The 126,129-nt window shown below is 38.4% G+C and overlaps 1 protein-coding gene across 2 annotated transcripts; it reads right to left on the bottom strand.

Annotated features, from left to right (window-relative positions):
* Positions 1-14,242: 14,242 nt before the first annotated feature.
* CLVS2 (clavesin 2) lies at positions 14,243-71,333 on the bottom strand. Of its 2 annotated transcripts, none has more exons than XM_084889664.1 (6): positions 70,301-71,333; positions 68,956-69,884; positions 57,589-57,763; positions 25,858-25,968; positions 21,167-21,387; positions 14,243-14,687 (listed from the first exon to the last, which is right to left on the bottom strand). In XM_084889664.1, the coding sequence occupies exons 2-6, from the start codon at positions 69,342-69,344 to the stop codon at positions 14,600-14,602; spliced, it is 984 nt and encodes a 327-aa protein (XP_084745790.1). In that variant the 5' UTR covers positions 69,345-69,884; positions 70,301-71,333; the 3' UTR covers positions 14,243-14,599. The 2 variants fall into 2 exon arrangements, with proteins under 2 accessions (XP_084745790.1, XP_084745789.1); XM_084889663.1 differs by having other exon boundaries at positions 70,230-71,333.
* Between the last annotated feature and the right edge of the window lie 54,796 nt (positions 71,334-126,129).

Raw genomic sequence — 126,129 nt, forward strand, 5'->3', positions numbered from 1 at the left:
ATCAACCAAGTAAAGTTCTGCTTCAATTGTTAGTGTTACCAGAAATATGTTCAACATCTTTTTAGTTTTTGCTGTGTCATCTCAAAGAATGAGTCATACGGCAGAATCAGACAAATAGAGGCAGTGTAAGAGAGTTTCTAAAATTAAAGGAGATAAGAATGAGAGTAAAGCATATATATGTGTGTGTGTGTGTGTGTGTGTGTGTGTGTGTGTGTGTATGTGTGTGTGTGTGTGTGTGTGTGTGTGTGTGTGTGTTTAAAAGATTTTTTATTGATTTCAGAGAGGAAGGGAGAGGGAAAGAGATAGAAACATCAGTGATGAGAGAGAATAGTTGATCAGCCGCTGACTGCATGCCCTCCCTCCCCCCGCCCACCACCACCACTGGGGATTGAGCCCACATCTCCAAAATTGAACCATAACCTCCTGTGGTTCATAGATAAAGACTTAGCCACTGAGCCATGCTGGCCAGGTAAGTTGATATGTATCTTAGCAAACTCCCTTGTTCATGAAGAGTAACTCATCGGAGAATATGTTTCCCACATTCTTCATCTTTTAGAAAATGTTTTGCGTCTAAGTGAATCTTAAAATCTCTGACATGTGTAACACAATGCTACATTTATTTTTCAGTTATCAGAAACAGTGGAGCCATTTCTTGATAATAATTTCTAAGTAGCTTGAGATAATATACGTGTTTCCAATGTGAATACTTTTAAGAATATTCATCCTTATTTTCAACTCATATTTTTCACTTAGCTTTGCCTTTGACAAAGAAATAGTAAGATTTTCTCACTTGAGCTTTCATATCATCAATCACTAATTGCCCTAAGAATATGTCAACAGCCAAAACCGCTTTGGCTCAGTGGATAGAGCATTGGCCTGTGAACTGAAAGGTCCCAGGTTCGATTCAGGTCAAGGGCATGTACCTTGGTTGTGGGCACATCCCTGGTAGGGGGTGTGCAGGAGGCAGCTGGTCAATGTTTCTCTCTCATCAATGTTTCTAGCTCTCTATCTCTCTCCCTTCCTCTCTGTAAAAAATCAATAAAATATATATTTTTTTAAAAGAATATGTCAACATATGCAGATGGTATTGCTTTATGAGGTAGATCTTATATCTTCCTTTTAGTGAAACATTTTGCCAACATGTCAATGGTGAAAATCACATTGCACTAAATAAACTTAACAGAGAAGGCTTTTATTACTATAAAGTAACAAGATCAATTTCAATAACAGATAAACAATTCGTTTAGATCGTACAATACAAGTTATATATGACATGCCTGATATGCTGCACATTGTAACACATGTTATGCATTTTCTGTTCATTAGAATTATTTGAAAAGCAGAATGTCTTTCATTCATTTCTGGGAGTCTCAAGATGTCTTTAAGTAGCAGAAAATGGTAGTAGAAAGAACTTTAGTGTTAGATAACCACATTTTAAAATCCTGCTTCTTCCACTTACTGCTCTGAAATCATCTTTACAAAATTTTTACTTTCATCAAAGTGATGCATGAGTTAAAAATACCTTCTTTCTATTAAAAAGTACTGGGCACAAATAGTCTCTCTTCTTCCATGTTTACTAAGAACATTTAAAAAGTAGATTAAGCTATATATTTTATAATAAGTAAGGTATATAATTCAAGTTCTTTAGTGACTTTAATAAATGATCACTAATCCTTTCATTGTTTGTACTGATAACGATACTGAGAGTGAACATAATGACCAATATTATTTCAACGTTTATCAGTACATTGAGACTTTCCTGTGTCATTATTTTCAATGTTGCTTAATAACTCTTATCCAAAAAAATCAATAAAATATATATATTTTTAAAAGAATATGTCAACATATGCAGATGGTCTCCTCTGGCTTCTAGTTCAGTTCATGACACTGCTGTTATTTTCCAGCTCCTCATTTGCCCTTGGTCAGCTTCATTCTCCATTTGTGGGGTGTGAGTCACTTTGTGGTAAGAGCACATAAGGACAGATGGTCTATAAGGCAGAAGACATTGGTCAAAAGAGCTGTAGTTCTTTTCCCTTTCTTCAATGAGTACTGAAGGCCTGGATGAGAGCTACTACACATATAAATATGAAAGACGAGGGAATTTGGAACCAAAGCAGCATCAAGTTTATGATTTTCTTTATAATGATAATACCCATCAATAAGACATACCAATTATAAACCTTTATGTACATAATATTAGAGCTTCAAAATACATAAGGTATAAACTGACAGAATTGAAGGAAGAAACACAATTCAACAATATTAGTTGGAGTATTTAATATTCCATTTTCAATAATAAATAGAATAGGTAGAAAAATAACAAAAAAAATACATAAATGTTATAAACCCACTACGGTAACACAGATGAAAGATCATGTGAGAACATAGCAAGAAGGCAGCCATCTGAAAAAGAGAGAGGCTAGCTTCCAGAATGTCAATAAAATAAATTTCTGTTATTTAAGCTACCCAGTCTGTTGTATTTTGTTAAGGCAGCCTTAGCAAACTAATACAAAGGACTTCAACTCAAGAGTCTGACCAGAGAGGACACAGTGCTAAACCAGTAGTCTAGGGTATTGTGGCTTAGATGTTTACTCTCATTTGTCTTCATTTTTAAATATGTATGAGTCATTCTAATCTATCTATATTGTTAATACCCATTTTTACCCTTTAATTCCAGACAATTATACACAGCTATTTAAGCATCTAAAAGTCACCGTAGGTTCTGAGTAACTTGTGATAAGTTTTGTGTTGGCCCACAAATAATGAATCTCAGTCCACCCTTGGTTCTAGACCACCCATCCATTTTAAAAGGAATAAAATAATTATGTTAAGAAACTGTTTCAGAGACAACCTGGAGGTTCTGAACACTAAAAAAATTCAGAAATAGAAAATACCCCACTTGAGTAATTTGCTTAGCATAATATGCCTCCTTTCATCTCTGCTATGTGATTACTTAAAGAAACCAGAGGAAATGACAGCCTCCTTATTGAACATTCTGTATATCCATGACCTCAGAAGATCCGGCCCAACATTTTAGAGGAATGCATAGGCAGCAGGTGAAATCTGAGAGCTTTTTGCCTATACCAATACAGAAATGAACTATAAGAGAAAAATAAATGACTAAGCAATTGTGGTTTCAAAAAGAAAACACCACTTAATATCAATTCCAACCAATATGAAATATCTTTTTAATGTGCAACAAAAATCTCTAGAGCATTTATTCATGAGTCAGTAGGTATTCAGCTTCCTACACTCATCAGATTTTCTTTTATTTCTTTTAATTTATAATAACTGGGACACATTGCATTGAGGCATGTGTCAAAATTGTTGGTGATAAAAAACATGACAGTAGCAAAGTTCCTACAATATACATTTCTTAAAAACTAAATTGGACTTATGATTTCAATTATTTTATTCTGTCAGAGTTCAAAGTGCCTATAATGTCAATCAATTGAAAAGACTTCTGGTACTATTGACATGTCAATCAATTGAAAAGACTTCTGGTAGTACTGACAATTTATTCATCTATAAAGCAAGTAGAAATGTTATATTTAAAAATAATAATAATAATACTAACCTAGCAAAAATAAAGGAAATACTCAAATGATAAGTACAAGACAGATATAAAAAATCCAAAACAGGATATCAAATATTAATGGCAGACATCAATCTTTTTTTGCTACTCCTGTTTCACCTAAAGGTTAGAATAGCTACTAAAAGTATAGGAAACAAAGCAGGACTCTGAAACTCAAAGCAATGAATAAATTCAGGACTACCTAAAACCAAGGTTAGACCTTGGTTGATGGGGAAGGGCAATATTTGATCTCCATCATTCACTACTGCAAACATCAATTCTGTGGAGGTCAAGGATTAAATGTCAGAAGCAAAACTGTAAAATACTTTGGAAAATAAAGAAAAAACTCATTTTCTAAAGAAAAATATTCATAAATTTCACAAATTTTAATATTAGAAAATAGGAAAGACTTAAAATTATTAGGTTGGAAAACAAATTAGGAATTTATATTAATAAAACAATACCCACAAAATTTAATATGAAGAAAGAGGCAAATAAAATATAGTGAAATAGGAAACAAAGGTATAATAGAGTTTCAACTAATCTCCTCTTTACTCTCTTCCACCCTTCCCCCATGTAATCCCTGTCCATGAGTTCTTTTTCTCCTTTTTTTTTTTTTTTTTTTTTTTTTTGACTCAATAGTGGTTTTAAATCCTTTTTATCTTAGGCTGAATAGTGAATATATGGGTACTTCTCTATATATATGTATTCCCTCTATATATGTACACTACAAAATTCTTAATTATTAGCAATGTCAAAATAGTTTAAAACCAAAATGCTTAAATTTTTTATTTGATTTTTCAATAAATTATACATTCACAAAGTTCAACAATTAAAAAATGTAGAAAGATGAGAAGTGAACATTTCTTTCCCATTCTTGTTTCAATCCACTCAATTTCTAACTCTCCCAACAACCAATGGATTAAGCCCTTTACATTCTTTTGCATATACAAGCAAATGTGAACATTTATTTTTAGTTCCTTTTCCATGTTTTTACATTAAATATAACAATATAACATATTCTATACAATATTCTATACCTTTTTTTCTTTCTGAATATATCTTAGAGATCTTATTTCAGTATATAAGTGTTCTCTCAGTTTTTTTAGATTTGTATAGTATTCTGGTTTAAGTTATCAGATCTGTGTAGTATCTTTTCCATGTGTATGTCATATTTTTTACATTATTTTCCAATTTTTGTTCATGCAATTATCCTTTGAATACCCTTGGAAGTATATTTAAATATATCTTATGCAATATTTCTCATGTGTGCGAGTACATTTGAAGGATAAATTTTCAAAAGTGGAGTGGCTAGGTCAAAGTCAACTTCCTTTTATAGTTTTGATAGATATTGATACTGCCAAATTGCCATCTGTCTCAAAAGCAATGTAAAGCAGCTCTTATTTCCCTTTTGCCTCTTGGAAAGAGATTATGCCATCACCCTACTTCACAGTTTGAGTTTCTACTTCCCTCATTTGGAGTATGGGGTAGCATCTTTTCATATTTTTAGAGAAACTATATTTTTTTTTCCTATGAACCATTTGTTTATATCAGCTGCTAATTTTTCTATTTTTTTTTCTCTCTTTCTGACCAATTTCTAGAAACCTTTTAATGTAATAGAAAATTTGGCTCTAAGTCTATGATATGAATTTAAAAATTTTTCCCCAATTTTTCACTTGTCTTTTGACTTAGCTTATAATTTTTTCCATGCAGAAATTTTTGAATTTTAGTTATTCAAATTTATCTCTTTTTTTTTTCTTTTTGGAATTTAAATCATAGATATAAAAGCCTCTGTTCCAAGATTATCAAAGCATTCCTACATGCTTTCTACTGATACTTCAATAGTTTACTGGTTTTTATTTAAACTTTTAATACATTTGAAATTTATCATACTATACAGTATGACATATGGAGCTATACTGTTTTTAATCTTAATTTATTTTCTCCTAGAGAAATAATATTTAAAGTAGATTACTCTCAATTTAGAATACAATAATACTATTGTTTTAAGACAGTGCATTATTTTAAGAGAGTAAGATTCTTTGTAACATTTATATTCTCAGTATGGGCCTAATAGTGTTTTCACACATTATTTTAAAAGCCATGAAAAAGCAGTTAAAACAGGTCAAATAATAATGGCTAAATAACTTCAAAGCCATTCTTGCCCAAATTCAACAATAGCCATGCTGAGATAGCCTCAGGCATAATCTGAAGCAGAGTCAGCCCTTTCACTCCCTTCTGAGCTGAATTAAATACTTTTGTTTGCTTAGATTAACTGATTAAGATCCATTATCAAAAGGCTTTCTCATTCATCTTCTAATCAAAGGCAATTATCATTTCTTTTCTCATCCTCTTCTTTTCCTTTGCTTTTCCAGTAAAAGCGACTACATAGGCATGTTCTCCTAATCTGACTTCCAATATTAGAAAAATAATTGTCTTTTAACTTCCTGTAATTTTTTAGCATTGGAATTAACTAGGGTAATCAATGAAAAACAAATTTACTATGGTTTCCAGCTCAAACTAACTTTTTATCAGAAGAATCTTAGAGTCTCTCCAAAAGTAAGTATAAACCTTTTGTATGATATAGGGCCTAATAATCTTAGAGTAACTTCCAAAGATAAAGCTCAAAATTGATGAAAAACTTATGTTTGGAGGTAGAAATTCAATTTGGGGAAGAGGAGGACATACTGCTCGACTCATGATTATATCATCATCATCATTGAGAGAAAAATTCCCCCTTTTAAGATAAATAACAAAATTATGTTCCTTATTAAGAAAAAAATGCATACTGCTTGGCTACTATATAACTTGCAGAAATAAATTAAGATCTTCGTGCAATCTTTTTGGATATGCTACTAAATTCTAGGCATGATTCAAGGCACCAATAACACAATAGTAAACAAGATAGACAAACTACCCTGCCTGTGTAAAGTTCACATTCTATTAGGGAAAATGTATAAAATAAAATAGGTAATCTATGTGGTATATTAGAAGGTGATAAAATCTGTGGAGGAGCAGAAACCGGTTTGGCTCAGTGGATAGAGAGTCGGCCTGCGTACTGAAAGGTCCCAGGTTCGATTCCGGTCAAGGGCATGTACCTTGGTTGCGGGCACATCCCCAGTAGGGGGTGTGCAAGAAGCAGTTGATCAATGATTCTCTCATGGATGTTTCTAACTCTCTATCCCTCTCTCTTCCTCTCTGTAAAAAATCAATAATATATATATATATATATATATATATATATATATATATATATATATATTTTAAAAGCTGTGGAGGAAAAATAGGACAGAAAAGGAAAATATTAAAAAAAAAAAAACCGATATAGCCATGTATTTATAATAGGCAGATCTAGAGAGTTCTAAGAAGGTGATATTTGAGCAAAGATCTAAAGGAGATAAAGAAATAAGTCAAGAGAATATCTGGGGAAAGAGACAGAAGGAACAAAGTGCAAGTTCTTATGTAGAGGGATGCTCAGTGAGTTCTGAGAATAGCAAGGATGACAATTTGGCAAGAGAATAAAAGGAAAATGTTTTTTTAAGATATTATCTAAATAGGGTGGTGGAGGCCTGCGGTAGGGGTGGCCTAGAAGGGGTCAATGGAGGGAGGGAAAAGGGGACATATGTAATTCTTCCAACAATAAATATTTTTTAAAAGTGAGATCTAAGAAGAGTCAGGGGTGAGAGGGTGTATTATTTAGGACTTTAGAAGCAATAAATTAAAGTATTAAATAATTACATTTGCATTGTAGAGGCAAAAGTGCCAACTCAATAAAAAAAAGTGTTATTCTGTTATATGGTGCTTACTAACTTCATATTATCCCTCTTCATACTCCATTATAAGGCTTTGGTTGGTACTCTGGCTACAGATTTTGAGGAGTGAAATCATCTAAGTTTACTCTTGTTAACATATTGTAACTTGACTCAAGGGGCCACAGGTCAAAGCAAGGAGACTAGTTTTCAAATTAAAATATTCCAGATAGAGAATGTTAAAGTCTTGGTTCAAAAGATAGTGTGAAAGAAATGGTCTGAGTATGGATATACATGCTTTGAAGAAGAGCCAACAGTATCAGCTAGTTGATTGGATGTAATTTTTAAGATCAGAAGGAGAAGATGACTGCAAAGGTTTAAACCCTAGACACTTGAAAGTTAGAGTTTAACAGTGAGATAAGAAAGCTAAAGAGGAAGCAGGTTGAAGATAAAGGAAAAAAGTTTGGTTTTGCAAATGTTGAATGTGAAATGTCCATTAGACATCAAAATAAAAATGTTTAGATACATGAATTCAAATGAAAAGATATTGGTACCAGTCTTTTCAATGAATCCCATATACAAAAAAAAACATTTAATAAGTGTCTGGTACTAAATCCTGTCATGACATATTTTTAAATTTTTAGGTTAGAATTTATAAATCAGCATACAAATATTTTAATACTATCCAACAGTGAATTGTGTTTATATCCATATAATATAGTATTTTGTTTCTTAAAAATACTGGTTTCTGTCTGGTACCTTTATGATTCCAATTAGAAAAAAAGGGGGGGAAGAGAGCAAGCTTGTTTTTATTTTTAGAGGTGATGCAAGGGTTTGTGATGCTGCTGTGTGAAGACAGACCATCACATCCTCTCGGCCTCCTCTCATTGGCCAAGTATTTAACTCCTGATAACAGAAACCATGGTTTTTAAGAATATTTTTCTATATTTCTAATTAATAACACCATTTCAGAGGGGAGGAGAGTGGGAATAGATCAACCAAAGAATTTATATGCATATATGCATAACCCATGGACACAGATAATAGTGCGGTGAAGTACTAGGAAGAAGGGGGAGCTGTAAGGGGTCAATGGAGGAAAAAGGGGAACACCTGAAATACCTTCTGCAATAAAGATAACTTAAACATATAGTACTCTATAATGCCCTTTTTTTGTGAAAAGAAGTGAAAGCCCTATCTGTGGCTTCTCATGCAAGCTCGGGTTGTCCTGCGTTGATTTCCCCTCAGGATGCTTATGTAGTCTCTGCTAGGAATGTGAACTCCTCCTGCATGGCTTTAGGAAGAGGTGGCCATGATGATTCTTGTTTCCCTCAAACACTTTGAATGGGAAAACCATCTGCGTCTGAGCCAAAGAAAGTCTATTGTAGAGGGTCCTCGTTAAGTGATTCTTTATCCTTGTTAGATTGTATTTTTTTTTTTTTCATCCACAGGTAAGATAAGTGAGAAAAACTCACAGTAGATACAATACATATTTATTGAGTGAGCATTCTTTCTTCCAGTCAAGTGCATATTTTTATTTTCCTTCATATTTTGAACTGGGGTTATTTTGAACAAGATTTATTGAAACTAATGCTTTATGTAATTCAAATTTCTGAGTGTAGTCACTTGTCTCATCCAATAATTTTATGTGATGTGTGGAAATAATATTTTGTCTACTGGTCATTCTCGTTGCTAAGCTTGTCAAGAATACTGTAAATATCATCTCGATAAAATGAACTGTGCTTTCACATTTAACCCCCATGCATTCAAACATCAAAAAATGTAGTATATCCTCACCTAAAAAGCTAACTACATTTCCTCTCAGAACAAAGTTATTGTCCTTTTGAGAAATATCCATTTCACAGATGCAACAGATTCAGTACTACCAAACTGAGCATTCACCATATGCAAAATAAATTCTTTTTTAAAACAGAAATGTGTACTTATTTTAAAATGATATTACACTATTTATGATAATGTGTGGAAATAAATATATTCCTCAAAAGGTCAAACATATTTGAGCTAAATAGTACTGTGCTCAGTATTCTTATCAAAGAAAGACTTGTATAATTACTTCTTATACATCTTGTTTTTTCTGAAAGTTTTGAAAACAAAAATGACTTGATCTTTGAATTTTGCTTATCTTTTAAACAAATATGGAAACTGAAGAACTGGATTGGAAACAAAATGCTTTGCACCTGTTATTTGTAAACCCATTACATATACTCTATTGCAATTTTTTCAAAATAGTTGAGGGCTGATTTCACCCTTAAAACTTTTAAAATTTATTTCATTATTCATCTATGCCCCTCTCATTTACCACAAGAAATAATTTTGACAGAATAAATGAATTAAAATTATTAAGGACAAAAAATATTTGAATTGAAACTAAGTCAAATACTGACCAAACACCTTCTAAATTGTAACAGTGCCCTTTATGTACTATAAAAGTGCATTTTAAGTCCTATATTTATTTGGTTCCTAAATATTTTTTTTTTAATTTCAACAGTACCACTTGCACTCCTCCTTCTAAGAAAAATTGCACAACTTTGCATGTTTAAATCCACAGAATTGCTGTTTTATATTGTTTCCTACACCCCAGGAGAATAAATTCCTACATTGAACACAGAAGACACTTCATAGTATTATCTCCACGTGTGGGATTAATCTATGGATGTTTACAAAATAACTTATTTCATGAAAGGAAATTATATTCTCTATTCCATTAGGATCATAATATAATAATGTTTCAAGGCCAAATGTCCTTTTATATTTTTACTTATTTGCCCCATTTCAAAAAGTAAGTAGTGATGAATAGTTTCAATAACAGATTAGAAAGCAGATTTTTCAACCAAAACCAAATACTTTTCACTCCTAAACATAATTATACACCGTGAATATTTAGTCAATTGCCTACTTTTGTTCCAATATATTTTATGTTACCTGCTGATTCTTACATAGTCTAATGGCCTCATAAATTTAAAATACACCACCATTTTTAGGCCATAAATCTATTTAGTACATATAACATGGAATATATGCCTATTAGTTTATTGATGTAAATAAATATAAATACTATATCCTAAAGTACAAATACCATGCCAGAGCTCTGCTCATTTTATTTTGTGTGTTGAAAATCATTCTGAAATATCCTCATGTATGATGGCAATTTTTCAAGTAATTACATTAATACACACAAAATTAGAAGCAAAGAGATAAATTATTAACCAGACCAATTAGACATTTAGATAAAACAACAGAAGAGTGCATAGTCTCTCAGCAGGTTTTCCTGATACAACTTTTCTAAAGGGCCATGGACATGTCCATAAACCTTTATGTTGTTTCTAGAAGAAAATGCAGTCTGTCCCTGAAGTCATATTGCCATGAGTCTAAGAGTTTCTAATTTTAAAATATATATTTTTTTATTGATTTCAGAGAGAAAGGGAGAAGGAGAAAGAGATAGAAACTTCAATGATGAAGAGAGTCATTGATCGGCTGCCTCCTACTACACACCCATTGGGGATCAAGCCCACAACCCAGGCATGTGCCCTTGGCCGGAATCGAACCCAGGACCCTTCAATCCACAGGCCGACGCTCTATCCACTGAGCCAAACAGGCCAGGAATAAGGGTTTCTTTTTGTGAAAAGAAATATGTTCCTGGATATCTGAAACAACTTTCAATTTTCTTGATGCATGAGAGACATTTCTGTCCCCTCAAGAATATTACAGATGCTTCAAATATTTAACAATGCGACCTAGTTTACAATATTGAGAACCTAGCTGTTTGGTTTTCCTGCTTATGAATATATGAATTTTCAGTACTGTAAAGTAAACAAGCACTTTATATGAAAAGACTTAAATAATGTCTTTGCCTACAGTTATGCAAACTATTACTGAAATAGAAAAACTAATGCATGCCCACTTCAAAAACTTGCTTGCAAAACTCTATTTAATACTTGTACATTATGTTAGTATAGTGCCAGGTTTGTCAATGTGTTCAAGTTACCACATTGGATTTACACAATGAAGACTTACACTATATGGGAATGCTCACAGCAAGGCCTCAAATATCCTTCTTCAAATGATATCTATGTTTCGCCCTTACTTTTTGGAAGAGAGTACAAATAGAACCCATAATCTATTAGTATCACTGCTTTATCCCATTTTTAAAGAGGCATTTATTCATATTTCCTAGAATATATCTTCATGGTAATCTTTTCCTTTTAAAATGTCAGTCAAAAATGTGTGCAACTATCACTGATAACATAAGAGAAGTTATTTATTCTTAAAGGAGCTTTGAAAGTAGCTGCTCCTGAAATATCAAAACAAACAAAAAAGAGAATATACAAGAATACAAGATAGAGCCGAAGCCGGTTTGGCTCAGCAGTGGAGCGTAGGTCTGCAGACTGAAGGGTCCCAGGTTCGATTCCAGTCAGGGGCATGTACGTTGGTTGTGGGCACATCCCCGGTAGGGGGTTTGTGGGAGGCAGCTGGTCGATGTTTCTCTCTCATCGACATTTCTAGCTCTCTGTCTCTCTCCCTTCCTCTCTGTAAAAAATCAATGGGATATATTAAAAAAAAGAAGAAAAAACAAAAACAAGATAGAGCAGGTGGGGTAGGAGAAATGAACTACTGGCCTATTCCAAATAAAATGTGATAATTCTTTGATGTCTACATATTTTTAGAAAGAAAATACCTAAAAAAAAAAAAAAAAAAGAAAAGAAAAAGAAAGAAAGCATAGCACTTAAAATTAGAGACAAATTTATTAGGGCAAATAGTCTAGTGTTTGTGTGTCCGTGTGTGAGAGTGGAAGTGTACTATCACAATTAAATTGAAATATAGGGTTGCTTATTTGCTAAGTTATGTAACAACAGACACAACTACAAGACATAGCAGGAGAGGGAAAATCCTAAACAATGCTAGTGAGCTGAGGGGAAATTTTATGAAGTTGGCCAAATATCCCTGGACTATGCAGCTTCTAACACATTCCTGGAAAATGAGTTACAGACTGATCTAGATCTATTCTAGCTAGTTCAAAAGGCATCATTGAAGAAAAAAAAAAAAGGCATCATTGTTATAATTTTGTTCATTCATTTTAAAATATATTATACATTCCAGCCAATCCTAAATTGCTTATTTGAAGAAGAGCAGGTAAGCAGCCTTGCCTCTGCAGAATTTCCAAACATAGGGCAGGGAGACAGTGTGAATGATACTTATAATTTGATAAGTATAGACCTAAACAATATGCCTTCTGACTTAATTTTCATATGACACCAGTCTAATGATAGGGGAAAGAATCTGGCTATGCCGATTGACATCTGAAGCTGGTAGAATTCTACAAATTGGCAATAAATGAAAAAAAATGAAAGAATGAAAAGCTCACTGCCTTCTGTACTTAGTTTCTACTTTATTCCAATGCATCATGTTGCCTAACACTTGCTTCTATAGCATGTAAAGTTCAAGGTTGTAAAATGTATGTCAGGTTAGAAAGCGGTAAACACACCAATGATCAGGGCTCTAATAAAGATAAGAGTTGCTGTGGCTTTCTATTCCCAGTTCATTCCCATCTCTATGATATTTATCGGTGGAGCAGAATACCTATGAGTCATTCTTTTTCCACACTTGACTGGAGGTTGGCATTTGTAAGGGATCTTTCATTTATGTATATTTATGTATGTTTACAAATATTAGACTGTCCACTGGTGATACTGCAGATTGATGTACTTATCAATAATCTTAAGATTATTGACTGTAGAATTATCACTGGAAAATTAAGTTTTTAGCAAAAAAGAATGTAAAGGCTGCTACATGACTTTATTTCTGTTGGTTTCCAAGAGTTCCTTGAAATAGTTTTCTTTCAAAAAAAGTATTTTAATGGTGAGTTCTCAATCTCAAAAATTACCACTCTGAAGAGATGGTAAAAATTTTGCTTTCTTCACACTGGAATTTGAAATTTAAAGTAAGATTTTTTTTTAAATGTGCTATAATTGCAGAATTTTTATGAAATAAAAAATTTCAGTAACATAAGGATTCCAAGTCTATATTTAACGTATAATATGCTATTTCAGATGCTTCCAGTATGGCTCCTGGATGCAATGTGTTCTTTCTATCTTTTCTGAAAAGAAATCGTGTACTTTTTATAGGATCATTAGGATTATTAACTTGAAATTGAGAAAAACTGTATGAATCACTGTCGATCACTTCATACTGCCCACACTAAGTTGAGACCTATTGTTTTGAAAAAACACATTTCACTAAAATGGGCACAGATTCAAGAGTACACTACAAATTAAGTTAGAATTCCCTTAAATAGGTTCACTAAAAGTCTGTTTCACTATGCCTCATTTTCATTAACTTTAGAAGTGGTTTTCCAGAGTTAGCATCTCATGTAATATCTCTATCATCTCTAAGACCATTGAATACGGATGATTTGTTTCCTAAGCCTGTCATATCAATGATTTATTAGAGCTCAGTAAAAATATGTTTATTTTTTTAAATAAACATTTTTACTGAGGGGAGAACGTTCTTAAAATAAATCAGACAGGGTTTCAATGGGGGGGGGAATGTCTTGAATAAAGGGTGTATTGTGAAAACAGCATTTTTTTTTAATGCACTCAGAATTTCACATCTTACTTTGGGGAACATATTTTTTTACAAGACTCCAGGAATTAAACAATATGTAAGAGTTTAAGTGTTCAATTTACCAGATTATCTGCCATTCCTTGTCTCCAAAATGCAAGGCCAGTGATAGTCACTAGAACACATTTTCTGTAAACTAAAAATCACTAGACAGGAAATACATTTATCATAATTTCCTATAGTGCCCATTAAAAGTACATTTAAATATGACAGTGGTTCAGAGAAAAACAATGAAACATCACAATGAGAGCTGAAATATGGCTTCATAGGAAACAGGGCTTCATTCAATTAGCTTTGATTATGTAAGTGTCTTTTATTTTTGTAATAGTTCACATCACTGGCATGAACTCATGGGCCAAACTTTTCCAATTTTAGTTATTACCAAAATGTACAAACTTGACATAAAGTTTACATTGTATTTACAAAGAACTTGGCACTTACAGGATAAATTATTCACTTTTTAATCCAGACTAGGGCCCCCATGGTTCAGGCAAATGGGAAAGCCTGGTGCCTTATAATATAGTATGCTACATGGACAAGAATAAATAAGTTTCCAGCTGGTAATTCCTCCACAGTGCTGTCCCTGCTGCTGAAAACAAGTACCTTTCATTTCTCATCCATGGGGAGTGGAGAGCAGGTATCAGTCCAGAGAGAGCAAAGGTTGCATGTTTTCTTCCTCATTTTTATCCATGCGTTTGAGGACTGTAGGATCCACTACTGATTGGGACCTGGAAATGTTAAAGCCAAGGTTAGTGAGCTATCACCAAATGATCACATTCCCTTCTCTCTCTTTTCTCCATTATTGCTGCTCTCACTGAAGCAGATTATCTCCCCTTTCATCAAGGGATTTATAAACTGAGAAAGCTACACATTCAGAGAGAGAGAGACACTTTCGATGGGTTTTGGATCCCAGGAAACAATCCCCTCTGGCCTCTAAATGGAATACTCAACAGCAAAGGGTCCTAAATACACAGAATAGGCTTAAGTTCTTTAAATATATATATATATAATGATTGAATTCAGAGAGGAAGGGAAAGAGGAAGAGAGAAAGAAATATCAATGATAAAACAGAATTATTTTTCAGCTGCCTCCTGCATGCCCCACACTGGGGATTAAGCCCACAACCCAAGCAAGTGTCCTGACCAGGAGTCAAACTGTGACCTCCTGGCTCATAGGTCAATGCTCAACCTCTTAAGCCACACCGGCCAGCCGGACAATAAGTTTAAGTTCTTTGAGATGGGGACTTTCTACTGTAAGACAGATGTATTCCAAATGGAAAATTATTACAATAAAATTATTGTTATGAGACCTAAACTAAAAATGATAGAAGCCTTGAGTCCTGTCTTAAAGAGATCTTTGAAACACATTTAATGTAAATGTGCATGTTTGAACCAACACTTTTTATTTTTCATGATCACATTAGGAAAAAAGTCAAAATTCAAATGTGAGTTTTGTTCAATTTCCCATTAGACTACTTAAATAAATAATTATTCTTAAAATTTTGTGAAATGTTTTAAGACTTTCAAAGAGTTAAAAACACAAGAGGCTTGGTGAAAATGACAAAGGTATTAGGAAGTACAAATTGGCTGTTAGAACAGAGTCACAGGGATGTAAAGTACAGCGTTGAAAATATAGTCAATAATAATCAATATATAATCAATTATAGTTCATATATAGTCAATATATGTGGTGTCAGGTGGGTGCAACATTTATCGGGGGGAGGGGGTGCTTTATAAGTTATACAAGTGTCTAACTTGCTTATATAGTACATAAAGCACTTTAAAAAATTAAAGTTATGTTAAAACCCCTCTTGTTTCGACAGCAGCTCTTTATGACCAGGAAAGCAAATACTGTGAAAACCCCCTCCACATGCCTTTGATAGCAGGTGGGAATTATATATTAGGAAACAACATAAACGGGCAAGGAGGAGAGTTAATGAGACATGCTACTGTTGGGGCAGGAAGCTGCCATCCTAATAGCTGCAGCATTAAGGAAGCAGCTGCCCTTTTACAATTCTCCGCGGTAATGAATTTTCCCCCTGCTGCTGCATTCCAGCCAATTGGCTACCCCCGTGCCTCTTAGCAGACCTCATTAACTTTCATACAGAAAGACTATCAGCTAAATTACAACTGCACATGCTAATGAAAAAGAAAAGCAATGGAACTAATTGTCAAAGCAAAAATAATTACGAGATTAACTGATAAAGTCAGTCCTTCACTTAAACAAACTTAAATTCCTTTCTAAAAAGAGAGAGGAAGGTGGGAATACTGAAACAGGGATGTTTTAGTTCCTAATTCGTTTTTACCATTTTATCTCAATGCTAGGTATTAGATGCCTAGGTCAGGAAGGAAACTGACCAGAGTTGAACGTGTGTGTATGGAGAGAGCAGGATAGAAGGGGACCCAGAGGGAGGAAGGGTAACAATAATAATTTACCTTGGAAATACATTTTAGTATTGCTCAAAATATTTAGTCATCAGACCTTTAAAACTGTCTTTCTTAGACAACTAAAAAATTGATTTCCCAAGATTACTCCATACTAAAACAGGCAGAGTTTTATTTACTGCCCTGCACTAAAGTATTGGCTTGATACTGGTACCCACTGCACTGTACATTCCATGAGCAGGGACTTTATCAGTGTCTTTCCTGCTGCAAATACAATGTGTTTCCTAGGCTGTTACACAGTAGGATCTCAATATTTTAACTTCTAATCAATAAATTGTTTCCATACTGGGGGGAAAAATCGGTCTTAAGCATTCAAAATGAATAGCAATTTATACTGTGGAGAAATTCTTAACAGAAAATGTATTTTTAAATTCTCATAAAGTTAAGTCTATTATATAAATCTTAACAACATTCAAGGAATACACACCAAAGCTCTTCAGACAGTGCAAAGGACACAAGCATTTGCCGAAATGTTTTGTGAAAACATATATCACACACACACACAATCTTTTAAATCTTTATGTTCCTTGACTATTTGTTAAAAGTATTAGAGGATATGGTGACTTTAATAACATTTGAAATTACAGTGGGCTATACCATCTGTAATTTAAGATTAAGTTCCTACTTTGCTTTCATCATGGACTGCAGATGTAAGAATGGCCCCACGTGTGCAACCATTCCTTAATAAAACAAGCCAGGCAAAAACCATTTCCAGTTCAGATGATTAAGATTTTGGGGGGGGGTGTTTAATTGGCCCAAGTGTACTATTATTTTAATCCAACGAAATTGCTATTGTTATTGTAGTTCTCTTATATAAAACAAAGGGTTATTTGTGCAGGATCATAAGTTAATGAATTGGTCTATTTCAGCTGCAATAGAGGGCGTTGTCCGTCCTGAAGTCATAGGATATCTCAACGGCCCACACACAGCCTCTGTTGTCTTTGCCATAACTTTTATTTTTTACTAAAACAAATAATTTAAATTTAACTATCCAGGTGTTACTAGTTCATTTATTATGCATCTACTATAGCAATATTGTACTACATCTTAGAGTTTTAAGGGGCTAGATTTTAGACAAACAGGATTCCAGTTCTGCTATTTGCTATCTCTGTGACTGTGGGAAGGCTACTTAAACTTCCTAAAAGTTTGTTCTCATTATCTATAAAATGGGAAACGTAGCACCCACATCATACAGATATATTGAGGATCAAATGCAATAATTCATTCATAAACACAAGCACAAATTCTGGCAGATAGCACATGGTAGCAGTTAAGGAAGTTATGTATGGAATACTATTGCCTGTGTTCCCATATTAGTTTCACTACTTTGTAGCTATGTGACATGGGAAGTTACTTACCTTCTCTGTATTGGGTCTCCTCATTAATAAGTTTGGGCTAGTACTACCTTATTAGTTTTTTAAAGCAGCAAAGGAGTATATATAATATATATATATATATATATATATTAGTATATATAATATATATAATATATATAATATATTATATATATTATATATATACTAATATATATATATTAGTTAAGTTTTGGAAGGTAGTAGTAATAGATGTTAGATATTGTTCAATAAAACTGAAAGTCGTATTTGTATAATAGTATTGGTGCTCAAGGCAGGCACTATCCTAGGTATTAGAGATACGAGGTCAAAGACACTTGCCCAGTTTAAGGCACCCTCAATCTACTGAACTTTGTGTCTTATCACGTGACTATGCTATTCCTCCACAATTTTACACAGGGGGACAGTCTTCTTCCTACACATCTAGCTAAGTTCACCCAACAGAAGAATTATCTACAACTGTTTTATAAAGAATGATTTTTCTTTCTTTCTCTGAGTATGACATAAATCTGAAAAAGAAAATAGAGAAGTGGGGAACTGCCATTTCCTGAGATGGAGAAGATGAGAGTCCAGTAAAATAACTTTCTTAATCTCATTCTTAGAGAAGTTTTCAAATAGAATAAGAGCTTCATATGAATAAGAGCTTCATATAATAAGAGCTACACCAAACAAAGGAGGTCTAAAAACATAAGCAGCCCACATCAGAAGCAAGAAACTCCAGGGCGGAGAGTTCCATGTGCTGTGAGCCAAGTGTTCAGGGAACAAAAATGGCCTAATTAATTGAAGGGGAAAAAAAACCCGATCCATAAAGACTTCAAAAGGTGGATAGACTGAGCCAAATCTAACAAGATGGTATAATCGATTAAAGTAATGTGCTTGGAGGAAAATGCTATACTTAGAAATAGAAAATTATGAGGATTTGGAAAGAGACGTACTAGTTTTAGGCAGTACAATATGAGTCAGCAATGTGCTCTGGCTTCCTGAACAAAACAACAACAGAAACAAGAGGCCAATGACACCTACACTGTAAAGCCAGAATTCTGGAACCTCAGTGCAAGTAGTAACAGTGTCAGGTGTTACCTGTTCAGTTCTCAACATGGCACTTAAAGGGGCCACTGACAGATAGCAGAGGACGCCTTTATGTCTCAGCTAGTACCTAGTGAGCACCCTAGGTGCCAGGCCCTACTCCAGGTACTAGGGATGCAGAAGGGAACAGGGTAGACAAAGTCACTGAAGTCTCCATGCAGCTTACACTGGGAAGTTGGGTATAAAATTAAATAAAATAAGGCCCTTCGTTGACTGGTAAATGAGAAAGAAGTAGAACTGATTAGGACCTGGTGATTGAGAAAGGTCAAAAGACCGCTTCAGTAGATGACCTTTGCCAGGGCCAACCATTGGACACTGTAGGAAAAGAGCATTCCAACCAGAGGTGACAAGTATAAAGACCCTTAGATAGGAACAAGATGCAGAGGCTGAAGGAGGATAATAAAGGATGTTTTGTCTGAAAGGTAGGAGAGGAAAGAAAAGGTAAACAAAGAGAAAAGAGAGGTAGGCAGGATCAGATCATGTAGCACAATGTAAGCCCCAATATCAAGTTGATTTCATATTGTACAATATAATCAGCAGACATTAAAAAGTTAAAGCAGAGAAGTTAAATACTCTGATTTTGAGTAGCTATGGTCTTAGAGTTAGGGCTTTTAAATTATTTTGGAAAACTTTTTGGAGAATTTGATGAAATATATACCTTACAAGTGTACTATATATATTCATACCTTTCCATACACATCTTTGAAGACAACTTTTAGTACTTCATAAACCCCTTCAAGAGCCCATCCATGAACCCCATTGGTTAGGAACACATAGAACTCAAATTAAGAAGTCCTGTTTTAAGAGAAGGGAGTTGAGAAGCCTAAACTTGGTTTAAACTTAAGCTTTATGCTTAGTGGAGAAATTAAAGCAGGAGATGTCATTGGCCTTTTCTTTCTCTCCAAGGAGAAGTAGAGCAGCCTAGAGAGAGGAAGACATCACACACACACACACACACACACACACACACACACACACACACATATATATATATATATACACACACACACACACACACACACACACACACACACACACACACACATACACACACACAGTAGTAACAGCAAAGAAAGAGGCCAGCTCAGAGAACTGCAATGTCACTGCATGAGTCAGAGCAATGACAGAGGGCCATAAGGCTTTCATCAGGGAAGGATACAGGACAGCGTTTGGGATGACATGTAAGATGCTGTTGGGTCCTGCCTGAGCTAGGGGAGGAGAGACTTGCAAGAGCTATGGTTTCTTTTTTTTTTTTTCTGTGATGGGACATGAACCAATAATAATACTTGTTACATTTTTCACATGAACCCTGGGCTGGTGTGGCCTGCGAGAACCTGGGAATTAGATACCGTCTATGACAGGGGTCTTCAAACTTTTTAAAGTGGGGGCCAGATCACGGTCCCTCAGAGAGCTGGAGGGCCGGACTATATGAACTACTAATTCCTACTGTAACACCTCGGCTGCGCTCACTGCCCAATAAACCTGGCGGGCAGGATCAGACTCCTCTGCAGGCCGCATGTGGCCCGCAGGCCGTAGTTTGAAGACCCCTGGTCTATGAGCTATGGAATGCAAACTCAGTTATACGTCTGTGCATGTCTGGCAACTCCCCGCCCTCTATAGCTGGATGATGGCTGGGTGTGCATTGTATCCACACTGGATACAAAACACCTAGGAACATGCCTATCACAGATCATGTCTTCAATAAATATGCACTGATTGAATACTGTGAGAGTCAAAGCAGGGAGTTTGACTCAGCAGTGAATTTTATAAAGATTAAAGCTGTAAGGAAGTAGAACGCTTTACCCCAGGAATGTCTAAACCTTTAAACAAAAACTTGGCAGAAATATTGTAAAGAGAACATAAGCTTTAGATATTAGTGTTTGAAAGGTGTGTGTGTGTGTGTGTGTGTGTGTGTGTGTGTGTGTGTTGGCTATGGATCCCTTTCTTCAAATGAAATATTACACTGAAATCTAATAAACTGCTTAGAAAAAAAGTCATTCTCATTGCAACGGAGATGGGCACCATACCCATCCCTCCTGCCTGGCCTGAGAAATCCAACTAGAACTCTGAAGTGCAGTTTGAAAAATCGCTGGATTTAGTGACTCCTAAAGGCCCTGCTAGATTATCTGTGAATCTTCAACAACACTGAGTTCAGGTTAGCTCAAATGACTCTCTTTGACTCAAACTTCCTAGACACCCAATCATGGGGGCGTAAAATGCTTTAGAATCTCACCAAACATCACCTTCAACAATATAAAACCTGAAGTTAGACCTGGGCAGCCTCTGCCCTGACCCTAGCCCACTTCCCAGGTACCTCCCGCATACCTCTTCATGGACTTGGGGGAGAGCTCATTTTCCACTTCTTTCACAGGCATGCTGTAGGAGTCCACATTGTATTCACTGTCGTCATCGTACTCGTGGTCGAGCAGTGTTCTTGCCCATGTTCCCATGTCATAAGGGGGCAGCATTCCTCCAAACTCAGAGGGCAGGATCTCAGGATGAATTAGTTGGTGTAGACTATTTAGGTTGTTACCATGCAAAAATATCTACAAATACAAGAAGAGAGGTGGGGGAAAACACACAGAGGAGAATCAATATTACCCAAATGCTGTGGGAGAGAGTAACAATAGCAAGAGCAGAAGAAAGAATGTTCTATGTCCATTAAAATAGTTAAGCCCCTTCTCCACTCTGTGAAACAGGCAGGCTGGTATTGCATATAAAAATTCTGAGGTTAGGGAACTTTGAGGTCTGCTAGTTATTGGGTTAAAGAGCTGGAACCAGAATTTGGTGTTCTGCTTCATAGCCAGGTTCATTAGGAGAATCTAATGTGCATGTTGATGTGTACATCATTCTGATGTTAGTTGTACAAGGCTGATGATGTGCATAATGAATGCTATTAAAACAGATTCTTCCCATAAGGGACTCATCAACTACAAAGCCCATCGAAGTTATTGAGCCCCAAAGCTGTCACTGGCATGGCCTTCTCTTTATCATCCATAAAATGCGAATACTGTAACTACTAAATTGCCACTTTGTAATGCAAACTATGTGATGTAAATAAAAGTAGATTAGCATCAGCATCGTCATAATGAAAGGTTAAGTGAAGGTTCATGTGCCAAAGGACTTAGGTTCTATAGCAGTAGTCGGCAAACTCATTAGTCACCAGAGCCAAATATCAACAGTACAACGATTGAATTTTCTTTTGAGAGACAGGTTTTTAAAACTTAAACATCTAATGCCACTTCTTCAAAATAGACTCGCCCAGGCTGTGCTATTTTGTGGAAGAGCCACACTCAAGGCGCCAACGAGCCACATGTGTCTCAAGAGCTGCAGTTTGCTGACCACAGTTCTATAGTATTTCACCATCTTCTCTTCTCAAGATTTCCATGTTTACTGTTCAAGTAGAAAATGAAGTAATAGATTCAAAATGTAAGGATGTATGCATATAGTAATTATGGATAATACTATCTACATAGAGCTTTTTTGGTTAAACTCAAAAACTATTCAAGCTACAGACTCAAGATCTGTTTCCCCATAAGTTGCTACCTCTTTTCTTTCATTTCAATCTCAAAACTGCAAATCAGTCTTCTCAGATAAAGCACAGTTTGCAATCTCATATAAAGTTACATAATATTTATTTAAGAAGTATAAATTATAAATTACAGAAATGATTTCATACTTCAGGTTCATGATGAACAGGCTAACACATTTGTCTTTGTTTTTCATACTTTTAGAATCTACTGAAGTTAATATATAGGAACACTAAGGAAGACTAGTCTAAAACATCAGCTAAAGTAAAAGGATGGCTGTCACCAATCAACAAGTGATTTCAACAGTGAAAGCAGATGAGAGCAAGTCACTGGCCAAAACAGGCAGAAAAGAACAGCAACCTGGAATATGTGATGCGGGACCTACGGAGGGAAGATGTCATCTGTCCCAGAGTACATCAGATTAATTCCAAACTTTATACTTTCCCACTCCTATTTGCAGAGCACAACGGCCCAGGAAACACACACACACACACACACACACACACACACACACACACACACACACACACATTCTGCTAGGTTCTTCTCATAGGAAATTAAAGGAATTCTTCCTTGGAAAGCTAAGCCTTAGCATCTGAAACCCTTATTTTATTAGAAATATAACCTTTGGTTTATCAGATGCATTACTTCGTGTAAGAAACCTTCTCTTTCCAGTCATGCAAGACGTCTGGTAAGAAATCCTTGGGGAAATAAATGCGATCCAGCACACTACCTCCTCTCTTACACTAACACTCTGCTACCTCCTCTCAACATCACTTTCAGCTTTGGCCTCATTTACTCTTTCACTGAAAAAATAGGCCAACCAGATGCTCGCCACCCACCAGCATCTGTGTCCATATTCTTTGCCATTGTTCCTATGAAGGAGAAACATTACAAAGGCCAATTTCTCCACCTGTGTACTAGAATTCATCCTTTCTCTTCTACTCAGTTATACTTCCTAAGCAATCCTCTCTGTCTCTTCCACATCATCAAATGTCCTCACTCTGCTGGCTTGTTCCCATTAGAGAACAAATATGCCAACTCTACTCTTCTGTTCCCCTATACAGATTCATAAACCTCTCTGGGACCTCCTTCAGCCTCCAGTTAGTATCCGATTTCTCTCCTCCCATTTATTACAAAACTCATAAAAATTGTCTATATTTATTGTTCAAATATTCTCTCATTTTTCCTAAATCCAATGAAAACAGATTTTGCCTTCCAACACAGTAAATTGCTCTTATGAAGGTCCTTCTCATTGCTAAATTCATTGTCCAATTCTCTGTCCAATTCTCAGTCCTTATTTCTCTTGAACTCTCAGCACTGGATATAGTAGATGATGCACCTCATGAAAACATTTGTACTCAAGATCTTTTAATTTTCTCCTACATCGATCGATGTTTATTTCAGTCTCTTTTGCTGATTCTTCCTCAATTACCCCAACATCTTAATGCCAGAGGGCTCCAGGGTTCGGTTCTTGAATTTATTCTCTTCTCTAACTATTCTCACTCCTTGGTGATTTTATTCACTCTCATGGCTTTAAGTATTGTCCACACGCTGTTTGTCACATACACCAGGAGTATTTCTACCTAAGGACCTTTGTATTTGCTATTCCCTCTACATGAGACAGAATTCTGGGCAAACCATATTCAGAGCAAATTGCTTAACCATCTAGCCTAGTTTTTTTCTCTGTAAAAGGAAAAAAAGCAATAAGCCTTGTTTTTAGGATTAAATGAGTTAACATATGCAGGGAATTTAGAACAGCCTGTGCAGAGTGACTGCTACAAAAGCCTTCACTAGTATAATGTGTACTGAAAGCTCCAGCAGGTGTTTTGGATCACCTGATCATCCTTTCATACAACAACATTTGCAACTGTTATTTGTGAGACCCATCAATCCATTTTTCCAAATTCTAAAATGTAAATTAATTTGAGACTCAATGGTAGAAACAATTCCCAATATCCATTATAATTGTTTAGGAGTACTGAATTATTCCTCCTAAACTACTGGGAAATTTTCAACAAATTCATAGACAGAAAATACTCTATCACTAATGTTTGATACAAACATATTTAACAATTTTTTCACATTCCCACTTTTATGACACTGAAGTCACTGAAGTGCCTTTTCGTTCACCAAGGAACATGGAAAATTATCTTCTATGTGGATTGAGAGCTCTATATTTTATTATGGAACTAATTATTTGAAAGTTGGTCATAGCACAATGGTAAAAATAGCTCTAACTATGGAGTTATTTTGATTCAAATATTGCTGTACCACTTCACAGCTGTATAAATGACTAAGCTAGTTACTTATCCATCCTAAGACTTATTTTCCTCTGCTCTGAAATAGGGCATAATGCTTAATAAGCTTACTTTCAGAGATGTTTGGAAGATAAAAAATAATGTCCATTAAAATGCATTTTTTAAATCAATATTATTAATTAATTAAAGGCCCAGTACATGGATTTGTGCACTGGTGGGAGGCGTGGCCTGCAGGGATAGGCCCCACTGTGGGAGTGCCACTCATCCCAGTCAGCTGAGCAGTGCCTGCACTGTGGGAGCATACTGACCACCAGGAGGCAGCTCCTGCATTGAGCGCCTGCCCCCTGGTGATAAGTGCACATCATAGCAACTGATCAACTGGTCATTTGGGTCATTCTGCTGTTGGGTCTCTGGGCTTTTATATATATAGAAAACTAGAGGCCTGGTGCATAAATTCATGCACGGGGGTGGGGGGACGGTAGAGGGGAGCCGATTGGGGGCAGGGCCGTGGGCAGTTGGCTGGCCAGCCCCATCCCCTGGTTGAACTCCCAGTAGAACTCCTGGTCAAGGGGACAATTTGCATATTAGCCTTTTATTATATAGGATAATAAAATGTGTTCAGCTTTTACCATGTGCCATGAATTGTGCTAAATGCTTTCTATAAATTATCTCATTCTCAGAGAAAACATTTTGTTGTATGTACCCTCAATATCCTCATGAAACCAAATCTAAGAACTCAAGTGACTTATAATTTAAAGGGATATTCATTTTTTACAAATTAACATTCTTTCCAAAGTGTGTGATTGATCATGACAATTACCACAAAATCATATTAACTACCACAAAATTCACTATATGCAATGAAATTTAGGTATACTGTGAAATAACTAACTCCACTTATCAATTTCTAAAATTATAGCTTTGTCTAGGCCTACTTAATATTAAGTATACCAATAACTATATAGTAACATAGCTTTTTTTTTTTACTTTTAAACTAAGGCATTAATATATAATGAATGTGCCAAAATGTTCTCTAAATTTGTGGAAAAATAAGAGAGCTGGTTTTAAATATTTTTCTGATAGATAAACTGTTCAGAATTAAACACATGTATTTAAGAATTAGAAAATGTCTTGTACATTTATCATGCTAATATGCACACAGTGTGCAACATAATTCATTGAATGGAGGAAGTGAAATGATATGAATGAAGATAGAAATAAATACCCTTTTTCGCGTCTTCTCCTTTAGGAAAGGCCGGATTACAGTATACAGGGCATGGATATACCACGGCTGGTTGACAAAATGAATTCCTCCGAATCGGGCTGGGAAACTGTCCTAGAGGAACACGAAGTAAAGAAAATCCAACATACTTAATATATGGCAAAGGTTTAGGGAAGGTCATACGATAGACAAATTTTTTACTCCACACACTTAAATGAGATTATCTGTAGTTAGGAGAAGAAGGGAAGATATTTATTGCATTAAACACTAACTTTCATACAAAAACAAAAACAATTTGTAATAAAGAAAATCCTTTGCAAGAATAGATATAAGAACTTCAGCATGTTTAAGACTGTCATATATTAAGCCTAAAAACTGCCAACAGCCATTGTCAAGAAACATAAATAAAAGATATTAGAAATTTGTCAAATGAACCTATGATAGATAAGTGTCTTAATTAAATTTTTATATTAAAGTGCATTTAAATTAAAATGTTTTATTACATTTCACTGTAGTCATCTATAATGTGAACACTGTCGGATATCAAAACTCATTTTATCCTCTTTCTCTTATCAACTTCATAATAAACATTCTCCTTTCCTTATTTCAACCATTAACAAAAGGAAATGCACTTAAGCAAAATAAAAACCTGAAATTGTAGTGTAAGGCATTTAAAGATGGATTCTGCCAGGTTAGACAAAAGTCAAAACCCTCTGAGCTCTCCCCACAGGTGGGAACAGGGCTCTCATAAGGCCAGCCTCTGCTTTGGCAAGAGGTCGCCTGTGTAAGGTTTGCATCTGAAGTGATGTAGAAAGGTTCATCCCAAAGCCATTCCACAACAGGGAGGGATAAGTGAATTAATTGAAACATTTGACAGTGCTATGGATCCCACATAAACAGGCCTGATTCTTGCTACTAGTTCAAAACGCCACACTGAATTGACTATTGATGCCTAAGAAAAACTATACCGCTACAAATGTCCCTCAAGTGACATCATCATAATTGGCGTTCTTCTGGATTCTACTTAGAGCATTAACAGAAACAAAAGTTACTGAAATAATTGTACATGTATTTTTTTAAATTAAATGATGCTTGAATAAGATTCAAAAGATTTAAAAAACATGCATAATATAACCTCACTAATATATTTTGTTTGGGGGGACACTTATGAGCCATAGTAATTAGTGTTTTGAATACTAATTTTCAGAGCCCGTGAGCATTTTTGCAAACTAATTTCCATCTCTGAGAATAACACACTATAAAAAACCCCGCATTACTTCAAACAAATTAGAATAGCTAAAGGTAAAATGTGATTCCTTTTACGTCAATGTCATTACTTCTTTCATAAATATGTAGTTTCATTTGTTAAGAGGTAATGAATGAGGTAGAAATGTAGACAAGTATGTTTCGAACTTATGACATTTTTATATAGGAAAAGAAGATAATTAACGTATGTAAAATAAAAAGAATGCCGAGATAAACACCCATGTGCCCTCTACTTAGCAAATCATTGGTATCCTTGAAGTTCACTGTGTTCATATTCTTTCACCCTCCCCCACATTTTTAAATTTCACATTGTATTTCAAATATAAGAATTTCCCTGGCTTATATTTTATAAATATTATAAAAACATAAATATTATATTTATTCTATATTTTATGTATTTTAATATTTTCCTACATATATATATGTACTCCTTCCTAAAACATACTAAGTACTTAAACTTCATAAAATCATCATCATAGTGGATGTATTCTCCTGTTGTCATATCTCATTAGTTTTGAGGTTCATTGTATTGATGGTTGTACATGTTGTGCAAAGCTAGATTTCATTGTCACTGTTGCATAGTATACCATTATATGATACAACACAGTTCACTTATTTTCCTCTCTCGGTGAAAATTATTTTCCAAATTTCTGCCATTACTAGAAATGCTGTCCAGCAGATTCCCTTCAGAATATCCACCCCACTGCAATCCCTAAAGCAGTATGCTTCTAAAACCTACTCCTGAATGGGCATTTGATCTCCAGAGCAGAACCGAATGAATATCAACTATCAAGTTATTAAGCTAAAAGTCTTAGCTCGGTGGCTTTTAAACTTTGAGAATCATGTCCGGGTCATTTTTCTTCTATCCTGAAAAAAATGAATATGCACACATATACACATAACTCACACAACATGTCATAGGTTTCCTGAATACATCTTTAGGTATAGAACAACATGATCAGATCATATTTGGGATAGGGTGAAAGAGAAGGAAAAACATTGATTTGAAAGCAAGTACACCTTTGGTTAAAATTCTGACTAAATGCCACCTCTTGGGGATCAGAGGCCAAAACAAGGACATAATCCTTATTTCCTTCCCCTCACTGTGACCTCTCATTTCCTTCTCTCTCCTCTGGTGGTATTACCACATACATATATTATACCTTTTATCATTGTCCCACAGTCCTTGGATACTTTCTTCTGAGATTTTTTTTGTTTTGTTTTGTTTTGTTTTGCTTTCTCAGCTTTTATTATCTTTGCTTTTCAGTGTAGGGGATTTCCACTGATCTATGCTCAAGCTTAGAGCGTCTTTTCTCAGCCATGACTAGTGGATTGATAAGGCCATCAAAGGCATTCCTCATTTCTGTTACAGGGTGTGTGGTCTCCAGCATTTCTTTTTAGGACTTCCATCTTTGCTTACATTTTCCATCTGCTCTTGCGTGCTGTCTTCTTTATCCATTAGAGCCCTTGGCATAGTAATCAAGGTTGTTTTTAATTCCTGGCCTGACAGTTCCAACATCCCTGCCATGTCTGGTTCTGACATTTTCACTCTCTATTCAAAATGTGTTATTTTGCCTGTTTTTTAGTATGCCTTGTAATTTTTTCCTTATTAGCTGGGCATAATGTACCGGGCCTGAAGGAACTGTTGTAAAGAGGCCGTTAGTAAGGTGGTGATAAGGTGTGGGAAAAACGGAAAGCGTTTGATAGTCTAAGATGGGGTCTTACTCTGTTAGCGAGCCTGTGCCTCTACACTTGGAACACACAAAGTTGTTTCAGATTTTTCTCTCCCCTTAGGTGGAGCAGGTAGCCTGAGAGAGTATTCCCCTACCCCCCAATACCTCAAAGCTCTAAAATACCCCAGCAGGTTAGGCTCTGCTAATCAGCTTCTCCTGAGGGCAAACATTGAAAAAAGAATGCTCTTGCATATTTCAAATTGTTTCCTTTGACTCTTTCCCTGACAGAAATGCAGCAAGTATTTACTGTCAGAACATTGTTGGCTCCTGGAGGTACAGAGGACTTCCTTCTGCTCCGCTCCCCCTTCCTCCCCTCCCCCACCCCATGACTAAGCACCACCTGGAGCTTTTATCTTTCAGCTTCTCATAAGTGTACATCTGTAATAATAAAGGTGTAATATGCTAATTAGACCAGGCAGCTGAATGACCTTCCAGTCATCCTTCTGGACAACCTTCTGGATGAAGCCAGGGCTTCGAGGGCCAACCCCTTTGCACAAATTTTGTGCATTGGGCCTCTGGTAGTAAAAAATTTGGAATTGTAGAAATTATACTTTTAATTCCATAACTCTATCCCTAAAGTTATACTAGTATTAAAATATTGCACCATTCTTTTATGATGCTTTTAGTATAAATATAAAATATGCTTATTATACAAATAATTGAGTAAGTTATAAAAACTCACTCATAATCTTTCCAGTCAAAGGAAAAAATACTACTCTAAGCATCTTGGAGTATGCTTCCTTTTTTTCAATTAAATTTTATGTACCTGACACAAAAATCTAACAGTCTGGAATTATGATAATGCTCCTATAATAGCTCATAGCTATACAATATATAATATTACTCTAAAAGTGTGTGTATGCATAGAGAGTACAAGGTGCTTATTGTCCAATTGGTACCACTGGTTCCTTAAGTAGTATCAATATTAGCTTCTTTCACATGTACACTTACTAAGATTGGTTTGCTTTTGCATGCTAGCCATGCAATGTTTTTATAAATATGTCTTTTGGCAGTATTCTTTCTAGATGGTATAATATTATTTGTATGCCTCATATCCACCTTTTATAATGCATTAACTATCTTTATACACTTCCTACTCATCTTCTAAAAGGCTAAGGCTGCTAAGGAAGTCATGTTTATCCTGCTTCCAATGCCCTGCTCCGTTCCCTACCACTTACATCCTGTGCAGTGTCTAATACTGAAAAGAATAAAATTATCCTTGTGATCCCATATATTCAGTTTTATCAACAGTGGGCAGGCAGATCCAGGAAAGTCACTCAATCGCTTTCATGAGGGAAACAAAGAATTTACCAACACATTATAACCAGTGTCTTCTGCCAAATTGAGAGGAAACAGCCAGAAAACTGTTTAATCACCAGCTAATTGGAATGTCTTTTCTGTCCCTGTCTCTCATAACTGGTAATAAACCATATGTAAATAAATGCAAATAACAGATTGAAAACAAAGGATCTTGTTCCTGCTGCGGAGATAGAAATTGGGATTGTACACATGCCCGGAGATGTTTGACCTCCATCCTCTTAACCTCTCTAACTGCCCATTAAAAGACCTACAATAAAGAAACTTGGTTCGCCGAAACCGGTTTGGCTCAGTGGATAGAGCGTCAGCCTGTGATCTGAAGTGTCCCGGGTTCCATTCCGGTCAAGGGCATGTACCTTGGTTGCGGGCACACCCCCAGTAGGGGGTGTGCAAGAGGCAGCTGATCAATGTTTCTCTCTCATCAATGTTTCTAACTCTCTATCCCTCTCTCTCTTCCTCTCTGTAAAAACTCAATAAAATATATTTAAAAAAAAAAAAAAAGAAAGAAAGAAAGAAAGAAAAGAAACTTGGTTCAATGCAAAGAATCTTAAAGAAGTAAAATTTCATCAAAAAAGTAATTGCTCTGCCTTGGCCAGATGGCTCAGTTAGTTAAAGCATCATTCCATGCACCAACAGGTTGCAGGTTTGATTCCTGGTCAGGGCACATACCTAGATTATGGGTTCCATCCTGGTCAGGGCTCATATGGAAGACAACCAATCAATGTTTCTCTTCTCTCTCTCCCTCTCTTTTCTCTCTCCCCCTTCCTCTCTCACTAAAAAATCAATAAAAACATATACTCCAATGAAGATTTTTTAAAAAGTAATTGCTCTGATATGTAGGAAAATAATAATGATTAACATATTCTACATCAGTTTGTTTAACACTTGGAAAATTTTTTACCAAAAAAAAAAATTAATTATATGGTTAAAAATAGCCAATTTCTGTTACAGAAAAGAAATCAGCCTTCAAAGACATATCACATTGTATTTCAAAACATGAATATAGCAAATCTTTCTATTTGATGAGCAATTTCTGAAATGAAATGCATTGAATTACAGATTTAAATTATCATTTTTTTCCCTCAGAAAACAGTGTCTTCATTTTAATAAGTGTTTAAGAAGCCTGGATTAATCATAATGGATCATTTAAAAGAGTGATTATAGAATACATTAATGTCCCATTACTTTGTGGTATAGGTAAAATTCTTTATAAAATTTAAAATTTGGTGGATATGAATATATTTTGAAATAATTTTACCCTCCCAAACGTTGAAGTCCTAAATTAAAATATGCACAAAATATACATAAAGTTTTAGGTTGACTTTTTAAATTTGGAAATTGATTAACTTAGATTTACATTTGCATATTTTACAGTATCTGTTTAAGACCTTTAGCAAAATGACAACTATTGTTTAAATTCTCCACCATGAATACAAGTGTGTCAACATGTATTTCTCTTAAGGGTGGTCAACAAAATACACTCTACCCAAAGGCAAATGCATATTATTTTTGACATTTCTATTTTTAAAAAATAGCCAGTTTCCTCATTTTATATGCATTCATAATTGGCTAAGGCAAACTTCATGACACTGTGACTGCTAATAAATCTCTCTCTGCCCTGTCACTCTCCATTGGTGAAATCCAGTTCCCATTGCAGGGATGTGCTAACTTTGCTCTTTCTCAGCTTTTTTCTGAGGGTGGTCTCTGGTTTTATTTGTTTACATTAATTAGAAATGATGCCCAAGAACAATGATGTTACCTGATACTCTGTTTAGAGAGTCCAAAAAAGAAAGCTTAGAGGGGCTTACTGGAGAGCTGTAGATCCAGCAAATTACTAGAAAACTAAGGTATTATGTAATCATGTCCTTTAAATTGTGAATGGACATGTGCAGTAGGGAGAGCAAGTCTCAAGCCAACACTTTGAATGCAGAGGGGTGTGTCTACATTGCTTCTGTGACTCTGTCATCAGCATGTAGTGTTTGGACTGACAACCTCCATTCAGAAGACCAGGAGGAATCTTCTTGGGGAATTCAGAACACAGTGGTGGCTGAGGACTGTCCCAGGGTGCCAGGCTCCAGGCCCAGAGGAAGGCAAGGACTTACCCCCTCCTCCTCCAAGAGATTTGTGATGTTCTTGCCATTGTCGCAATCTTAATGTAGACCATCATCTCCACATTTTTAATTTTGTTTTTAAATCCTAAATAACATCAGAGTTGGCTCGCCTAAATCTATAAAATGTAATCTAAATTTCCTCTTTCACCAAGATTTTATCACTTGTAAATAACAATTATGTACTAATTTAACGGCGGGGAAACACACACACACATTGTGATTCCTCTTTTCTTTTCCTACTATGTTTTGAACACAGGTATTGGAATAATCCTTAATACTCTTGGCTTCCAGGTTCCCATGATAAATTCACTTATGCATTATGAAGTATCTCTGTGCCTCCTCCCAGCCACATATTCAAAATTACTAAGTAGATCAGAAGGGTTAATACAGAGAGCAGACCTACCACAGTAGCTATTACTACATGGTAAGAGCTGCTGAAATTTGTGGGTGAGAACTGAGCAATCTATCTCAAAATCACACTAATTCCAGCCAAATTATTTTCTCATTGGTTTTTGTGAATGCACCTATAGTTGATCATTTGGTGCTGGCTAACGTTGCTTCAAATAAACCCTCCTGTCCTGGGAAGGACCCAGAAACATGATGTTGCTGTGTTAATATGGACAAATCTCCACACCTGGATAAACCAAACCTCTCCACTATTAATGGTGACTCAACTGCATCAACCTTGCATAGGGAGGGGAATGCCTTAATCTTGACCCCAGTAAAATATAGACAACTTAAAGACGTTTATTACATAAAATACTCCTCTTCAAAGAGCTCTGCCTAGCTAAAAATATTTCTTGAAATAAAACCAATACTGAAAAGTATTACAGGGTGAGGCAAAAGCAGGTTTAGAGTGGTGAGTATGTGAAACACAGATTTTTATTCTTATACTATTTTTTAATTATTGCATTTTTTTCCATGTGAACAACTGTAAACCTTCTTTTGCCCCACCCTGTATATAATATGTTTAGTCATTGTATCACTGAATAGGCAAGAAAGTCACTTTGTGAGAAAAATAAGTGTGGTATTCTGCTGGGCTACTTTTTCTGTCAGATAAGATTGATAGCAAATCATAGCCATCGAGACTTAACGTGAAGGCACAAGGCTTATGTAAGTTAGTCGCTGCTGGTGTGTGCCTGGTACCTGTGGGGGGTGAGAACACAAACCAATCACACAGAGAACATGACACAAAGCTATTCTCACACATCTTCACAATCCATGAAGTGCCCGTTTCAATCAAGTATATCAGCAGGAGAACAATCCAAAGTAAAACCTCTTATAAAAATGTTACTTATGCTTCTAAGGAAAGCTCTTTTCTTAAACCTAGATACATAGCAAGGGTAAAAATAATGGTGCCATTTCACAAATAGAATGTGTACTAATTGTCTGCGACTAGTATCTTGAGGCCTATAGCACCAATCTATATGCCAGCTACATCAGGAAGGCCTGACTGTTAACCCAGCCATTATATCAATAATGGATTAGATCTCTCACTTGACTTTTAAATGACTTTAGTAACACACATTCAAAAGTGCTGATGTTCTCATGTTCACAATAGCCAAAGGGGAGTTAAGCAGCAGAACTTCTGCTAGAGGAATTGAGAAAAGCAACGTATAAAAAGAATTAGGCAGGAGTTAAGTGGATATTTAAGGACACTCCTGCCTACATCAGGCATGTGAAACTAGCTAAGAATGTATTTAATGAAGAGACTCAATGCTGCTAGACGTTAGCAAGACAGGACCCATCATTAAGAGAATGTAAGTAGTAAAACATTCCTGAAAGAAACCACCCCTTATGTTCCCTAACGCTAATTCTAGAAATCAGTTATAAAGATATTGCTGCCCAGCCAGAGTAGCCCAGTGGTTGAGCATTGACCTATAAACCAGCAGGTCATGGTTTGATTCCCAATCAGGGCACATGCGGAGGTTGTGGGCTTGATCCCCAATGTAGGTCTTGCAGGAGGCAGCTGATAAATGATTATTTTTCATCAATCTCTCACTCTCCCTCTCCCTTGCTCTCTGAAATCAATAAAAAATATACTTTGAAAAAATAGAAATAAAAAAATAACACAGAGACAACAATATAGCACTGTACGCATTGATTAAGTTTAGCAAATATTTACTGAAAACTACTGAAGCTTGGGAAATGTACGGGGAATTTATAATCTGTTAAAAAGAATCATAACATAAAACAAGGAAAGATCATTTTCAAAGTTGTTATGAGGTTTAAAGGAAGGAATAAAAGACTGGAGAGGTGGTAATGATGAGGAAAGAACTCCCAAATGAAGTAGTATTTAGAATTAAAACTTGGGGTGTCAATGAGATTTGGGTAGTTGTGGAAGAAACAAATGAGTGAGAAGATGAAAGTGTCCAGAGAGAAAGTGCAATAGGACCAGAGATGGGGAAACTGGGCCACCTCTAAAATGCAACTGCCAAGCCTATTTGTCCTGAGTTGGAGCTAGGGGTAAGGGAATGTTGGCAGCATGGCTGAGGAGATGATTTTGGAGTCTACCTGGACCATCCCAGTCATCTTGTAGAAGAGTCTGTGTGTTCTTAGTACTGGGCATTCTTGAGAAGAGAGTGGCATATTGTAGTTAGTCTGACAGGGATATGTAGTTTATTATGGAATTTTTACATTTTAATATGGGTTTCAGTGCAACCCCTTTAAGGCAGAGACATTCTATTAAAAATCAAAAACAACTACAGTTTTAGCTTAATTTGTTTGTTTGTTTGTTTGTTTTAGACACCCAGGTAATGTGTGACACACATATCCACCCACCAGGGCCCATCATTCTGACCACCCATCACTGGCCAAGAGGTATGAGGTCGTGACGGTTAAGGATGGGGCCGGACTGAAGTCATACTTGGGAATGGATGGAGACAGGATGAAAAAAGGGTCAGAGGTATCTCCGGTGCACATTTGTTGGAATAAAAAACAGTGGTTTTATGTTTTTACCTAAAGCCTTACAAAATGTACTGCTTTATTTGATTTCAAGTAGGGAGAAAGCAAAGATGGACACATGTGGTTAAAGCTATGAGCACCATACAGGTAATTAGAGCCTGACTTTGAGTCATATCAAGATATTAACTAAAAATAGAAGGAAAACAAACATTTTAGAAATATGAGGAACATAGAGGCTATACACAATTTAATAAATGATTGGGTGAAGTGGAGGCTTATAAGAAACTAGCAGAAAACAGGTCATTTCATTCATTTTAGTTGAGAGACTAGAAACTGAAAGAGGAAAGTGAGGGGAAGTGCAATATCTCAAATTTCAAGTGTCTATAGGCTGTGTGGAGATGTGTGCATGTTTGGATAGTTCAGACTGGAGTAGTTCAGACACGGAAAACAGAAACTGCAAAAATTAAAATTCATGAATACCTTGAAAGGACTTTTAAAATGCCTGTATATTTCAAAATAATAATAATACACAGATTTCTCCTTAATTTAAGTTCTTAACCAGGAAGGAGGTGAAGAGAAAATCTGGCTCCAGTAAGAAGTTGGAGATAAGAGATCACTGAAGCCAGAGTGATGTTTTCCCACCATTTGCCAGAACCCTTTTAGCTCTCCCAACTCCTTCCAAGACTGTGTGGTGGCCATATGGGTTGTGAGGCAGTGGATTATAAAGATAGCTTGAGAAGATTTAAAGATGCTCAGGCACGTGTCCTTCAAAGAAGCACACATGAAGAATACAACTTAAGCTCAGGGTGCAGGCAGCCCCCGACTTGACACAGCTAATAAGGGACCCCCATTCAGTCTCTGAACATCTCCTGCAAGACGGAGGTAAGAAGAAGGATGCTTTGGTTCAGCTAATCTGGGGATATTTACTTTCTCTTGCTTGTTAGTTTGACAACAGAAAGGAAGCAAAGGTTCAACGTGGGATTATCACCCTTCTCCAAAATCCAAAAACACTTAATGAATGTACCTCTGAATACAAACAGAACTTCAACTTCAATGCTTCAAAGACTTGACTGTGCTTTTCTTGTGCTTATTGTAAAATCTTATAGATATTTATTAATCTTGGTTAACTTCAGAAGATTTTAATTAAACCACCAGGAAATTCATGTGGCTTATATAGGATTCTTTTTTTTTTTTAAATATATTTTGTTGATTTTTTACAGAGAGGAAGTGAGAGAGTTAGAAACATCAATGAAAGAGAAACATCAATCAGCTGCCTCCTGCACACCCCCTTGGTATGTACAACCAAGGTACATCCCCTTCACTAGAATCTAACCTGGGACTCTTCAGTCTGCAGGTTGGCATTCTATCCACCGAGCCAAACCAGCTAGGGCGGATTCTTTTTTCCTTTTTTTAATCTGTCCCTTGTCACTTTATTGGCAAGAATTAATCACCCAAACCTATTCCCTAAAAGTTTCCCTTCACATGGCTGCAAAGTCCTCCTTACAAATAAGGCTACTTAGGAAGTCATAGTCAACAAATAGTTGGACCATGATGCCCTTCACTGGAGAAGGGGTGTCAATGACAGCACTTACTGTCTCTCTGTGGCATTACTACGCTTGCAAGTTCTCTATTCACTCTTAATCTTGCCGTGGAATTGGGGAGTTCATATTAGCCTTTGGTCTGCCAATTTGCATGAGCAAGATATGCAAGCATCCCTATTTATCCAAGTATTCAAATCAGAGCAACCACACACATCTGCAGTCTTTCTTTCCATAATCTCATCCATGACATATCAATCAGTAAATAGAAAATTTCCAGCCCAGCTACATAAAGTTGCATAAAATCATTAACAAAGTTCAGATTTTCTGAATAAATAAATATTGTTTTCATCTACTGCTGTATGTAAGGATGTGTGATTGTGTGGCTAAGAGCTCCCTAGATTCACCCTCTTCCTTGCAATTGGATATTCCATTCCTCACCCTCCACCTTCCCTTGAAACCTTAGTGAATGCAATTGTGAACCAGTGACAAAACCGGTAGATATCTGTTTTATATAACATGTGAACCTGGCTGGCTCAATGCACATCATTTTAAACACTGAAGTATAATATTATATATATGTAGCTTGTCTTTCTTTTCATTCTTTAAAGGGAGTGTCTCACAGAGCATTTTGGGTTTTTGTTTGTTTGTTTGTTTTTTGTTTTTTTTATATATAAGGTTCCATTTACTTATTTTCTTTTATACATTGTGCTTTTGGCCCTAGACCCTAAAGATTTTCTTCCATTTTTTTTTCTAAAGTTTTATAGTTTTGTGTTGGAAATTTAATTCCATAATCCATATTGAGTAAGGTTTGAGTTTTAAGGCAGAATTAATTTTCTTTTTTTTTTGCCTATTTGTTAAAAAAAACAAAACACAACAATAAACCTATACTTTCTCCATTGACATGCTTTGTACTTTTGTCAAAAATAATTTGGGCATATTTGTGTAAGGCTATATCTGGGTTTTCTGTTCTTTTCCATTGACCTATGTGCCTATCTGTCTATTAGTTCAACATTCTAATATTTATCTCTCTAATGTTGTTGTTCCTAAATAGATCTGACGTAAAAAGAAACATATTTCTTTTAATAATACAAATTTAAAATGTTTCCCAGACATAACCCTATGTTACTCTTTGAACGATAAATAAAAGTTGCTAAAATTTTTAAGGAAACAATTCCTTCCCCAGAAAAAAAGTAGAATGATTAACTGTCATTTTAAATCTTTCAATTTCATGAGCCAAATGTTATTTAAAATGTTTCCTTCAAAACAAAACAAAACAAATGATTATTGTGTCAGCATGATAAAGATAAAGCACAATCATGAGTCAAAGACACATGTCTGAAAATTGAGAAAAATTAGTAAGAAAAAATACAACTAAAAATAATTTTTAAACACTCTGACATAGAGAAACAATATTCAACAAGTAGACCTTTGGTGTTTTTAATTTACAGAATGCCCATAACCTCTTGGACAAGCCTGTTAATGCGTGATCATAATTTTATAACTAAGAAAACTGGAGCACAGGAAATGTAAGGATTTAAAATATTAAAGCTCAGTTCAAGCTATTGTTAGTCAAGCTGAGTATGAACTCTATTATAGTTTCAAAGCTACCTCTCAGTCCACTTTGGTGTAACTTTTTTATTCATTACTAAGTGAGAAAGAGATCAAAATTTGTATATTAGACAAGAGCTAAGTATCAAACTAAGAAAATACGACAGTCCTCCTACTGCAGTAACACTTTCTTCAATCATTCTACAAGCAACATACACCTTGGTCATTTTCTTAGTTTAGACACACATTTCATTGTTGATATACTTACTTAAAAAACATTTGTTAAGCCCCATTTTTTGCCACCCTCTTGGGTGAGTAAAACAACATCCCTGCCTCCCATAGATTTTGCTAATTAGTTGAAATAAAATTTTTATACTCTGTATTTTACCAGCGAGCACTTTGGTGTCTTACAATGATATATAAAATTATCTATAAGCAGATGAGTATTTTCTGATTTAAAATGACAGACTGAGCAAATGTAGTCATCTTCCTTGTTCCTCAGGCCTCATTAAAAGTAATGGGAAATGAATATTTTTTTAAAAGAAAATGAAATCTAACTAATAAAAGATGTAGAGAAAAAAATAACACACCATCACATAAGTTTTTTTTTAAGCATTTTTAGACTAGGAGAAGAGAAAAGTCTAATGGGTCAAACAGAAGCAATATAGCATGAAAAATAGGGGAAAGAAGTAGAGATATTAAACAAGAGACTGTAGATTTCAAACAATACAGGATGACAGCCATGGAAGCAGTTAAACAAATTAGAAGAGCAAGTACTGGGCTAAAAAATAAATGAGCTTTATTTTTTTTAATAGAATGAATAACATGAGTAGATACTATAGAAAATAACTATAAGATATTGACAGTAATTAGTGGGCCTTTTGCTTTTTGTAAATATATATTTATTTCGAAGAGGAAGAAAAAGGGAGAGATAGAAACATCAATGATGAGAAAATAATTGATCGGCTGCCTCCTGCATGCCCTCCATCGGGAATCGAGCCCACAAACTGGGCATGTGCCCTGAGTGGGAATCAAACCGTGACCTCCTGGTTCATAGGTTGATGTTCAACCACTGAACCACATCAACCATGCAAGGTATTTTGCTTTTATTTATAAGCCCTTATTGTTTTTTGAAGAGATAAAAATCTTACATGATATAATATTTACAAATGGAACTGTAAGTAAGAATAAAGACCAAAAGCCTCAATAATAAGATTAATACAATAAAAACATGTAGTACTAGTGAAGTGGTAGGCAAACTCATTAGTCAACAGAGCCAAATATCAACAGTACAACGATTGAAATTTCTTTTGAGAGCCAAATTTTTTAAAAATTAAACTTCTTCTAAAGCCACTTCTTCAAAATCAGCTGCCCAGGCCGTGGTATTCTGTGGAAGAGCCACACTCAAGGAGCCAAAGAGCCGCATGTGTCTCACAAGCCTCAGTTTGCCAACCACGGCACTAGTGGATTGCAAATATATCCTTGGGTGTTTTAGCATTTTGAAGTTGTGCTCTCTGACACTCTCCTGGAAATAGTCACTTATAAGTTCATCAGATTCTTTAGCAGATATGTGAACTAGAGTTAGAACTGCTATTTGCTTGTGAAAACAGAGGTGGCCTCAGAGAAACACCCAACACTGCATAAATTCACCTTTCCTCGGCTCTGTGAACTGAACAATAACATTTCTGGCAAGATTAAGATGCTCCTTACAAAAAATATTCAACCCCATCCTAACATGTAGCAAATAAAATAAGACTTAAGTCCCTAGGACTTACTCCAGGTAGCTTAGCAGAGCAAGTTTTAATCTCAGCTATTAAAGAAGAAATAACGGACTGTTATTTGGATCTGCGTAGCTTGACTCCACTACAACATTCATTACCTGGACAGCAAAGTCCAGTTTGGAGCTATGAAAAGAGACAAAGGGAAGCAGAGCTGGAGAACTTGTTACTGAATATGGGGCTGACCTTATTGCTTAGCCAACAGGGAGTGAGCAGTTCTCAAGCATTTGTAAATAAGTCTGAACTAGTAGTTTTAGGCCAAAAAAAGCTTGACTTTAAAATGACTCATCCCTGCTTCTGGCTGCTAGATAGCATTGAGAACATTAGAACAGAATATGAGATAAGGTTCTTGGATAACTGAGACTCCGCAGATTAAACATTACACAATGAATTAAAGAATCCAGTCTCTTATCTGTCTCTTATAATAGCTCCATAGGATCAGAGATAAGATCAAAGATCAGGAAGATAGAACGGAACTACAAAAGAACTAAACTTGCATACTTTTTTTTATTAACAGCCTATGTATAAGCCTATGTCAAAGAAATAAGAAGAAAATGACATAAAGGAGACATAGGGATCTTATAAGACAACACTGTGATGGTGATTAACTGTAACTGCCTGCCTTTATGACAGCTGGCATTTGCAGAGTCTGGCAGAGCTTCCACTCTGCTCTCTCTGTAATGGCTTGCTAAACGTCCAGTGTGCAGAGGTCATGGGCATCTCACTAAGGAAGAGTAATGCATCTTCAAGTCTAACAACAGTCTCCATGTGAGGTGATTCATGAGAAGTATTCTCAGAGTGCTTTTTTACAAGAGCCACCTCATCAATCTGTGTTTCATTACCAGCTTCCTTGCTACCTATGAATTCCATCATCAGGCAGAGGGAAGGAGTTGGGGAGGTAGAAGTGGGTGAAGAGGGGGAAATAATGATGGAAGGAGACTTGACTTAAGGTGGTAAACACACAATATATTATAATATACAGATGATGTACTGTAGAATTGTATACCTTAAACTTATATAATTCTATTAAGCAACTAGAGGCCCAGTGCACAAAACTTGTGCACTGGGGTGGAGGGGTCCCTTAGCCTGGCCTGAGCCCTTTTATAATCCGGAACCCCTCACTATTTACCACCTGCCTGTTCACTGCTTCTTACCACTCAGCTCACTTCTCCTTAGCACTGCTGCAGAGGTGGGAGATGATGCTCCTGCCATGGCCACTGCACTCAGCAGCTGTGAACTGACTTCTGGCTGAGCAGTGCTCCCCCTGTGGGAGCACACTGATCCTGCATTGGGCATCTGCTCCCTGGTGGTCAGTGTGCATCACAGTGACCAGTCATTCTGGTCGTTCGGCCTCAGGGTCACTAAGGCTTTTATAATATAGATGTCACCCCAATAAATTCAATTTTTCAAAAAAGAATTATAGTTGATGACATGTTTAAAGTAAACAAACGGCATGTTGCAAGTATTGCTATGTTTGCCTCTGTCTCATCCATCTAACAGAACCACCAGATTTATCTATTAAACTACACTTATCCCGAAAACTTGACGGATTACCTACAGAACAAATTCTAATGTTAGAGGGGCATTCATGGCCTTCTTCTATTAGGCAACAACTAACTTTTGTAACCTTACTTCCTACTTTATTTCTTTATGAGTGTTAAGTATAACTAAATTAACATATTTGCCAATTCTCAAATGCATCATGTTCATATTCATCTCTGTATATTTCCCCAACTATTCCCCAACCTAGAATGATTTTAACAATGCCTTTTCCTTCTTTCAAAATCCTCCTATGATCTCCTATGAATATTTTTTCTTAATCCTTTCCCTAGGTAAAATATAATTGCTCTCTCCTTTCTTCCCCTTTGGTATGTTATTTTCTCTTTTAGAGAGCATTTGTAATTTTTAATTAACATCACCTTTGGCTATTTAATAATAGTATTCTTTTCTTATAGTGGGGTATATTTGCCACACTAATAAAACACATGTGAAGTTGTGTGTTTTTTTTAACTTGGGGATAAACTTACAGAATGTTTTGAATTTAGAAGAAGATATCCAAAATGACACACTATTTAGAGAAAAAGATGGAGGGACAGTCCATAGGTATTTGGAAAAGAAAACTATAAGATGAAAAATATCCATATCCAAGTGCTTCAATTTTCAGGGAAACAGATATTCTATGTTTCTGAAATGCTGTTGTGTGAAAGACAGTGTATTTGGTGGAGAGTCATTAATCCTGTGTTCAAGAGTTGGTATAAGGACCAATGGGTGCAAGAGTCAGAATTTAGCTGAATTTAAGCAAGATCTTTGTGGCTAAACTCTCAGATTTAACTGGGCTGCCTGATAAAGCATTGCACTGGCAGGCTCTGAATGAATACAGATAGACACTACATTAGCATCTCTAAAGATGACCATAGTAATAGCATTATGTAAGATGGCGTGTGTGATCTCTAAATTTCCTTCAAGATTCTGAGTCCAGACATGTATACACTAAGCTTTGGATTATAGCAGTGGTCGGCAAACTGAGGCTCTCAAGCCACATGTGGCTCTTTAGCCCCTTGAGTGTGGCTCTTCCACAAAATACCACATGCACGTGCGCAAATACAGTGCAATTGAAACTTCATGGCCCATAAGCAAAAGTCGGTTTTCAGCTCTCAAAAGAAATTTCAATTGTTGTACTGTTGATATTTGGCTCTGTTGACTAATGGGTTTGCTGACCACTGCATTACACCATGTGACATAACATATGCTCCTGTATTGTGCAGCTGCTAAAACTGATTATATCCGTTTGAGGCCAATAGCTCAATACAGAATCACATAAAATACCAAGAAACAGCCTCCTTGTTAGATTAGACAGTTCATATTAAGGTGCTGTCTGATATTTTAATATACAGTTTTCCATTCACTTGGACTTGGTTTATAGTCTAGAAAATCTATAGGAGAAAAAAATCAGATATCTGTAACCCTCAAATATTTATAGTATACAACTAATCATTTGTAACTTACCAACATTTGATCAGATTTTAGAAGAAAATTAACTTCATTAAAACAGACTGGTATGGACCATTCTGTCATTTTTGTCCATACACCATAAAACCCTCCTCTGAACATCTATAAATGCACAGTACATTAATATCATAAATACAATTTATCATTAGATCTTGACCAAATGAAAATACATAAACCTTTTCAACAAAACCTTTTCCAAAGAGATTTTACCATCCATAACAACATATTTTTTTCAAGAATATATTTAATGTCATTCTAATTTAGGTTTCAAATTATTGTCTTTCCAAAACTTTTTTGCTTTTTAAAATAAGCATGATGAGTTCTGTTCTACGTGGCATGACAGAATCCTTACTTGCTATCTATACAAGCAAACAATGAGAGCAAAGACATGGGTCGGTGACAAGATCATGTTTTAGAAAAACAATGTGACCACCATGTCCAGGGTGCCAGTTGGAGGCAAGGCCACTGATTTGTCTTTTGAAATAACCAAATTGAAAGATCACAAAAATTTAAATGAAAAAAAAACGTGGTAGAAAAAAATATTTTTTATCATCACTTAGCCTGCCACTAATGTGGACTTTCTGAGTCTCAGGGCTTGGTTGCTATAAAAATCTCTCCTAACTTCCCATTTTTCCAATTTCTTCCTTTAAAATCATCCCACTGAACAGATATTGGTAGGATGAAATCATGGACAGATGAACAACATCACATTCATTTTTTATGATTTGTTCTCCTACTCAAAATACAAATTGATCTCCATCCTTTATAATATGTAGTTTAAATTTAAAATTCATTCCGCCGAAACCGGTTTGGCTCAGCGGTAGAGTGTCAGTCTGCGGACTGGAAGGTCCCAGGTTCGATTCGGTCAAGGGCATGTACATTGGTTGCCGGCACATCCCCGGTCGGGGGTCAGGGGTGTGCAGGAGGCAGCTGGTCCATGTTTCTTTCTCATCGACGTTTCTAGCTCTCTAACTCTCTCCCTTCCTCTCTGTAAAAAATCAATAAAATATATTTTAAAAAAACAAAAAAGAATAAATTTAAAATTCATTCCATTTTGACCCCAACCTGTCAGTTTTCTTCAACTTATCTTTCTTGTCACCATATATAAAAACTTCACATCTATTAATCTTCACCTCTATCTTTAGCTCTGCTCTTTCCTTTGTCTCTTTACATATTCAACTCTTCCATAAAGCCATTCTATCATTTTATTCCATACACCATCAAGCCCTCCTCTGAACTTCTGAATTTCCTTCTGTAAAATTTATTTTGTCACTTATTGAATTGATTTTAATAATATAAGGGTATAATTGGCAGGCAGAACTAACATGTATTGTTTAAAAGCATAACTGTCTTTACAAAGTATCAATTGTGTCTACTTTGTCTTTTACTTAATTCATCTATCACTATTTTATTTAGATTTGCATAAGAATGTGTTTTTAAATAGGGCTTATTGATGGCTGCCTGACTGAATTTAACTTCCTTCCTCCTACCAAAAACTGTTTAGTACATGCCAAGTATATTAGCATAATATTTTGGATTATATGCTTTATTATTCCAAAGCATATTTACATTTCAACTGGCTCTGCTTTCCTGGGTCTTGCTGTAAATTTCCTTTGTGGTCCCCAAATGTGACCCATCACAGCTATATGTGTTAGCACTGCATAATTTTCTTAAGATGAGCAGCTGCAGCTGTCAGATTCTATTAATTTACTCATCAAACTATGTTAATATTATTTTAAAATAGACATTAACATTTATAACATGGTGCATTGTATATTTAATTGTCAAATAATTGGCTTTATGTTCTGCAGTATAATATGAATGTTTTAAATAAAGTTATTTATTAGAAAAATCTAGAGCCCTAGTGCACAAAATTCATGCACTCGGGGGTCCCTCAGCCTACCAAGCCTGTGCCCTCTCCCAGTACCGGAGCCCTCAGGTGATGTCCGACTGACACAGAGGTTGGAGAGGCTCCCGCCACCACCGCTGCTCTCACCAGCCATGAGCCCAGCTTCTGGGCTTCTGGCTGATGGGCACTCCCCCTATGGAAGTGCACTGATCACCAGGGGGCAGCTCCTACATTGAGCGTCTGCCCCTGGTGGTCAGTGCACATCATGGCGACAGGAAATTCCATTGTTTGGTCAGTTTGTATATTAGTCTTTTATTATATAGGATATCATGTTTCCAAAGGTAAAATGCATATACTGCAAAAAGTAGAAAAAAGAAAATTTCACCATAGCCCAACTGCTCTCATAAAATCACTATTTATGCTCCAATGTATTCTCTTCTCATTTTTAACATGTTTTAACATAAATGTGGTAACATTTACATTTATATCACACATATTTCACTTAACATTATATATAACCATTATCCCCATTATTACAAACTCTTTGCAAACATTACTCCTAACAGTTGAAAGATCATCCATCATGGAAACAATTTGGTATTGCAGATTTTGCTTCATGGAGATCTATATTTTCCAACGGTTCACAGATTCTGAGGCTGAGAGCTGGCCCAGATTAGGAAACCAAGCATGGCAGTCTAACAATACTGGGATAGCTGCCTCCAATCCTTTTCATTTCTTTAGATTGAATATTTGAAGCAATACTTATTGTTTCCCTATCCAACTTCCCCAAAGAAACACCATTTAATTATGACATCCATAGCTCCCTGAAAATCAGGTCCATATGACTGTCACTCCTACATTGCTACTCATTATAACAATTGTATTTAATATATTTCATATTTTTAAATGCCGTACCTGACCATTATTTCTGAATCTTATATACTCATTGCTCAGGAAGTCCTTTCATTGACTTTTTCTAATGTATCCTCTCTTTCCCATAATCCTTTTTTATAAATTTTATCTTTATTACTGAAAGTATTACATGTGTCCCCCCCTTTGACCTCCCTCCACCACACATCCACATACCCCCAGGCCTACCCCACTATTGTCTGTGTCCATATGCTATGCATATTTGCACATAAATTCTTTGGTTAATCTCTTCCTGTACCCCCTACCCCCTTCCCTCTGCAATTCATCATTCTATTCCATGCTTCCATGTCTCTGGATTTATTTTGATCATCAGTTTATTTTGTTTATTAGATTCCACATAAGAGTGAGATCATGAGATACTTGTTTTTATCCGACTGGCTATTTCCCTTGAATCTCTCAAATACCTGAGACATTGCACCCTCCAGTGTATGCTCTCCCAAGAGTACCCATCCTATTTCACCACAGATGAGAGTTATAAGAATTGCAGTTCTATGATATGCCTGTAGTCCACCCACAACCAGTGATATGATCCTCCTTGCCAGCCAGCTGGTGACTTACTTAGCAGAAGTGAATATTGTCCTTGCCATTGAGGAGCTTATTATCTAGCTGAGAACAGTGAGGAGAGATGTGTACCTGAATCATGTCTTTATAAATCCGGTTTCAACAGAAAATATTTGTGATATTCCAAAGAGTGAAAATCCCAGGAGCCTTATATTCTAGGACTAAACCAATGCGTTCTGTATGATTTAGAGCACCTATACTTGTTATAGCCATATTTAATCACTATCTTACAACCTGGAAGAACAAAGGCAGGGACTACAAACTTCCAGTAGAAAATTGCCTACATATTTTCATAATTTACAAAAAGTGTGTGGGGGAAGCTCTCATCCCACATAGCTTCAGTCAGTCGGTTTTGTATGAGCTGCCAAGTTAGGCTGATTAATTACAGTGCATTGTAAAATAATCATATTTTGGTCTAAAAGAATGATCTTGCTTTATACATTTACTTAGATTCTATTCTTGATCACAGGGCAGGAAAGAAGTGCATGGGAAGGGCTGACTTTAACCAAGTGCTTTCTCTGTGTATCATGCCAATCTCTTCCATGTATGTTATCTTGTTTAATCCTCATAATAATGCCAGGTGGAAGGTGTTAATCCCAGTTCTTAGATGTGATGACAAAGAGTGGGGTCGATGAAGTAATTTATCTAAAATTGAAATCTGGATGTGGCAGATGCAAGCTGTAAACCCAGGAATGCTTGAATCTAAACGTTGACCTAATCTTGCAATTGTCAAGAGGAAAGCTCATTTTGCTTTCAATTATATCCTTTATAATTGTTCTCCAAACAACTCTCTATGAAGAAAACAGGTCATCAAGACATTTCTTCCCCAGAAGTTTGTTTGGGCAAAGAAGATGTTCTCCTTCTTCCTTACATGGCCTCGAGATACAAATCAATGTCCCTTCCCTCACCTTAAGAACATTTTGTGTTTTAAAATTAGATTATAAATCTCATTTGGAGATGCCTCCAAGAGGAAAGAAAAGGGAGAGGACAGTTTTAACTTCAGTGCTGATACATGAGCTGCCAGTAAACAATTCCAAAGCAGGAGCTAATAATAGAGAAAAAAGAAGTCCCAAAAAGAGAATCTTGGGCCACGTGAAAAAATGTAGCAGGGAGTTAAACACATAAGCTATGGATTCAGAGATAATGAAGGAAACATGGACTTCTGTGAGGACTGCGACCTATTTTAAGAAGTAGAGGGGCTTACTTTAGAGGCTAGGCTAGAAAACCCAAGCTGCAAAGATAAACCACAACAATGGAATTTGCGGAGCTCTCCATGGTGCTGCTCAAGTCAGCCAAAGCCTCCTTGGATAGTTTCCCCAGTGTTGAAGTCCTGTTAGCTCTCCTTTGAGTTAAGGTCCTTTCCAGATCTAACTACTTATGAAAATAGAAGACAGCCTCTTATTATTTATGAAGGAATGTTTTTATTCTCCTTACACTGACTAAATTATATCTCTAAGTTCAGCATGTAGAAGTATCCCACTACAATGCTGACCATCTACCCCAGGTTGAAAAAGCAGGCTTCAGTCACCACTGAATGTCTACCAGTTGTAGGAATCCATATTTTCCTAGTGGAGTAAAATGTGCTTTCCTTAGCCACCTTAGGAGAGACAACGGGCTGACCAGAGGCATCTCTTTGAGGTCTTCTTCTGAAATCAGGCAATGAAGGTGACTGAATCACTACCCATTTGCAAATAAACTTAGCCTTCTAATACTTATAGACTTAAGTTATGTCTTCATAGGCTGATTTGCAAGAATACCTCCCTCCCATCAGCCCCCCATCTTGCTTTGTTGTATAAAAGAGAACAAGATGGGTCACCAGCAGCTCTACTGGAGCCATCAGAGAAAATTTGCCCAGGGTTTTCATTCTTTCCATGACTGCTGAAACCAGCTCAATTTGATCTGGAAATATGGCCTCAGTATTTGCCAATAGTGTCCGTCAGTATGCAAAGGATACAGGCTTCATTAAGTTGGCCTAAGTGAACTTCCTTAAGTGGGTCATAACCACACAAACAATTATGAGTGTTTTAAAGTAAATGGAATGGTGATATAATTATAAAAATATCCTTGTTAAAATTCCTATTATATGCCAAAACTGGTTTGGCTCAGTGGATAGAGCGTCGGCCTGCGGACTGAAGGGTCCTGGGTTCGATTCCGGTCAAGGGCATGTACTTTGGTTGCGGGCATATCCCCAACCAGAGGATTGCAAGAGGCAGCTGATCGATGACTCTCTCTCATGGATGTTTCTAGCTCTCTATCTCTCTCCCTTCCTCTCTGTACAAAATCAATAAAATATATTTTTAAAAATTACTATTATATTCTCAGTGACTTCATCTTTAAAATTTGTGGCTTATTTCCCCTCAGGTATATAAAAGTATTCATGCTGATCTCTGGTAAAAAAAAAAAAAAAAAAAAAAAAAAAAAGTATATCCATTGGAATTTTGCTTCTTAGAAATACATTTTTTCATATTTCACTCCAGAAAAAAAAATCTCTGGAGATTTAGATTAAAGAACTATCACCATATAGGAGCCTAAGAATTTCTTTTTTAGTCTCATATAAAAGTAAAATGATAACACATGACTTCATTTCTATCTTCATTTCTATTATCCTGTTATCATAAAGTAGACAATGATTGGCTTTAAGGTGTTAAGGGGCTTCCAAGTCAATATGGTGGACTGAATAAACACAATTTCCTCACCTTTTTCCACAAATGTAAGTGACAGTAAACAGTAAACCTATAATAAATTTACAACAGCATTGAAAACTGAATGAGGTGGAGTAACATTATGTCAGACATTTGATAAAATATTGGGAGATGAAAAATACATGTGCTTTTGATTTCCACTTCCAACAAGATGACATAGTCTTGCTTTCCCCTATTTTTCTCATTAAGTACAACTTAAAAACCTGGGCATTATCCTATCTAATAAGGAGGGAATATGCTAATTGACTGCCACACCTTCAGAGATGGTGTCCACAGCTACAAGAAGCCCAGTCCTCTGAGCCCTGCCAGAGCAGCAGGTAAGCAGCACAACTGGATCCATCCCCAGGCGGGTCTGGCCACTCTGCCTGCTTGCCTCCAGAGTCCCCTAACCCTTTAGGTGCCCAGGGCTGGCCAGGGGTACAGGCAAGCCCTGAATGTTGGCTGCCCAGCTACCCAGGGCCACCAAAGGCTCACATAACCAGGGGCTGCCGTAACCAGGGGCAGCAGAGTCTTGCACTGGCAGCAGCAGAGGTGTGATGGGGGCAAACCCTTCCCCTGATCACCAGGCCGCCTCCCACCCATGAGGGCTCCTGGATTGTGAGAGGGGGCAGGCCAAGCTGAGTGACCCTCCCCCCACTCCAGTAGTATATAAAACAGACACAAGAAGACTATGAAAGATGAAGAGAAAATGATAAACCAGGTAAGGACCTTTGGATCCAAAGAATAACATGATGGCAAGTTGCCTGGGTTTGATTTCGCCTCACATATCCCAGATTTAGAACTCAGGAAACTGGCAAATGGAAACTCCAATAAGCACAAATCAAAAAAAAAAAAAAAAAAAAAAAAAAAAAAAAAAAAAAGCCTCTACAAAAGCTTTCTCTCCTGGGCAAAGAATCAGAAAAGGTGCATACTAGCAACATATAAAAAATCTAGACAATAACTACTACACTCTGGCTAAGTATCATAAGAAAAATAAAAATGAAAAATGTGACTTCAACACTTACACCAGCAAAGAGCAAGAAGTGAGTTGAGAGCCCTAGCCCATTTGCCTCAGTGGATAGAGCTTTGGCCTGAGGACTGAGGAGTCCTGGGTTCGACTCCTGTCAAGGGCATATACCTAGGTTGCAGGATCCTCCCCAGCCCTAGCCCTGGTCAGGGTGTGTGCAGGAGGCAACCAATCAATCAATCAATCTCTCTCTCTCTCTCTCTCTCTCTCTCTCTCTCTCTCTCTCTCTCCCTCTCTCTCTCTCCCTCTCTCTCTTTCTCTCTTTCTCTCTTTCTCTCTTTCTCTCTCTCTCAAATTAATGTTTCTATCTGTGCGTCTGTCCCTCTCTCTTCCACTCTCTCTAAAAATCAATGGGAAAATATCCTTGGGTGAGGATTAAAAAAAAAAAAAAAAAGTGAGCTGAGAGTACCATTCTCACCAGGCTGTAATGTGTGGTGTCAGAGAAGGCCGAGTTGGCAGTCAGGGCTTTATCATGGTTATAGTGATGTTAACATTCTGGTTACAAGGTTGTACAATATTTTTGCAAAATGTTACCATGGAGAAAAACATATATGAGATATTTGTGTTTCATTTCTTATAACTGTATATGAATGTACTATATATAATCTCCGAGTAGAAGTGAAAAGTTTAATGAAAAGTACTTGTGGCCATACAACTTTATGATACATGGAGAATTAAGACCACAAATTACAAAGACCATGATGTTCTGCTGGGAACTAATGATATGTCAAATGCATTTGCATTGTTACTAAAAAGAATGAGAGAGAACTTGCAATTATTCATCTTTTTTTGTTGTTGTTCTTTAGTTAAGGACATGTCTAAACATGGCCAATAAAATGAAATTCAGAATAGCTCACATTATTCCTCGGTTTTTCATTATGGATAATTATATTCTATCCGTTTGTCGTTATCTCAATGACTCAAACCAAAAGATTATTTGCTTCTTGCCATTTGTTGCTTCAATTATCTGGATACTGGAAGCAAAATGATAACTAGTCTCTTTTACAGTGGTTGAAAGTGTAGCGGTATATCATGTTATTGCTAATTATTGATATTCTCTAATTGAGTATGCATTAAATAACTCTAAAGCACTCATCTCTTTGTTTTCTCAAGGCTGACACCTACTTCCAATAACTAGACATTTTAAACACATTTAGCAGCTAATCAAAGGAAATAAACAACAATTCTAATATAAGAAAAAAAATAGTGACATATACATACATATATGTCTATATCACACACACACACACACACACACACACACACACACACACACACACACACATATATATATATATATATATATATATATATATATATATATATATATATATATATATATATAATTAGTATAGCCTGTTAGCAAAGGTCAATCCTTAACCTGCTTGGTAAACTAAATATTATAAATAATTTTTACATACCTATTGTCAACTTTTAAAATGATTTCCAAATTGCCCTAGCTGTTTGGCTCAGTGAATAGAGCATCAGCCTGCAAACCAAAGAGTTCGGGGTTCAATTCCAGTCAAGGAAACATACCTCAGTTACAGACTTTTCCGTGGCCGGGGCCCTGGTCCAGGCTCATGCAGGAGGTAACTAATCGATGTGTTTCTCTCACCCGATGTTTCTCTCTGTCTTTCCCTCTCTCTTTCACTATCCCTAAAAATCAGTGGGAAAATATCCTCGGGTAAGGATTAGCAAGAATAATTTCTTTTAAAGGACTTCCAAACTTCCACATTCTCACATTAGAAAACAAAGCAATCCTCTAGTTCTTCACGCATTTTGTTTTAGGTTAGGTAGCAACTGAAAGGAAGCACACTTAGCTCAGACAGCTATGCATGTGATGAACAAAATGTCACTTTTTTTACACACTGTCTTTGTCACTGTTTCTCAATATGGTTCTGCCTGTGCATACAAAATGTGGGACTAAACGCTCCCACCTCCAGGCTGTCTGACTGACTAAAGCTCCTGAGTCTGTGTGTTCATTTTCCAAAGAGATAGGCATTGTTTCAACCCTCCCCCACCAGTGCGCCATAACGCTGCCCTAAGTTTACCAGGTAGCTTGCTTGCAAAAGCTTTCTACTACATTGTCCAGACCATCATTAAGTCTGCAAACTCCTGGCAGGTTAACGACCATTGCAAAAAACAAATGCTGCAGAGCACAGAGTCCTTCTGTTGTATTATGAATCCCTAATTTACTTAATATCTCACACTTCTTCTTTAATATTCTCCCTTAACCATCCTACACACACACACACACACACACACACACACACACACACACACACACCACGAGTGCAATTTCAAAGCTGCCAGAGATTATGAGTAGGATTTGGAGGACTGAAAAGCTAATGCTAGAGAAGTTAATGAAGCTCCTCACCCGCTAGCCTTGGAGAATGATGTTCCAAGTCATTAGTCTGTTCTCTGTTTTTTGGCAAGATCCCCTATGCGGGACTGAGCTTCCGAACAGTCAGAGCCCAGAATTTTAGCAGCAGCACTTTCTGCCTTCCACATGAATGACCAGAGCTCTCAGATCTAGCAGATTGGTGGCTGCTTGTAACACTGAACCCTTGCTTGAGTCAAAAGAAAGGACCCCATTAAGTACTGTGAATTAATTACATATTCTTTGTGCTCTCACAAGTCCTGGTTTTATGAAGGGCCCTTACAATATCTGGCACGGATTTAGGCACTTTGTGATGGCCCTACATCTGAGTCTCAATGTAGCAATTCAAACAACTATTCAAATCTCTGTTTCAGCTGAACTCCTTGCCAACAGACCCACATCTTGACGACATTAGGTACCTTTCAGCTTGTAGAGTTTGGAGATTCCTGTGAGATTGTGAAAGCAAAAGCACAAACAAGGCAGGACAGAGCTGAGGGGGAATAACAGTAAATATACACATATAGGGCTTAGATAACTTTTTTAAAATTCACCAATAAGAGATCCTGGATTCATACGAGAGTTTGAGTTTTTCATTATTACAGGATTTTTAAAAATAGGGCAACTGTAACCACATCAGTTCTCTGTAAATCCAAAAAGTCTACACTTTTCCAGATATTTCCAAACATTTCATGTTTTAATTGGTTTCCCAGGAAGAGTCTATGTGTTACATCCACTTAATCTTATATTGATTTTCTAAGATGTTTTCTATTACTATAACTACCCTAATCAATTAACTTTCTGTAATTAGCAGGACAATTTTCTCTTTCTCTTTTCTTTCCATTGAAACCTGAATATTTTATTCCAAATTAAAAAAAAATGAAGGGGAGAGAAATGGTTCTGTGACTTAGTCTCAAAAATATATGCGAGGCCAGTTAGCATTGCTTTGTTTATCCCAATAAACAAATTCCACCTGTATTAACATGTGAGAGTTTGTCATGTGGGCAGGAAGTTACTCTAAACCAAGCACTTCAAACTCAAGGGCTGACATGGGCCAAATAAACAAGGCATACAGGCCTCAGGTTGTGAGTTTGACATGTTTGCTCTAAGCTGAGCTTATCACCCAGCTATGGTGGCCCAGTGGTTGAGCGTCGATCTATGAATCAGGAGGTCAGAGTTCAAGTTCCGGTCAGGACATATGTCCAGGTTGCAGGCTTGATCCCCATTGGGGTACGTGCAGGAGGAGGCAGCCAATCAAGGATTCTCTCTCATCATTCTAGCTCTCTCTCCCTCTCCCTTTCTCTCTGAAATCAATATATATATATAAACTGAGCTTATCTGTTTTTTTTTAAAACACAGCCCTGGAAACAATTGAAACAAGATTCAGGAAAGGCATTGGTCTTTGGAGTCAGCCAACCTGGACTCAAGCCTTGATGTCAGTTGAAAAATCTGAGTGTCAAACTCTCTGAAGCTTCATTTCCTGTCCTACAAAAATGGAATCAGCCAAAACCGGTTTGGCTCAATGGATAGAGCGTTGGCTTGGGGACTGAAGGGACCCAGGTTCGATTCCGGTCAAGGGCATGTACCTTGGTTGCGGGCATATCCCCAATAGGGGGTGTACAAGAGGCAGCTGATCGATGACTCTCTCTCATCAATGTTTCTAACTCTCTATCTCTCTCCCTTCCTCTCTGTACAAAATCAATAAAATATATATTTTTTTAAAAATGGAATCAATATAATTACCGCCAGGACAGTTTGGGGCTTCTCAAACTAGATCTAGCCCCTTCCCCCCACCTTTTTTTTTTTTTTTTTTTTAATACAAGCCCATTCTTCTACCCAAAAGATCTTCCTAAAGCAGAGGATTGTCCAAGTCACTGTCTTGTCCATAATTTCCTCGTTTCTGAGAACCTGGGCCAATCCACATAGCATGCCATTGTCTATCCAAGGCTCAGCCTGCTTTTCCCACTCAGTTCTGGCCATTCACCTCAATCCATGTGTTACTCTAACCAGATCAATACAGATTTATCATGTACTCTCAATCCCTTGTAGCTGTATGTTCCTTCCAAAGCACTTCCCAAAAGCTTCCCTGCCCAAAATGCTTTTCCTGTCCTAGTCAACTTAGCAAACTCTAGCTCAACTCTCAAGGCCAAGGATATCTCACACTCCTCCCCTTTTCAACTGGGCCTGAAGCTTCTCTGAAAAGAAACAAAGATTGATTTTTCACTAGATGAAACCATTTCAATTTTACTTGGCTTCCAACATGAAAAATTATTTTACTTGGCATCTAACATGAACATATCTAGACGCTATTTAACCACACAGTGAAGTAATTTTTTAAAATGCAATCTGTGTATCTACAATCTGAGCATTAAAAGCAAAATATGAGATCATTCAGATTCCCAAAGTCAATTAACTTTAGGTCTTCACAGTCTAGGTAGTCACTGAATTGTGAGAAAACCAGCACATATGCAGAACAATATGGCACCTGAAATAATTAGTTCATGCACACTGATTACTTTGCTCATTGATATCACCCGCTGGGTGCAAGATGTATGATTTCAAACATAATACTTCAAATTTGCTATAAATGAATAGCCAAAGATTCAAACAAGTTTAAGAATTCACCAAATATTTGATATGACAGGGTTGTCATCCAAACCCAGGTCTGTCTGCCCCTAAAGCCCATTTTATTTTTACCCTTCCACACTGTCTCTCTGTTGACTGGTACTGTGATCACAGGTGAATCTTCTAGCAACGGTCTACTAGTTTGTGTCCATATCCAAGGTATCAGGTGCCATCACTAGCCAAATCACTCAAAATACTCTTTCACTTCAGGCAAAGGAATTTGTGTGTGCAGTAACCTCAAGAGAAAGAGAGATGGGACCTCTTCAAAACATGGTTACATCCCATTAATAATGCACTTCGTTTAAGTAACTTTCTTCTCTGGCATGTTCATCTTTAGCCTTTCTTATTTTGAGTTCAATTTCCTAGAATATATTTTACGTGTGCCTAAGTAAAAATAACATATTATAGTAGAATTATGACATGGCATAAGCCATCACTGAGTTGTTAAAAATAGTCTCACACATAAAAGGAAAAATAAATAAAAATATTATCACCTCTCAATTTCCCTGGCATGGGGATTGGAAGTTATTTATTGTTGTGGTGGTGTTGTTTGACTTGTTGATGGTATTAGTCATGTTTTGTGACCAAAATTGTGTATATATCTTTAATTCAAATGTTTTAGGGTCTTATGTCAATCTCAAAAATAAATTTATCCATGCTCTGCATGAAGTATCTTTCAATGGACAATAATATTTCTCACATGGTAAATGCAAAAGAAACAGAGACTTGATTAGAAAAGTCAGGAAATGTAACTTCTGTATAAAACTAAATATGAAATCATGCATGTTACAATGGAGCATTTTTAGCACATCTTATCATCCTGTTCAGAATTACCACTATAATTTTAGATGCAGTACAGACAGAGACAGAGACGCATATAGTCATAGATACAGAGCATTTAAAAAATCATTCTGAACTGAAGAAAACATTGAATTTAAATGTGAATAACTTGTCAAATTCATTGACAGGTAGAGTTCACTTATTGTAAGTGGCTTCCCAACCAACAACCAGAAAGCACGACCCCTGCTTCCTCGATCTCAGTCCTGGGAGAAAGGAAAAGAGATTGAAACATTTGTGGGGAATGGAGATGAGGCCGCTTCCCTCTCCAGCACAAGCACAGAGGTGCCATCTGACTACAGCTCCCGTCATGCTGCCACTTGGCACATTCCGAAGTTTCGAGAGTGGCCATGGCCAACAGGGAAGCTCGCAAACAAGTCTGAATTTTCCATGTTTCTTCTGCAAGGACTTCTCGCCTTACTACTAAATGGCTCCATACAGTCTGTAAGTTGGCAAATAGCACAGCACAGAGTCTATCTTTAAAGTGTATTTTTTTTTTAAAGTTTCATAGGAATGGTAGGAGTTCCCCAGTCCCTCATGCAGCGGAAGGTCTACTCTACTGCTATTGCAAAGAGAAGATGCAGGTTAAACAGTGGTAACAAGTCTAAAAAGCTAGGTTGCCATCCTGTGTTAAGTAACATGGTTCGTGGTGACCAATTTTCTTTATAAGATAAAAACCACTTTATACACCGCAGGCAACAGGGCACATTCCACATGTTCATTAGGGCACATTCTACACATTTTCGAATGGGCATTATCCTGTGCCCTCTCCCAAGCTTATTAATTATCTCTATGAAGTTTTTTTTAAAAAAGAAAAGTACCATTCAAGGTAAGACAGGAGCAAGGGTGACTCACCAAAAGCAAGTAAGGAAACATGTACCAGAAAAAGCCTACGCAGAGAAAAGGGACCAGGGTGTCTTATTCACTCCAGAGACAAAACTCAAACTGTGAATTTAAACAGGTTAAGCTGTTCTGCTACCTGGAGAAGTGGCTCATTTTTAGGGAGTAATCCGCCATCAGCTAATTATCACATACCACTAAATAATAACTGATTTTCCATCTTATAATTCCCAATGTCATTTGCTGGAAGATGCATTATTCCTATGTAAATGCTATGCGATAGCCCTTGCACACACAAAAAAGAACAAAACCCCAATTGAGTCTAGAAAAGTAATTCAAAACAGTGGTTCCAGAGCTTAGAGATCAAAAACATGTCGATTGACTTTCCAAAAGATTTTAGGCAATATACCATCATATTCCAAATTCACCAGGTTAAACGAAATGAGGAAGCAAATTAATTAATATACACAGGACAGAAAAAAGAAACAAAAACAAGCCTAAAGAGTTAATAATTAAAATCCAAAAGATGTTGCTTGTTCTGATTATCAAGATAAAAATCTCAGGTTATCATATTTATGTTTAGGCATAGTGAGCGCTTATGCCAAGTATTACAAATTCTCACCTATTCAAAGGCCCACTCCTTTTTCTCCTAAAATCCTTGGTCCAGTTAGTGTTTTAATGCCTGTGCTTGAAAACTATATAAAAATTGTTTTTATCCCTTAAGTAGGACATTTTGCTAGTCTAACAGATTAAAGTCAAACACGGGAGACCAAGAAAGTGGGTAATTTGTCAAGTTTTACCTGAAGGCCTTCAATAGCCAATCGCAGCATGCTGGGTGTAAGTTTAGAGGCTTGCTTGAAGGTGAAGTTACTCCAGTCTATGATCAAAACAAATCCATTCACTTGAAGCTCAGGATCTTCAATCATGGCTTCTAAAGACAGCAAAATGGCACGTAAAATGTCCACCAGTGTGTACCTGTAAGCAACAGAAAAGTCCTCATTACATCTGATAACCACTGAGGGAAGATTTTAGCACACTAAAAACTACTCTGAAAATACCTAAGAAACCTTAAGGAGATTATTTTGTTCAAAAGTTTTATTTTCAGAGCAACTTGTTTTGTGGCTCTCAGGCAACATATTCGAATTTAGCATGTATTCTACTAAAACAAACTATCATGCTTCGGGATATACTACGGTTCTCTTCATATTTCACAGCCATTTACTTTACCTCCAGGCCTTCCTATCATTTTCTAAAATTTCATTTTAACTACTCTGAGAATTAGACATGGTACCTTTTTAAATAGCTCAGGGATGTTCTCAGTAATACTGACATCTCCTATGTGCATATTTGAAATTTTTCTGAATGAGAATTGAGGAGTCTCAACAATAAATAAGAATAGTACTAGTATTTGAACAACTATGGGTAAAATTGTCAGCATATTTTAATTACTTGTATTGAGTTTGCTTCATAACAATAAAAGAAAGAAGAAGAAAATAAAAGATAACTATTTATATCCTTAGGACTATAAATAGTCTATATACCACCCAGAGATTTAATGAAGCAAGTAAATACCTGAAGAAGTAGATTCTAAACTCGAGAGCTCAATGTTGAAAATCCCCAGGATCAAAAACATACAGATCCCTAAACTCAAGAAAGCGAAGGAGGTAATGCAACCAGAGCTGAGAGAAAAATGAGATAATTATTCTAAAAAAAAAAGAATTCTAGCACTTTAAGAAGAAGCAACAAAATTATGGAATGTGTTAATCATTTCCATTTTTGAACACCCTGCATCTCAAGGTTTTTGGGTTTTTTTTGTGTGTGTATGTGTTTCTCCTCAAACATTCAGGTGTTCAATAAAATTTACAGAAAGAAATCTTGACCTCAGGAGGAGATGGGATGGATTAGAAGTGAAATCACAGGTATTTAGTGGAAGTGATAAGCTGACTTTCACTAAATGTTCACTCACAGTATGAGACAGTGAGCACATATGAGAGAATAGTTGTATTTTTACTTCTAACAACGTTTGGAGGAGAATGGAGAAAGCATAGTATTGCCGAAAGGAAGGAAATCATTGACAACAAAAGTTCAGATGACTTCTCACTATCTCTGGGCCTCCTTCTTCATCTGAAAAATTAGTGCAGTAGTATGGTATATGATCTCTTGGGTCTCAGCTTTAAGCAAGCATTCAGCATGGTGTCAGAAGATTTCAAGATGAATTGCTTCCCTCTCCCTCATTAGCTGTGTGAGCCTGGACATACTTGGCAGGATATAATCAGAACTGAAGAATATCTGTTTTAATCTTTTACTTTAAAATTTAATGATGATCTTTAGATAGCTCATTACTATTGTAAAAGGCAAGGATCAGTGGGTTCTCTTTAAATCTCTGGGTGGTATATAGACTATTTATAGTCCTAAGGATATGGCATCCTAAAACACGTTCTAAATATATAATAAAATCTTTGTAGAGCTCTATTACTAATTCATCTTTAAAACTGTGAAATATGGCCCTAGCTAGTTTGTCTCAGTGGATAAAGCGTCGGCCTGTGGACTGAGGGTCCCCGGTTCAATTCTGATCAAGGGCACATGCCTTGGGTTGCAGGCTCAATCCCTAGTGGGGAGCATGCAGAAGGCAGCCAATCAATGATTCTCTCTCATCATTGATGTTTCTCTCTTTCTCTCTCTCTCTCTCTCTCTCTCTCTCTCTCTCTCTCTCTCTCTCTCTCTCTCTCTCTCTCCTTCCTCTCTGAAATTGTAATAAAACTGTGAAACATGTGTGGCTGAATACCTTATCTGTCACTTCATGGTTGGCCTAACTTTTTTTTAAATAAAATGACCTAACACAATGTTTTGACCAAAAGCCAATGGGAAGTTGGAACAAAATAGCTGTATTTCTGGTTAAAATACAGACCCTCCTTTAAGCAACATTCATTTTGATTCCTAAAGTTTATAATAATATCACAGTAATAAAAATTAGAAATTAGAAAAGTTCAACTTAGAACTTTACTCTCATTATGATCATTCTGTGTCACCTATAAAAATACCAAAAAGCATTAATACCAAAGTAGCATTAAATAAAATTTGAATTGAAAGTAAGTTTTGGGAGGATGATGCATTGTACATAGAAAGAATAAATAATGACACCAGGAAGGGCTGAAAATAAGAGGCAATTTGTTTTAAGTAACCCACTTTAAATACGGTTCTATAAAACTGGGTCTAACTCAAGAGAAATGTATATGTACATTATAATTCCAACAGAACTAAAATACGACAGATCTCGGGATCAGTAATGGAACAAAAGCAGGTTTGCAAAGTTTTCAAGAGTAAATCTCACTGAGTTTTAAATTTTATGTCCTGCTCCAAAAAAAAAAAAAAAAGAATTAAATGATATTTATATAAATCATGTCGATGTATAAGTTTTTAAAAAAGAATCGTAAAAAAACATCCTGGCTGACTGCATTCAAAGGGCAGGTCAAAACCCCTCTTGACATCCCAGTCCTCTGTTGTCAAACATGTCACATCACTGCCATTAGCAGCTCAGCAGGCTATTCCAAAGCAGAGCATTATTAAGAGAGATATCGCTAAAGTCTGTAAAATATCTTCCAGAGAAATGGATCATTTTATGTATTTTATCTCTTCAGGAATCCCACCATGATTCTACTCTTTGGAATTATTAATATTTTGTACTGTTACAATTTATCGAGTGCCAGTGCAGTAAGTAGTCCACAAGTTCCTGCGTGGGGTTGACACCCCAATTTGTAGCAGCTCCACCATGGCTATTCTTCCCTTGCAGGCTGGGAAAAGGCCAGTGATAACAGACTAGCACCTCTACCCAGCTTTTGGCCCCTGATTGTGCTTCCTAAACAGCATAAGGAAAGCCTGAATCTGAAATCAACTTGGAAAGGAAGATGAGTAGCATGGAGTGAGAAGAAATAATGCCGCCAGTTAAGTGAGACACCAGTCTAGGCGGGCCATGCTCTTGAAGTAGATCAAAGTTGCTATAATACACAAACATTAGATGGAGACTTTGCCACCCACTTTTCCTATTTACTACCAGTGCAATCAAGAACAGGGGGACGCCCTACCTGGTTTGACTCAGTGGATAAACCCTCGGCCTGCGAACTGAGGGGTCCCAGGTTCGATTCCAATCAGGGTCATGTGCCTTGGTTGCAGGCACATCCCAAGTGGGAGGTGTATAGGAGGCAGCTGATCGATGATGTTTCTCTCTCATCCATGTTTCTAACTCTCTATCCTTCTCCCTTCCTCTCTGTAAAAAAATCAATAAAATATATATATTTTTAAAAAGAACAGGGGAGGGGGCTTGTTCTTCTGCCTCCATCCATGAAAGGCTTTGGGTGCCCACTGGTCCTGTGCTTCTCTCCTGGAGTTCACAGCAAGCACCTCATCCTCTACCCCAGTTTATACAATCGGTGCGAAGGGCAACCTAAATCACAAACAGGTCGTTTCCCTCTTCCTTCCCAGCCCATTCTTTCAGCCTGACGGGGGAACTGGCATCTTGGCATCACAACAGCAAGCAATTTCCCTTTGTTACTAAATCCATCAGCCATTATTAAATTCTTCATCAAGGCTGCCCCCGCCCATCAGTGTTCATTAAGCCAGATCTGAAGCACTTCCTGTGAGAGAGGTGCTAGGGGAGAGACAAAGGAGAAGAATTACCTTTATTAATGCCTCCAGGTGTCATTAGTGCCAAAGTTGAGCCCATCTGCGTGTTTTATATGGCTGAGGGGAAATAATAATAATACCTCTATCCATGTAATAGTTTCAGATTTCCAAAGGCATTTCAAATGCATTATCTTAATCTCAAAATGAGCCCGAAGTCTCAGGACTGGCTTTGATCCTATTATTTTGGAGATGAGGACGCAGAAGAGGTCTCAACAAAAATATAGAGATGAAAACAGAAGTCTCAGAGAATGACAATAGTCTGCCCAGAATCCCCATGGGAGGAAAACAGCAGCTCAGAAGTGAAGCCAGCTCTGACACCTCAGTTCTCTCCTCGCCCCGAGCTGTCTCATACCTAGAACAGAGTTTTTTATGTCTCAGTGGCATAATGCGTCAGAAGATGGATCAGAAAGTCAATACCAACATGGTGCCATGCCAGGTACCAGGACACGTTCCAGCCTGGCCCCCACAGGGGGCTTTGGTGGAGGAAGGGCAACCAGACATTCAAAAGAACTGGGATGAGAAGAGGCTCAGTCTACAAACCCTGGAGAAAACAGGAACTCTGAAATATTGATGTGTCTGGCTTGTATCGCTAAGCACAGAAGATTATCTGTGTGGGCCTAGCTGCTAGGGGAATGTAGGTGAGAACAAAAGATGTTTTGTTGGAAATAAAACATCCAGAGAGAAAAAATGTCTTTCCTTGAAAAAAGGTTTAAAGAGTGTACACCGCTGCCACCAAAATAAAATAAAACAGAATTGAGCTGGAAATATGCAAACACATCAGAGGGGCAATTCTTCTTGTCAGGACAGGATACACCAAGCCAGTGCCTGCTTAGTGCACTCATCCCTCAGAATACTCATTGCAGCAACTTAACTTTCTGTGTCTAATCATCAATATTAGGATAGTTAATCAAGACTTTCTAAACCATAGATCCGTTGTTGGCAAACTGTGGCTCTCGAGCCACATACGGCTCTTTGGCCCCTTTAATGTGGCTCTTCCACAAAATACCACAGCCTGGGCGAGTCTATTTTGAAGAAGTGGTGTTAGAAGAAGTTTAAAAAATTTGGCTCTCAAAAGCAATTTCAATCGTTGTACTGTTGCTATTTGGCTCTGTTGACTAATGAGTTTGCAGACCACTGCCACAGATTATTCTTAAATGATCATAGATTGCCTTTTTTTAATATAATTGTATCAAATTCTGTGTGTTTATCTAGATTTATGTGGCTATCTTTACATGCAAAAAAAGTTTGTCCAATTCACTGGCTATGGGTGAGATACTTCAAATGCTCTGTGCCTCAGTTTCTTCATCTACAAAATGTAAATATTAACAGGACCTACCTTGTATGATTCTATCAAAGATTTTATTAAGTACATGTTTAAGTGCTTAAAAGAGTGCCTGATACATGCTATAAAAGTGATTTAAAATGAACAAATAAGTTAATTAATTAATTAAAATGAAATACTAAAAGGTTGAATTTAGCTAACCAAGTAGGCAATGCTTTCTCCATAAAATACTCAGTAGCTCACAGCTGCCCCTCTGCCCTGAACTTCTCCACTGGCAAAGAGTACCCTCATTAAGCACTTACAACTCTGGTGGATATTTAGCTTTTCATGTGTTTTCTTCCCACAGATGTTGCATGTCCCTTGTTAGTACAAATAATGTGTGATGTGTGTTTGTTTGCCTCCTGCAACTGCTAAATTTCTATGTATGTAACAAACATTAGACTATTCTTTTTTTTAATTGACTTGAGTACTATTCGCTCAGCTTGATGTTGTAAGGATTCAAAATACAAGGACATCCTTCCCTCATGTCAGTAGTGTCACTTACCATGTTAATGAAATGCACACCTGTCCTAGTGATGTAAAAGTGCTCCAACTTTTCCCCAGAATGGAGGAATTGTATTAATTTACAAAGAGTAACTTACTACTTTATTAACTTGGCTCATGCTTTGAAATAGCTTTAAACATTTCTTTTGAGTCACACTCTCTATACACTATAGTAAGCTCAAATCCTTTTCTTCTCTCCACCTCTGTTTAAAGTTGCATAGATGAAACATGCCTGGCTCAGTCCAGACCCAATCAACTTCCTACTGGAGTTAGCCCTTGGTCTTTGCTGTTATTTCAGAATTGTTTTACTAATTACTTCATAATTGCTCTAGTTTTTGGAGACTGTCCCATTTTTTTATTTTTATTTTTTTAGAGATTTGTTCCAATATTCTACTAACATTTTTCAGGACAATCTTTCTCTTTCCCATTTTCCATGCTATGGACCAAGGGCATAGTTTAGAATCAGCCACCATTTCCAGAGCTTTGTTACAAGAGCATCCTTTTAAGAAAGCGATGCAGAAACTCTGTTGGAGCAGAAACCCCACGGAATCCACACCTGCCACTTCCAGCTTTGACCTAATCTCAAAGTCCACCCAGAATAGAGCACAGCAGTGCTTCCAGGATTTTGAAGGTAAAAATTCCTGACCCTGCCCATGATCTATGATACCGTGAAGCCAAAGGAGAGAAATATTTTAATATTTTAACACAGTTGAGTTGAGGTGTTGAAAAATCAGGCCAAAAAGTTATCTGTGCTGTCTATAGTTACTTTTTAAATTTTAATCCATTGTCATCATAAATCTTTCAACTTGGAGGTTGGTCACATTATTTTAATAAATGGAAGCATAATCATAATTCAATCTGAAGCTGTAAATAGCTAGCCATTTGTAATTTTTTTATGAAAAGCCACACAAACTAAACAAACTGACAATAATACAGTGTTTAGGCAAATTCCTGGATAAGTTTCAGGATCATAGCAGGTCTGACCAGTCAGGCTTATATCCCTTCCAGAGCTTCAATACTCTAAGCGATGATCAATATTCATTATGACAAGCCAAACAGAGTGCAAGATGGTCAGTGCTCTCTGAATTGCCACTATGTTAAGAATTATTTTCATTTAACTGTACTTAATGGTTTTCTTGCCATTATTAACCAGATTCCAAATAAATCACTGTTTGCAGCACTAAAGCATAGAGAACTACTTTGTCAGTAATGAGGTAAAATACAACTTGAAGGCTGAAAATTACAGCTCAACTATCAGAATATGTGTCATCATTATATTTCAGGTGACACAATTTACTCATGAATATTCCCAGTACGTACATATGACTCCTCAGATACCTGCTCTCATATCCTAGGGCAGTAGTCGGCAAACTGCGGCTCGAGAGCCACATGCGGCTCTTTGGCCCCTTGAGTGTGGGTCTTCCATAAAATACCATGGCCTGGGCAAGTCTATTTTGAAGAAGTGGCATTAGAAGAAGTTTAAGTTTTAAAAATTTGGCTCTCAAAAGCAATTTCAATCGTTGTACTGTTGCTATTTGGCTCTGTTGACTAATGAGTTTGCCGACCACCGTCCTAATGTGTAGATCATGACCTAGTTTTATTCCAAACTTTGTTTTCTAGCTTCCTTTGCAATCTCTTCTAACTTCAGGGTACATCATCCTTACATTCTGTTGTTGAAGTCAGGTGGAAATTTGAAGGATTTGCTGAGTCCTAAGCAGGGCACTATCACTCATGAAAGACATACAAAATGTAATATATGGAGGGCTACTACATCCTAGTGATGCAGTGAAATAATTCAATTGTTTTTAAATGTGCAGAATTTACTCTCACTTTCAGAAATTATGTTAGATGATCTGAAAGAAAGGAGGCTATGTTTTACGAGTATTTTCCAAGGACATCCTGCTCAATAAATGTAATAAGTCATCTCAACCTGTTCTGTTCTTTTTCAAAAGAACCACAAATCAAACTGAAAGTCACTTTGACATTTCAGTATTTCATTTTTTTTAAGATTTATTAGAAAGTGGGTACACTGTAAATATTATTTTACCTTGGCCTTCCTGAAAATCTCGTGTCTCTTGTAAAGGCTTTGGAAATGGCCCAAATCAATATGCTGAAACTGACCTGCATTATATTGCAGTAGGAAGAGACACTGTTTTATTTATAGTCATCATCTCACACACAGTTACTATTTCCAGTCTCCTGAGAAGCACAGAAAACTGTCCTACAAATTTAATACAGGAGAAGGTTTGTATTAGGTAACTTTCTATTTAGAATTAATTTTTCAATGTATAACCAAATTCAACTAAACAAACATGTATTAAGCATTAACTCTAAGTCAAGTGCTCTTATAAAAATAATAACATAAGGCTTAGTCTTTTTTATATACAAATTAATTATTTCAGAGGTCTTTACAAAGCTCTTGGAAACTTATTTTAAAAATCTTCTGTTTCCCTTTGGGAAGTTGAACATAACCTGGGGGCATTATTTCTAACTGGTTTCTGGAATTTCCCTCTGTAATTGTAGACATTCCCACCTACTGTTTCTTTAAAACAATGCTATCCTCTGTGTAAGGTGTTGAAAGCCAGGTATATCACTGATCAACTCAAGGAAGGTGGTCCGAGTTGTGTTCAAATGAGCAGTCAGTCTTCTCAAGAGACCCAAGTTGTTTGGGCTACAGGATCAGAGCAGAAAGGTGAGAACACCAGACTCATGGAACAGGGTGGGGGGTGATGAGGATGTGGCACATGGCCTTCCACCTAACACAGCAACAGTGAGGTAAATATCTAGGAAGGTGGTAGAAATTTCCATAGGAGTGAGCCAAGTTGAGTAAGACTTACGGCTACAGCAAAGAAGAAAGGGAGGTCAGGCCAAAGGTAGGAGAAGGGCTGGTGTTGCGCTGGTATTGCCAGAGAGGCAGCTGTCCTGCGGGTTTCTGGGCAGTTGCTATACACATGTACCAATGACAGTGGTTTACAGAGGATGCCAAGAGAATGGACCTATTTATCCACTAGTTTTTGTTATTGGGTGCATGTAGGTTTGGGAAGGAGGGCAGGCAGGGAGAAGAGTGGGATAACTTTTTTTTTACAATGTAGGACGAGGAAACTCAACTGAATTTCAGTGAAGCTCTAAATAATTTGTATACCTTTTGACTTTGATGCACTATAACTTCATGATTTTGTCTACTCATGTACATCCATAGAAGCAGAAGTCACAATTATTAGTTTAGAACCTGATAGGGTATTTTTATAGGACCCAGCTTCTCATTTTTAATTTCACATGTACAAATTTTTTAATAGAGTTTTTATATAGATTTAATAAAAAAAAATAGCTCTATATACCAATTAACAAATCTCCTATTGTTGATTTCCAGGGAGATAGATTTTTGATTGCTAATAACCTATCCTTTATAGAAAAGTATGAAATAGACAACAAAAACATAGTCTCTTTAGTAATCTGGAATAATCAACTTCCCATATAGATGAGAATTGTTAAGCGATGTTCATGTTAATTAGGTTTATAATAAGTCAGTGTGCATATTAGTTTACTTATAGATATAAATTAAAATGGATCTAATGTAAATGCATGTCTCATGCTAAGTGAAATAAGCCAGTCAAAGACAGATACCATATGACCTCATTTATCTGTGGAATCTAATGAACAAATAACTTAATAAACAAAACAGAAACAGGAGGATAGATACATAGAACAGACCGACAGCTGTCAGAGGGAAGGGGGACTGGGAGGCAGGGTGAAAAAAAGGTGGAAGTGGGTAAAGGAGAGGATAAATGGGGATGGAAAGAGACTTTCCTTTGGTCAGTGAATGCATAATGTAGGATGCAGATGTTTTACTGAGTTGTACATGGGAACCTTTATAGTTTTATTTACCAGTATAACCCCAATAAAGTCAATAAAAATAAAAATGAATATACATTGAATAATAATAAAGAAATTCATGTTTCCCTAAATGTGAACTGCCTAATATCTTTTAGACTTTAAAACATATTTAAGCATAAAATTTTCACAATTCCTAATTTAACTGTAGCTTAATAAACAAAGTTTGAATTAATTGACAAATGGAATAGTAGGTTCTTTCTTAAATAAAAGTTTTCTATTTTGATATACACAATCACTGGTTTGCATGACCCTACAATGTACTTATCAGATTTAAAAAAAAAAAAAAAAAAGTTAAAGAAAAATTGTGATCAAAGAATGGCATTTCATGGTCCTTTACACTTTGCTACCAATACAAAGTAAAATAGGATCTCTGTAACTAATCAAAGTATGTAACAGGACTCCATTCCCCCTCAATGGCTAATTCTGTTTATTAGTTTCTTAGTTTTATGATTTTAAGATTCCTCAGGTAGTAGTCTGTCTTTATATTTGTCTAAAAAAAATGATTGGAGTAGTTCTCAACCTAGAATTACAGAGAAAAGCTAACCAACTAAAGGGTAAAAACCTGTTAAAATTATTCATTTACATTCTAAGATCCCAAGACTCTGAAAGAAATCTATAAGATTTCTCATAACTGGAAAAAAAAAAAAGTCTTCGACAATTGAACCAGAGATGGTTTAAACTAACTTGATACATCAAAAGTCCCCATTCACAGAACTAAAAAAACACACCAATATTTTAACAACCAGCTTCTTATGATTCATGGTTCTGATAACATGTTTAAGTTCCATGAAATACATTTAAGTTTAAACTTCATTGAAACTACCTTATACCGGAGTGTTTATCATTTCTTATCTGTTAGTCTGCGGAAATAGTTCTGATTGAGGAAGTAGAGGAGTCACTCTCTCCCTTTTTCTATCACCTGTAGATACAATAAACATATGTCTCCTCCATTAAAAAGCAAGAGAGCTCAAAAAGTCTACCAACTGACATATCTAAACATTTCCTCTTCCTTCCAAGAGATGAAAAATCACATCAGACGGGAAGCATCTCCTTTAGATTAGTGACAGGTGTGGAGCGCCACAACAGCCACCCTTGATTTCAGCGTCAGTAGGCATGCTCAGTGCCGGAGGATACAACTCTGCCTTTTCACTGAAGTGACACACATCATATCAGTCCTTCATCTGCACATCACCAAGCAGAAAAGTTCCCAAGCAATAAAACTACCTGGTCTCGATTGAATGCTAGGCTGCCCTTAAAAGATAATGTATTAGTCACAGAGAAGAAGATGATGATGATGATGATGATGATGATGATGATGGTGGTGGTGGACATGATAATGATGATGATGAGTCTAGTTTAAGAATTTATTCAGAAGGAAGGAGAAAAAGTTGTCTCTGTCCTCACACTAATTTCTCCAGAGATCAGTGAACTTATTTAGGAGGTGGGGGGGGGGGGGAAATAGCACATTTATTGAGAAGTTACAATACATTATTTTGAATGCAGCACCATCATAAGGTGCGGGAAGCACTTCAAGCTGCAGTAGAAGCTGGGTGCTAGAGAAGTAAGAATTACAAAGACTTCAAACAAGCCCCTCCCACATCCCAGGAGTGCCCACCAAAAACTTATTTGTTTAGTTCCATTTTCTCCTTTTTCCCCCAACCAAATAAACAAAAGCATGAAAGCTGTCAAGCTATGGCTACTCAGGGTAAATTCTGGGAAATGGGAGAATAAAAGCGCCCCCTCATAGGCGTTGGGACTTAGCATTTACCTGCTCTGATCCCAGTTGGCAGCAAAGAGGACCAGAATCTTCCTGCCATAGTGGTCCAGGTTGGCCAGGCCCCCGGGGAAGCCGTCCTTCAGCGCCTGCTTGATGCCAGGGTCCGTGGCCTTGAAGCTTTTGAACATGTCCAGGTTCTGCTGCCGGTACTCGAAGTACTGGGCCAGCAGGCGGAAGGCCTCGAAGTGGTGGAACTTCCTGGCCCGCAAGAAGCGTAGGATGAAGGCGTCGTCCGTGCGCAGAAAGCCGATGTCCGGCCTGGTGATGACCATGTCCCTCACCTCCTGGATGTCCTGGTGCAGGGTGTCCGGGTTCTCATTGAGCTCCAGGCGAGCTTTCTCCAGGGTCTCCGGGGACAGCCCGGCTTGTAAGTGAGTCATGGTTTCTGCTGGTCCGGGGCCGCCCCTGTCTCTGGCGGAGACTGTCCCACAGCACACCTGGCCTGGCCTCCAGCACACCCTGGCCTCCAGCCCTGGAAGCCGCCTGCTTCCTCTTCTTCACAGGAAATGGTTTGTCTCCGGGGTCCAATCAAGTACCCTGTTGCTCCCGCCTTCTCACAGCTTTTCAATGAAGGATATAAACTTCTTATAAAGGCGCCTCCACTTGGGTTCCCTCTTCCCTTTCCTGCAAAGAGATGTGGACCTCACTCCTCTTCTTGTCCTTTCTGTCACCGAAGAAGTAAGCTCATTTCCCCTGATCACACCAGCACGGGCGGCAGCAGGTCTTGGTGCTGTCCTCTACTCTCCCAAGCTGTGACCACAACAGCCCCCACGCATCCCAGCCTCAGCCCTAGGATGCTCCTGCGGCCCCTGCTGCCTCCAGAAGGATGCTCCAGCCAGGGATAACGGAGAGCGGCGGGGATCCTGATGAAGAATGAGCTGGCTCTTCAGCGCTGAGCTCCGGGCAGCGGGGAAGAGCGTCTTTACCAGAAAGAAAAAGACAGAAAGAGAAAAAGGAAAGGGGGCTTATTTTCCTTTCTGCTTTCCAACGCATCTATTTTTTTTTAAGATATATTTGTGGGGTTTTATTTTAAATGATGCTTAAGATCCCAATAGGTGGAGACTCTGCAGATGGCTCACCTTCCCTCCCTCCGCCCCTCCCCGATCCACCCGTGATCTCATCAGGCACCAGAAGGGTTTTGGGGTGGCGCTGGCCCCAGCGGGGCTCTCCCCACCCGCACCCCCAACTTCTGCCTCTCTCCCCGGCCCTTTGTGTCCACGGGCTTGCCTGCCGCGGGGGGCTGGGGGATCTCCCAGGGACCGTACCTTATGGCAAAGGCTGGGTGGGGTGCGAGGGTGGAGAAGGGGAGTGGAGAATAGCGGCAAAATGCCTCTACCTTGTCTATGGAACCCCGGAGCAGGAGAGAAGAAAGAGCAGACGGCTCCTCCCGGCAGACCCGGAGGCAGGCGGGCGGGCGGGGACGCCAGGCAATGCGGCACTCCCGGCACCGGCGGCCGCGGCTCCGGCAGCATCAGCTCCTCCGGGCGGGATGGATCCGGCCGAGAGGAGGGGCGGGAGCGGGGACCCGGGCCGAGGACGCGCAGCGGAGCCGCCGTGGGCACATCGCGGCCCCCGCGGTCTCTCCCGGCAGGAGGGGGTGGGGGTGCAGCGCTCAGGGCCCCCGCTGTCCCGGGCCCGCGCCCGGCCCTGCCATTGGGGATTTCCTAAGAGAAGGAGGGAGCGGGGACTGCACGCCGCCGCCGGGGTGGGGAAGGCCACGCGGGCGGTGGGCGGCCGCCGCCTTTGTGCGTCCGGAGCCCCGGGCGGGCGGGCGCGCTCCTCCGGCCGCTAATGCTGCTGCCGCCGCCGCTGCGGCTCCAGCTGCCGCTGCTCAGGAGGGACCCGGTGCAGCCAACTCCTCTCTAATCATCCCGCCCCGGGCTCGGCCGACGTCAGCATGCACTCGGCTCGCGCACGCACTCCCAGCTTCTCTATCTGAGTCTTTGGGGAGGAGGCGATTTTTGTGTTCTTCTTCTAACCGGATCCCCAAGTTCAGCCTGCTCCTGCTCCCGGCTCCCCAGCCCGGGGCTCCGTTATTCTCCACTCCCCTGGCCCCCAGCAGCCTCCCCCGCCCCCTCCCTCCTTTGTGTGCAGGACCCCGGAGTGGCCGGGGAGCAGCTGTGGCAGAGGGTCCTGCACCTGGGCACCCGTTGGCTCGTTCCTGCAGGAGGTGATTCGGCTGCGGGAAGAGGACGGAAACATATACTTTCTGCATTCGTGGTTGAAATGTGTGACTTAGAAAAGAAGATCGCAGTGTTTTCCAAAGCTTTGTGTGTGATGAGGATGAGTCAGCCTCCGGTGGGACTTGCATGGATAGTATATTTCCACAGTAAAGTCTGGCTGCTACCTTCCCATTGAAGAGGATGAGAATGAGCGGAGGGAGGGGGGACACTTAGAGGAAGGAAAAAAAAAAAATAGGCACTCCTGGACTCCCCTCTTCTCCTAATAAAACAAATATTCCTGGGGACATATCCAATTCTTCACTTCGTTTTGTGCGCCTACACGCTAGAACCACCATCAAGAACAGGAATCTTTAAGCTTGAAATGATTGTCTACAGGTTTGAGGAAAAGGAAACGTTCTGTTTTCAAAGCCCAGCATGGGGCACTGAGCAAGCGCAGCTTTGGGCTGACAAAGTGAAGAAGGGGCTTCCTGAGTTCAAGTGGATGCAATACAAAAATATACACTGATGTCTGCTAGGTGCGGGGCATGGTCCTACATCCTATGGGTAAACGACCTTGAAGATAAGAAAATATTGTCATTTTTCATGGCAATGGGAACCCTCAGATTACAGGAACACACTTTTTGTTGTTCTCATAGCAATGTGGGGGGGAAAAGAAACGGGAGGGCAGACCTACATAATTTTATTAAGTTAATGCAAAGTAATGTAGGAATCAGAATAAGTGAATAACACACACACACACACATATATATCATATATATGTGATATATATACATATATATATATATATAGTCATTATTCTAAAAATTTACATTTTAATTGGGGAGGTAAAAATAAGCTTTATAAATATGTATGTGTTATATATGCATTATATATATTTAAGGTCCTCCTAGAACTATGTGATTATGACTCTCCAAAACATTCTGAATGCAGCTGTCAAATAATTTGGTTCCCATTTCAATGTTTTTAAATTCATTTGGGGCCAGTATTCTAAAAATTGAAGAAAATGTGTCTCATATGTACCGTTTATATAAAGGGGGTCCAGCCATCACCAATACTGAAAGACAATTCTCCCTGGATCTCTTGTGTTTCCCAGGCACAACTGGTCTTTTTCCCAGACTCCTTTTCAAGGCTGCAGAGCCAACAGCCTTGAAAGCTAGAGTATTTCCCTCTGAACAAAGGGTAGGTTTGCTTAGAGCTTTGGAAGACAGAGCTGGCGCCTCTCTCTTGAGCAAAGGGCAAGCAGGCTTATCTGAGTTCCCTCAACTCGGAGCCACTCTCCTGTAACACCCGCTGGGCAAACAGTACCTGACCCTCCTCGCTTATGCTTGTGGGAATTGGAGCTCAGGAAACCAGCACAGAACAAGCTGATGCTCAGACTGCTTGTTGCACCTGAGTGACAGTCTTTAACTCTAACCCAGGAGTTTTGTATCTTCTACCAGCATCTATGAAACCGGCCTTGTTAGCTTATAGGGCCAAATATCTAATTTTTCAAGGTGCTTAAATTTGTTCTTTGAGATGGAAACATTAGACTATATTTTTAGAAAGGAACTAACTTTAATTCGTTGGTTCATGGTATGGTGTTACCTATATTCAGTGCTGATATTTTTGTTATTAAGTTTATTGTATCAGATAGGTTTCAAGTATATATTCCTATGATACAAGATCTGTATCCCCACCACTGGATGCCCACCACCCGAAATCAAAACATCTTTCGTCAACATATACTAGGTTCCCTTCACCCTCACCCTCTTCCCTCCTCTGGCAACCACCACATTGCTGTTTGTGTGCACTAGTTTCAGTTTTATATCCCTCACATGAGTGAAATCATATGGCTCTTACCTTTTCCCGACTGACTTATTTCACTTAGCATAATATTCTCTAAGGTCCATCTATTATATGTTGTCACAAATGGCAGTATTTCATCCTTCCTTGTGGTTGAGTAGCATTCCACTGCTTATATGTACCACGTCTTCTTTATCCAATCCTCTATGGAAGGACACTTTGGTTGTACCCAGGTCTTAGCCCCAGTGAATAATGCTGCAATGAACATAGTGGTGCCTCTCATTGGGAATACATGTTTTCGAGCTTGTCTGGTATACTCAGGAGAAGGATTGCGGAGTCATATATACCTTTATTCTCAATGTTTTGAGAAATCACCGGACTGTTTTCCATAGTGACTGTACCCGTTTATATTCCCACCAGCAATGAGCAAAACCCTTTTCTCCACAACCTCTCCAACACTTGTTACTACTTGCCCTGTTGATAATAGCCATTCTAACAGGTATGAGGTGGTAACTCATTGTAGTTTTGATTTGCATTTCCATAATTCAGGGGTGGGAATGTCTGGCCCTACAGACCATATCTTTTGGTCTGGCCCTGCCAACGCAATTTCAGGTGGGACTCGAAATTCAATAAATCTAGGAGCTTTTTTCATAGCAACATAATATTTAAGTTGATCATTTTATATGGCCCGTGAATGATGTTATAAATATCAAAGTGGCCCTTGGCAGAAAAAAAGGTTGAACATATTTTCATATATCTGTTGGCTGAGCTGTATGTCTTCTTGGGAGAGGTGTCTGTTTAGGTCCTCTGCCCATTTTTAAATTGGGTTGTTTGTTTGTTTAGTGTTGAGTTTTATGAGTTCTTTGTGTGTTTTAGGTATTTAATCTTTGTCGGAGCTATTGTTTGCAAATATCACCACCCATTCATCAGCTGCCTCTTTGTTGTCGGTTTCTTTTGCTGTGCAGAAGCTTTTTAGTTTGATATGGTCCCATTCATTTTTGTTTGCCTTTACTTCCCTTGTCTTTGGGAAGTAAGATGTTCTCTACAACCAAGGTCTGTACGTTTGGTAGCTATATTTTCTTCTATGTCATTTATTGTTTAAGATCTTATATTTAGGTCTTTGACCCATTTTGATTCACTTTGTACATGGGGTAAGACTATAATCTAGTTTCATTCTTTTGCATGTGGCTTTCCAATTTTCCCAGCACTATTTATTTAAGAGGCTTGCTTTTCTCCATTGTGTGTTTCTGACTCCTTCACCTAAACTAAAAATTATCTGCCCATATTCATACAGTTTTATATTTGGGCTCTCAATTCTATTCCATTGATCTGTGTGTCTGTTTTTCTGCCAGTACCATGCTGTTTTGATTATCATAGCTCTGTAGTATAATTTAAAGTCAGGTAGTGTGATACCTCTGGCTTCATTCTTTTTTCTCAAAATTGCTTTGGCTATTCAAGGTTTTTCGTGGTTCCATACAAATCTAATGAAATTTCTTTAATCAGATTTTCTAAAATCTGATTCTATTTCTTTAAAAGTGACATTGAGTTTTTTATGTGGATTGCATTAAATCTGATTTAATTTTATATTTAATTTAATATTGCTTAATAAAATTTAATTTAATATTGATTTGGGTAATATGGCCATTTTAATTATATTGATTCTTCCAATCCATGAAAACAGAATATTTTTCCAGTTTATGTCTTCTACAATTGCTTTTAATAATGTTTTGTAGCTTGGCTAGTGTGGCTCAGCTGGTTGAGTGTTGTCCAATGCACTAAGAGGTCGCTGGTTCAATTCCAGTCAGGGCACATGCCTCAGTTCCAGGCTCATTCCCCAGTAGGGAGTGTGCAGAAGATTTATTTTGTTTGTTTTCCTCCTTTTTAATTTTTATATCTAGATAGTACTATAAGCTAAAAGTTAAAACTAAGGCATCGCCTTTAAAAACATTGTGTTGACTAGGTGTTACAGATGTGGTTGACAAATTCTCACTTCATCTTAGTCTTGTGATATCACACCTTCACAGACACCAGTAATAGAAAATTGATCCAGTTATTCCCCTGATGACATAAACACTTCCCGAGACCCTATTAAATATAGTGGAGGTGATTGTATTGTTCTTTCTTTCTGAAAAGAAAATGCAATCCTGAAGATTCTATTACAACTTATTAGTCTAACAAGTTTTATTTAAAATCTGAACACATATTATATATAACTTTTTAGCATTAAATCATATCAAAGATCTATATTAATTTTATTTATTTTATATTAATTTGTTTAGTTTTTAAAAGTTACATTATACTTTTAATAAGGGCTAAAATTATTTCCTAAAATGATGCAATCTACTATGTTGCTTCATTCCATGTCTTAATAATTCCAATATAGTTAGTTGTACAGGTGAAACTGAAGCATGGTGGTCTCTCCTTTGGAAAAATTGCTGTTTGAAACTGCTGTTTGAACTACTCTGTTATTTTTAGATAGTCTCTTATTCTATAAAATATAACACTGCTTTTAGCTTGAATAATAGAAAAGATAAATTTAACTGTCTGACCTTGCAAGCTAGCCATCTAAAGGGGCTGATACACTGATACTGATATTAATTCACATAGTCTGCCAAGTGTTTATTCATCCAAGGTTACTGGTGTCTATATAAATATGATATGTACTCTAAGTTACAAGTTGTCTGTATAGCTATGGCAGGTGTTTGGTTAGATATGATATGTATTCAAGGTTACAAGATACCTTACACAAAAAACTAGACGGATATGAAAAGGAAATACTCCCTCCTGTGTGCGTTCAAAATTTGACAGAGGCAGTCTGCTCTGAACCTGCGCGCAATAAAGATGACTCCTAACTAACTGGCTGATTAAGGTGTCTTGTCCAGCTCACTGATTTGCAATACAACAAAACCAGGTTAAAATAATCAACAGCCACCCTAAGGAAAAAAAAACAAAAAAAAACAAAAACAAAAAACAAAAAACACCCCATAAAAGGTTTGAGGGTGTGTGTGTGTGTGTGTGTGTGTGTGTAGGTTAAAAGAGTGATGAAGGTCTGGGCAGATGGATATGAGCCTTGGCTATTTCTAACACCATCAGTACCCATGTGCTCACTCCCTAGTAGCAGTTTGGTATAAGCAACACTAACTCCTCTAAAATGCATCCGTAGATTTCTGATAGTTAAGAGTCGATGAGGTTGAAGATACTTCAATAGGTAAATATGTAGAAAACTACTTCCCCTGAACTTCCCTGAGTTGCCATTTCTTAAATGAGTGCAGTTGTATCCAGGCTTGTCCATGGCAGTGAACATGCCTGTGACTAAATGTCACCCTGTTGGTGATGTCTCCTCAGTAGATAAGAACAAGTTCAGTTCTGCCTCATTGCTCTTGATGTGAGGCATATAATTTCCATAGTAACTTTTTTTTTTCATACCAACCACTTGAACTTGAATTTCTTTCATTTTCTCAAATGTTGTCAGAAGTATTGACAACCCTGTTATTGCCTTGTATCTGTTAATTATCATCTAATAGGTGTTTGTTTTAATGGAGCACAATTGAATCAACTTCACAATACAAGTACATTTTCTACAACATGAAAACCAAATGCATGTTTGCGTTTCCTTACAGGCTTAGTGCTCAGCACACACATTAAGCACTCAAAAAAAAAAAGGCACTAGGAAAAAGTGGGAAAAAGGTGTAACTTGTGAAGTTAAAAAAAATCCTGTTCTGTTGAAATAGTCCACATAACATACAGTGAAATATTGTAGATTGTTGCCATTTTACTCAATGGGTTATAGATTGGTTTTCTATGTTAACTTGCACGGGTCAGCTAAATCACCCTTTGAAGGCGTTTCCCTGATGTTTTCATTGGTTTGCTTTCTCTCAGGCTACAGTTACAGACACACATGTGCCTTTCCCAAACTGCTTACCCTCTGACTTACTGAAAATACCTTGAATCTTTTCAGCTGGATATGGGGTGATGGATTATTAGGATGTCATTCTTGGTGTTACAAAGAGTGCTTTAAAAATCATTCTAGCAAGTCATAGATTGAGCCTCACATGAAGTTTGAAGAAAATGTTGTCTAAAGATGCAAATGGGGTTTCAGCCCTTTACTAATTAATTGTTCGTTCACCAAATATTTATGGAGAACCAATGATGATGTAATCCTGTACTAGCCAACTCTTCTCATTGCTTCATTTTTAGCTCATTCCTGCAAAATACACTGTAGATAAAGGATCTGAACTGTTAGATTAATTTTGCAAGTGCCTCATTTTTAGGGTTATATTGTCAAGGTCACATATTTTCATTTAAGAAGGGAACAGATCTATATATTTTTTTTTAAATATTTGGGATAATAACTGACACCAGTGATGCTGTGGCTTTTCATGTTGATGCTGTAACTAAAAAGGTATTCTTTTAGCATCCATTTAGGAACAGCTCAGTTTTTCTCAACCACCCAAAACATGTTTCTTAACCAGCTTTAGATACTGCCTATGACCCCATAGATAAGATAGGCCTTTGAATTCTGGGCATTCCCTGGAAAGTTTGCCTTATCCGATATTCGTCCATTTAAGAAAGTCTCAGAAAGGTAGAGTGAGTTTTAAGAATGCAACCTGGAACATAATTCAGTTATATTTGTGAAGGTAAACAATTTCCAAACAAAGTAATATCCATGTGATGTGGCACACCTCACACCTGACTATTACAGAGTGTGTCTGCTGGCTCTCTGTAATTAAGAGCTTCCAGTCTGGGCTTCATCAATTGAAGTGAAGGCTTGTTAGTTTCTCGGTCTGATGAGTTTTCTCTTTAGCAATGTCAGCAGCTACCTTACTTTGTCTGCCTCTAATTGACCCGTTCCTCTCAACGATCCAAAGTAGGCTGCTTCTGAAGATTCCACCCTTCTCAGCTTCCCAGATCAATCACAGTAAAAGTAACATGTCAACCAGAGCGTCCAAATTCAATGCCATTAGGGACCCAGCACCATGGTGTCTTAAAATGTGAAGCAATCTGCCGTGGCCGGGTGGCTCAGTTGGTTAGAGCAATGTCCCCTACACCAAAAGGTTGCAGGTTTACTAGTAATTCCCTATCAGGGCCCATACCTACCTAGGTTGTGGGCTTAATCCCCAGTCAGGGTGCATATGGGAAGCAACCTACCGATGATTCTCCTTCATACCAATGTTTCTTTCTCTCACTCTCCCTTTCTCTCTCTCTAAAATCAATAAAAATATATGCTCAGGTGAGGGTTTTTGAAGCAGCTTGTGTAAGGCCACAGGGAGTGTTATAACTGTGGCAAACTTGAGACTATACTCAGCATCCAGACATTTTATTTTATTTTTTTGCACAATGTGAAGGCCATCAAAATATCTGCTGGGCTGCCCGTGTGCGGCCTTTGGCATTGGCTAATACTGTATGTTCTGTCCACACTATTCCTCTATCATGCTGCAAACCTGAGATTTTTTGGATCCCTACAGCAATAATATATATATATATATATATATATATATATATATATATATATATATATATACACACACACACACACACACACACACACACACACACACACACATATATATATATTATTGATTTTTTACAGAGAGAAAAGGAGAGGGATAGAGAGCCAGAAACATCGATGAGAGAGAATCATCAATCAGTCGCCTCTTGTACACCTCCCACTGGGGATGTGCCCGCAACCCAGGCACATGTCCTTGACCAGAATCGAACCAGGGACCCTTCAGTCCGCAGGCTGACGCTCTATCCACTGAGCCAAACCGGTTTCTACAGCTTCTTGATGCCCAGGTTGTGCTATCCCACTGACCTCCCCTGACCTGTCACTTTAGCTTCCCTAGGCCCTGGAACATGGTGTGCTGGAAGCTGGCCTTAGCCAGCATCTGTACACTCCCTACGTCACAGCATCTTAGGACTCCCTTCCATCCGACCCACTGCAGGCCCAGCCCATGGGACTGAGCTACAAAGCCTGTCCCAGGCCTTTACATTCACCACCTGGTATTCTGTTTGCTGGTTCTAGTGGCTCTCCTTGTAGCTCCAACTTTGCCTGTGTTTGTAACCAGGCACCAGACCTCAATGACAATTTCTCCAGAAGATGACCATGAACTCTCTCACCTCTGAGTATTTTCCCACCAAGGTGAGGACTAGAGGCTGCACCTTGTCTCCATAAACACGCAGCCAGGCCTCAAACCCTATGTACTGCTTCCATAAGGTCCTTCAGATTAATACCCAGAGCCCAACAGCATCTCAGATGGTAGATTTCCTGGCTCCATCTTTCTTTCTTTAGCCAACAAACATTGTTTCTGAGTCCACCAAAATTACAGTTTAAGTTGAGGATAAACCTTAAAGAAGCCAATAGGCCTTCACCTTGCCACTCATCAGATTATGCCAGGTTCCCTCACATTTTAAAAAATGATGGAGAGTCCTGGCCAGTGTTTCCAAATGGTTAGAGCATCAGACCCAAGCATTTAAGGGTCACATTCCAGATCAAGGGTAAGTACTTGGGTTGCAGGTCTGATCACCACCCCAGTTGTCTGTGTGAGGGAGGCAACCAATTGATGTGTCTCGCATCTGATGTTCTCTCCCTCCCTCCTTTCTCTCTCTCTAAAAATCAATTGGAAAAATATCCTTGGGAGAGGATTAACAACAACAAAAATGATGGAAAGTTTGGAGTTGGCCACGAGCTGGAAAGACATCCATAAAATATATACCAGGATATTCTGCTAAGCTGTCCATTTTTGCACTACTTGATTGCAAAGGTTAAGAAACATACTATAAATACTTTTCTACACCTCAGCAACTTTGCAGCATATATCTATCAAATTACTTTGGGAAAATATTAGAACAGCTGTCACAGTGAGGCAAAATATAATAAGACAACAACCTCATGATAAGAAAAACCTGTTAGTAGCGATTTTCTCCAATTAGGGTTTTCAAAGTATCTATGGCTAGAACACCAATCACTGAAAATAATACTCCACTTCTGCCTTCTGATCCCCTTATTCTCTAAAAGCCACAACACAGGACTCCAAAAATAGTTTCAAGTTTTCTGGAAATCAAGCTACAAGTGAATATCAAAAGAATATGATATGCATCAATTGTGGAGCAGGAAAAATAAAAATAAAAACTGGTGTTACTAATTCAAAGAAAAAAATTAAAGAATAAGTGATTTCTTCATAAGGCTGTAAGATTTCCTAAAATATAAAAAAAACTGAGATAAAAAACAATTCCCAGCCCAAATCTTCAAAATACCCCCTGCTTTATGCAAATGAGTTTACTCACCACACCCTATAGTCATTGTACGTGTTTTTCCTGGGGCACCCATTACTTCCTGCCAGCAGCCTCCCAGGGGAACTCAAGTCCAAGGTGTAGTCAGACTTCCCAGCAGAGGGAGCTACAAACTTATTAGAGCTTTCACATCCAGGACCCAGGAACAGGAACACAGTGGTCACTTGGGGTGTGGCCAGATGAAAGTAGGGTTGTGGTTAGAGTAGTGGGGAACCTCCAATAAGTTTGAATTTCAGACCAACAACAAATAAAAATGTTGTAGCATACACATGTTTCATGAAATGCTTGAGACATACCACAGTTGTTGTTTTTTAAATGCAAATCTAACTAAACATCATATATTTTATCTGGCAGGCCTAGTTGAAAGGGTAAGAAAGTACTGTGAACAGTAGAGAAACAGAACCTATTTTATCAATACCAGAATGGAAGCCAGAAGAAGTAGGGAGAGGAGTTGGAGAGTGAGACCAGCCTGAAGGTGATCAAATGGTCAGGTGATCATCAGGTCAGGTGATCAAAGGTCTGCCAGGGAGTGCAGGGCTGTGGGGTGGCTGGGATGGGGAATATTAGCAGTGGATTCATTCAGGAAGGATTGCTCTAGAACCCCCAAGGGTGTCTGCAGCCTGGGGAGACCTATCATTTGATTTATCTGTTCTATCTTGTGTGATAGCCTTGACCCGCAGAAGTAGAGCAGAGGCTCCAGAACATTCCTCTGTCTTACGCAAGGGAACAGGGTGTCAGAGGGTTGAGGTTCAGAGAAACTCAGTGGATGTTTGAGGTAAAGGTGTCTCGGAGGTAAGCCCAGATTTTGAAATGTGCTGTCAATCAAAGGACCAGGAAACAGAGCAAGTCCCACTATCTAACTGCATCTGCAGGGAGAGCGGGGGCTTTTTGAACAAAAGGGCTGACTTTTACTTGTATTGACTTCGCAACACCTGAGACAAGCCTGTCTCAAAGCAGCTTCCTATGTATGTTGATTGGACCTTTTGTGGTTATGAGACTAAAATATTATTTTCTAAAAAGGGGCCTTTCTGAGCCTCTTAAACTATATTTTTGTTTCGAAAATGATTAATAAATCAAAATGTAATTCAGTTAATTTAAACATGTAGGGAAGTCATCTGGTAAAAATATTTTGATAATATAGAGTTGAAATATTTCACTTTGAACACTGAAAACCATCTCTGTGAAAGGCCAGACATTCCTGGCTTACAGAACATGTGTAGCTATACTCTGTGGCATGTTAATGTGACCCCTATTATAGTCGTGGATGAGAGGAATACCGTGTGAAGGAACAATGGGTCCTGTGTCACTAGAATAATGCCCTACCTTTTCCTCCTCGCATCTCATGCCTCCAGCCCAATGCCTCGGCCTGGATGGCCGTGAGACTCATGTGTGTGAATAGCACATCCTTCCTTCCAAAGGGCCAGCGTAATCCACAAGGAAGACTGGTGCTTCTGCCTAAGAGGATTAGCCCCAAACATCATTTTCAGCATAAGATATTCTGAGAATAAGAAATGGCATAAAATTAGAGGCATTAGTCAAAGCAAGAGCTTTAGCTTATTTCATAAGTTTTATCTCTTACTATAATGCCCAGACTGTCTGGGTTACATGAATATTAACCTAGCAGATGCAGCTTAAGTTATCTTCTAAAATTTATTTTACTACACTTGTATGAGAATATATTTTCAATTGTTTCAAAATTGAGCATTTCTGGTAGAGTTAAATAATAGATCAACATTATACTAATCCCTATTTGTTGTCATCTTCCATGAAAATGACCAAATGGGATTGTATTCTTAGAAGAAATGTTACCTGTTGCAAGAAGTCACCAAATATATAGTATTGGGAACTATTCAGGTGAAAACAGAGAGATACATCAGAGGGATATCATGGGGTTTTAGGAAACTTGACACAATCTTATTTTTTAGTATGTATGGCAGATATAATGGTTTCCTCCTAATATTCTATCTGTTGCTATGTCCCAAATGTTTCATAATAGGCTTTTTAAAAAAATATATTTTATTGATTTTGTACAGAGAGGAAGGGAGAGAGATAGAGAGCTAGAAACATCAATGAGAGAGAGTCATCGATCACCCCCTACTGGGGATATGCCCGCAACCAAGGTAAATGCCCTTGACCAGAATCGAACCCGGGTCCCTTCAGTCCCCAAGCCGACGCTCTATCCATTGAGCCAAACCGGTCTTGGCTCATAATAGGGTTTTAAGAAAGATCGATGTTGCTTCGATCGCATGCATACTTTGATGACCTTCATATATAGGTTAAGGTATGTGATACATATTGTCTTTAGTTATACAATCACCATCTTCTGTGATGTTTCTATATTCATTCAATTACAAACCAAAGAAAAATGTTTTGATCTTATCAAAATGGCTTTGGATTTTTTAAAAAATATATTTTATTGATTTTTTTACAGAGAGGAAGGGAGAGAGATAGAGAGGTAGAAACATCGATGAAAGAGACACATCAACCAGCTGACTCTTGCACACCAACGTACACACCTACAGGGATGTGCCCGCAACCAACGTACATACCCCTGACCGGAATCGAACCTGGGACCTTTCAGTCTGCAGACCGACACTCTACCACTGAGCCAGACTGGTTTCGGCTGGCTTTGGATTTTTAAAATGGTATCACTTGTAGGGTTCTTCATCCTCATAAATCTTTCTATCCCCCTCTTTCTTCTTCTCTCCTTTAAATTTTTTGGCAAAGCTGTTTAAAATCATCAATTCTGTCAAATGGGTACTAGCCTTATTGAGGTGATCACTTTGTAAGATATAAAGATGTAATCACTATGCTCTATACCTGAAATTAATTCATTGTCAACTATGATTGAAAAATAAATAAATTTTAATTACAAATAAAATGTTCACTCCTTGGCCAGAGTGGCTCAGTGGTTAAAGCACCGGTCCATTCATTAAAGGGTGGTGGATTTGATTCTCGGTCAAGGGCATGTACCTGGGCTGCAGGTTGGATCCTGGCCTTGGTCAGGCAGCCAGTTGATATGTCTCTCTCACATCAATGTTTCTCTCTTTCTCCTTTTCCTCTTCCCCTTTCCTCCTTTCTTCCTTTCCATTCTCTTAAAATATCCTCAGGTGAAGATTAACAAAGCATAAAGTAAACTTTCAAAAAGCAAATAAGTAGAATCACTATCTTCTCTTGTTCACCCTCTATCATGCTCTCTGACTTGCTCCATTAGAATTAAAGTTAACATCTCCATCTTTCTTGTCTTATTACCCAGTTATCTGTAAATTTCCATAATCTGATGTTTATGGGGTTTCTTTCTTTTGAGCCATTTTCCCTTGATGTTTTACTCTAGCCTATTTTTGCCATGTCTAATATCTTTATGAAGAGATTATTCATTGCAGCAATACTTGGACTGCTGAGTGTATCCGTACAATGGAATACCAGGCAGCTGTTTTAAAATATAAAGAAAATTGGTTGCAATCATCTGGAAATATTAAGTTGCACAAAAGTAACCCAATCTTCTTTTTTTTTTTTTTTAAAGAATTATCAATAGCAATAAATATGCAGAGAGTAAGAAAAGATAAAGGAATATGCATTAATCTTTGCCAAAGGTTGTTTCGTAGAATGGATTACATAGCACAGTTAGCTTCTAAATTGTGTATTTATATCATTGTGCATTTTATACAAATATACATTGCTTTGATGGCTGTGAAACATGAAAGAGAAAGTGAGATACAGGAAAATGGCCTTGGTTGTGTTGTCAGATTGATTAAAAGATATAGCATTTGGCATTGTCTGTGTGAGCCTAAAACAAATGTTAGCTATTATTACTCCCTCACTGCACCTGAGTGGCTTCATTATTCTTCTTCCAATTCTAAAATGTTTCTGTTTCTCAAGGTGTGGTGCAGGTCTTTCTTATTACTTTACATACCTCCCTCCCTCCCCCCCCCCCCCTATGCCAGTGACTCGCACCTCTCTAGCCAGTTACCCCGGGGAGCTCCAGACCCCCTTCCACAGTCTCCAGCATATTTTTACTTGTAGACCCTTCAGGCCCAAAAACGCAACATGAGTGAAACTGAAGTCATCGTCTTGAACTTCTATTGCTGCTATTACAAATTTCTTGATATATTTATTTGAGCTTTTGAATTACTCGAGAAACCTGAGATTAAAAAAAAAAAAAAAAAGGAGAAAGCAGAAAATGACACTGGGACATGATATATAATACAATGAGTTATTATATAGTGTTTTCAGTACAGAGCATGGATCAGTCTTTGGGCTTCCTATCTCAGTGAGTGGTACCATCATCTAGCCATTGCACAAGCCAGAAACCTGAAGGTCAACCACTGTTATGTCACCATCCTTCACAACGGGTCTCTGGCCCAGTCATTTCTTCCCCTTTATCTCCTTCATCCACATCCCTATCAACATGCATCCAACCCCAATGCCATTCCCTTGGTCAGGCCCTTTATTATATCTGTAACCACCTCATATTGGTCTCATGGCCCCAGCTTTACAGCATTCTATTTATTCAAGAAGCATGTATGGAGAAAGTTTATTACCAGTGGGGAGAAAAGCAAGTAAATTTGGAATCACAGCTCTGTTTTCACCAGTAACAGCTTTATTATGCTTATTTCGTATAATACCATACAAAAATTATTCACATTCCATTTTTTAGAACATAAGCTTTTTATGCAATAATGTTATCATATGATGATGATGTGATAGTGATAGTATAGAGAAGGGGTGGGTCTTGAAGACAGATAGTAGATGAAAATCAGTTTAGAGTGGGAATGGGTGATTTCAGGAAGGCTTCCTGGAGGAAGTGACACTTGAGTTTAAACTTAAAGTATGAGTAGGTATTGATTAGACAAAGAGGAAGAGGAAAAGTGTCCTAGGCAAAAAGCTATTGGAAAGCTATTGGAAAACTATTTCCAATGTCCTAGAGACCAGTCTTCTTAGCATGAAGCATTCTGCTCTAGTGTGGCTGAAATTTGGTATCAGGGTTAAATAAATAAAGGCAGATTCCTGTAAACTGTTTTAAGGTGATTAGACTCTGTACTAAGGAGAATGGAAGCCATTGCATGATTTAAAGCAAGAAAATCACATAAGATGATTGTGCTGTCCAGTGATGCTAGTCCCCGTCTTTCAATCTGAGTGAACTTTATATCTCCTTTTTAAGATCATTCAATAGATCTCTCTATCTCCCTCCGCTTAAAGTCCAAGTATTATCTAGCATATGCTTACTTCTCTACTCACTTCTCACATCATCCACTCAGCTTCAGAAAAGAAAATCTCTTAACACATCTTTAAAAGCAAGAATATCATGCAATCTTCTTACTAAGGCTTGGCACCCTCTGTTCCACACTCTGTTCCCTAACCCTGATACATTCTTATTCTATCCCTCTTCACTGTAGTGGTAACCACTACTAATCATTCTGGGATCATCTCATAATCAACTTCATTATACAACCCACCCACCTCTGTCCAAGACTGATCCATGCTCTGAAAACAATATATAATAACTCATTGTATATATCATGTCCCAGTGTCATTTTCTGCTTTCTCCTTTTTTATCTTGCTTCCTAGTGTACATAGTTGTGTAAAGTTAGGGCTTTATCTTGTAGGAATGTGACAAATATATGTTGAATTAGTGAACAACAGCATTTGGTTTTCTTGTTTAGAGAGTATATCATGTTTCTCAAGTAATTCAAAAGCTCAAATAAATATATCAAGAAATATTATAATAGCAGCAATCAATCACATGTAAGAAATCACTTTATGAATTACATGTTAGAAAATGCATTTGTAGGCATCAATAGACAAGATATTAGTTACCATATTTTCCGGCGTATAAGACGACTTTTGAAACGAAAAAAAATCAACTGAAAATCGGGGGCCAAAGACCAAAATTGCACAAAAATTACCTGCAGATCTTGACAGCAAAGTAAGTCTTTTCTTTGAAGTGGCGGGTAGTCTTATACAGCGAATATAGGCCTAAACCTATGTTTTAACTGTAAAATTAGGGGGTCGTCTTATACGCCGAAAAATACGGGTATTAGTTATGTCTTTCTTACATGCTATGCTGTTAGGTTAGACTATTTTACATCTCTTAACCACTTTTTCTTTACTTGTAAATATTGTTAGATGATTTCTAACAGTTTTTTTACATTTAAAATTCTCTGTTCAGATAATAGCATTAAATGTAAATCAAATATATGTAAAGTACAAATGTTCCCTACACTATTTAACTAGCAATATGGTTTGTTTACTTCTATTCAGTTGTGTAAAATGGAGTAAAGGAAAAAATATATATCTCTATAAAGCATCAGGACTTGACTAAATATCTTTCATACTCTTCTGATAAATCGGTTTGTTTTTGTGATTTTTGCTACCGAATGGAAAATGTAATTCTTAAATAAAATTGAAGTGAAAGACAATCTGTCTTGACTGTAAACTGTGTCTTGCAATTCCCTCAATCTAATCCTTCAATCTACTCTTAGTGATTCAATTCTAATCACTATGATTCAACCTTAGATAGAAATTCACTTATCAATTGAATGGTCCTTTTCTCTGGCTCTGTGCGTCTTACTAGTGCCATTTCATGCATTACTTTCTTTGATTAGAACAATGTGAAGGCTGGCATGGAGAATTTAAAATGTTACTTTTATTCTTCTTCAAATGAGTATGATTTAATGTCAGCACGTTGCCATATGGCTGCAGATCTAAAATTCCCAGTTTCAGATGAACAAGGTACTATCACCTTTGAGAATCTATCCACCAACTGTCAGGGCCAAATTAAAAGCCATTCATCACCTGAGCATCCTGACTGTCCCAGAATGGGCATTGATTAGGTTCCAATTAAAGCAAACATGACTCACACTGAATGGAAATCGATTGACTCTGTCTGTAGCATAAGCATGGTCCTCCCCGTACTCTCTTGAGAAATGGAGCTGTGAGGATGGTTGGGGAGAGTGGCCTGCTCCGTGTGTCTGACAGTGCTGTATTAGAACTCCGGAAAACTGAGGATGGTCCCAAAGAAACACCAGGCACAGGCCTGTGTGCAGGCCCCATCCCACCCCCTTCGCTAGCAGCTTTCCTGGAGAGGCACCTAGAGAGGGAGCACTCTGGTGCTGGCCCCAGGGAGTCCCAGGGCTTTTCCGAGGAGGAGGAAGTCTGCACTGAGGGGAGCACCTGGGTGAGGGGCAGAAAGGCCCCTTCTCCCACTATTGCAAGGTGGCGTGTGCTCCTCCAGTAAAGGATTGAGCTCCAAGCTTTTATTTACTTTATTTTTTTAAAATATATTTTATTGATTTTACACAGAGAGGAATTGAGAGGGATAGAGAGTTAGAGACGTCAATGACATCAACCAGCTGCCTCTTGCACACCCCCCACTGGGGATGTGCCCGCAGCCAATGTACATGCCCTTGACAGGAATCGAACCCGGGACCTTTCAGTCCGCAGGCCGACGCTCTATCCACTGAGCCAAACTGGTTTCGGTGAGCTCCAAACTTTTAAAGGGCTGGGTGTTGGTGTATCCCCTCCCAACGCTACTATGAGGCACTCAAAGATTCCCCAGTAGCATTTTTAAAACAAACAAACAAACAAACAAAAATGATCAGGTTCTACATGGTGTGTTTCATAGCATTAGAATGATGACAGCAAAGGCCTTAAATCTCGCTGGCTCCATTTATTAGATGCTGTAAACCTTTTATGGTTTACACAGACAATTGAATATTGTATTGCAGTGTGATGAAATGAGCAACCACCCTGGTGTCTGACACAGCTCTCTGGGGTGTGTGAACTCACTAAACTTGATCCCAATCATGGAAATGGCTGCTTTGACTAAAAGGCTGACTCTAATTCTATGCCATTTCCCCACAGAAATTATTGAAGGTATTAAACAATAGCACATTTAGAAAAACTGCCAACTGTCTAACCTTATTTTCTCTTATTTTTATTTGTAATTTTTTATATTATCAATAATAATACTACACATATTATCAGTCTTCCTTTGAGCTTACTGATAAACAAAAGAAAGGGAAAGTCTGTGTTGATTGTTTTAGACTTGATGCTTGTTTCTTTTTTCTATTCTTCAGGCTCTTGATACAAATTACAGCCCACTAGTTCCATATTTTGGTTTCTTTCCCACTCATCTTTTCCTCTGTCCTCACTTATTTATCCCTCAAAGTACTTGTTTTACTCTTAATGCGACCATTTTTGCATGCTTTTGCCTATGACAGGATTGCACGCTCTTAAAGGGCAGTGCCCATGGCGTTTTCATCTTTGCGTTTCTCACAGCAACAACAGCAAACACTGGAACTCTCCAAAAGACAAAACAATATTTTGTGCATAATTGAACTGAGTTTAACTTAACCAGTCTAAAATAATCATTTGGGGAAAACATGATTATAGTCGATCACTGTGGTTGCCATCAATAACCAATAGTCAGCAGAGGTCCATGGAGAAGATCCATGTAGTACCTGTCAGGCAGCAATGTGTCTTAAACACACAGGCTGTAAACTAGATGCAAAGATTTGACCTTTCACCTAAGCAGTAGTGTGCAAAGCATAGAACTTTTCTTACTATTACTACAAAATAAAACTATCTGTCAATTATGTGGTGCTCTACTGATGAAAGACTAAAATGTCAAGTGATCTAAATGTATATTTTATATACACTACTAGTGGCCTGATGCACTGATTTGTGCACATCAAAAGGAAATTAACCTCTCTGGTTCTGGGGTGCTTACCCAAGAACCGCCACTGCCAAGTCACTGCAGCTCAGCAACTCCTGGGATGAGCATCTGCCCCCTGGTGGTCAGTGCTGACCGGTCAGACGGCCGGACCATCACTTAGCCTTTCATATATATATATATATATATATATATATATATATATATATATATATAGAGAGAGAGAGAGAGAGAGAGAGAGAGAGAGAGAGAGAGAAACTTGTGCCCCAGTGCATAGATTTGTACACATTGAAAGGGAATTAATTAGAAGGTGGCCAGAGGGGCAGGACTGGGAGAGATGTGCTGGACACTCTCCCTGGAGCCAACCTCCTATGGTCCCTCCTTGGCTGGCTGCACTTGGGGCAGCACCGTGGCTCGAAGGGTGTCTGAAGAGTGAGTGGGGTCTCTCTGGTAGGTGAGGTCCCTCCGCCTGGCCTGTGGGGATCAGGCCAAAACTAGCTGTCCAACATCCTCTGAGGGATCCCGGATTGCGAGAGCGCAATTCTTGGGTTACATATCCAGGAATTGGGCTTCCTCCTCTCTGCCAAGTCATCACCACTCCGCAGCTTGGGCGTTGAGCTCCTGCACCCTGGTGGTCAGTGCACATCATACCTACTGCCTGGTCAGATGGTCAAATGGTTGCTTAGCGATATATATATTCCTATTATTGTTTCTAACTAGCTACCAGTTCAATGTCAGTTGAGCAAAATATTTGGTGAAGTGACTCAAGTTTATACTTGTTACACAATCTTGTACAGATGTCTTTAATTCATTTTTTACATGCTTGTCTTTCTATTTAACACAGTCATTTGGTGCTTACCATGCTGAAGGCTCAATAAAAGATGCTTTAATACTTTCTATTTGAGCCGAGACCAGTTTGGCTCAATGGATAGAGCGTCGGCTTGGGGACTGAAGGGTCCCAGGTTCGATTCCGGTCAAGGGCATGTACTTTGGTTGCGGGCATATCCCCAGTGGGGGGTGTGCAAGAGGCAGCTGATCGATGACTCTCTCTCATCGATGTTTCTAACTCTCTATCTCTCTTCCTCTCTGTACAAAATCAATAAAATATATTTTTTTAAAAAAAATACTTTCTATTTGAGGTTTATGAAGTCAATTTGCATTCTTTATATTTTGCATCCTTATAGCAACCCAGTGACACATAATTCAGCTCTCAACAAGTTTTAGTTCCCTCTCTGTCCTTGTATACTGAGACTCAGCATTTCTTTCTTCATATACCCTTAAACTTACCAAGGAAAGTGCTTGCTGTTTCTTATGTCTTAAGGTAAAAACAAATAAATTTCACATGGTTCTCAGGAGGAAAGAATACAATTTCTCCACCAGGAAAATGTTATTTCTTTGTTCCCAGTAACAAGACTAGTCTAAATTCTTTATTAATTCCCACCCTTATGCCCTAGTTCCAATTTTTCTATAAAATTTTAAATTTACATGATTAAAATAACTATTGTTCATTGTGTTGTTTAAAAACTTGGGTCTCAAAACACAGAATCCAGAGCTGACTGTTCATATTTAAGACTAGAGTGTTCCCCCACAAAACATCACAGATTATATTTTGGCAGTAGTTTTTACAGAGAGAGAGAGAGAGAGAGAGAGAGAGAGAGAGAGAGAGAGAGAGAGAGAGAAAGTTACTCACATAGTAGGCAGTGGATAGTAGGCACTGGATCAGACCACTGGGTTTAAGTCAGGCAAAAATATACACTGAGTTGCCAGATTATTATGATCTCTAAATGCATAATAATCTGGCCACTCAGTGTGTGTGTGTGTGTGTGTGGCCAGATTAATATATATATATATATATATATATATATTAGAGGCCCGGTGCATGAATTCGTGCATGGGTGGGGTCTGGCCAGCCTAGCCAGGGGAAGGGGACATGGGTGGTTGGCCGGCCTACCTGCTTGTCAAACTCCTCATCAAGGGGACAATTTGCATATTAGCCTTTTATTATATAGGATATGCACTGAGTGGCCAGATAATTATGCATTCAAAATCATAATAATCTGGCCACTCAGTGTATAACTGTATATGAAAAAATAGTGGGAGACTTCAGGTCCTGCAGATGACCGTTTCTAATTCAAGAAATCAATTGACTCAGTAACTTTTCCCTTGCAAATTATGATTTAGACCTTCATCTTTTTTCCATAGACACCTTGGAGTATCAATCAGATGGACACTATGCTAGGTAATAAACTAGATAAGACTTAAGCTGATACAAGTTTAGTGGTTCATGTCCCCTTGAGAAAGATTTGTGAATTTATGAACTAGTATATCATTTATGTAGTTTGTGGTGTCATTGGATAAATGACACCAATACAAACAATGTCTACTGTGAAACATAGAGAAGATTTTTAATTTTGTGTGTTGTCAGGAAGTGTTTAAACTCCCTCACAGCTACTGACAAATTGCTATTGAAGAGATGGCTAGCTCTAATATAGCTCTACTATAGATTGTTGCACTCAGAACGCATTATAAAGACACCCCCACCCCAATTTAACACATGTCACTGACCTTCACTTGTAGATTTAGCTTCCTGCAACTTGTTTTCACTTCTCCTACGTACATTTTCTGTTTAAGCAAAAGTTACACTACTTTAAGCAGCTCAATGAAGCATGCAGTTTGGGATTACATGCTTTCAAGCAATATTGACCATGTTCCTTTCTAATCCATGGACATCCGTAGCTTTTAAAATGGACCCAAATCCCTGGGGGAAAGAAGCATACAAATCTAACACACTCAGTTCTGATTCAATAGTAGATGGAGCTGGCTGCTCCCTGTGAATGACTGTGCATTGCTAATAAGGCACTTTAAGAAGTTTAACTCTGTGAGGCTGCTTAATAGCAACTCACAAAGGACTGTGTACTTGTCCTGCATGCAAAAGCTGTTTCTGTAATAAATTACTGATTTATATTTGTATCACTTATTTTACTCTGTATCATCCCTATCTTCTAGATTTCTTATATAAGCGTGCCATTTGGGAACAAATGGTTATAATAAGTTAGAAGGTAAATAATTAATATAGCTTAAATAATTTTATATTAGCTTGAGTATTTATTAAATTTTTTAATTAAATTTTTTAGCGCAAGGCTAAGTTGGGGAAAAAGTAATAAAGAAATTATAAGCCACAGTTCCTATTTTTACAATTTAGTTGACAAAAGAGAATAAAAGTTGTAGAGACATATATGTGTTTATATAACATACATATATGTATGTATTATATAGAGTTATAAGGAGCTATAGTTATATATTATTATATAATTATACATAATTGTATAGTACATATAGTTATGCAATTATATATTATTTATGGATTATATCACATGCTTTAAATATACATCTATCAATAGTATACATCTAATAAATATTATATTTATATATGTAGTTTACATATGTAAACATATATAGTACATGTATACATTTACAATATACAATATGTTTTATATGTGTGTTGTTTATAATAATACAATTATATGATACAGTACCAAAAGGAGTTGTTTTATCTTTCAACAAACATTTTTGAAATAGAACAGAAGTTGACAAACTTTTTCTGTAAGGAGCAAGGTGGGACATGTTTTAGGCTTTGAAAGCCATACAGTCTCTGTTGGAACCCTCTACACCACAGTTCTGCAATTCACAAACGAATGGGTATGGCTGGATTCCAACAAAACAGCAGTCCTTCCTATAACGTGCCTGGCCTCTTGTTTGCTCACTGTCATCACTGAACCCTTGCTTACTCATAGGCACAAGGACTTCGTATTTGCAGCCACCACGATCCATGGCACTGATCTAGCCCAGTGGTTGGGAAGAGAATAGGATCTGCAGGAAAAATGCCCCTGTTGAATTCTGGTTCTTTACTGACTTTAGGCCAATTATTTAATCTCTCTATGACTCATCTTCCTTTACCTGTAAAAAGATCATACTAACAGTATATAACTCATGAGGCTGTTTGAAATAGTTAATATATATTTAGTTTAATATATATATATATATATATATATATATATATATATATATATATATAATACCAAATTAATACTGAACAGATTGAACTGTCTAAAGTAATAGAGCAATACAAAGAAATAATACAACAGAAGGCAGATAAGCATGAAAAGAAATGTATATATACACCCTATATAATAAAAGCCTAATATGCTGAGTGTCCGGTTGTCTGTTTGTCCGTTCAACCAATCAAAGCGTAATATTATAATGATATTATAAGGCCAATCAACTGCTCACTGTGATATGCATTGACCACGAGGGAGCAGATGCTCCAATTGGTAGGTAAGCTTCCTGCTGAAGTCTAGCCAATTGGGACTGAGCGAGACAGGCCAGACATGCCCTAAAGCCCTCTTACGGTCCCTCCACAGCTGGCCAACTCCCAGTCGTGCACCTGTGGGGTCCCTTGGCCTGGCCTGTACGCTCTCGCAATCTGGGACCCCTGAGGGATGTTGGAAAGCTGGTTTCAGCCCAATCCCAGGGGCCAGGCTGAGGGACTCTATCGAATTCATGCACCGGGTGCACGCATGTATACACACACACACACACACACACACACACACACACTAGAGGCTAGAGGCCGGATGTATTATTTATATATATATATATTTATCTCAAAAACATCAATAACACCAATACTCTCAAAATGCCAACAACAAAAACTTTTTCCATCTTTTACTGACATTTCCTTTTTCTTGTGACTAGCAACCAATACATTTCTTTCTTTCCAAACCTCCACACTATAGTTGTATGACAGGCACTTCAAATCTCATTACAAACACTGTGCTGTCCCAGGTTATACAGGGAGAGACAGAGGCATGAGATTAGCATATAAACTACAAATAAGCTATTTATGGAAATGGATAGACTGCATGGTTAAAAATAATGCCAAAATGAAAACCTATATCTATCTTTTCAAAACACATGCCTGGAGACATCTGTATTGTAATAGAAAATCTTGAGTCCTTATTGAATAGTCAGCCTTTGACACTTGATTTTACTGCTCATTGTTGATTCTCACATTGTAAAGAAAACTTCCTTTTTCTATCTTTCTACCTATTCAGTTATCATTATTACTAGAGGCCCAATGCACAGATTTATGCACTGGTGGGGTCCTTCAGCTTAGCCTGTGGGGATTGAGCTGAAACCAGCTCTCCAACATCCCCAAGGGGTCCCGGATTGGGAGAGGGAAGTTCTCGGGTGACGCACCCCGGAATCGGGCCCCCTCTTCTCTGGTTCCGGGTGCATCACCTGAGAACCACAGCTGCTAAGTCACCACAGCTCAGCAGCTCCTGCGTTGTCTTCCCCCTGGTGGTGAGTGCACATCAAAGCTACTGGTCAGACAGACAGTAGTGTGTGTGTATATATATATATATATATATATATATATATATATATATATATATATATATTTTTTTTTTCACCTAATCATTCCCAATAAATGTAAGCACACATGTTTATGTCAGAATGTGCATAGTTAGGTATATTTATGTACATGTGCATGTGCAACACTGTAACAGCTGTACTGTAAAAGACTATTCCCAAGTGTGACTTATGAGGAATAAACAGAAGAAAATTCAGTATTTTAAAAATCTACTATTAGATAAGACTAAAGTAGCATCAATAAATTATCTTGTTTGATGCCATTGTCTGTTAAGATTGCTAATATGTCTGCTTCTTGCTGATAAGGAAACTAAAATTCAAGTAACTTGCTAAAATGTACACATTAGCTAATTATAAAAATGAGGTTCAAGCTCTTATTCTTTAATTTGCACAATAATTACTTTCTTTTGTGCTTGTATTCAACTACAGCATGGGATGTGTTTGTCTGAATACATTTTTATTTAAAGACTGAGCCCTAGCTGGTTTGGATAGAGTGTTGGCCTGTGGACTGAAGGGTCCCAGGTTTAATTCCAGTCAAGGGCACATGCCTGGGCTGCGGGCTCAATCCTCAAGGAGGGGGCGGGTATGCAGGAGGCAACCAATCAATGATTCTCTTTCATCATTGATGTTTCTATCTCTCTCTCCCTTCTCCCTTCCTCTCTGAAATCAATAAAAAATATTAAAAATAATAAAAAAATTAAAAATAATAAAGACACTGTGAATAGACGTTTGTACCTGTACCAACTATGTGATCACCGGCTGAGAACATCAAATAGACTGTCTGAAAACATCTTATCCAGCTCCAGGCTTTGCTGACAATTAGGAAAAGATATGGCAAGTGAAGGAACATATTCAACATCAATACAGCAGAGACCTGGAAATGTCAGGCAGATGCCTGAGTCCATTTCCCCCACTGGGATATGTTGTGGTTCCATGATAATGAGTATCTGAGGGCAAGTTTCACTAAAGGAAACCTGTTGGCTTTGGAGTCTGTGCACGTGTTTATCATGCAGGTCATGGAGCTCCTTTATGGTTACATAACAAGCTTTCTTCAGTGCAGCGCTGGTCCATATATTGCAAGTTTGTTTATAATAAACAGACTGAGCAATGAGGTGTATGCTTCAAAATGCATTCCTAGGTCAGTAATCAGTACATCACAGCATATGCAATGCCCTCATCTATCTTCTGGCTAATCCGTTCCTTTAGTCAATATTAGAAAGAACATCAAGTTGTAGTCAAAATGACATTAGATGTGTTTAGGAAGGAAATAAGAAATAAGGTATATGGCATCCCTGTTAACTCTTTTTCTCTGCAAACTCTATTGTGCATACACTGATATAATTTGAACCTGAATCTTAAAAAAAAATTTAAAAAAAAACATGGAAAGACAGATCTATTCATCTGCCTAAACACAGAGTATGGTTATGATTATCTATATAGTATATAAAGTTTATAGCAAATGAATGCATTTACAAATCACTGTAGAGATTAATAAAGCACTTTCAGAATTAGCACAGTACGTTGCTGATTATTGTCTTAATTTGTTCAGCACAGACTTCTGAGAGTCTGCCTAGAAAAAGCAAAAGGCCCCAGAAAGAGCCTCAAAAAAGTCTCCTCTCTCAGTTATGCCAATTAAAGTTTACTGAGCTGTTAGGTCCTTCTTCAACCATCAATAATTCACTTCAAAACACAAATTAACCCATTAATTTTTATGGTTTTTTGCTATAGGTTAGCAGGTTTCATAGAAGAAAAATGGTAAAATAGATGAACTTGAGGAAAGGAAAGGTCATAGTAGGTTCTCAGAGGGGCCACAGTGTAAAAGCAGTAATCTACTTGGGAATGGAGAAAATTTGGAATAGGAAAGAAAGAGAACTAGGAGAACACTCAACACAAATACAGCATCCTTGCAATTTTGACAATGACAAATCCCGATGGTGTCCCCCTGACCACACCGCTGACATCAACATCCCAGCTGTCATATGTTGTTGGTCCTTGCATACATCATTCTCCACTCCGCCCGATCGGAGTCTTGTCAGCTGATGAGTAATAGCTTTTCGAACTCAATATCTCTGTCTAGAAATAGAGGCATTAAAGTTTCCTTTCAATCCTTTTATCAATTCAGAATTACAGGAAATACATCATTTGTGTATTAGTAATAAATAATGAGGAAAGTTGTCTTTAGTATAAATGCAATTTAGACTGGTGGAGATATTGCATCTATAACTGAAAGAGAATGGTCTGCAATGAGAAGGGAGCAGTAAGAGTAAATTTAAAAGAACATGAAAATTAAAAATATGATTACTGAAATAAAAATTCAGCTGAGAGTTAGATGATAAAATGAAGATCATCTCTCAGAAATCAGAGCAATTAAAATGAGTTGAAAATATGAAAGAAAATAAAGAAGGTATAAAACTTTAGAAGATCAATTTATGCAATTAATAAAAATTTGAGAAAAAGAATGAAGAACTAAGAGGATAAATTATTATTTTAGCAATAAACCAAACATCCCAGAGTGTGAAAAAGCCTCTAGATTCAAAATAAAAGTTACTTTATATTGGAAAGGGGATGCTAATTTTTTATTAACTAAATGCCTACCTTTAATTTTATCTAATACAGTTATTATGGTATCCAATTCTGTATGTTATGACAAATTAAAAGATTTACTTCTTAAAAGCTTGACTTATGAAAACTGAACATTTAAATGAGTGCCATTGTCCAATTTATTCCCCTTGAAAGGCTAAGCATATAGCAGTGATTCTGCGAATGTTTTTGGAAATCAATCTTTCAAGTCAACTTAGGAAACTGTATTTATCATTTTATGGTTTTATATTTTATTTGTAAATCAAAATTTTTACATCTAACAAACATAAAATGAGATGCTGGAAACTGTCGCCACAGTCTTCTAGCATAGAATCTACTGGCAGCTCAGATAACATAGATGAATGTACATCTGACAGATGGAGAGCGATAGGAGGCCACCGTACCTGGAACAGCCCAGGGAACAGATGGTATTTGTCTGAGTTTTGAAACAGGAATGGAGAGACACATTTATCTTATTTGAAATGATCATCCGGAAAGATTTTGAAAGGACAGAAACGCACCTTAAGAATGACATGGTGAGCAAACAATGAGGATATGTAAATTTTATGAGTTACAAAAGGAAAGGCCATATTTTCTTTCTACTGAGAACATTGCCATCTAAAAAAAAAAAGTTGACTTGAAGCCCAAATCAAAATTTAGGAAATACATATTTTGAAATACTATAGATCTTAATTTTTTCACTAGCCCAAGTACACAAATGCACATTTATGTCCAACTTATAGTAGAACCTATTATATTTCAGAATGCTTTTGCTTAATATCTGAAAACTCTTTGTCCACTCATGCTCCATTGGTTCCCTAAGTAATAGAAATTAATATGATGAACTAATTGGCCAAAGGTGGTAATGATGGATAATGGATTCTTATTTCTTCTTAAGACCTTCCAGAACTAATGGTATAGTAATAAGACATCTTTTTTGATACCAAAGAACTTGTATATATACTTTAAAGTGATCATTTAGAATCGCCTTCACCTTGTAAAACTAGGAAAGCTATCAGTAGTCAAGATATTTTTAGAACTTCTCTTACAATTGCCTTTTACAAATTCTAAGAACAGAACAAAACAAATATTATTACCTTACATTCTCATTGTGATTATCATATACATGCCAATCTAATAAAATATCTTACTTATCACTTTGCCCAAATAATTTCTAGAAGCCAGTTTAACCCAATTCTCCACCAAACAAAAAGAATGCAGACTTCCATAAGAATTTGATGTGGATTCTGAGGATTCAGACCTCAGTTTGAATCCTGTCTCTACACTTATAACCATGGAACCTTGGACAAATATTACTTAAATTCTCCAAGCTTATTTTCTCATCTATGAAATAATAGTGATAATGTTGTTCATTTTGAGCCAAAAATCATGATGCTAGAAGATGGAGGAAAAGAACTAAATTATATGCATTCAGTTATCCAGAGCCTAACAGCACGCAACATATAGCATGCATTCAACATGTGTTTATTAACTACATACATGATGGTTTTATTTAAAAGCTATGGCTACTGCCCTAACCAGTTTGGCTCAGTGGATAGAGTGTCTGCCTGGGGACTCAATGGTCTCAGGTTTGATTCCTCTCAAAGGCATGTACCTTGGTTGCAGGCACATACCCAGTGCTGGGTGTGCAGAAGGCAACTGATTGATGTTTCTCTCTCATCAGTGTTTCTAACTCTCTATCCCTCTCCCTTTCTCTCTGTAAAAAATCAATAAAATATATTTTTAAAATATGGATTATTTCTTAAAAATATGAATAAATAAAATAAAAACTATGGCTACTGGAATAAGAGTTAGAACATTTATTAAGAGGATTGAGGACAAACAATTTGAGAATTGTTTAAAAAATAAAAAGAGAAGAAATATACAAAGGGTAAAGAAGAGGGTGCTTTAGAGAAATGTAGAGCAGAAGACATGAACTGAAAAAGAGATGATAGCTAACTCAAGGTTACAAGAACACCTGATTATGGGTTTATCAACCAGAATATGGTGTACGGTTTTAGAAAAAAAAGAAAAAGGAATCAAGTAGAAAGATTAATACGTCCAGAGTAAAATACAAGTCAAACATTAATTTAGGAGCTCAACTCTTACAATTTGGGAATTCATATCTTATCAGTCCTAATGAGAGACAGAGCAATGTCTCTGATGAAGCTGAAAGCTTATCTCCCAGCTTCTTTTGCAGCTGGGGTGTGCAAATGTGGTCCAAGATTGATCCATCAGATTTACCAAACTTAGACTATAAACAAGAGTTAGTGATTCAAAGATGCGGGAATCTTGCAAATTCCATTCCCGTGGCGGGGAATGGCAACAGCAGCAAAAACATTAGGTTTCCTGAGACATCAGGGACAGACAAGCAGAGTGGTGCTTGGGGTCTGGTGCCTTAATAACTGCCAGGAGAGTCAGTGTCAGCACCAGGAGCAGCAGCAGCAGCAGCATCCCAGCAGGACTCATTGGGGTGCGCTATTAGCCTGGTCTCAGCTGATGCCTAGCTTCCTTGTTCTGAGCTTTCCAACCTACAGTCAGTCATGTTCCCAGGAGCCTCTCAGTAAATCGATTTTCTGCTTAAATCTGTCAGAGTTGTTTTCTGATCCTTGCACTAACGAACCTTGACTGATACAATTTAGTTTCTTGTACTATATTGCATGGTTGAGTGTATACTCTACCAACCTGCCTTCTTCTCACAGTGAATGGAGATAGAAGGGCATGCTCTTATACTGTATTAATAGGAAGTTAAATTGAAAGAAAACATGCAAGATACTGTGTTTGTTTCTCAATGCTGCTGTAACAAATTACCATGAACAGAGTAACTTAAAACAACACAAATTTATTCTCTTACAGTTGGTAATGTTATAACAATCTGAAATGAGTCTTACGGGGCTAAAACCAAGGTGTTGAAAGACTCTGTTTCTTCTGGAGGCCCCAGGGGGAAAGCCATTCCTGGCCTCTTCCCATTTCTCAAGGCTCTCTGCATTCCTTGTCTAGTGGCCACACCATTTAGATATCTTGCTTCCTTCCTCCCATTTCCTACTACTAACTCTGATCTCTTTATAATTACTTTACAACAATCCAGAATAATCTCCTCACCTCAAGATTCTCAACCACATTTTCTAAGTCCCTTTTGACATATAAGGTACCATTGACATTTAAGATGTGAACGTCTCTAAGGGGCCATTATTCATTCTACTCTAAGCATCTAGACCACCTATTACTAAGTACACCCTAAATTAAATACTCTCTGATCCTTCAGGGACCTCTGACCACTTTTAAAATAGAAGTCCTTAGTTTCTTCCAGCCCTTAGCCCACTTCCAGGGATAAAGCAGACTACAGTTGTATAAAGTTGCTGGCTGCCAAAGTCAAGGAAACAGAGAAAGTGTTCTTTTTTTTTTTTTTTAATATATTTTATTGATTTTTTTTACAGAGAGGAGAAGAGAGGGATAGAGAGATAGAAATGTCGATGAGAGAGAAACATCGACCAGCTGCCTCTTGCACACCCCCTACCGGGGATGTGCCAGCAACCAATGTACATGCCTTGACCGGAATCGAACCTGGGACCTTTCAATCCGCAGACCGACGCTTTACCACTGAGCCAAACCAGTTTCAGCGAGAAAGTGTTCTTGAGAAGATACCTTAGGGAGAAAAAAGTCACACATGTAGACATATGGAGTGGTGTGGCCTGTCACATTGCCTGGCTAACTTGGTTGTGACATAAAGAATATGCATCACCAACGTATACTTGCCACATGTCCCAGGCAAAGGGGAACATTCTATTCAATCCTCTATCAGACAGTATATTTTCTCTATGAGGACTGGAACAACCAGAAAGGGGACCCTCGCAACTGGCAGCCCAACATAGTAGGATACTTGCATATCCCTTTTATTAAGACTATGGGATATACCCCTAGTCTTTAGGCAGGCAATTCCAATAATAACCAACAAGGATTTACATAAAACTAAAAGGTGGAAGTTGCTTTAGTTACCATTGTCTCAACTAAAAAGTGGGTGCTTAGCTCTGACCTTTCAGAGCTTCAAGGTTGACCAGCCTTCTGGGTTCCTTGTCCACATCTTTCTGCTAGTGAGGACAATGGGCGGCTTCCAACAGAAAGACTGATTGACTAGTTGCTGTGATGCACACTGACCACCAAGGGGGCAGACACTCAATACAGGAGCTGCCCCCTAGTGGTCAGTGCGCTCCCCCAACCAACCTCTCATGGCTAGCCAAACTCCTGCATCCCCCTCCCCATTGGCCTCAATGGGGTGGGGGGGGTAGGATGGCAGACACCCAGCCTCCCATGGGCCCTCCCCCTTCCCAGCTGGCCAACCTCCTGCAGCCCCTCCCCCTGGTTGGCCAGCCCCCCCTTATAAGCCTCAATTACCGGCCAGGCCAAGGGAGCCCACCTGTTCATGAATTCATGCACTGGGCCTCTAGTCACATATAATATATGCTTTAAAAAGAGGAAGGAACACTGCCTTATGGTTGCGTTGGGTGATCATGTAATTGCCTCTACATGTTGGGAGACTACAGTACAGCACATCTCTTCCTGTTAAACAAAACTGCCTTGCATCGCCAAAGCAGCAGCCCCGCCTCTCTATATCACTCTGCTCTAGTTGTTAACCTCCTGATTGCTTTCGCTTCCCCTTCAACATCCCAATTAGCTCTGCGGAGCTCCGCACAGGTGCTCTTCCTAAAGGCCAAGTATCATTCTGTGGATTTAAGAACTACCACATATTCACTGGTTCCAGTGTATCCAAGTATATCTGCCTTTCCTTGTGCTGAGTTTCATTCCTTCCTTTCTTCCTTTCTTTCTTCCTTTCTTTCTTTCTTTCTTTCTTTCTTTCTTTCTTTCTTTCTTTCTTTCTTTTTTTATATATTTTTATTGATTTTTTACAGAGAGGAAGGGAGAGAGATAGAGAGCCAGAAACGTCAATGAGAGAGAAACATCGACCAGCCGCCTCCTGCACACCCCCCACCGGGGATGTGCCCGCAACCAACGTACATGTCCCTGACCGGAATCGAACCCAGGACCCCTCAGTCCGCAGACCGACGCTCCACCACTGAGCCAAACCGGCTTCGGCCCTTTCTTTCTTTTGTTTGGTCAACTAATGCCCTTGTTTCCCTCTAAACATTAATATGAAGCATCTCCTTGTTTTACATCATTAGATTTCCTCTGCTTTATCTAGAATTGTTACTTGTCTTCGAATATTTTAAAGGGAGGTTATGTGCTCAAAAAACACAAATTATTAGGGATAGCTCTCAGGGAAGCATTGCAGGAACTAGACACTAGAAATTATAATGAAATAGATCTTGGTTTATGTTAAGAAAGACTTTCAAACAGTGCCCTTCAGATGTGGAATAAGCTGCCTTACACAGAATAATTTATTAGAAGTATTTACACTAAGACCAGGTGGTCATCGATTAGGAACAGCATTATAAATAGAGGAAATTCCATCACTAAACAAGTGGTTGGGTCAAATGATCCCCTAGGATTTTTTTCCTTTCTAAAACCTATGATTTCAAGTCATATAGTATATGATTTAAATGTGGTTTTGCCTGTATTTGATACTGTCTTTAAATTTGCAATGCCTCCTTTAGATTCCACATATGAATGAAATCGTATGTCTTTCTCTGACTGGCTTATTTAACTTAACATAATGCTCTTGAAGTCCATCCAAGCTGTCGCAAAGGGTAAAATTTCCTTTTTTTTCTTTTTTTCTTTTTTTTTTTCTTCTCTTTATGGTCAAGTAGTTTTCCATTGTGTAGATGTACCAACAGCTTTTTTTATCTGCTCATCTACTGATGGACACTTGGTCTGCTTTCAAGTCTTGGCTATTATAAATAACGCTGCAATGAACATAGGGGCACATATAGTCTTTCAAAGTAGTGTTTCTGGTTTCTTCAGATAAATTGCCAGAAGTGGGATAGCTAGGACAAAAGGCAGTTCCATTTTTAATTTTCTGAGGTAACACCATACTGATTTCCACAGTGGCTGCACCAATCCGTATTTCCGATAGTGCACGAGGTTCCCTTTTCTTTGAAACCTAGCCAACACTTGCTGTTTGTTCAGTTATTGATCATAGCCATTCTGATAGGTGTGACGTGACATCTCCCTGTGTTTTTTTAATTTGCATTTCTCTGATAATGAGTGATGTTGAGATGTTTTCATACATCCATTGGCCATCTATACGTCCTCATTGGAGAACTGTCTATTTAGGCCTTTGCCCATTAATTGGGTTGTTTGTTTTTTGGGTGTTGAGTACTGTCATTTTTATTCAGTGTGAGATTGTCTATGAGATGCCTATGGAGTTAGAGTTTCATTAGTGAAAAGGATCATGCATATGTAACTAATGTGTGCTAAGATTTTTAAATGACCAATTACCTTGTGGCAATGCATGTACTACTAGGATCCTGAATACAATGTGTAATGCTTCGGTATCAGCTAGTCTGTCTCTAAGAAAATGTGAGGTACAGCAAGTTGAAACCTTAGCACAAAGAGACAACTACTCCTCAGGAACTGGAAGGGAAAGGAGCCCAGAGAAGATGGGCAGAAGAGGCAATGAGGTGAGCACCATTTCTGTGATGGTGAGGCTTCTGCCAGAGATGCCAGGTCTTAAAGTAGGCTCTCCCCCTGGAGTTTCGCTTCTAGACATCTTGAAGTCTCTTTAGCGAATACCACAAGAACTATTCCTCTTCCATATGCCAGAACTATTCCTCAACATAGAACGTGCATGCACCTTGGGTAATCGAATAATTCACTCAATAAAGCATTTCTCTGAGTATTGTTCATGGCTTAGAAAGTTCCCTAGCTGAAACCGGTTTGGCTCAATGGATAGAGCGTCAGCTTGGGGACTGAAGGGACCCGGGTTCGATTCCGGTCAAGGGCATGTACCTTGGTTGCGGGCATATCTCCAGTAGGGGGTGTGCAAGAGGCAGCTGATCGATGACTCTCTCTCATCGATGTTTCTAACTATCTCTCTCCCTTCCTCTCTGTTCAAAATCAATAAAATATATATTAAAAAGAAAAAGAAAGTTCCCTAGTATTAAATTTCTTAAGTTAAATTCAGGCATTCCAAGTAAAATGAATAATGGTAGAACTAGATCATTTATGGTGATGTGAATATAACCTCAAGAACTAACCTTAGCCGAAACCGGTTTGGCTCAATGGTAGAGCGTCGGTCTGCGGACTGAAAGGTCCCAGGTTCGATTCCGGTCAAGGGCATGTACATTGGTTGCGGGCACATCCCCGGTAGGGGGTGTGCAAGAGGCAGCTGGTCGATGTTTCTCTCTCATCGACGTTTCTAGCTCTCTATCCCTCTCTCCTCCTCTCTGTAAAAAATCAATAAAATATATTTAAAAAAAGAAAAAGAAAAAAAAAGAACTAACCTTAATACACACTAACGCCGCCCTTTCTCGGTGGCAATCATTCTTGGTAGCATCGCTTGCAGAAGCCTCACCATCACAGAAATGGTTGCTCACCTTGATGCTGCTTCTGCCCATCTGTTCTCTTGGCTCCTTCCCCCTCCAGCTCCTGAATTGCAGTTGTCTCTTTGTGCTACGGTTTCAACTTGCTGTACCTCACATTTTTTTAGAGACAGACTAGCTCAGTGGTCGGCAAACTCATTAGTCCACAGAGCCAAATATCAACAGTACGACGATTGAAATTTCTTTTGAGAGCCAAATTTTCTAAACTTAAACTTCTTCTAATGCCACTTCTTCAAGCTAGACTCTCCCAGGCCATGGTATCTTGTGGAAGAGCCACACTCAAGGGGCCAAAGAGCCACATGTGGCTCTCAAGCCATGGTTTGCCAACCACTGGACTAGCTAATACCAAAGTATTACACATCGTATTCAGGAGCCTAGTAGTACATGTATTGTCACAAGATAATTGGTCATTTAAAATTCTTAGCACACAGTTATATATTCATAAGTCTTTTCACTAAGGCAACTCTAATTTCATAGACATCCTCACATTGAATAAAAATGACAGTACTTGTTTCCTGTCTTCCGATCCTTTTTCTTCCATTGAAACATACAGTAAAAAGCTAGCATGAAAGGGTTTGGACTCAGAAACCTCTAAAGCTATAGCAGCTCTACCTTCAGACCCCGAAACTATGGTAACCAAGCACCATGGTGAAGACAGCTGCCTGTACCACTGTCTGTTTTCCAGGTCTTTACAGCCGAGACTTGAATCACTGCTGTCCAATCAGCCAGTACCACGGTCTGCAGTGAGCTCATGGCCCTTTATGGATACGACTGGCATCATTAGTTTCTAGATAAATGGGCACATGGGGCAACATTGTGGAGAGAAGGGATTAGCTTTGTGCTGTGCTGTTTTGCTATCATCGTTGTGTGACAAACTGTGGTCGCACTCTCTATTTTATTATTTTAATTAAATTCCCAGGAGGCAGAGAAAAATGAGAAGATGTAATGTCCTAAACATAAAAACAGATGCTCTTATTTTTTTTTTCTCTCAATATGACATTTATATTTTTCTCATAAAGGAGTATCCCAGAGATCATCTGTCTCATGGACTATAAATAAAATAAAGAGTAGGCTTCAGGATCCAGTATGTGTGTATATGTAGGGGGATTGTGATAAAAAGCTAGAACTATTCAATCAAATACCATTGAAATGTAGAAGCAGCTTTATCATTTGGATGTTCTACATTTTTAAATGTGTCATTAAGTAAGCTAATTTGCATGTAACTTCTTCATTCACAGCACCTGAAATATTTAAAGAATAGAATGTAGTCGTTTAAAGAACAAATTCAGGAGTCAGACTACCTCATCTGTGCGACTTTGGGCAGGCTGCTGCTTATCTCCAACATGCCTCAGTTTCGTCATCTCTAAAATGGGGGCAATGATAGTTTATATTCCTTTAGATACTTATGCAAAGTAAAAGAGATTGAATATATAATTCATAAGACCTAGAATTTAGTGTTTCATAAATATTACGTAGCTAATATCAATATAATTATCATAATCATTGTTTCCCTATTATTTTTTTTAATATATTTCATTGATTTTTTTACAGAGAGGAAGGGAGAGGGACAGAAAGTTAGAAACATCGATGAGAGAGAGAGAGACATCGACCAGCTGCCTCCTGCACACTCCCCCCTGGGTATGTGCCCACAACCAAGGTACATACCCTTGACCGGAATCAAACCTGGGACCCTTGAGTCCGCAGGAAGATGCTTTATTCACTGAGCCAAACCAGTTAGGGCTGTTTCCCTATTATTGAACTATTTGATATAAAATTGGATTTCAAAAATAGAAAGTTAAATAAATAAATACTAGAGAAAATAGAATGGGCACCCAATTATTTCAAGTAATTAGGAAATAGAATTGTTGCCTTTGTAACAAGAAAGGGTCTTAGAGACCACTCAATGCAAACGCCACATTTGTTTACAGCTGCAGACACCAGACCCAATGGGAGCACTCACTAACTTAAGGTCCTGGAGCTGGTCTGGGGTATGGAGGCGGGTGGGGAGAGGTCACTGATTCACTGATTCACATTCCTAGTCCATTTCTCCCCCGTTACACTATGATTCTTATACTATAGGTGAACTCTGCTAAACACAGCTTTCAGGAAATATAGCAACCTGTAAAATTAAGAAATCTAGTAAACAAGGTCATCCTATTATTGGGTCTGTTCATGTGTACGTACATGCCTAAGTGGGAGTGTGCACGAGTGTGTACATTGTGCTATTTAATAGGTGAGTATGACAAAATAACTTCTTATCTTGATAATAGTGCATTATATGTTTCCAAGTTTTCAATCGGTGCATTTCAGAGGCAAAGAGCATCAGCTTTGAAATCAGATCGACCAATATTCGAGTCTCATATCCTGACTCTGCATTTTAATGATTGTGACTCAGTTTTCTCGTTTATAATCACGGAAATAATAACAACTTCCTCATAGCTTTGCTGTGAGGGTAAAAATGAGATAACATAGATGTAGTCCTTAAACTACCTGGTAATAAAAGAATAAATATTACCTACAATCATTATTGATGCAGGGGGCTTCTGAACACAGATCTGTTACTAAATGATCTTAGTGATTTTCCAATATTTCCATGCACAGAGGGTTTCATTACTAGCTTTTCCACATGATGGGGACCAAATTAAGAATACTTGTAAAGTCTAAGGGATTTTGAAGATACTGAAATTTCTAGCAATCTGTTCACTCCTGAACTTCTCCACACCTTTGGTGTCTATGTCAATAGCAGACTGCCTTCCTTGGCTGCATGGAGAATCACTCCGGGAACTTTTAATGTCAAGTCCTCCTGCCAGTTACACCGAAATCTCTGAGATGGGACCCAGGCATCAGGAGTTTATAAAGCCCCTTGGGTTTCCAATGGGCAGCCAAGGATGAGAACTGTTGTTTGATATTAAGTCTGATTACAGGTTCTTTGAACGGCAAGACCAATGTGCTCAGAAAAATGAAAAGAAAAGCTCTTTTCACTTACTGCCCCAAATGAGAGAAGGCAGCCCTCAAAGCCACACAGGGGTTGTCCCAGTGGCAGGGTCATAATAGGCTGGAACTGCAGGAGGTTTATATATGGCAAGCGAGAGAAAACAATTCCTTTCTGTAACTTTTGTGGAAGATGAAGGTTGATTATTCTCATATGTTAAAAATTAAATTGATTGGCTGTTTGACTAGTTCAGTAGTCATCAAACTCATTAGTCAACTGAGCCAAATATCAACAGTACAATGATTGAAATTTCTGTTGAGAGCCAAATTTTTTAAACTTAAACTTCTTCTAATGCCACCTCTTCAAAATAGGCTCGCCAGGCTGAGGTATTTTGTGGAAGAGCAAAGGTGCCAAAGAGCCGCATGTGGCTTGTGAGTCACAGTTTGCTGACCACAGGGCTAGTTTATTTTATTAAACAGATTTGTTCTTTATTTAGTACATCATGAAAACCTTTTAAAAATACGGTAATGCTGCTCTCAGAACTAAGAGTGGAATATGAAATAAAAAGCTTCCAAGGCAAATATGAATCTTGAGTAGGACATAATAGACAGAATTTCAAGATGACCCTAGGATTCCCAGCTCCTGGCATTCGTGTCTCCCAATTATTCAATCAAACAAGGATCTAAGTACTGCTTGAAGGGACTTTAGAGCTGTAATGAAGATGTCAAGTCAAGTTAACATTGAGATCAAAAGATTATCAGATGGGTCTGATCTAATTATCTGAGCCCTCCAGAAACTGAGCTTTCTCCTTGGCAAATGGCAGAGGAAGAAGTCAAAGATCCAAAGCACAAAAGGATTGGGCTGGTTTGCCATCACTTTCTAGAAGATGAAGGCAACCACCCAGTAAGGCAGGCAGGTGACTTTCAGGAGCTCAGAGCAGCCCCTGGCTGACAGCCAGCATGGAAATGAAACCTCAGTCCTACAGATGAACCAAACTGAATTTTTCTAATGGATACAGACGAGTTTGGAATGAGATTTCTCTCAAGGGTCTTCAGATGAAACCTCTAACTAGTTGATATCTTAGCTTCAGCCTCGTGCTATCCTTGGCAATAATCCAGCCATGCCACGCCAGACTTCTGACCTACAGAACCATGAGCTAATCAATGGGTTTTTAAGCCACTGGGTTTAGTATTCCTTACACAACAATAGAAACTAATACAAGGAGTTTTTTCAATATATTGAGAAGTATTCTGTGTTTGTTGTTGTTGTTGTTGTTGTTGTTTTTTCTTAACTTCCTTCTCTTTCCTCTGTGCACCTGGCTCAGAGAGTCCTTGTTTTTGTCATATTAATTGAAAGTACAAATTTTATTTATTAGAAAATTTATTTTACAGATGCCAGGGGTGACTCCTGAAAAAGCATAGGACTTCCATACACATATCTCTTTGGTCTCCATCATGCCAGCTCCCAGCACTTCCCGATTTGGAAACATAGTGACTCAGAATCATTAAAATGTACCCAAGGTAACACAGTAAACAATGGAACTTGGACGTGGATATCAAGCTAAATTTAAATCCAGCTCCGTCCCTAAATCATTGTTTGACCTTGGGTAGATTTATTCTTCTGGATCTGTAACAGGGATTCTCAGCTGCACATTAGAATCACCTGGGAATCTAAAAAAAAAAAAAAAAAAAAAAAAAAAAAAAAAAAAAAAAGTTCTGCCCAGTGGTTGAGGGTGGACCTATGAAGCAGAAGGTCATGGTTTGATTCCCGGTCAGGGCACATGCTGGGTTGCAGGCTCGATCCCCAGTGTGGGTCATGCAGAAGGCAGCAAATCAATGACTCTTTCCCATTGATGTTTCTATCTCTCTCCCTCTCCCTTTTTCTCTGAAATCAATAAAAGTATATATTAAAAAAATAAGTCTGATAGCCAAATAAAACCCAAACATCTGTAATCAGAATATCTGGGAGGGCACCCAGACATTAGTAATTTTTAAAATTCCCAGGTGATTCCAATGCACAACCAGGTTAGGAACCTTTAGTCTGTAAAAGAAAACTCAGGCTAGATGATAAAAAAACAAAACAAAACAAAACAAAAAAACCTCTTATAAGTAGTAACAGCCTATGAGTTTATGTTTAATAAATAGAAATAGAAAGAAACAAACAACATTTTAATATGCCGAGGAGAAAGGGGTCAATTAGGGCTACAAATTACTACAGCTGCTTCTGCTCCTAAAGGTAGAGCGACTGTAGAAAAATAGATAATAATATCTCCCTGATAGTGAATTGAAGGGCATTGCAATGCTAAGATGTAATAGTAGCTGTTCATTGTTCCAAACCTTGCATAAATTTGACTATTACATAAAGAGCCTTGTGGGAAACCAAGAAAAAAAAATTCTTATTTTTCTTAGCTTAGTAGGCACAAGGCAGAGAGCAGAAAACAGCTCTATGAAAGGAAATGCTATTAAAATTAAGATTTTTGCAAGAAACATAAAATTAGACTAAAAAGTTACCATCAAAAATCAAGCTCCTTTGGATTTCTGGAAATCTTGAGAGGTCATTGGCATCTCCTCTGAACATGGGCTATGGGATCTAGATTTCATGTCACTCTTGGTTTCCTAATCTGTAAAATGGATTCAATAATGAGACCCACTTCCTGGGGTTTTCTGAAGAGAAAATGATTAAATAGTTAGAAATTACTAAAAATAATAATTGGCACATGGTGTTATATAAGTGTTTATTAATTTAAAAAAAAATGAAATAAACAAGCACAAAAGCTCCCTTCTGAGTTTTCTTCCCATTTCTTGGCAGACTAAAGCCGTGAAAAGGAAAAACACTGAGCTCAAATTCACCTCACTTTTTCCTTCTCTCAGGCATTGATCTAGCTAAATAATGTATAGGTGTGTGTAATTAAGTGTATGGATTGTGAGCTCTGAGTCCCGTTGCTACGTATTTCAACATAGAAGCCTGGTGCTCAAGATTGGTGCACTGGTGGTGGGGGATGGGAACGGGGGGAGTCCCTCAGCTCAGCCTATGCCCCCTTTTATTATATATTATAGGATTATTAAAGTTCTCAGCTCTCTCCATCGTGTTGTCTTGCAGAGTTGCCTTTAACTCTATCTTTAGAGTTGGAAAACTGCTGTAGACACAACATCAAGACATATAGTTCTGTGTGATATATCCCTGGTCTAGATGTTTTTAGTCTGTTTAAGGCTGAGATGTTTTAGTGTGTGTCATAAACACTCCTCCTTGCACAGCCTGGCCTTTTTCTAGTGTAGGGCAGATTAAGCTGTTAACTGGACAGTTTTAAACTGGCCACACGTTTCTGGAGCTACAGGCATTCAGTTAAGCGGGGTTAGTGGTACCCTGCGATCACCTGCCCCAAGCCAAAGGAGCCTATACATTTCTCAGCCGTGGCGCACAGTGGTGATGGGGAGAGGGGATCAGGGAGGAGGCTGTCCAGTTAATACATTTTTATGTCTATTACCCCGTTTCCCCGAAAATAAGACAGTGTCTTATATTAATTTTTTCTCCCAAAGTTGCGCTAGGTCTTATTTTTAGGGGATGTCTTATCTTTCCAAGCGCTAGGTCTTATTTTCGTAGGATGTCTTATTTTCGGGGAAGCATGGTAGTAACTCTCTAGGCCTGTGGTTGGCAAATTGTGGCTCGCGAGCCACATGCAGCTCTTTGGGCTCTTGAGTGTGGCTCTTCCACAAAATACCACGGCCTGGGTGAGTCTATTTTGAAGAAGTGGCGTTAGAAGAAGTTTAAGTTTAAAAAATTTGGCCCTCAAAATAAATTTCAATCATTGTACTGCTGATATTTGGCTCTGTTGACAATGAGTTTGCCGACCACTGCTCTAAGCTACTACATTGCATTTAGAAAATGACTACAGATATTCATTGCCAAAGACAACATTATTAACAACCCTTTGGGTCAGAAAACCAATCCCAGGAAGAAAGTTTAATTGTGTCACTTTTGACATAGTCATATCCTTTCATGTACATGATGAAATCAAGTAAAAGCCCAGCTATTTCCAAGAGCTCCGGGAGGCATCTTGCCTTGTAGTCACTAGGCATATAATACTACTGTAAAGAATAAAATCACTGTAGTTTGTTTTAGGGACAAAGCCTGTGAATCTTTGCAGGGTATACTTCAATCTCCATACAAAGATTACATTTTAAATTGTAACCATTTAATGATTTTCCAGAGATTCTTGAATTTTTGCTGTTTGGCCTGCTTGGTCTCTCTCTCACCTTTTTCTATCCCAATTTCTCCCACTCTCACCCAGGTCATCTGCATTGACTGTCACAATAAACTTAATAGAGCTCCTTCCATTCAGTGCATGTGAGGCTGCCGTTTCCAGGTGCGTTCCCTTCTCCTGACCTCTTAGTGCCCCCTACTGGACTCCCTTGGGAATGCCACCTGCCCTCAGATGAGCTTCCTGCATTCACTCACAAATAAAACATACGTAATGCTATGATCCCAAAAACGGTTTCCTCCTTTCCCTTGGTTCACAGATTGATCCAGCCTATAAAAATTTATAGGCCGGCATTTTCTGGAGAAGGTTTTTTCTTTCTCGGTGTAACGGACTGAATGTTTGTGTCCCCCCAAATTCAAATGTTGAAGGGTACTTCCTAGTGCGATGGTGTTTGCAAGTGGAGCCTTTGGAAAGTGGAATGGAGTCCTTGGGAATGGACACTTGTAAGAAAAGACAGGAAAAGACGATTCCGCTCTTGGTCATGTGAGCACACAGCAAAAAGGTGGTCCTCTGCACATCAAGACATGGGTCCTCCCCACACCACAGCTCTGAGACCTTGGACTTCCAGAACCATGAGAGATAAATGTTGGTTGTTGAAGCCACCCAGTCTGTGGTAATTCTGTGGTATCAGCCTGAATTAAGGCACTAGTTAACTTGAATGGACATCAAGGGGTTGAAAGCAAGTTTCTGGATATTAAAGTCATTCTTGTTTATCTTGCAGTGCTAACAGGCATGCCTGAATTATGCCTGGGGCACTGTAATGGCAATAACAGGAATTGTAACCCTGTCAGGGAACTCCATGGTGACCGGTGGGGGTGAGAGACTGCTCTGTGTCTTCTCTAACCCAAGGAGTGTGATGCCCCTGCCTGCCCCTTCTACCTGAGACCCCAGAGTAATCTCTTCGAAGCTGATAGCCTTTATCTTACCCCATCCACTTTTCGGTTGCTATCACATTTGCTCTTTTGATTTATCCCTCTTGTTTCTTAACCCCCAACTAAGTTCATGGTGGGTTCTCTTTAGTGTATTAAATAGCTTCTAGGAGAACCTGGTATCATTTATTTTTCCATATGTTCATGCTGCAGGTTGATTAAGTTCCTAAAGATCCTCACCATCATTTATTAAAACTTGTCATAGAAACATCAAAGAGTTGTAAGACAGCACTTTACTAATAACAGGTGGTGTGTCTTGCTCTGTGCTAAATTCTGTCTGTGGATTAAACATGTATGGATAGAAGGCCTACTCCATCCTAGACGCTGCAGAGAACTCAAGAGAGCATGTAGCAGTAGGTTCTCAAGAATGTATAACTCCAGGGAACGGAAGAAAGAAACTACTATTTATTGAGCGTCTAACACATTATCCTCACAATGAACCTCCAAAATAGTTATTATTAATCTCATTTTACAAATAAAAAAAAATCTCAGGCGGTCAAAAAGATTAGAAAACCTTCTCCTCAACAGACTTCTCATGCCCTTCCAAGGAACTAACTGCCTTCCAGGTATAACTGGTGCAGCCATTCAACCCTCTAACACCATACATTAGCTTTGCTCATGCACCTTTAAATAGAAATAACTGTCATTTTCTGTGAGTCATGTCATTAACCATTTGATATTAAAGCAAATACACAATAATTAGATATGTTTGGTTTCCTAAGATGATCTCACTCATCTAAGGGAAATGGTGAACACTTTAGACTGATGAACAAGAACAGACCCAGAGATAAGGAGCCATGGGTCAGACTGTTGAACCTAAGATATTCTTTAGAGTATCTGTTTTTCTGAAAGTATTTTATTTTTAATTATCCAGATCCGAAAGATGACGTTCCACCAGAAGGTTCTAAGGCGGAAAAGTGACGATGCTGAAAGGAGTCACTGTCAACAAGAGCATCCTCACTGCACCATGAAATACTGCACGGCATCCGCCACAAACTCGGAGCTCACTTCCCTTATGTGTAGCACTGTAGTATTTTATTATTATCAAGGAGAAATATAACCTTGCCTTTAGCCATCTTCAAATCTTCTGAGGGAGGACTGCATTAAATATATAAACAGAGGAGGAATAAACTTTAGCATTGTAATACATTATGAACATATTGGAGGCATAAAATCTATAATAAATGGATAGAAGCAGTACATTTTATATTTAAAGAGTGCCTGGTAATACTTCATTCTGGCTGCGCAATTTATAGATTTGGGAGTTGTTTTCCTTATTCTTCACTCAAAAGGACCATCGATTTTCATGTTTTTTTTAAAAATTGGATGATGAGTTTATCAGCGCCTGTTTCATCTTCTTTAAAAGTTGGATGATGAATGAATCATATGTCCTTATTACCAATTTTGCTTTTTCCCCAAGGCAGAAAATGAGAGAAATAAGCTGATCTGTAAATCTAGAGTCCTCTGATTTAGAAACTGTCATTATCCCTTGATAGTTTCTCCTATGAACCATGGACCCTGATAAGCACAGTATGAGAAAAGGGGGAAAAGAAATATTCTTGCACATATTTATTAAGCATTTGGGTGGATATGGCACTTTACTGGTAGCTGGTCATCTAATAAAGTAAATATAGCGCTGCCTTGTAGGAACTTAACATTCAAAATTAAATATATCAAGCTTTTCTTATATGGTAAACCCATAGGCAGCTACATTTACATTTATGTAAGACTGGAAGGGAGCAGCCACATGGATAGTTCTGAATGGTGGATCTTACGAAAACTTTTCTCATTGAACCTGCTTTTGCCTTTGTTATATGTGATCCTGTCTGTTACTCTAATAATTAACAGACAGGATCACTTATAATTAATAATTAAGTCACAGCACTTCTATAAAAATAATAAAACAATTTTGGAAAGACCTAACTCATCAAGCGGAGAAAGTAGCTACCACTTCAAGCAGATCCAACCTCAACTTCTCCCTAAATCCTACTTCAAGCTGATGTATGCAGTCACTTTGATGACAGGTAAAAAGCAAACAGCTTCCCTTCCCGTCAAAGCTTTCACGCAAGCAAGGGAAACTAATACTGTGGCCTCAAATTGTTTATTTGCTATGGTGCAGGAATAGGATCAATAGAGGAGTAAAGCAAAGAAAAAAGGTAGTCGTGATTAGAGTAGCTGCATATTCTTAAAAAAAAGCTGAGTGCCAAAATTTTAACACAGTTTACCTCAAGACAATAAGAAGACTGTCAGGCTCGTTTTTAAAATAAATTTCTTATCTGAAAGGCCTGGGCAGAGAGGAAAAACACAAAGAGAAAACCCATAGGATAAAAATAAGGTTTCATAAGAGTGATGATAATCCAACCTGAGGCAGACCTGATATAATCCCTTGAATGTGTAGCTAACAGTGTTTACTTTGATCCAGGCACAGTATCCCGAGGGCTGAAATTTACTACTGGGAAGCAGTGGTTCTCAGCGTGTGGTCCCCAAACCAGCAGCCTCAGCATGACCTGGAAACCTGTTAGAAATGCAAATTCTCAGGCTGCACTCCAACTAGAAATTCGGGGGATAGAGCCCAGCACCCTCTTTTTTTAATTTTTTTTTAAAATATATTTTATTGATTTTTTTACAGAGAGGAAAAGAGAGAGGGATAGAGAGTTAGAAACATCGATGAGAGAGAATCATCGATCAGCTGCCTCCTGCACACCCCCTACTGGGGATGTGCCCGCAACCAAGGTACATGCCCTTGACCAGAATCAAATCCGGGAACTTTCAGTCCGCAGGCCCACGCTCTATCCACTGAGCCAAACGGGTTTCGGCAGCACCCTCTTTATTAAAAGCCTTCCCAGGGTTCTGATGTTAGCAGAACTTTAAGAACCACTGGTTGGAAGCAGAGGTCCACAGACTTCTGCAAAAAGCCAGAGATTTGATGCTTTAGGTTTCCAAGTCCTGTTAGAACCCCTCCAAAAGCTGCCAGAGGCGATATGTAAACTCTTGGGCATGACGGTTATAAAATTCCAATCAAATTTTGTTCCAGAAACTTGTAGCCGGCCGGATTTAGCCGAGGGCCCTTGCTGAGCCCTGCATGGGAAACTGGTGGGAGGAGGGAGCAGCAGGTCGCTCACTGCTTCTCCTTTCTCTTCTTTACCCTTTTGCTGGTCCTGACACCTGGTGATGAGTCCAGATGGCGTCAAATTACCTTCCACTTGAGACCTGGACTGTGCGTGCACATCCCTGCTTCCACTGGAGTACTGTGTGCGGGAAGTGCTGGAGCCATTTTGTAGTGAATGTTAAGGCCCAGGAAGGAAAGCAGTGGAAAGGAATGAAAACAAAGCCACCAGTTAATCAGTAAAACCCGGGGCTAAGAGAGAAAGAGTGGTTGGTGGTCTGTATTGTGTCACTTGTGTTTCACTTGCCCTGAATGTATCCATGTTTTAATGCTAAGACAGGTGGAGTCAGCATGGTACAGAGGCCTCTATTCTCTTTCCTGATTCCACAAAAGAAATGAGTAATCAATCATGGCACCCACTCCCCCTGAGCCTGGGCATGGCCTCGGATTCCTTTTGTGCATAGCCCTTCAGGAGGCTTCTATTAATAGGCAGGCACTGAGCTTCATATAAAATCTACTGTGCTTCCTTGGCAAAGCTATTGACACTGGGTAAGTTTTAGCCTATCTAATAGAAGAGAAACATGCAAATTGACTGTACATTCACTACAACCACCAGCCACGCCCACCAGCCAATCAGGAAAAGAGTATGCAAATTAACCCAACCAAGATGGCAGTTAATTTGCATATCCAGGCACTGAGCGAAGACTGAAGACAGCGTAAAAGGAAGCCAAGCTCTGCAGAAGGGAGCGAAACTGCAGAGAAGCAAGGGCAGGGGAGAAGGGAGGGAAGCAGACCACTGCAGGAAGCCCTATTGCAGGAATCTTCCTGCAACAGGCCTCTAGTTAATATGTAAATATGGAGCTTAATGACACTGTCCTTTTATTTAGTTTGTATCTTCCATATAGTAGAACCCCGATAGAATAGAATGTGGAACAATTTAGTTCTCCTAAGATGGAGCCAAACATGGGGAGAAATTATTCAAGGCAGCGGGAGGTACCTTTATGTTCTAAATGTATATTTCCTGTGGGAACCCTTAGCACGACCACGCGTGATTAGGGCCCACTCAGGGTCCGGTTTCTGGAGGAGGCCACACACTAAAATGAAGAGAGAGACTAGAAAAGAGTTAATTTGGGACAAATGGGGGGCCAGGCAGGAGTCAACCTCTAGTGGGAAGACTCTCTAGGCTCTGGCCTTGCTATCCCTTTTATTGAGGCTGCTATGGGATACACCCAGTACCCTTAAGCAGCTTTGGGAAACACCCAGTACCCTTAGGCAGGTAATAAGCAGATTATCATATCAGTAAGGATTTACATGATTACAAGATGGGGAAGTTGCCTCAGTTACCATTGTCTCAATTAGATAGGGTGTGGTTGGCTCTGACCTTTCAGAGCTTCAAGGTTGACCACCCTCTTTCTATTAGTGAGACAATGATTGGTTTCTGGCAATTTCCAATCCGGATCTTTTTTTCTGAGCTCCAACCTCATCTATCTAATTGCCTACTCGATATTTTCACTACTTGCATGTTCAAGAGACACATCTCAAGAATTAAAACCCCCCAGGGATTTCTTCTTCCTGTCCAGATGAAATAACAGGGGTTGGATTTAACCAGCAGCAGCAGCAGCCCAACATTCAATACAACTAGCAAGCCAGGCAAAATCCATGAAACAAGTCTTCAGACATTGGACAGGTATTATGTATAATGCGTTTGCTGTCTTGTCTCTCTCTACTAGTACATTCGTTCCATGAGGGAAGAAATACTGTATTTTGTTTTTACTGATAAAGTTCCGGTGTCTAGAGCAATGGCAGGCATGTAATAGACCTCAGTATATGTTTGTTGAATGAATGGAGGAGGATGTGCTTGGCTAAGTCCCACAGCTGTAGTACATGCCATCTGTCACCAGAGGGCAACACAAGAGCATTAAGTTTTAATGATGGAACCCAGAGACGCTGACACCCAGATGCACACAAAGGAGATGAGTTTTCAAACCCAGGTCAAACCTAGTTAAATAAATCTAGTGGATTTTTCAAACCCAGTAGAGCCCGAATAACAAGAGAAATCAGGAATAATTGAATCAACCAGTGCTTTGCTCTGAGTGATTCTGAACGTCTCTTCACTCTCTTGGCCTTGGTTTGCTCATTTTAAGTTAAGGGCCAGCCCTGGATTTTGCTTTAATACTCTAATTACTTCTGGCCCCTTTAGTCGATGATTCTAATTCAAATAGGGGCCCTTCTCACCTACCTCATCTTTAATTTCATATTCAGGCTAGAAGGTAAGGCAATGCATTTCCTCCTAAAGCTGTATTTGAGCTCCCAGGATTCAGCTAAGTACCCATAAGTTCAATAGAAAGACCCTTTTGTGTGAAGTTAGAGACTGTATCCATGAGTGAGCTTGACTCGACTTATTGATTCCCACATCTTTTTTTTTTTTTTTTTTTTTTTTTTTTTTTTTTTTTTGAATGAGGCAGAGTAATACTTCTGGAAAGGAGGAAAAGTTAATACCACTCAGGGGACCCCAGGACTCTAAGAAATGTCAATTAAATGCTATCGTTTCTTTCCTTGTTATTACTTTGGGGAGGAAACGAATGTACAGCAGCTTGAGACATCTCTGATATTGTCTCCCAGAAAAGAGACCATTTATTTAAATGTATTCATCTGGGGAAATGACTAAATTTTCTTTCTGCCTGACGGAAGAGTTTAGTTGTTCCTGAGAGAAGCAGCATTTCTAAAAGCGATCAGGGGAGGGCAGTAAAGAGTTGCACAGAGGTAGCCAATGAAGTATCCCTAAAATATAGAATTATTTTCTAAGCTAATTTTCTTTTGTTTCACTGTCCCCGAATACAATTATTCACCATTTTGTTGGCTTGAAAAAATTAAAGTGTCCTCAAAGGGTTTATGGAGATTACATTCAGTCATTGAGTTAGCATAGGACCTCAGAATGAAAAAAAAATTCCTTGGGTTGCATGCTGCCATTGATGATAGCCTACCGCTTTATGCAAGATAATTCTCTCTTTTTTTTTTTTTTCATGATTAAATATTTAAGTGACTTTAATGAAAGACATCCTTTTTTAAGGGAGTAGATGTGTTCATTTCTATTTTAGGGTCATTTCTTTTCCACTCCTGACATTTGACTTATTTCAGAATGTTTAATCCACATTTATGTCTCACAGAATTTTATTTTCTCGTTGAAATAAACAGATGTGAAAAGATATAGGTTGCACTTCTTAGTACTGATTATTATTTTAAAGCAGAATCAAATCTAGGAACTTGCTTTCTTTAATCTAAGTCCATATATATATCCGTGCCATTTATATGCCATTTACTTGAAGGGCATTACATAAACACAGCTGATTGTCTAATTATCTGACAGAATAGAAGATCGGGGTTTCTAGGAGTCAAGGCATCCATCCAAGCTAAGATCCTGATTACATTCTCATAATATCTAGTAATTTTCTTTGTAGTACTCTTCAAATCTGTCATTACTTAATGATTCGTGGTTTTTGTGCTCTATCTTCACTACACTGAATATTGATTTTGCCTAAACTTCCTGTCTCTACTTCCCCCTCCTATTTTAGAAATTCAATTTTTTTAAAAAATGTTATAATGAATAACATTCAGCAATTCTCAAGGAAAGGCATCTCTTGCTGTTTTCCCAGGCTTCCTTCTCTTTCCTTGAAAGACAAAAGACAAAAGACAAAAAAAAAAAAAAAAAAAAAAAAAAAGGCAACAAGGAGTGCCTGTCTGCGCGGCCTCCGGGCTCCCCGTGGTGCGATGCTGATGTAACGGGCCGGGGGCGCCGTGACTGGCTGCCTGCGAACTGGTCATGTCTTCACACGGGGAGCGGCAATCAGCTTACAGCGAAACCACATCTGAGCACACGCCGCTGCCACGGAGGCCACCAAAGAGGCAGCCTTCACAGGCGGCAGAGCCTCCCGGGCCCAGGAAAGGAGAGGAGAGCCCGGGGCCGCTGGAGGGAGAGGCTTCCCACACCCCAGCCTCTCTGTCTGGGCATCCTGCAGACCAGGGAGGGGGGTGGCTGATGGGACATCCCCGGAGTGCACGCTGGGAAAAAGCGCATGTTTGACATCAGGAGCGAGAGGCAAGTGCCAAGACACCGAATAAAGCCAGGAAGGGGAGGCAGGGGCAGAAGAATAAGAAGGGACATGCAGGGTGATTTGAGAACACCAGAGCTGAGTGAGGCTTGTTACCCGCCTCTCAGGCTTCCAGGGACGGAGGTGTAAGAATACCCCTCCCAGCATTGTGTACAATGACAAAGCACCGGGAACCACCTAGCTTTACAGAGTTAAATACAAGGGTAAGTTATTGGTTATATTACTCATTCCACTGCCGCGCCAGTGATGCCCCGTGTGTTCCAGGACACTGGCTGGGCTACCCAACTCCCTCAAGAGACTGTGCCAGTCAGTCTCCCTCGGCTGTGTGCCCGGTGGGCTGTGCTCAGCTCTGTGATCTGCTCTCACCCCCGCGCCCAGTCTCAGGCTGCTGCCCGGTCATATCACTCCTTTCCTGCGGTGACTCAGGTTTGCATGTCCCCTCAAAACCCCATGCTGCACACCAGGTTCCTAACCCCTCAGCTGCCTGCCCTCCTCCAGGAGGGGGTGAGGTCCTGGATCTGAGGGCCCAGTGAAGGAGGTGGGCGTGTCATTTGGAACCCATGCAATATTTGGCTGTTTCAGAACCAGACTAAGGCAGGGGGTCACTCTCAGGGAAAAGCTGGCTGTGTGGGGGGCAGAACCCCACTGCGGAATAAGGATTGGTCCCGAGGGATTCAAAGCAGCGGCTTACTGTTAATGATCTAGCTTTGCTATTTATAATAATCTAGCAATATATTGAAAGCAAAGAATTTGAAAGCACCTGAGTTAAAAAAGGGCTTGTTATGTAGCATTAAAGGAATCCACTTTCTCAACATTGTAACATGAAATGTCCCTTTATTTTGTCTCTGGGGGATTTTTAGATGGGTGAGAAGAACGCCTTTCTTTGTAAAATGGGAGAAGGTGGTTATGAAGGGGCAGCAGGAGAAAAACTGGCCCGATGATTTTATCATAGGTGCTTCCCTCGATTGGTAAATTTTGGAAAGAGAACACCTGGGAAATCCTTGTAAACATTGTCTGGGCCATGTAACTATACTGACTTCAAGGGAAAAAAAAATCAAACCATTTCTTTTTTTCTTTTTAAAAAAATATATTTTATTGATTTTTCACAGAGAGGGAGGGAGAGGGATAGAGTTAGAAACATCAATGAGAGAGAAACATTGACCAGCTGCCTCCTGCACACCTCCTACTGGGGATGTGCCTGCAACCAAGGTACATGCCCTTGGCCGGAATCGAACCTGGACCCTTCAGTCCGCAAGCCGACGCTCTATCCACTGAGCCAAACCGGTTAGGGCTAAAACCATTTCTTTTGTTTTTTGGGCCAATTTCTTATTATAAATCATAAAGGTCTTTTCATGATCACCCCCATACCAAAGAGTTTCTTCATTGGCTTCATAAGCCAGATTTCCAAACCTCTCCTCCAAATATGAGAGTGCAAACCACTATTTAATTATATAATGAAAATCTTCAAAGAGGAATACAATCAAAGGGAAACATGTTTGCAGAACTTTAATAATGAAAGAGACACCGTGGAGTTGATTATGTCTGCCTTGGAAACCTGCCTCGGAAAGCAGGTAGGACAAAAATCCCTGCTGCCAGATTACTGTTGTTTTCTCAGTGATGATGACTTAATAACAGTAAGAAGCACCAGGAAATGACAGTAAAATCTTTGTCACTGATATTATAAAAACACTCTTTACAATGCTGCTATAGAAGTTCTTTTATTATAACCTACCAGATCTTAATCTGTAAAAACTTTACAATTTTGGGGAATATAAATGAGTGGTTTTTATTGATTTTGCATGACATTAAGTCATCACAACCACACACACAAAAGAAAGCTTTATGTTTTCCTCCTGAAACTTCAAAGGAAAGCATGAGAGCAGTCGTGTGGCTTACAGTCACATAGCTTCCAGCAACCCAGTGTGAACTAATATTATATATGAAAGAAAGGAAAGTTTTCTTCAGGACCATCTAAATAGAATGATGAGAATGCCTTCAAGAGATGTTAAAAATGGAAAGAAGCCATGCTCAAACAAGATAATTCATTTTAAAGGCTCGGGGGGGGGGGGGGAGAGAGAAAGAGAGAGAGAGAGAAAGAGAGAGAGAGAGAGAGAGAGAGAGAGAGAGAGAGAGAGAGAGAGAGAGAGAGAGAGAGAGAAAGAAGAGAGAAAGAAAGAAAGAAAGAAAGAAAGAAAGAAAGAAAGAAAGAAAGAAAGAAAGAAAGAAAGACCTGAAAATGGCTGTGGGAAATTAAGAATGATTCATGCAGATCTTGAACTTGGCCTCTGGGGAGAACAAATATATTCTACCCTGTGCTTACAGCATCCAATCCCCATCGCCTCCCTAAGAGAGCCTGTAATGAAAGCCGATTACCTCACAACATGCCACTCGAAAGAATGATCCATCTACTTGCCATTGCTTACTGAGGCACAAGGGTTACCATGGTCCAGGCAGCCCATCACAAGCAATGCCGAGCACGCAGCGAGGGAATGGAGATCACAGAAAGGCGGGGGAGGTGCTATGGGACAGCCAAGGCTCCTTGTAGAGCCACAAAACTGCCTGCCCAAGTGGTGAGTGTACAAGACAGCGAGAAAGCTCAAATGTAAAGTTTCGTATGCTACCTAAAACAATCAAGAAGTAGTTTATGACAGTTAAGTAAAAAAGCCATTTTAAAGAATAAGAAGAGTGTAAATAAAACATTGCCCAAACCACATCCTGTAGAAATACAGCCACTGTGGTTTTAATTACTTTCACTTTTGTTTTTTTGTTTTTTGTTTGTTTGGGTTTTTGGCTTAGAAATTATTTGAACTAATTTTTCACATTTTACTCTAACGTTTTATTTTATATGTACATATTTTATATGTACATATTTGTATCTGTGCGGATACATATGTGTGCATATGCTAGTTGGTTTTTTTTTCCTGAACTACATAACAGTTAGTTGCAAATAACCTGCCCTTTACCCCTAAATATTTCAGCATGTATTCCAAGAAGACATTGCTTTACCACACATGGTTATTAAATTCTGGAGGCTTCATATGAATGCAATATTCAACAATATACAGTTTATTTTCAATATTCATCAATTATCTTTTTTAAAAAATGTCCTTTGTGGAAATTTTTGTCCCAATCCAGGAATTGGCATTGCATTTACTTGTCAGGCCTCTTTGGACTCCTTTAATCTAAATTAATTCCTTACTCCTCCTTTTTCTTCAATGATATTAACCTTTTCAAAAACTATTTACCATTCATTTTATAAAATGCCCCCCAATGAGCCTGATATTTCCGTAAGTGTATGTTTATTTTACACATTTTAGGCAGGAAGGGTATATCATTAGTGCATCACAACAGGAAGCTCAACTGTTTGTGATTTTAGCTGTAAAAACTTGGTTAAGGTGGCATTTGCCAGGTTTCTCAACTATAGTGTTACTGTTTTAATTTTTGCTGTTAATGTTTAACCTCTAGGAAGATACTTTGAGATAATGTAATGTTCTGTTCCTCATCAAATTGGTGCTGTTGTAATAACCTGGTTAGTTGTTACAGAATTTACTAGGTGATCAAGAACACACAGAAGTACTTGAGATACAAGAAAAACTCATTTGTTTTCAGATGTTTCGCATGTACTAGTCCAGTGACTCAGGGGAGACTGTTTCTCTCCAAATCCTGAGCAAACCAATATGGAGGGAGCCCTCCCTTTATACCCTTTGGTTTCTTTGTCCCACAAATATGGATCAGACTTCCAGACCTTTCTCGGGCTTTGCAAAAAGCCCCATGTGTTGGGATGGGGACTGTGAGACCACACCTAAAGGCCTGGCCTGGCTCCAGTGCTGATAACCCTCTCTGGGGATTGTACATTGCTCATGGTTTATGGCCTCTCTAAAATCGGAGTACTCAGGTAAACAGGTCTTACAAGACCAGATAATGGAGGAAGGGGCAGTGACTAGACTACAGACTAACAGGAATGTGCATTAGGTTACTGGCACAGATTCAGACTGCTAACCTCACCCCACCCCACCCCACCCCCAAAAAAATGTCTTATTTCCCCCATCAATTATTTAACAGCAAAGGAGGAAAGGAAAGACCAGATAGACACATGCCCAGGAAGGGCTGAGTGAGGTGGAAAATAGTTGCCTGTGAATCACACTCAGAAACAGGTCATTGGCAGGATAGACGTGGCCACTGCTAACTGGGGAAATCTAAACATATAAACTTGCAGACAAAGGAGCCACTCCCTCATGGCCCCAGGGCACCTGACTGCTGACACTCCTGATGAAGGGGCAGGCTCCTCTGCCGTCACATGGCTCCTGGCCACGTGGATAACAGACTTAAATTTGGCCTGAATGCTGAAGCACAGCCAGCTGTACCCTGGAATAGAACTCTGGACACTGGCCCTGTTTCTGGCCTTGCTGAACTCCCAGCGGCACCCTTTCCAGGACTGGCTTAAGGGGCAGGCGACTTTGGAACCGGAGAAATGTAACTCCACACCAGTGAAATCTCCCGCATCCCAGCCTCCTGTGCGAGGCTTAGAAAATTCCTTTTCTGAAGGTATTGCAAGAGCCTTTCTCCCACTGGCGTCTGAGAAGTCTGACCCATTCATTCCTCCGGCATCAAAACGTTCACCCAAGTTTTAGCATCCATTGATGATAATTGCTTAAAATAATTAGTATGGGATGTTTGAAAAATCATTTCTGTATCTTTTGAAAAGGCTGTATTACCGGTATTAGAAACTAAAAATTTGTTTTGAGTTTTGTCATGAAATGGAATTTTTGAACTGGAACCTGATCCTTTGTCTGCCTGAGTCAAAGAATGAATCCAGGGACAGAGGGTAGTATAGCAAAGGTGGAGATTTACTGAAGAACAAGTAGAGACTCCCACGTGGGAGAGTGGGGGGAGAGTCCCACAGAATGGACTCCCTCATGGGGAGGGGGAAGGGTCCCTCTGACTTCTTGTGTCCATGGTTTATAAAGGCTGCAGTTCCTGCGTCTGTCCTGATGTCACCTCTGATTGGTCAATATTCCCTTTCGAATTGGTTACTATTAGTGACTCCCGAGGCCCTCCCCCCTCATGGTCCTTCCATCCCTCCTTCTTTATTTTGTAAACATAGACCTTTTGGGCTACTTCCAGCTCCTTGTCTTATGGAAATATACCTGTTGCTGGTCCTTTCTTCTCATGGAAAAGTAACTGCACCTGGCTTCCTTGACTTATGGAAGTGTACCTTTTCCCCATCTATAGCCCTGTGTTTTATGTGTTTTTTCCAATGGACCCCCAACTCTAAATATTCCCTAAATCTGCCTATGTTCCCCTGAAATTCCTGTTTCAGTCATTTCTCATGTTTATGTTTTTAGATGTAGGGAGAGATAGATACCTGTGCAATTTGATCAAGCCTGAAATTTAACTGATTTCTTAAAACATATAGAAATATCTCTCTCTTACTGGCATTCTTCCTCTCATGAGACTATTAATGTGTGCATAAGGGCATGTGCATGCAGCAGTTAGTATGTATTAGCAGCCCTGCCCATAAATTCATGCTCTCTGTGGGGCCACTCCATGCCCGCTGCCCAGAGGCTCTCCGAGGCCCAGAGGCCCATCTGCAGCCAAGCATGGAATGCTTGCCTTGTCGAAATGATGCAAGCACCTCCCCACACCCCAGCACCAGCCGCTCCATGTCCACTACCCAGAGGCCCTGGTCAAGGGTGGAATGCTTGCCTCACTGCCATGGTGACAAAGCAAGCATTCCACCAGGCTGCTCAAGCTGCCCACTGTCAGCAGCCAGCTCCCCAGGACTGGGGGACTCCAGTGAGGCTGAGAGGACGAGGTGCCGCCATCTTGTGGCTATGGTGCCACCATCTTTGTGACAGAGTGATGGTTAATTTGCATATTACCCTTTCATTAGATAGGACTGCCTCTAAGAAATTTCTGCAGCCTAATATTATGTAGGATATATTGGTGTGTTTTTCACAATACAAGTCTCTTTTTTCCCCCCACACAATGGTAGGATTTTTAACTTTGTAATCAAAAGGATTGGTGGATGGATGTTCAAGGAATGGTTTCTCTTTTAATATCAGGTGCTCTGAGGGCCCAGAACCAGTGCTGAAACTGGAAAACCGTTCTATAAACTGACGTAATCAGGTACGTAGACACGAAGCTTGTATCTTGCATAAAATAATGCCCAACAGACCATGTTAAACGGAAAATTGCCTGAACTCCATTGAATATATAATGAGATCTTAAAAACAAAAGCTTTCTAGCCCTGGCCAGTTTGGCTCAGTGAATAGAACATCATCCTGTGTACTAAAGGGTCCAGTGTTTGACTCTGGTCAAGGGCATGTACCCGGGTTGCAGGCTCGATCTCCAGCTGTGGTCAGGGCACCTACAGGAGGCAACCAAATCAAT

Source organism: Pipistrellus hanaki, assembly GCF_964339955.1.
Source record: "Pipistrellus hanaki genome assembly, chromosome: 7".
Lineage (NCBI taxonomy): Eukaryota > Metazoa > Chordata > Mammalia > Chiroptera > Vespertilionidae > Pipistrellus > Pipistrellus hanaki.

What these genes read in the sequence shown, in the direction of transcription:
- CLVS2 (XM_084889664.1), bottom strand. Translation starts at nt 69,344, where the DNA reads ATGACTCACTTACAAGCCGGGCTGTCCCCGGAGACCCTGGAGAAAGCT. An exon ending in TGGCTATTGAAGGCCTTCAG is followed by an intron (nt 25,969 to 57,588) that starts GTAAAACTTGAC and finishes GTGTTCCTCTAG; the next exon opens with GACAGTTTCCCAGCCCGATT. An exon ending in TCCCCCAAGTCCATGAAGAG is followed by an intron (nt 14,688 to 21,166) that starts GTATGCGGGAGG and finishes TAACATTTCCAG; the next exon opens with GTCCCAATCAGTAGTGGATC.